General features: G+C 40.6%; 1 protein-coding gene across 1 annotated transcript; it reads left to right on the plus strand.

Annotated features, from left to right (window-relative positions):
* Positions 1-13,909: 13,909 nt before the first annotated feature.
* On the plus strand, positions 13,910-93,948 carry chsy1 (chondroitin sulfate synthase 1). The gene is made up of 3 exons (XM_038693414.1): positions 13,910-14,903; positions 24,769-25,264; positions 90,928-93,948. Exons 1-3 carry the CDS (start codon positions 14,593-14,595, stop codon positions 92,518-92,520), a joined length of 2,400 nt encoding a protein of 799 aa, XP_038549342.1. The 5' UTR covers positions 13,910-14,592; the 3' UTR covers positions 92,521-93,948.
* The last annotated feature ends 41,708 nt before the right edge of the window (positions 93,949-135,656 follow it).

Consider the following 135,656-nt stretch of genomic DNA (forward strand, 5'->3'; position numbering starts at 1 on the left):
TTGAAAAGGCTTATCCGTGATGACCTGAAGGATCTTTTCCCTGACACTGAAAAATTTCTCAGGAGAAAGAAGCTTTGGGATGTCATCATTCAAAAGGTACATAATACACATTGGGATAACTAATGGGATTATTACTGTCAAATTGTCTTGTATTATTAATGCTCTTAATTGTCTTTTATTATTTTTATCGCCCTCAATTTTTATAGTGTGAAAATAATACCGAACAAGATGTTAACTCTTGTAGTGGAAGTGGGATTATACCCTCAATTAGTGCGGTGCCACCATGCCAGCCTCACAGGTTCAGACTCCTTGCCCAAGACTTTGACCACTCCACTGCACCATCCACTGCACCTGCAGAGGATGTTGTTGGTAAGCCCATCATTATCCTTTGCCTGTTGCCTATGATGGTAGCTGTCAGAGGGCAAGCCAGAGTCTAAATTGTTAGTAAATTCTAGAAATTCCTAAGCACATCATATGTTATTTCTCAAGGTCTAAAGTTTTAGATGGTACTGACCACACTTTTTCTGACACCAGTCTAGCAGCTGACACAGGCATTACCCACACTGATGTTAACAATATCAAATAAATGATTATATTTTCATTACTTCAGTTTATGATCGAGAAGCTTATACTTATATATTAAGTAAAACCTTTAGCTGAAGTGTTTTACATTTTAACATCTTTCCCTGACTGTCCTGTTCTAGCTGGCCAGAACATGAAGATACAGGCGAGGTACTACAAAACATTGAGCAACATGCATAAGAAGCCCAACGCAAACCCAACCAAGGTGATGTTGCCCAGATTTTGGACCTTGAGTTTGACACCAAGCTGTGGCTCAGGAGGTAGAGCGGGTTGGCCGTTAATCGGAAGGTCGGCGGTTCAATGCCTGGCTCCCCCTGGTTGCGTGTCGAAGTGTCCTTGGGCAAGATACTGAACCCCGAATTGCCCCTGGCGGCTGTTCCGCCAGTGTACGAATGAGTGTGAATGTTAGTTTCCGTTTGAGCACTTAGGCTCAGTGTATGAATGTGTGTGACTGGTGAATGCAGATGTAGTGTAAAAGCGCTTTGAGTGGTCGAAAAGACTAGAAAGGCGCTATACAAGTACGGAGCATTTACATTTACACCAGCAGCTTTCATTGATGCAGATGTTCCAAAAAAGACCGACCCACGACAATCTTTGAGACATATGCATGCTTCAAAGACACTCAAAATGTAAGCTTCTTAACTTCCTTCTTTGGTACTCTGTGCTCCTGTCTGTTCAAACTGTGCTATATTAAGCCTGCTCATTAGTTGTTATAATTGAGCACAATTTTTTCCTAGGCAATGGATGAGCTGCGTTGCATCCTGGGTGGTGGGGATGTCACAGCACCAACTGCAAATACATCCAGGAAATGAAGGGAAGATGGGCAGACTTTTGTGCTAAGGTGCAGTTCTATGGTGTGTGGAAGAAGGCCCTCAAACCCCCTTTCTCCTTGGATCTGCGTGGAGGTAAGTTTCTGTTTTATAAACCAAATCCATTGTTATGTCAGCCATGGTCAAACTATTCCATAAAAGGCCATTTTTCTGTTCCATAGTGGATTTCATCGCCCTCCTCAATGCACTCCATCACTTTTTCCCTCACCAACTTCACCACCAAAGCGGCTCGGAAATGCCAGTGAGGCACTGCTTCATATACCAAAGGTGAGAATTGTTATTTATGCCTTTTACTTCTCACTGTAATGTGTCCTTCATTTACTGACGACTACTTCAAAGTTCAATTCAGTACACATTAATTAATCATTCATGTTCACAGTTCATAAATTTTGAGCAAAGAATATATTCCCAAGCGTTATCTAATTCATGTTCATTTCTTCTGTTCCAACAGTAAATTACAATTGTTAACTCTTGATATTGCTTTTAATTCAAATCATTAATTGCACCCTGATAAGCTCATCTAAAAATTATGTTCAGGAAACGACCCTTTGAAGCAGTTTTGATGCACAGCACTTGACTTTACCTCACCGCACTGTACTTTTTGTTTTATTCCAGCCGGGCGAGGATCCTGGGCTATACCTGGAGAAGCGGCCTCTCTCCTCTCCAGTGCTGCTTTTTGATGGAACAACCTGCATTGTCGCTGTGGGAAACATTCCTGTGAGCACCCTCCCCCAGGAGGAATTCTGGGATAGAATGTTTGTATTGATGGCATACTACTACACTCTGCACTTAACATACCCAAAATGTGTAGCCACAGTCCTCTCTGTCATGCAGGCAAAGGTAACTGCTGATGCCATCCATGATCAAGATGCTGCTAGTGCATATAAGAAAGCAATAGGTGAATGGAAATCATTCATTGAAAAATAGGTGAACATCAAGCAGCATTTTGTCAGTTTGTGTTAATTTGTTTGCAATGTCTTTCAATAACATTTTTTGTGCTTCACTTGGCTAGCTACTCCACAAGTTTCTCCTCAGTGTCCTTACGTTTTTTTGCCAAAAGGACTTAGGATCCCTCAAAGGACTTACTTTTTCCTTTTTGAGAGGTTTAAAAGTTTTGACATTTTAATACACTGTCAATTGTTATAGAAATTTTTATTTTGTTTTTGTGGATTCTATTCTTGTGAAAATCACAGCAATACCGGCAGCATGTTATGCGTTTTGATTGCAGTTAGTTTTGCTGTGCAAAATTATTAATTTTTCTTTGAAAAAATCTTAAATCATCTTAAATTTGATGCTGATGTTAAAAACCGTGCCACAAGCCTGGCTCACTGTTAGTGGTAACATGTTATTATATGCTGTTATAGACATTTAAATAGATGTTGACAGTACATACTTGCCTTGGTTGTGATTCTTCGAATCGGTTAAGATATATATTCTAAGAATAAGGACTGGTTTTCAGTTCTTGGTTATAGTTTTTTAATATGGATTTAGGTTTATTTCAAGATGAGCAAACTTGTATCAAGAAACAGCTTAATCATACTTCACTAAAACAGAGTAGAATTTTACTTAAAGTAGTCATTTTTGTCTTGTTTTAAAGTTACTAAAATGAAGAATACAGTTTTTAATAAGAATTATTCGCTTTTATTTAGTGTATTTCACTTATTATTGTGCTGTAGGAAGTTTGATTTCAAGTAATTTGAACTAATAATCAGCCTTTTTTACTTATTTTAACCTTTTTGAGTACTTATCAGGGCCTTCTTATTTTAAGATTTAACAATCTTATATTAAGATTTCTTGTTAAGTGGAATTAACTTGCTGCACGGACAGATAATTTCTTTTGTTTTAAGTAATTTTCTCCTCAAATTTAGTGTTTTTTTCTTATATTTTAGCTACACTTTTTTGCAGTGTATATATTTCTGCCTGTCCTTTTTACATTTCTCTATGCATTTCTGCCTCATTATGCAAATGAGGAAAGGCTGTGTCTCAAGGGGTCAACTTCTCCCCTATTGGTGGAACAGAGGTGGACTCTAAACTCACACCTTCTTAGGAAATGTGATTTCATAACTAAATATCTTCAGCCATATATTCTTGGAATATACAATGAAATGAGCAACTTCCTATTTTACAATCACAGGCTGTAAAACACCCTTTCTAACTGCTTGTTTGAAATGGAATGAGGCCATCTGACGTTAGACAGCCCAACAGTAGTGGAACATCTAACCTAACCTAACCTAACATTTCTATTATCTTAAAGAGAATGTTGTTTTTTTTGACGTAAACAAACTGTAACAATACATTCAGGAATTTCCCGTATTTCCACAAATATTGTTTTTATTATTTAAAATAAAAAACTGTTAAAAATAAGTTTAATACTGTTAAAACATTTCTTAAACTTGGTACAATTATAAACTAAAAACATTTGTTCTGTAACTTGACATAGATTTTTTTGTTAATTGACAAATATCTCCTTTAATTATGGATATCTGGAAAATAAAAACATTGAATAAATGTTTTAATCAGTATATAGTGTCTACAAGTATTGTTAAACTGTCGAAACACAGTTTTGATCATTGAAAACAGCCATAATTACTGTCATTTCACAACTTTTGACTTTAATTATAATTCTTAGATTACAAGTTAGATTAACATAGTATATAATTGCCCCAAAGTGGTAAAATTACAGAAAGGTAATATTTAATTTATTGTTAAATGACAGGCGTTCACACCTTTTAATAGGGTTAAAAAAGAAAATTTCCTGTAAAATTACGGGTTTGTGATGAAAGATTAATTTTAATGCCATTTTACAGATACTTGATTGAAGAGTCTTAGCTATAGGTGCATTATCAAAACCTAAAGTAAAGTATTTAAATCCTGTTTTTTCACAATTAAAAATTACACATATACCCATTTATCCTATAATAGATACAAGAAACCTGTTTTGAGTAATCTTGTACTAGGGTTATTTATGACAGTTCCAGACTTCCTTAAATTGACTTAATTTGAGTAAATTCAGACATTTATTCATTTAGCTGTTGAGGTCACACGTGGATGGTTCACAGTCGGGGATTGAACCCGGGTTTCTCACAGCAAAGGCATGTGTCTTATCCATTGCGCCATCACCACCCCACAGACCTTTTAAAGTACCACCACAATACAAATACCCACATCTGATACTATTTATAGCCCATTTATTCAGTTCCATGCTCACAACAAATAAGCCATACAATACAAGTCATTTTAGAGTAAAGAATTGTTCTCCTGAAACAAAAGTAGTTTAGTTTTTATATACCTTATTGACGACATTTTCAGATCTATTCATTAGAAACCTAACTGGGTCAACATAAAGAATATTTTGGATACTGTTAGACACAGCTCCAAGGTTAAAGTGTAATCTGAATGTAAAGTAATTGGAAAGTATTTCTTAATGCTGGCATTTTGCTTTCATAGGACTGTACAGAGACATGAAAGGCAAAGGAGAGGGGAAAATTTACATACATTTTACATACAGTGAACTTAATGCACAATCCAAAGACTTCTTCTCTGGTTTCAATATGATATTTTATGACTTTCTAAAGCCAGTTTTTGTATCTGGTAAATGTTACAGCTGTATGTTTCTCTGTGCTGTGCATCCTTGTTCCTTTTCTGTCCTCTAGTTCTGCCCCAGGAGTGCTACAGCTGATTGCTGAATTAGGTCCACCTGGCCTTGCAAGGCAGTGCACAACTGTGTGCATGGGAACTGGGGAAATCCAAAATTTCTAAATTCAGTTGGTATACAAAAAAGATGCAAATACATGTAAGTAGAAAGACAAGTGTGAATGTGAAGTTTTTCTTGGCAGTCCAAATGAATCCATTTGTTTGCAAGTTTTTGGTATGCAAGCCAAAAGTACATTTTCTGATTTGACTGACTTTGCACAACAACACCTCTGGATGACCTAAAGAAACCACTTCTTTGCTCAATTGGAAAACATACACAACGGCAAACAAAATCAACAGTATATCTATCCAAGGTCTGCAAGACATTAAGTAAGTTTCCCTTAATAATTGGTATGGTCACCAGCTCTTCCATTAAGTGTGAGCAATAAGCAAAAGGCAGATGATCTACACTAGCTTGCCGTTCCTTACATCCAAAAAGCTTGACAGCGTTTGATTTACAATATAACTGCATTGATAAATAGGACTGTGTGATCTGACAGTATACACTATATTGCCAAAAGTATTGGGACACCCCTTCCGAATCATTGAATTCAGATGTTCCAATCACTTCCATGGACACAGGTGTATAAAATCAAGAACCTAGGCATGTGGACTGCTTCTACAAACATTTGTGAATGAATGGGTCGCTATAAGGAGCTCAGTGGATTCAAGCTTGTTACCTGTGCAATAAGTCCATATGTGAAATTTCCTTACTACTAAATATTCCAAGGTCAACTGTTGTGGTATTATAACTAAGTTGAAACGATTTGGAACAACTGAAACTCAGCCTTGAAGTGGTAGGCCACATAAAATCACAGCGCGGGGTCAGCGCATCTGCAGAAGTTGCCAACTTTCTGCAGAGTCAAGAGCTACAGACCTCCAAACGTCGTGTGGCCTTCAGAAAGCTCTAGAACATACATCACCAAGTGCAATGCAAAGCGTCGGATACATGGTGAAAAGCACGCCGCCACTAAACACTAGTGCAGTGGAGACGTGTTCTCTGGAGTGACGAATCACGCTTCTCTGTCTGGTCATCTGATGGATAAGTCTGGGTTTGGCGGTTGCCAAGAGAATGTTACTGGCCTGACTGCATTGTGCCAAGTGTGTAAAATTTGGTGTGGGGGTGTTTTTCAGGGGTTGGGCTTGGCCCCTTAGTTCCAGTGAAAGGAACTGTTGATGCTTCAGCATACCAAAACATTTTGGACAATTTCATGCTCCCAGCTTTGTGGAGACAGTTTGGGAATGGCCCCTTCCTGTTCCAACATGACTGCGCACCAGTGCACAAAGCAAGGTCCATAAAGAGATGGATAAACGAGTTTGGTGTAGAGAACTTGACTGGTCTGCACAGTCCTGACCCCAACCTGATAGAACACCTTTGGGATGAATTAGAGCGGAGACTGCGAGCCAGGCCTTCTCATCCAACATCTGTCCCTGACCTCACAAATGCCCTTCTAGAAGAATGGTCCAAAAGTCCAATGAACACACACAGCTGATTACCAGTTTTAGAACAGTATTTTGACGTTTTTATTAAAGGAAAATCTAGTATTTGCAGGTGTTGTATAATTCTTTCTTACAATATATATTGATTACATTAACAAGATTTTTATGTGAAATTATATAATAAAATTCAGTTAAAAGCAGCACTCTACTATAAATTTTAAGCCTGATTATTTGTATTATAGTAGTGTTCTATATTCCGTCTACTGTATTTAGGTAAGGTAATTTAATTGTTTTTACAGGTGTATATGTTCTTAATTAAACAATAAAAGCCCCCAAAATTTCACAAGATTTTATGTAAAATTAAAGTTACAGACTTGTCATTATGGAATATTACTGTATTTTTACGAGTGGGTTATTTACTGTTATTTTACGGTATTTTTCTGGTGCCCCAGATGCCAGAATATTTCCGTTCTTTTACGAGTTGGGTATTTACTGTTATGTAATGGTATTTTTCTGGCGCCACCTTTTATTTTTTTAACAGTGTAGTGACCGGGGTCCGCAGCCTCAAAAATAAAAACAAAGATATGGAGGACAATGTTGTCGACTTAGAAGCAAGATCTAGAAGATCTAACCTGAGGCTGGTCAACCTCCCAGAGGGGGCGGAGGGCAATGATGCCTACTCTTTCCTCGAGGCTTGGATCCTGGAGGCCCTGGGCTTAACTTTATCTAATGCAAAACTAATCTTGGAGAGACCATCGCATGGGACTGAGGAACGACCCGTCCGCACCCACAAGAACACTGATTATGAAGTTTATGAACGACATAGACAAGATGAGAGTTCTGAATGCAGTGAGAGCCACAAGTGAGGTGGGTGGGGGGCTGGATTCCCGGGCTTTGGGACAACCGGGTTTTTGTTTATTGTTCAAGGGGTTCTTTCATATGGCTGCTGTGGCGGATTATAAATTTTCCTTATTACTTTATCATGAGTGGTCCACTCCTAGTTAGAGGTTATGTCCAGTGGGGTAGTGATAAAATTCACTTCTTGGAACTGCATAGGTTTGCAAAAACTCAAGTAATGGGGAGATTAAAAGAAATGCAGTCTAATATTATTTTCCTTCAGGAGACACATTTGGCATCGAAGGAGGATTCTAGGATAAGGAGGAGGTGGCGGGAGACAGTTTTTTCAGCTCCTTTGAATTCCCAGGCGCGGGGAGTCATGACTTTAGTCCATAGGTCTGACTGATTGACTGATTGTCACTAAGGTAATATCTGACAAATTTGGCAAGTATTTAGTAGACATAAATGGCTCCAGGACCCAGATCTAATATTTTTTTTTAGAAAACAAATAGATGAGTATTTCATGATTAATAAATACCAGACAAATGTTTTTAGAATCTCTTCAGAATGGGATACCTCCCTGAGAGATGCTCTGATTACTCTAAAGCTAACGATAAATGTGAAAATATGAGACCGATCAGCCTCCTGAATTCAGACTTGAAGATTCTGCACAACTTATGGGAAGCATCGGACACAGCTTTCTTAGCATTAGATGCCGAGAAAGCCTTTGATAGGGTGGAGTGGACTTGTTTATTTGAGGTTCTTGGACGCTTTGGCCTGGGGGAGGGTTTTTGTAATTGGGTCAAACATTTGTACAATGATCCCCATACAACATTTTGAAACTGATAAATATTAAAAGAGGCTCTAGACAAGGTTGGCCACTGTCCCCCTTACTTTTTATAATTACAATTGAACCGTTTGCCATTGCTGTGAGAGGACATAGAAGAATCACAGGTATAGGCATCGGAGAATCGGAGCATCGAATACCTCTTTACGGCAATTACCATGACAACCAAAAACTGACTGGCTGGAGTGTTCACTAACGATATGCTGTGTTAACATCACTACTGTGTAGTGTACCAGCCAGTGTGGGTTTGATTATTTTATAGCAAAATATTTGGAGATACCAAATTCTCTTTGTCTCTCCCTGAGAGAAGGGGGGGGGGGCATGTTCATTCAACTTGCTTATATATTCTCTAAGTAAGAATGTTTAACTGCCAATATTATCCAGGAAATGTTTAGTCAAGTTTCTTCATCTGCTGTAAACTTGAAAAATGTTTTTAACTGAACCATTCCGATTGTTACGATGGTTAATTGTTTTCCCTCCTTTTACCAAATTCTTAAAACTAAGAACGGTATAACTGTTTATGACATTAAAGGTTTGATTGTGGAAGGGTATTTGATTAAAATACACGCAAATAGACTTTAAAATCGACATTAAAGTTAACAGACAGACCTCTCTCAGGAGACTGGAAGTCCTGCCTCAGGGCAAACAAAGACCTCCCCCTGGGGGACACGCCCAAGGAAATACCTATGCTAGCGAACTACACCTGGCTAACTACAACTTAGTGAACTTAGCTAACATTAACTAAACTAGAAAGACAAACTAACAATCAGACACAGAGAGACATACCTACTGTAAGTTCTAAGTAAATTACATGATAAATTGGTTAGCTAGCTCACAACGATGTTTATCGCTTTAATGCTCTGATTTAACAAGGTGTGACGGCGTGACAGTTTTTTAACGATGCATGACAGTGCGCCTGCGCAAGCTTGGAGAATATAAAATAAAAAAATATAAGGAAATGACTTTGAAAACAATATATAAGATGGGTTAATGCAAAAAAAAGTGGAATGATAATGTGCCAGTGTGAATATCAGTATCCCTTTCATTCTAAACACTTTGCCCCAACAGTATATAGTGCACTTTCAAATATTAATGTGGGTCTTTACTGATGCCCTGCTCTCACCTTTGTAGAGAAAGGTAGAGTTTTGGCACTTTGCCTTTGAGGACAACTTTACCCTGGCTAACTAACTGTGGGAATTATCTATCATGTATCCCAGCTCTGTCAGTTTAAAACTTCACCTTTTGTTGTGATATGCTCGACTGTGTATGATACTTTCTGAGGTCAAAGAAACGCTTTGAAAATACAGAGTATACTAGGATTGCATAATTTCAGTGGTACTTGTAGTAAGTTAATTTGAAGTTCATGTTGATGAATGGAGATTGAATTGTTTTACTGAATGACTCGTGAATGAGCATTCAGTCGTACTTTCTTTTTTTTTTTTTTTTTTAATGACTGCTGTCACGGATCGGGGCACTGAGTGCAGACTGGTGAGGACCCAAATGCAGACAATGGCAAGGCGAGGAGGTTGCAGTTCAAAATGTTTATTAATCCAAAAAACTAACTTAAACAGGCTTACAAGGAGCTCGAGGCAAAGTCCAACAAAGGTAGTCCAGAACACAAGGCGATCCAAAACACAGGGAATAATCCAGAACAGGGAAAACGAAGGAACAGGCAGGAACACATTAGACGCGCACACACAAGGACGTGACAAAGACTGGAGAGACAAGCAGGCATACATATACACAGGGACTAACGAGCGGGGCGGGAGCAACACAGGTGAGCGGGATCAGGGCTAACGAGGCAGAGACAGACAGACAAGCAGGCAGGCAGAGAGACAGCAGGGGGAAACACTAGACAAGCAGACATGGGGCAGAGTGAATAACCAAGAAGACAGAAACACACACAAGTTACAAAGAACCAGAACCTAAATGAGAACACAGAAGAGTACAGAGTACAGAGGAGACCAAATCACAATAATACAAACAAGGACCAGGAATGATTACCAAAACATGAACTAAGGACATGGAACTAAACTCAAACTCCCAAACAAGACACACAGACAGGATCATGACAGTAAGCCCCTCTCAAAGAACGTCCCCTGACGTTCTTAACACAAAAAAAAACGAGCCAGGTGGGTGGAGGGAGGACAGGAGGAGGGCCAGAAAAACAAAACAAGAGCCTCAGGGGCCCAAATTCAGGTGAGGCAAGGCAGTTCAGGAGGCCGACCGAGGTGGCCAGGGTTAGGGGACAGTTCGGAGGGCCGTCCCGGAGGGCAACAGAGTTCAGGTGGTTGCCCGGGAGGCCGGGTAGATCAAGGGGGCAAAGTTCAGGACGCCGTCCCGGAGGGCGGCCCAACAGGCCAGGCAGAACAGGGAGACCAGACGGGGGAACCTCAGGCGGGCGGCCTGAGAACTGGGCCAGGGGGCCAGACAGTTCAGGGGGACGGCCAAGCAGGCAGGGTTCAGCGGGTTGGCAGGACAGCCAACAGTGAGGTAGGAAACCCACTGGGGGCTGAGCAGGAGGCTGACGGCGAGAGCTCTCCGGAGGTCGGCGCCCAAAGCTTGGGTGCTCGGGAGGAGCAGCTGGGCTGAGGTCTCTTCTGGCGAGACGCAAGACAGCGTGCTGACATCACACGTTGCCGTAAGTGCTGCCCTAGAAGGCTGTTCGAAACTAATGTAAACAGAGATGCCTTCTGAGGCAGCTGTCTACTACGGTAACGAGGCAGCGAGGCAACTCCCTTCGGTTTCGAACACTGCCTTTGTGTACATCAATAATGCTTGGTGCTCAAAAGAGGCCAAAGGGGATAGACAGTGTGTACCAGATGTGGAATTTTTAATGTTGAGATGTCGGCCATATTATCTGCCCAGAGAAAGTGTTTTTGTCCTTGCTGTTCACATTCCTCAAGAATTGTATGATGTCATCAGCAGTCAAATGACAAAACAAACTGATGGTCTTTTTATTGTTGTAGAACAGTTTCACCTCAGTTCCACCAGCATGTCCACATCCCCACCAGAAGAACAAATACACTGGACAATGTCTACACAAATATTCCTGGCAGCTACAAAGCCCTCCCCCACTATATCTCCGTGCTTCTCCTGCCCACTCACACCAAGCTGATTAAAAGGGTCAAACCAACAGTAAAACAGTCAAAGTGTGGACAGATGAAGCTACGGCAGCTCTGCAGGACTGTTTTGAGTGCACAGACTGGCACATGTTCAGAGAGGCTATCATCCCGGAGAACCACATCAACCTGAGGAATATACATCATCAGTGACATCATGGCCAGCAGCCATACCAACGTGCAACCTGCTTCTGCTGAATGAATGAAGCTAAGGTTTGGTTTGGGCTTTGCTAGTGCCTGGACAGGAGCCCTCCTGGGAAAACTACGTTGCTGCTGGAAGAGGTGTTGGTGAGCCAGTAGATGGGGCAGTCTTCCCTCTGGTCCTAACAATAGGTCGTTTGACTTCATATCTGAAGTTTTAAGCTGTCAGTTCTTCACCTGTTTTGATTTACTGTTGGTTGTCTTTTATGGCACACACATTAACAGACCGTCCTCCACACACCATCCTCCCCCCCTTGAATGCTGCTGCTGATAATAGTTAAGTGTTGTGCCGTCCCTTAGTTGATTGGCGGCATGACAGCGGTACAAAACACCAAACAGAACCCCATATTTTTCTTTTCTTTGGATGGGGGCCATAATTATATTTTTAAAAATCATATCTGGATTTTTTTGCTTGCCATAGCAAAGCCCCTACCCACATGGTGGTGTCAAAGGTGACTGTCTGTATGGCTTATATTTAGGGTGGGCCCCGCTCTTTCGAGTATAACCCACGATTCATCACGGTACTACATTTATCAAAGAAATTATAAATAAAACTATTAAAATTATAAAATAAAACAAGTGAAACTGTTAAAGCTGATCTTAAGAAAGTGTCTTGTATATGTTGGTTAGACTTACACTTGGTTTATTTCTAAAACAAACAAAAATGTGCCTCTTTTTAATTGCACTTAAATTAACTATTTTTCTTATTAAATTCTGGTGACATAGTAAACAAGGTAAGCCTGTGGCTTCTAGCCTGTATAGCCAAGTCAGTTTTAATGGTCTAGATATGGTTGGGGTGCCCTTGTAATTGAATATTTAGTGGCTACAAATAATTTTACACAGTCACAAATGAACTTGACATACAGCAACAATATTGTATATGTAAATAACATAATACTGGTGTTAGAACCATAGGGTAGATTTACAGGATATGTATGTGTGTATGTGTAAGGATATTGCACAGTATGGCAAGAACAGGTGAGCTGAGTTCACAGAGGGCTGGAAGTATCTACTTGTCAACAACATATTGTGACTGTCCTGTGTTGTGTTGCACAGGTTTTACCAGACACCGACGGATCGCTGTAGAAGACGACAACCACACGGTGGAGCTCCAGACCAGAGAGCTGACCAAGCGACATGCTGCGTTTAAAGACGGTCTACTCGTCTACTTTTTTTGGGATGTTTTCTGTCTACATAAGATTAGATATATAGAATGTGGATAACAGGATTGTTTTTGTTGTAATTTACAACAAGAAATGTTACATATATAAGAAAAAAGGATACTACATTATTTTCAATATATTTCATCTTTACACATTCACAACACATTTCTTAGTTGTTTTGCATTTTGTTTTTTTTCACACATCTGGGCTTTATTTTAATTTCTGCTGTCCAGTTTAGCTTTCAGGACACTACTATTTGGTAAAGCAGTGGTCAACCAAATACAATTATGGTGTCAATATGATTATTAAGGTAAAATGAGTAATTCATAATAGTATAATAATAGTTTTAAATTAAATATGTTACTTATAGTAGTTAGTATAGTAATCTATTATTATTATTGTTGTATTTGTGTTGTTGTTATTATAAAATCTTTATTGTCTCAGAGAGCAAACCCAAAAGATAGATAGATAGATCGATAGATAGTTTTATTAGCCACATGACAAATGCCAGTGGAATTTGTTTTTGGTACAGTATGTTTGTTTAAGCTCTGCACCACGTACATACACTTCACAACGTGTACGACAGACAACTAGCTTCATGTTGCAGGTGGGTGCAGTGGTTCTTCTTTCAACAGTCTATGGTGGTCCAGTGTAAAATGGGGTTTTACTATTTCACTTGAACGCCGCATTGTCAGGTCGGGCGCTCCTGGTTCCGGAAGTAAAAGTTCATAGTTACGTGAGTCGTTTGAGCTTTTGCATGGCTTGGCATGGAACCACAGTATATGCATACAACTCTAACGTTACTGGTTATATCATCAATCCAAAATATTCACAGTCTAAGAACACATTTGGTTCTTTATTAAAGAAGGCACACGCTTGTGGGTGACTTTAACTACGACTCCCAAGGGGCAGTTCAGGAAAAAAAAAAACACCCAATCGCCGATCTTAAAATTGTGTCAGATGCGCCGCTACCGGCCAATGGAAGCTAAAGAATAAAGCTTAAGCCGTTGTAAGAACTGATTTTATAATCAGTTTAAATAAATTCACTTTTATTTTGGGGGACAGCGACTATGGCGCCGCGTTCTCTTAACCACTGCAACGACGACGCGTTTTGAATTTGCTACCGCTCTGCTTCATGCCTCTGACTGGATTCTTCTCCATGGCAACGGCGGGTGAGGCTCATGGGTATTGTAGTATTTCGAGACGTTCGCCATGCAGAAAGAAAGGATCAACTTGATTTCTCAGACGCAAAGATGAAAGAGATGGTCCTAACGTAAACCTACCGTAGACTCTCAAACCTATGTGATCGTTACAGTCTGTGGGAGAGCCTGTCTGCCTGTATGAAGCAAAACTGAGGACAATGGTTAAAGACTCAACCCCCCTTCGCAAGCTAAAGCCTTGAAGCCAGCCAGCCAGTCAGGAGGCTTCTACGGAAATTCGGTTGGCTCAAACCACTGTTAAACCCTTCGCGATCAGCAATCTCGACAGTCCTACATTTTTCCGATGGCGAGATAATGACGAAAATTGGGCAATTCAAGGCAAAAGTAGAAACTGCTGATCGTGTCGGTCGTCGTTGAAGGGTGTCGAGGGTCGATAGCGACGGACAGCTTGATGGTCAGCGGGAGCAGCGGCAGAGAACGGTCCAGGTGGCGGCTTCAAGGAGACTTCTGTGATGCTACGTAGGCAACTGGAAGAAAAGGACTTTTCTGCCACGAGAGAGTGTGTGTGAGCCCGGTTTGCTAGAGACGATCCGCTTTTTGTTGTGTTTTAAAAAAAAACTTTTATATGTGTGTATTAGTTATTTTTGTCATAGTTTTACCGACACGCGGCTTTAGGATACAGTGAGGATACACAGCGAGCTGGTGAACTTTTGGGGAATGGCAGGTCGAAGCCGAAGAGCATGGTTTAGTGTTCTGTTGGGACTGGTTGTCGGGTTCACGCTGGCTTCCAGACTCATTTTACCGAGGGCGACCGAGTTGAAGAAAGCTGGGCAGAAGCGTAAAGCTAACCCTGCCGGCTGCGGGTTGAACAGGGGACTCAGAACGGAATACGGCGGAGTACTGTGGCCACCGCAAGATAACGGTTCACCGTCGACCGAGAAGCCTGGCTCCAGGTCCAGTAATTTCCTGTTCGTTGGTGTCATGACTGCCCAGAAGTACCTGAACAGCCGAGCCGTGGCGGCACACAGGTATGTGATGTGTCAGGGAAGAGTGCCACCTTTCCTATCTCCCATCCATCTTTCTCGCTTATGGAAGGCAACTAACGGTTCACCAGTCTAATTTTAAACGTTATGTTCGCATTTTAATGTAGCTTCTTTATAAGGTTATCTGCAAGTACGTAAACCCATAAAACACTTTCCAATTGGGCGTAAGTTACAGGCCTTTTATACAGTGGTAGCTAGCTAGTAGCAGTCATTTCTACCACTGTTAAGGTTTTGTCATTGATACACTGACTGATGGATAACATTACCGTTTAAAAAAGAATTCAGAAGAAATGGTACCAAATGAGGTAACGTTACTGCGAGTTATGTCTTAGGGTATGTAACGTTAAGTTACTGTAATGCTAAATTAGAACAGCTCGGCGATACATTCAAGTCTGCCTAGGTTTAACTGTTAGCTAACGTGTTAAATTACCATCATATCAGCTTAACATCCTGTTTGCTCTTTTATGTCAACTTAAGTAGCATTAATGTGGGTAAAATAAGTTTATCACACTCTTCATTGAAGCCATGTGAACACTGAATGAAATGCATGGAACCCAGTACTTTTTTTTATATCTGCACATATGGCATCAAATGCACATTTTCTACCTGCCTGCTGCATCCTTTCAGACACACTTCTGCAAACTTGAGCTCCACACATTTGGTATCTTCAGAAACTTTAGGATAGCACTAATGTTACCACAATTACCACAGAATTGTCTATCGGTCTGCTTATTTCTCCAGGGAATCGTTTAACTGAAAAAAAAAAAATGTCAGAAAAATAGACAAATGCCTCAATCACAGTCTCCCAGAATCCTATATGACATTTTCAAATGTCTGGTTGAAAAGGCATTTAACTGAACAACAGCCTGGTTTGGTCTGTTTTACTGAGTTGTTTTCAGAAGTTTGGATAATTGTGTTAAAATCTCAAAATAAAATTGTAAAAGAACTGAAATTTTATTAGGCAGAAAACACTGTGTAGAAAGTAGTATTACTGTTTACACCAGAGGAATCCCTTTAACGGCTCTACAGAATTGTATTTAGGCCTAAACCGTTTTCCAAGACTCTGGAGTTTAATTGATTTTGGTGCAGAAGACATTTGTCTAGATCAGGGGTTTTGAAGTTGTCCAATCTAATGAATGGAGAGACGGACCCTCAGTTGTGCTCACGGAAGTTTACAGTTGTTTGGATTATCCGAAGACTGCAACAATCTGTCCCCAACTCATCCTAAAATAAGCCTTAAACCAACCCATCACTAAGACAACACAAGATTAAGTCCCTGGACCAACTGGTGGGCTACTACCAGCGGAGTCTCCTCTTTCTGAGGGTCTCATGTGCCCACACAGATCTCGCTTTCCCTGTCTCCTGAGTGTTTGTACACCTCACACACTCAAAACAGTGCCAGAGCAGGCGCCACAGACCTGTGAGTTGTGATCAAGTTTCTACTAATATGACAGTTATTAATGAGCAGCAAACCAAAAATTACAGATCACTGGCGCTATAATCTTTGATTAGACTGAAAGGACAGCTGATTCGGTGGTTGCCTAGCGACATAAAAAAAACGCAGCACTTTGCTCTTTTCCAAATTCAACCAAGAAAAGGCATTGCGTTTTCAAACCTGCAAAGCGCTTTCTGTCTGATGGGGGCCTGATTCTTCTTTGTCGTTTTATAGTGGTTGGCATCACTGCCACCTACTGGATTAAACAGTGCAAAATATTTACAGTGTCCGCCCAAAGTGATTCCATTCACAACTGTAGTCTGTCTAGACTGTACTCCTTTTTAATATATTTACAGCAGTGGTTCTCAAACTTTTTCACACCATAGCTGACACAAATTAGATCAGTCTTCTATTTCACATAGGCATGCACCGAATGTTCGGCCACCGAAATTAATCGGCTGGGCAATTCGGGGTTCAGTATCTTGCCCAAGGACACTTCGACACGCAACCAGGGGGAGCCAGGGATTGAACCGCCGACTTTCCGATTAACGGCCAACCTGCTCTACCTCCTGAGCCACAGCCGCCCCAATATGCCCAATATGCCGTTTTCAGACACTGTTGTGCTGAATTGTCTCCTAGCACAGCCACACCATCTGTGGCTGACTTCTTAGAAAAGGCAACAAATGATCTGACCCGCTTTGAGTGTTTCTGTCACTCGTTTCTGAGAAGATGATAAAGCTAGCCGCACCTACATTTGGAGTGCCCACGTATTTAAACCTTTATGGTAACTGAAACGGACCAGAGCAAGCTGACAGGCAGGTTAGCAACTTTATCCTGTAATTTTCTCTCTTTACAACAACAAGTGATGCAGTATGAGAGTCCTACCTGAAGAGAAGCTATGCAGTCTTCATGTTACGCGATACAAGAACCACATGAAATAGTGTTTCTCAACGGGGGCAGTACCGCGCTAGAAGCAGTATTTTGGAAAGGGGGGTGCTGATCTGCTTTTGAGGGGCGAAATTCTAAGGCGAGTTTACACTATTCACAACAATACGAGTTTAAACTCTAAACTACTTGCAAAAAAACTGTGGCCTGCCACATTAAAACCTGCCAGTTTAGTCCACTGCGACTGAACTAGACGGTGTATTTTTTCTCCGTCAGCTACTTGTGGTGCAGCTCCGTGCTGCCTTCACGGGAACGGGAAGTCAGAGTATCATCTGTAAAATTTTACCCACATGGCGTTTACTGTGTAAACTTTGGAATATTGACGCTCTCTTTCTTGATATTACAGTGGAAAAGTGTTTGTCTCTGAGGAATACACTGTGAATGTCTTGTTATCGCAGTGGTTACACATTTACAAGAGGAAAGCAACTTCGCTCCGACACCAGCGAGTGACGTGGACCCACCAGACAGTTTGTGCCAAAGCGGGCATATACAGGAGTTTCAGTAGGCTATAAAAATGTAACGAAGCCCTGACTTGCTCTGTTGGGGATTGTAAGCGGCACTTTATCAGAGGTACTGAAGTTAACGTGTGTGGATTTGTGGTGAGCTTTCTGTCTGATCACAGATGTTGTCGGTTAGTTTCATTTCCCCCCGGCATGAGCAGCTCCTCGTGTCATCCAGTTCTGTGTCTGTCAGACGGTTGAGGGGAAACTTCCAGTGAATCAGTAACCTAATGCAGTATAAAGCATGTAGTAAAATATTATGAATTCTCTTTAAATAGGCTAATGACGTTGGTCTCCCATTACGACTTTTTTTCTTTACATGTCAGAGAACACAGTGCATCCCTAATTTCACGTAAGATTTTGTCCCAAAATTGCCCATCTGATAAGAGTTTGGCTGTTAGATGTCTGATTACAGAAAGCGTGACGTAAATAGTCATACGTTCTGTCACTGTGTTTATGGATGGAATTATAGGGAAAATAAAATTTTCCCCTGTTTGCTGTGGACCCCCTGGTAACCCCCACAAGGATCCCTAGGGATCCCTGGACCCTGGTACCTGGTAACAGCAGTAAGACCCCAACCACAGATTAAACCCACAGGTCTGGAGCCAGAAACACCTGCAGAAAGCGATAGAAGGAGAGAGGAGAGGGATGAGAAAGCACTAAACTACGGGAAAGGGAAGAAGTCAGTACCAGTTATACAGCATGGTAACTTTGACAGCTGTTTTCCAAAGTTGACATGGGTCTCCGACATTGACAGCGATGTGTTGGACAGATTTGTGCAGTGGTGTTTATGATACCAACCAGTTAAATTCACCGACGGGTCTGTTGTGCGTGTTTGCGAGAGAAAGAGAGAGAGAGCGACTGAGTCAGAGGATGTGTGGAGCAAATATGCGCTGCGCAGCGCTGCAATCAAGAACGATTTAAAAAAAACACTTTCCAGTAATGCACTTGAGTTTAATGTTATCTGTCCTGATGTATCAGATCAGTCCAATCAGCTGCAGCGTCCAATCAATATAACGGCTACCCAATAAGGGGGCGTGTCGGTCAGTGAAAGACTTCTGCGAAGGATGTACTGGTGTATCCTCGCTCATAGCTCCTCAGAGCGCAAATAAGAGCTTTGGGACGGTCTGCAAGAGGGCGGAGCGGAACAACTTCCGGTTCAAGCGAGGAGCGAGGAAACGACAAATAAGAGACTTGAGAAGCACCCAAGGTAGTGTTGTCTCAAATCAAACACTGCTGTTGTGCACTAAGGGGAAATGACGCAAGATTGCACAATGCCCCCAGCACAGAGGCCGACTGCAGAGCTCCAAAATAACAGCCAGGCTTTATCACACAGAAATGCTCAGAATCGGGTTTATTGCCAAGTTCAAACTTATAAGTAATTTGCTTTGGTTTATTAGTGTTTATTTATTCATAAGTTTCACAAGCCAAGAATTTTCTGTACAAGATGTCTCTTCATTTAATTTAAATTACTCAAATGTAATGACAGAATAACAGCGGTACAAACATTAACACTATCTTACGGCTGTGTTTTCCTGCTGTTGCTGGAGTCTCTGATGCGTTTGCTGCAGCGGTCTGCATGACAGCGGGAGCAGAGGGCTCTGTGAGCGGACAGCTGACTAGCCTCACTAGCTCCTCCCGCGGTTTGGCGCGAGCTTCCCCCGCTGTCACTTACGGAGCTCCTCAACTCCAAAAACGTTCAAGCACATTTTTGTTCTGCCATCACTTCTCGTAAAACTATCAATATTCGACACCTACACAGTTCTGTTGTGGGCCTCTCTCTCTGCTGCTTTCCGTGTTGTTGGCCTCGCCCACTTCTGCTATGTAGCTAGAATGGCGGTTGTTGAGGGTGAGAATTGTCCACCGTTCCACACTCAACTTTTTGGCCGTTATGAGTGCACCATCCGGGTACTTACAGTGCACAGCATTTTGCCATACTTCATAGTGTGAACACACTTATACACTCAAAATAGTAAGTATAAGTATGAAAGTATGCGAATTGAGACACAGCAATGGTTCCACAAGAGAGGAGCTTTATAGCTGACGGCTCTGGCTTCCATTCTATTTTCTCTAGAGTAGAACCTTCTGGGAGTGCTGTCTTGTAGTAACATAATAAAGTATTAGCTATATTACAGAAAGTCCACCAGCAGGAGAAGCTGAGAAGTTATTTATTCTTTTGAAACAAGATGGTGTTAAACCGAGTAAATTCACCAGATTAAAATGCTTAACATCTGGAACGAATGCTTATTTTAGGTTTTAATGGAATTATAATGTTGGCTAAGAGGAAACTTCAAAGACACTGACATGCATTGAATTAGAGCAGTTCTCTGTAATGTTAAGGCAAGGATTATACTTTATGTGAGGGTCCGCTAGGGTGCATGTGATGAAAAAATCGTCATCAGAGGGGGTACGCCTCCTGTTTTTTGTGGCCTCGCGGACTTGTCCGCACCAGGTCTGCATGGCGCCTAGCACTACCAGGGCAAGAACCGATCTACTGCGCATGTGTCGAACGTGTCCGCCAAGCTGACTGCAGAAGGTAGTATTTGAAGTAGTCCGAGTCCGCGGGTTATGCAGCTGTCCTTATCCGCGTCCGCTCCCGAGCATATTTGAGGCTTAACTCTCCACTGCATTCAAGAAATTACAGTGATGGAACAGTGTTGGGCAAGGTACTTCCAAAATGTAATATGTTGTAGATTACTAGTTACTGCCATTTTTGAGAGTACTTGGAAACGGACTGACCCGATACAGGGGGCGTAATCGATTTTCACTGTTCTAGCTGTTTTCCCTGCAAAAACATTGGCCCTTTGTATCAACAGAGACAGTCTGGCAGGCCGCCATCTTGGTGAGGTCAGCTTCCTCTGTAAGTTTCGTTTCTGTCTCAGATTGAAGTAGTAATAATAATAATAATAATAATAATCCTTATTTGTAGAGCACTTTTCAAAAACAAGTTACAAAGTGCTTTAACAAGTGTGAAGAATAATACAAAAAAAAAGATAAGAGCATGAAAATTTAATATAAAATTAGTAAAATACAATAAAATAAAAGGGATAAAATAAAGTCAAATAAGATCGGGAAAAGCTCTCCTATAAAAGTATGTTTTAAGAAGGGACTTAAAAGAGTTCACTGACTCAGCCGACCTGATTTCCTCGGGCAGGCTGTTCCAGAGCCTCGGGGCCCTGACAGCAAACGCTCTGTCCCCTTTAGTTTTCAGTCGAGACTCTGGAACAGACAACAGACCTCTGCCCGAGGATCTCAAGGTACGTGCTGGTACGTATGGGACTAAAAGGTCAGAAATATAACAAGGCGAGAGGCCATGAAGAGCTTTAAAAGTGATCAATAGAATTTTAAAGTCAATTCTAAAACATACTGGGAGCCAGTGTAATGAAGCTAAAATAGGAGTAATGTGGTCATATTTCTTTGTTCTGGTTAAAAGCCTGGCAGCTGAGTTCTGGACAGTCTGGAGTCGATCAATAGATTTTTGGGTTAAACAGGTGAAAAGGCTGTTGCAATAATCCAGGCGTGATGAGATGAAGGCGTGTAAAATGGTCTCGGTGTCCTTAAAAGTTAACATAGATCGAATTTTAGCTATATTTCTAAGTTGATAAAAACATGATTGAACAAGCTTTGTGGTGTGCTGCTCGAAATTTAAATTACTATCAAACCAAACACCAAGGTTCTTTGCCACAGGCTTAATGTGATTTACTAGGGAACCAGCAGATGGCATCTGCTGAGACCCGATGACCAGGATTTCTGTTTTGTCTGAGTTCAGCTGGAGGAAATTATTTGACATCCATTTTTTAACTTCACAAAGGCAGTTGTTAAGTGAACTCAGCATTCCAGGGTCTGTGGATCTGACGGGCAAGTATATTTGTGTGTCATCAGCATAAATATGAAAAGAAATGCCATGTTTATGGATAATATGTCCAAGGGGAAGCAGATACAAGGAAAACAAAATGGGTCCTAAGACGGACCCCTGAGGCACACCATATTTAACTGGACAGAATGAAGAGACATAGTTGTTTACAGACACGCAAAACTTCCTATTTGACAGGTAGGATGAAAACCATTCTAGAGCAGTACCAGAGATCCCCACCCAGTGCCTCAGTCTGTCTAACATGATGTTAGACAGACTGATGAAGTAGAGAAGAAGAGTTTGCTTTGGTTGGAGGCGGCCTTTATCGGCCTCTGCTGGCGATCCGTAGGAGCTACACAGACATCACTTCGTCCATTCAATACGAACAGAAAGTGTTGTTCTATTCACAAGCTGTGGCCTGTAAAGCATGAGAGTGTTTTTGGTCATATATATTGATGCCAGCCAGACATCTAGCATGCCAAAGATCTGGAGGAGTCGGCCGACTCGACATCCATAAACAGCTAATGACAACAGGCAGCTACTTTTTCACTGCAAAACACTTTTTACTCCCCTCCAGCTCTCTCTGTAGCTCAGACAATCCCTGCTACCTGCACATGTTTGTGTTTTGCATATTTTTCATTAGCCTGCATTAAAATACCACAGGTAGCCCACATTTTGGCAATATGGTAACACACAGTTAATAGGTTTTATAATTGGAGAAGAAGACGCATGCACCATACTTTACAAACAGTGAGCAACAGCGAGTAGGTTTACGTGGAATAAAAGCACATAACATGTTAAAAATAAATAAAATAAAAAGTAACATGGGCACAGTAATAAAACAGCGGAAAAAAAGTGTGAAAGACAAAAGTGGACCGACCGAATGTGTGAGTTGCTAAAAATATCACTGCTCTTAAAATTCATAGTGTGTCATACAGCAAACATCAGACCAACAACCAGACAGCTGCTTTACAAACACAAACCTCACCTGAGTGCTATACAAGTTATACGAAGGTGCAGCTCCCTGACACCCAGTTAACTCATGACTATGACGTTACGACCCAACCAGGAGAACAACAAACGCACGTGTGCACATTTTCAGCTGAGGATTGCGGTTTATTTTGGCTAGCCTTCAACTCAACAATCAATCATGATTTCAGTGAAATGCTAAAGTCGCTATAACTGTTACCTCGTCTGTGGTCTGCTGGCAGAACACCAGGTGCTTTCTGATCAGGTGCCGTCATGCTGTTGGTAGGCGACATAAGTTTCGTTTTTAGGTGGACGGACGGTAACATTACAGAGTTGTTGTTTTCTTTTAGCTTGAAATAACCCCATACTTTGGACACTTTCTTCTTCGGCGCTCGCTATTTTCTCTCTCTTCCTCCACTTTGCAAACAGCGCCATCATAATCACATCGTGTTCACACAGGTAAATGCGATGTGCGACAGTAATAAATGTCCGTGCGTATATAGTTATATGGATTAAACGAAACCTCGATGCAAAGAATTTGCGTCAATGCATTTTAGTAATTGAATTAATCGATTTTATTGATGAATCGTTTCAGCCCTAGTTAAGATATTTTTCTCGTCTTGTTCTCATTAACACAGAATTGTGCATCATCACATCTCCTGAGCCATGTGGATCATCTAGGGCTGGGCGATATGAACCAAAAAGTACTGTTAGGTTGAATACCGGTATAAAATATATATCGGTATAAGTGGGCTTGGGGCCCCTTTCAGTTCTCTTCACACTCAGAGACCTAACTAACGTACTGTGCCTCTGTTGTGCATACATACACATAAGTATGTAGTAGGCTATGTTGTATAAAGTTGCTGGGGGAAAAAAACAATTTTTTTCTTCTGGTCTTTTCCACCTGCCATTCCGTTCACAGCAGCAGCTGCGCCGAGCGTTGAGGAGGCGTGTTGATGACGTAGCCTATCAAAACAAAACCAACGTGGAAGCTAACAAATGACATCTGACTAGTGTGTTCACTGTCTCTTTACTTGGTCTGCGCTTGTAAAATATCCACCACTCAGTATATCACAGATATATATAAATATCACCCCTCTGTATCTCTCAATATATAATATCCAAACACTCAAAAGCTAACACAAAAGCTACCATGTGTCGCCTAACTTGGGCGGCCTGCCAAAATAAAGTGTATGTGTGGGAAACCACTGACTGTTGTTTTTGTTTTTACAAGCCAGGTCTTCAGCAGTGTCGACCGGCACTGTGTCTCCTTCCATGTTGTCAGAGAATTTGTGAGTAGACTGCTGCGTGCAGATGCAGAGGGAGAGGCGGGGCTGCACGGTGAGGGAGAGAGACGAGCAAATGCTGGCAGGACAAACATAAATTAACTCAACATCAAACTATATCGGTGTAAGCGGTATTGTCTAATTTTATGTCTTTTGAAATTATATCGGTATACCTCATTAAACTGAAATACCGCCCAGACCTAGTATCGTCACACCCCTAATCTGAGCTGTCACGTCCCCACCACCACTTTACAACACAAAGTTACTTTTTCTATAGATATAGATTTAGAGGTGTTACCATGAATGGTAACATTATAATTCTGACAGTTTAAGCGATATTTTTACTTTGACTTTCTCATTCAGTCAGTCCACTATTGTCAGCCACACTTTTTCTCACTGTTTTAATACTGCGGCCGTGTTTCTTTCTTTGTTTTTCCAAATATTATGTTCATTTTTTCATCGTAAACCTCTTTATTCGCTGTTACTCACTGTGTGTAAAGTATGCTGCACACGTTTTTTCCATTTCAGCATCAATAAATCTGTGATCGACTGTGTGGTCTCGTGAAGAAAGCTGTTGACGCGCATTTATCTGAATTATTTACACCTGCCGTGACATAGTCGCTCCTACTCAGCCTGGTTTGCCTTTGTGAAAGGGATAAAGCCAGGATGCACTGATCACACTAGGTCGAGCCTAGCTTTTTCTGTTATCCTGGATTTCTAAATTCTCCTTTTGTGAAACAGCCCTCTGGGCACTTGTTTCCTGTTCCTGCAGGTTGTTACATGTTACACATAATCCCACTTAGTTTTTATCTGACGTCTGTGTGTGTGTGTGTGTGTTTTTTGTGTGTGTTTGTGTTTACAGAACATGGGCAGAAACTATTCCAGGTCGCGTGGAGTTCTTCTCCAGTGAGGGCTCTGACACCTCCATCCCCATTCCCATAGTGGCTCTGAGTAATGTGGATGACTCGTACCCACCGCAGAAGAAGTCTTTCATGATGCTCAAGTACATGCATGACCATTACCTGGACAAGTACGAGTGGTTTATGAGGGCCGACGACGATGTCTACATCAAGAGTGAGAAGCTGGAGAGCTTCCTGCGCAGCCTCAACAGCAGTGAGGCCATCTTCTTGGGCCAAACAGGCATGGGGGCCCGTGATGAGCTGGGGAAACTAGCCCTGGAGCCTGGGGAGAACTTCTGCATGGGAGGGCCAGGGGTCATCATGAGCCGCGAGGTCCTAAAGAGGATGGTGCCGCACATCCGAGAGTGTCTACAGGAGATGTACACCACCCATGAGGATGTGGAGGTGGGCCGTTGTGTCAGGCGGTTTGCTGGGGTCCAGTGTGTCTGGTCCTATGAGGTAAGGAGAGAGGGGGACCCGGGTTGTGGTTTACATTTCATTATCTCCAATGTACATTGTGAATAAAAGGGCAATAAATCTGCTTAGAAATCCTACAAAAAAGACAGCAGTCAGCACTTTCCCTTAGCATGTTTTCTTCAGTATTCCAATGAGCGTCATGAGTGGCAATTTACGAAATGGTAAACGGGGGTTGTTTGGGGGTGCAGTTGCCTCAGTTTAGTCTGAGGGGTGCCTACAGTGTCAGAATTTGAAAACCCCTGGTCTACATGGTACATAGAGGAGAGAGTGGGGAAATTATTGTGCATTGTCTCTCCCTCCTGAGCTTTTAGCCTATTCAGCCATGATTCCAGTTTTTCAAAATTTGGGTCTTTTATTTTAGTGGTGTGAACTTTATACTCTTGCACTTTCTTGTTCAGGTTGGACAGCCTTCTTTGCAGCTGAGACAATGTGTGCTTCAGTAAACATAAGTCGGACATTAGGACGGCTCCTTGAAGACTTTCCTCTGATTGTAATGTGTTAGACATGATTTTTTCAAAACTGCTGTCAGAATTGGGCATAACATGGTTAAGATCCCAAGCCCCTCTGGAGCAATTATTTTGAATACAGCAAATTGTACGTTGTAAACGTGCCTGCTTGGTCAGATGTATTTGTTTTTGAGTGGAATAAGAGAGCCAAGACGGTTTGTTTTAATCTCTGTGTAACTGAATTATGACCAGTTGTAGGTCATCACAAGATTGCAGCAAACCTTGTATGTGTGTGTTGGCCCTGACCCGAGGGCTGACCTCTGACCCTGCTCGGTTTACAGAACTGCACACCATTAGCCGGTACACCATGTCCTGCCTGCACTGCTGTGTGATGTTTACAAGACAAGGTTTTGATTTGTTTAGATAGCGGCACACACAGGTATGTCATTTTTATCACTTCAAGCCCACAATACTCACGGCTGAGGTACACAATTCCAAACACATTTTAAATTCAAGTCAGTCACATACGTCAGTCAAAGATGGACGTGTATTCAGTTCAAAGAACAAAGTGAGAAAAAGAAGTGGTCCTTGCTGCACACTCAAGGCTTCTTCCTTACTGTACGGATTAACTGGACATTTTCAGCTGAACTGGTGTCACTGTGGCTGCTGGATTGGATTGAGTCTTTTTTGAGAGTTGTGCGAGTGTTTCCATTGTTGGCCAAGTTGGTAAGACACCACTACCCAAATCAACCCACCACAACAGAGCAAGAAAAGCTCCGTCATCAGATGAGTGTGTTTCTGTGTGCACTCTGGTGGAGCGTTCACTCCAACCTGCCAGTTTACTGACGTTTCTAGACATGGCTGTGCCTTAGACCGTCTGCTCAAGCAAATGCAAATGACACAGTAAGGTTTAATAAGGGCCTTATGATATCCATTTAAATTTTTGCCAAATTCTGTTTTCATTTTTCTGTGTTTTTTTGTGTTCAATATAAGCACATTTTGTCATCAGAAAGTGTGTGTGTAATCATGTGGTGGATGAGTACTATTTAACAACTCTATAAGAAAATATAAAAAATGGAATCGCTATCAATGAATCTGATGTATCGAACCAAATGTGCATATAGAAATGTTCAAATTTAGGCCTATGTGCAATTATTAATGGCCACAAATCACAATGCATGTATTATTGTAATACTTACTGTGTAGTAACTAGTACTGTGATTTGTCCCCCTTATTACTTGATTGCAGGACAGCTCCCTTATGCTGCTCGATGTAGCTTTTTATGTTTTTTTCCTACGGAATACCTGACTCCGCTCACACAGCCATGAAGTCTTTAATGAGTTTATGTCCTGCACATAAACTGTAGAAGAAGATTTTGCATCTGGCGATGTGGTTACACTTTTGAGAGTTTGCTGAAGTGATGAGCCCTGGCTAGCACGCTGATGATATGAAGGGGTGTGTGTGTGTGTGTGTCCTTGGTGAAACACTACAGCACACAGAGAGCAGAGGAGACAAGCAGGGTGCACACAAATGAAACCAAAACATAGCAGTGTAGCTTGTTTGGCTTTAGTGCTGTGAAGAAGATGCTTTTAACACTACTCTCCATACACGCCAATTTTTATGAGTTGCAACCACATTTTGGAAGATTCCGCGACATTCTGTGTTTAACAGCTGACTCCATTTTTATTATCAAATTCCGTGATTCCATCCGCGTTTACTGCATCGCGGAATCGTAGGGTCCCAGATTAATGAATTGACTGTATGAGATTCCAGGAGAGTTGATCTGTGAATGATAAAAAGCGTCATCATGTTTGTCTGTGCTGTCATGTAAAAAAATTGAGTAGTGATGCACAATTTCACCCTTTCTTTATGTCTGTTTTATTTAGTACAGACTCTGCGGTAAGGGCCTGTGTCCACCAAAGCTTTTTTAAAGAAAAGATTAAGGTGCTACAGCAAACTTTAGAAATGTTGAACTCGTTCTGTATGTATGGTTATTATTATTGACAAGTTAGTACTTTGCATTCAAATGAGAGACTAAACACCATGTAGAGCATTTTTCTTGCACAACTGGCAACAACAACCCACAAGAGTGAAATTGCTGTTTTGTCCTACTGGAATAAATATTATTGGCTACTAATGGTAGGCTATGTAGTAGCCTGTACTGACCTGAACTATTAATAACATTAGCCCTAATCAAACCTAATGAAATCTTAACCACAGTGGTATAGGCTAATATCAGAGAATGGGTTTTATTAGTGAAACAGCTCAAATCTCAACTAATAAACTATCTGTAGGCACACTATTTGAATAAAGTGTAACCTGTAAACATATTATTATACTAACATTATACTTTTTATTCTAAATTATACCTTTACTCCTCTAGGTTGTGGATATTATTTGTTTATCAAATGGTCAGAAATAACAAGAAAACGCATAGCAGGGCTCAACGTTAAACTTTTTGCAACTGGCCCCACCAGGCCAGTAGGTTTCAAACCCACTGACAAGACAATTTTTATTGTCCCTCCTTCCAAAAGTGTTTAATCGTTTATTAAATACATTTAATACATATTTAACAAATGTGTTAAATAAAAAGGTTAACAAAACAATTTACTTTACAACTTAACAAAACCTACTAACAGACTCAAACAAGACGTGCTCTCCTGCTGACAGCCATTTATGAAAAATGTACACAGAGCAGCGGACACGAGTCGCCTCTATCCTGATGAACAGGTTGCCATGGCAGCGACCTCGCAATCATAAGGTAGTCCCGTCCAAAAGCATACACTACATTATCGTCTATTTTCCCCTAAATAGGACCATAATATACTAAATGAACATCATGCTGTGGTGAAGAAGACTTGAAACTAGCGACATTACAGTTGTGTCTGGTGGGGCAGACTGTGACACTGACAACTGAACCTTCATAAGACCAAAAACTTCTTGTGTTCTCTCCATTCTAAGTCTAAGTGCTAATTTTCCCTTTTTGAAGGAGTGATGTCTGATTGCCCTTTGTTGACTTTTCTGACATCAGTTCTGATGTTCTCTGTGATGCATCATTTGTTTATTGCTACATCAGTTGTCACTGCAGCTTTCCAGACGTCCTGGACATTAAAAATCACTTATTTTTGTCTTTGGTTTTTAAGGTGAGACATGGCGGGCAAAAACATTGTTTTCATGAACTGATCTATTTTAAGATTTTGGGCTACTTTGCTTCCTTAACAAGTCTTCTTTCAGACTAGTGGGGGGGAAAAAAGTCTAAACTACAGTTTGTCTGTCTGTGTCTGTAGATTTTGCCTTAAAGTTAGCATTCTACCCGGGAACCTTTTGGAGAGCTCTCTCTGTTCTGCACGATGCTTTTGGATCCAAATATGGTCATTTCCTTTGTACAAGCAACCAATCATGAAAGTACAGAGGCATATTTAAGCTAAGCGTGAAATCTGATTGGCCAGCATAGATTTCTGACAACGTGATTTGTAGGGCTGCAACTAATGATGATTCTCTTCCTCCACTTTGCAAACAGCACCATCATAATCACATCGTGTTCACACATCATCATCATCATCATCATCATCATCATCATCATCATCATCATCATCTTTGCAGAATTGTTGTAATTCAGCCACATTGGCGGGTTTTCGAGCCTTAACCGCTTTTTTAAGGTCATGCCACATCAGATTCAATCAGAGTCAGGACTTTGACTAGGCCACTCCAAAGTCTTCCTTTTGTTAAGCCATTCAGAGGTGGACTTGCTGGTGTGTTTTGGATCATGGTCCTGCTGCAGAACCCAAGTGCGCTTCAGCTTGAGGTCACAAACAGATGGTCGGACATGCCCTTCTGGATTTTTTTGGTGTACAGCAGAATTCATGGTTCCATTTATCACAGCAAGTCCAGGTCCTGAAGCAACAAAACAGCCCCAGACCATTACACTACCACCACCATATTTTACTGTTGGTATGTTGCTCCTTTTTCTGAAATGCTGTTACTTTTATGCCAGATGCAATGGGACACACACCTTCCAAAAAGTTTAACTTTTTACTCTCGTAGGTCCACAGAGTATTTTTCCCAAAAGTCTTGGGGATCATAAAGATGTTTTTCTCAGCAGTGGTTTTCATCTTGGAACTCTGCCATGCAGGCCATTTTTGCCAAGACTCTTTCTTATGGTAGAGTCATGAACACTGACCTAAATTAAGGCGAGTGAAGCCTATATTTTTTTGGATTTTGTTGTGGGTTTTTTTTTACCTCTTGGATGAGTCGTCGCTGCCCTCTTGGGGTAATTTTGGTCGGCCGACCACTCGTGGGTTTTCGCCATTTGTGGATAATGGCTGTCACTGTGGTTTGCTGGAGTCCCAAAGCTTTAGAAATGGCTGTATAACCTTTTCCAGACTGATAAAACTCAATTACTCTGTTTCTCATTTGTTCCTGAATTTCTTTTGATTACATAATGATGTCTAGCTTTTGAGGATCTTTTGGCCTACTTCACTTTGAGGGAGGTCCTATTTAAGTGATTTCTTGATTGAGAACAGGGGTGGCAATAATCAGGCCTGGGTGTGGCTAGAGAAATTGAACTCAGCTTTCCAAAGATATGATAAAGCAGGGGGGGCAATCACTTTTTCACACAGGGCCATGTAGGTTAGAATTTTTTTCTCCTTTTAATAATAAAAACCTTCATTACACTTGAGTTATGTTGGTCTAATACTTCAATTTGTTTGATCTGAAACATTTCAGTTTGGCAAACACTTTTTCACACCACTGTATTTTTACAGGCCGTTTTCTTAATATTAGTTTTTCCTCACACTCTGAGCCTAAAATGTCATGCAAATTAGCACATATTTCATTAGATACTGCCTCATTTGCATATATATTTTTTATAATATTTTAGAAAACTTGTAATACAATACTGATCTTTCTGATCATGTTTCATTGGAATAGACCCAAAATAGACCCCTCAGCTCAGATCAGGGTAGAGTCTTATGTTTAATACAAATTGATGTTGATGTAATTTATTATCATCTCTACAGAGTTCCCTCAATGCACAGTGTGCCATAGTCATGTTCACAGTGCATATTGATGGTGCAAGTCACAGGGCAATATGAGGAAGCCTGTGTTGGAGTGAACTGACATACTGAGGAGGTCAGTGACCCATCAGTGCTGTCTCACAGTAGTTTTTTTTTTTTTTTTTTATAACAAGATTAAAAAATATAAATATATAATTCTGGTTAAGTACTTCAGCTCTCAGAGGGCCTATAGTTATAGACCAGCCTGGCTTGTTCATCTAAGAGTAATACACAGGAAGTCAGCCGCCCACACTCATGAGAAGTGCCTCAACATGCTCTTATCTCTCTGACTGTTTCTCAACCCAACACCCTATGCTGGCCCTGTCACTCTCTCTCTTCCTCAGCAAAGTTCTGAAGTGTGAGAAGCAACTCTCCAGTAGTACAATGTTTCTTTTTTTCAGTATTCCCCAACAATTTAACTTCCTCTGGATACATTAAGGCTGTGTCCGAAATTTCATTCACTACTCCCTACCCCCTACGTAGGTAGTTGTATGTAGAGCAGTATATAGTGAGCTCACTTGCATTATTAAAACAACACTTTCGGACACCACCCCAGTTGTTATTTCGGCGCCGTTAATTACGTCATTGCCGTAGGACAATCAGTTTTTTCTATCAGTGCAGTGCATGATGGTGTATATATGGCTTGGTTAGTGACCATCGGTTGTACACTACTTTTCAAAATGCATTCTGGGATACATTGAGTGGACTACATAGGGAAGAATAATTCACTATACATTCTGACACTACAAAATGGCGAGCTCACTATATAGTCACTCACTATATAGTCCACTATATAGTGAGTAGTGGGTGATTTCGGACACAGCCTAAGAATCAGTGATGGCTGGTCACTCGGTACCAAAATACTGACAGGTTCCTGCTAGAGCTTGGCGATCTGGCCAAAAATGTTATCATGATAAATGTCAAATCATTATTTCTTTAAAGTTTAAAGGCTGATTTTCACTCCTTAGTGAAAGTTGAATTTACCAGACAGTTAATTGTGTTTTAAACTATTCTTTATGGTTAGAACATGACAAACACTTGCCAAAGGGTGGCAAGTGTTTGTCATGGTGGATCATTTTACCAATCTGAGGTAGAACATTCAAAATAATTCTAATAATTAAGTATTTTTTCAACAAATATGCACAAGTAAAATTAAGTAAAATCTTTTTTTTAATGCATTTTCCATAACAAGATAAATATCTTAATAGAAAAAATAAATGCTGATTCATTCGGAAATCAAACATTTAATGAACATGCTTATATTGTTATTGAGGAAGATTATATCACATTATTGTTATCGTTTTTAGGTCTGGGCAATAAAACAATAATGATAACTATCGCAATATAATTTTCCTCAACAATATAATAAATGTTCAGTATATTGTCAATAAATATTTGCTTTAATTCATTTGAATCACGAACAAATTAGCACTTAATTTTTCTATTTAAATATTTATTTTGTTGAGGAAGAGAGGCCTGAAACTAATCATATTTGTTGGAAAAGATAATAGTTTTGAATGTGCTAACTCAGATTTGTTAAGTAATCCACTGTTTGGCATAAAGTGTTTGTCACATTCTGACGATAATGAAGTTTAACCACATAACCATCTGGTTTCTTCAATTTTCACTCAGGATCAAAAATCTGCCTTTAAAAGAATTAAGAATTAAGAAAGAAATAATGATTTGACATTTATTGTGATAATTATCGATATTGGGTGATATGAAATGTTTTTATCGTGATAACATTTTTGGCCTTATCGCTATGTAATGTTAGTTTATTCTAACATTACATAAATGTGATGGCGCAGTTGATAAGACACATGCCTGTAATGTGGGAGAACTGGGTTCGATTCCCACGGTGACACATCCACCATGTGTCTCTGAGTAATACAATAACTCATAGTTGCTCCTGAGGCTTGTGACCTCTGACATATAGAGTAATTGTAAGTCTGTTTGGATAAGAGAGTCAGCTAAATGACTAAAATGACTAATTTTCTAATTTATAACCATCCCCAAATGATGATGAAGCTGCTGTTGTCAGGCAGTTATGTTTGAATTTGCTTAACTGTGTGGTTATGTCCTGTGCTCTGCAGTCACAGCTGACAGGGTAAAACATTCAAAAATGTAGGCTCGCTTTTACTCAGTTTAATGAAAAGCCAGCAAAATGTAATATATGTACATTCTATAAGTCTGAAGCAGAGGAGCATGTTTCACTGCTTTAGCAAAGAAGTGAAACCTCCTGGCTCTGATGCTGATGGGATTTGCTGAACTAAAAATGACGACTGTCTGAAGGTAACACTTCTCATTTTTCAGAAACCCAAGTCACACCCATTCTTCATCACTGGAGGGAGAAAATGACACAGGAAAATACCGCTTAATGTCACAGGGCTGTCACCAAGTTTGTTGTGAAAGATTTAGAGCCTTTCACTACACTGGAGTCCAGTTGGTTTAGGTATGCTCGTTAGCCAATAGCTAGCATAGCGACCTGCTAGGTAGCCTAAGTTTGAGCCGTCCTGACAACCAGATATTTCTAACATAAAAAAACAAAAACAGTTGAATCTTTTCATGTGATAGCTTTATTTTTTGCACCAAATTATGGCGAGGATGGACAAGTATCGGTATCAACAAGCAGTATCAGTATCTATTAACAATGCTATAGGTTCTGACCATTGGTGACCACTGATGTGGTGTTTTGATAAATGAAAAATATGGTCACAACATGGTTTACTAACTATATTGTTGAAAAGATATTTTGTGTCTGTACTGAAACTTGGGTGTTCAGTATCAGGTACTGAGAATATGTTGGGTTGTTTTATTTTACTGATACAGCCCGTCAGATCCATCCTGCAGGAAATATTCTCATTATTTATTAATTTTCGAAATGATTGTTGTTTTAAATGGAATGTTATTCAGCACAAATCACAGACCTGTTTCTGTTATGTCTTTATTGTTATTATAATATATTACTAGTATTTACTAGTATATTTTGCTCATGAGAGGATAAGCATTCATCTGCATCTGTGTGCTCTATGTGTCGGTCCTTTCCTGTTGTGGAGTGTGTTGAGACGGCCCAGTATGTGGTGAGCCTTGTGTATTTTCAGACATCCTGTGGCTACCGCTCTGTGCTTTTCCTCTGTCTCTGCTCAGCAGTGCCTTTGCATCATGCTAAAAGTAGGCTTTGCGAACGAGGCCCGAGGAACAAATAAATGTTTGCACTTACGATTCAAAAATAAACAGAAATGGAAGGCCAGAGTGCTGAATTTGCATGAATTACAGCTCTGCAGCATGAAGAGCAGGCTATGTGTGGCTGCACCAGCAGTGAACTGGAATGCAGGATGGTGACATTATGGGGGGGGGGGTTATTAATGAGACAGAGATTGTATAGGTCTAGTAGCAACCACTGAAACCTGTGGAAGTCTTCATTTCTGGTAGTGGGCTTTTTTGATGAAACTCTATTTCAATCTGCAAAGGATTTGGCTTCTTCCAGTGCATGTCACTGTCCTCTGTGTTACAGTGTAACCACATATGTTTTTTTTCTCATTGTCATGCTTGTGGTGGGCATACACTGTCACCTTGGTCATTATCTCCACTGTGACCTATACTTGCATGCACATGTGTGCATTTGTTAAGCACCATTCAATGTGACTGTGAACTAAAATTAAACAGCACATTGTAGTTTCTGTATTTATTAACAAAGGATTTATCAGTGATCCAGATGAAATGGGGAAAATCTGAAAAATTGCGTTGCAGGTCAGTTAGGGGCTACAGTGCTCCTAGTAGGTAGAGTTGCATCTCAGCGATGACATATTAACTGCTATGTGCGTGTTGTGTTTACCCTGACTGTGTCCCGGACAGCACAACACCCAGAAGGTTAGTTTTTTTTTTATTTTATGTCATTTTGTTTTATCAAAGAAAAATAAGTCAGTGCTGTTTTTTGTTTGTATTTATGAATTGCCTCGTGGGCTGAACGGATGTCTCCCAACCCTGCTCTATGCCACCCCAGCATTTCACTGCATGTGTTGAGACACATGAGTATGTGATGAACAAATCCTTAAAAACTGTAATCTTGAAATTACCACCAATGTGATTCATTTTATCTGATCAAAAAATTAATGAAAAAGACAGGCATCCAGCATGGCCCTACCTGAAAGTTACAGGTCTGAAGTCTGATGTGACCCTGTGGCCTGCTTATTCTTTGAGGCAGTCACATCTTTGATGTGAGCAGTAGGCTGTTTCCTCAGGAGCACTGAGATCATTCCTTCCCCACCCTGCATGCCAGCTCACAAACACAGCTAATGGGAATCACAAGGCCGCACTGCTGAGAGCTACCTCCTAAGCATAATTCCTCCTGAGCGGCCTGCAGGGCTGCCAAACCTGCAGCTGGCCCTCTAACTGCGCACTGTTGCATGTGCCAACAACAGCACCATTGTACTCTGGCCTTACTGCCTCTTTTCTTCTGGACTAACTGCGGTCCCCTTTCCCCATCCTATCTTAATTCAATTTGTACATATTAGTTGGCATATCTGTCACAGCCAGCTGCACATGACTTCATGTGCAGCTTCAATCTGATGAATGTGTTTTCAAGGCTGCTTCACCCTTAAATCTTGGGAGTGAATATTACTGTAGTCGTAGAATACAGTTGTACATATGCATTCAAGCACACAAATATACAGTGTAGAGCTGGGAAGTGCTGCACATGTACATAATGTCTATTTAGATCAAACAAGTATTTTGTGAAGCTGTATTTACTGCTGGAAGCAAAAAGGAATTTGAACAGCAATATTTGTATTTTACCCTGTTTAACCAATAGTGGTTTCCAGGGGGGTTTCCAGGCTCTTGAAACATTGGGGGCTGAGCCCAGCCCAGAAATCTTTCATGTTTTCACCTGTTCACCATTTCCTGCATTCTGGTGAATTTTTCTGCACCAATTTATAGAGGAAATGTCTTTATTTATATAAAAGGCAACACAATATAGAGGACAGGTGACAATTCAAAATATAAAAAATATAGCGTAATCTAATGCAGTAAGGCTCTCAGGCATTCTGTATGGCTGTCTGATGTATGTTTCTCCTGTAGATCAACTTTTCTCATTTAATTTCATCCCTGCTGAGTCAAAACACATGGAGGCATGACTAAAGTAGCCTAAAGTCTTTTTAAATATGCATGTTGCACCTTTTCAAACTCCTGAAGTTTAATAGCTGCTGTGTTTCAGCAGGTTTTCTGCTCATGTTTAAAACTTTGAACACATTCAAAATACCTACTAAATGTGTTCTCTGACGTTTGCAGAATAAAATTTGAAAAAGTCGTAATATTATGAGAAGTCATCATATTTATTAAAAAAAAATAAAAATAAAAATCGGCCTGTCCTTCTGCTGTGCATTACCCTGCATTATTGCTCTGCTGATATGGTAGACCATCTGACTGACACAGAGCCGTCTGGGACTGTACTGGATGAGACGAGCGCACTGTTCTTCATCAGAGGTGGAAAACCGAAACTGAAAACACTTTTGATCAGACAGAAATCTCACCACAACCCCAAACAGAGTAAAGTGTCTGAGCGAGGAGGGCAGAGAGAGACAGGTGTCTGTGTCGCGGTCAGGTGGGTCATGTTATTCTCTCACTACTTTGCAGCGAACTTTTAACTTTTTGTGCAAGAAATACATGACTAGAATCTGACCAACAACATTTATATGTTTTGACTATAATTTTACTAGGGACCAGGGATGGAAATTAACACCGCCAAATGTGAGTGGATTTTTTGTTTGGCGGCCAAATGTTGGAAGGCTACTCGCCACATTGGCGGGTAAATATAATAGACTATATATATTCGTCATATAATTTCTATTTCAGGTAATTAGTAACAGACCAGCGTTCTTGGTTGTGTGTCGCACTTAAATTGGTCCCCGATGTACCAAGGTATCTAAAATTGTGTAACACACGGATTAGAGGCGTTCATTGGTTGTTGTTTATGTTCTTTTTTCTTCTCATGTTACTTGTGTTTGATTGGCGTAGATTTGTAAGGGGTGACCATTAGGGGACAGGCAACAGGAGTCGGGAGGGGAGAGTGAGAGTGTAGTCGCTTTGATACGGAGATCGAATATCCACATTTATGTTGCATTCGCTTACTCCTACTGAACAAAAGTTTACAGCTTTATCCTGTGTGAAAGGGCCTTTATCCTGCAACCATGTGTGCTTTCACATAGCAGTCCGGCTTTACCGGAACAAGCGGTGTGATGTGGCATGTCTGCTGTGGCTTTTCACAAACCAATCGTTCCGTCTTTCTGTCTCGTGTCTGTCACTTTCCCAGCTCAGAGGCGGATGAAATCTGCTCCATTCCTTTCATAAAGTTCAGCAAGCCGGCAGATTGGGACTATACCCCCGTGAAATAAGGCGTGAAAGCTGCTAGCTAATTGCAAAAAGTTGTACTAGGAGTGTTTTTAGCTGGGTAGTTGAAGGGCCATTCAGTGTCTGACACGCTGTCAGATCTTCTAATGGTCCTGCTTTCCTCCCCAAAGCTCAAGGAGAATGATCTGAATGAGCTGTATAAAAAATGTTGATCCCACTAAACCTGTGATGCTGTGACACCAGGACTGTCAGAATCAGGAGGCCAGAAGAGGTTGATTGTAGAAAGTGAGCAGTCTGATGAGGAGGTTTAAGTTGAAAGCTGGGTGGCGTACTGAGTGAGGTAGGGCCTGATTTTCCTTATGTTGTATAGTGCAAAACAGCATGACCGAGAGACAGCAGCAACATGGTCTGAAAAGGACAGCTGGTCATCAATCATGACACCTAAGTTTCTCACCACCCTGGTTAGAGTGATGGTTGAGAAGTCAATTTGTAGTTTGATGTTACGGTGGATAGATTGCTCGGCCAAGAATTCAGTCTTAGAGAGGTTTAGTTGAAGGTGGCAAGCCTTCGTCTGTGATCTGCGCCGAGACGGTGGGATTGCCTGGCGGGAAGGATAGGTAGAGTTGCGTATTGTCTGCGTAGCAATAGTAAGAGAAGCCGTGCGAGCAAATTATCGGCCCCAGTGAGGTGGTTTGAATTGAGAAGAGAAGGGGCCCTAGCACTGAGCCTTGGAGCACCCCTGTGGAGAGGCAGTGGGAGGAGGATAATTGTCCTTGCAACAAAACATTGTAGGAACGCTCCGAGAGGTATTTTTGACACCTCCATTCACTTTCAATAAGCAAAGTGCAGTTGTCAAGACCAGCTTCGTCCAGTTTAGACTTCTAACTAAAATAAAGACCTTGAAAACGTCATCCATGGGTTTATCACTGCTCGGCTGGATTATTGTAATTCATTATACATGGGTCTACATCAGAAATCTTTAAATCGCCTTCAGTTAGTCCAAAACACAGCTGCTCGCCTTTTAACAAAAACAAAAAAACGCCTGTCTTGCCTCCCTCTACTGGCTACCTGTCCATTACAGGATAGATTTTAAGATTTTGTTGCTTGTTTTTAAGGCCATAAATGGTCTGGCGCCACCTTATCTGGCTGGTGTCTTGTGCCACCATTAGAACACTGAGGTCAACAAATCAGCTGCTCTTGGATGTCCCGAGATCAAAGCTAAAAAATGGGGCGATAGAGCCTTTGCAGTGGGCGCCACCATCCTATGGGAACAGCCTCCCATATGCATATTAAAGCTGCACTGACACTACAAACGTTTAAATCGCTGCTTAAGATGCACCTTTTTGCAGTAGCTTTTAACCTTCGTTAACCTGGTTTCTGATGTTTTAAAGTGTTGTTTTGTTTCCCTGTGATTCACTTTGGTTGTAGTAATTTTTGTACTTATGTATTTCACATTGACCCTGTTCAGCACTATGGTCAACTGTTGTTGTTGTTTTTAAATGTGCTATAGAAATAAAAGTGACATTTGACAAATGTTTTTGAGCTAAATCAGTGGTGGTTGGTATGAAAAGAAAGCTGAAGGAAATCAGCAGTGTGACCTCCCATTCAGATGGTTTGTCACACTGTCCAGGTGCAATGCTGTACCTGCAGCTGGAGTTGAAACTTGCGTGATGAAGAGAGGTTAATTTAACACTTTTGGTTGTTGACCTAAACAGCTTATATTTCCGACATCTGGTATCCTGGCAGGAGCTTGCATAAGAGGATCACAGCATGCAGCATGATGAAGCACACCAAGTTAACACATTCTAGAAGTGGAATGCAGCATTCATAGCAAGCTGTACATACTTGACATAAAGCTCCTCCAAGTGAATCACAGTTCCTACTCCCATCAGACTGGCCTCTGGCCTGGCACCGTGCCAAGTATGATTATGACCAGAGACGTTTTATAGAGGATACAAGCCACTCAATCACATCATCAATAGAGCTCTATGGGGAAAGCCCGTAACGGCGGTTATCCCACCCCTCCCGCTAGAAAGCCAGTCGTCTGCTTTTAACAGCCAAAGCGGGAAACATATTTCGGCCAATTGTGTGGTTCCTCTGACGTAAGGGTCTGTTTTACTTCTGCGTGGTAGTAGTGACTCATGCGTAGTAGAAGTATAACTGGTCAGGAATAAAACACTTTTTAAATCTTATTTAAGTTAGAGTTGTCAAATGTTTTCAGCGATTTTTATTCGATTTTACTGCTGATTCCATTCATGTAGTTTTTATGTCCCGGTGACCAGTAAAAGTGCAGTTCTTGCTCTCTCCCGATTCATTCAGATAGGAGTCAGGACTTTTTTATGACCCAGTATTGATTTGCTAAAATACGAGTCCTTATTGGCTGCTGATTAAAAAGCAGATTTAATAATAAGAATTTTGTAGAAGAAGAACTGTGTTGAGGCAGTGTAATTAACAGAGGAGCGCCCTCTGTTGGGCAAACTATGCAACACTCATAACATGAGTGAAGGATCTGACTCTCTATTTCTTTTTTAATAGTCATATATTTGCTGTTATAAATGCTGGTGCCGATTTAAATGCAATTACCTCATATTGGCCGATAATATCGTCCGGCTGATAAATCGGTCGGGCTCTAGTGTTTTCTGAGGGAGTTGTGAACTCTATTTAGGGTGGACTTTTTCACTTTGCAAAGCTATTACATGCAGGAAAAAAGAGAGCTACTCATGTTCATTGAGAGCCTTTGCCTTTTCTCACAAATCTTCCTGTATAGCCATTATAGCCAATTACCCTAAATGGTGAATTAATTGACCTAAGTGTCTCTGACTGAAGAGAATATAATTTTTACTGGAGGTACCAGCATGACAGACGGCATTCACAGATTTTAAGATTTTATGGATCCACCTGCTCTAGTAGACAGTGGCATTGCAGGTGCTCTGCTGTCTCATGGTTTCTACATTAGAGTTGCTCCCTTAGTAACTTTAAACCCTTGGAATCAGTGTAGTGGTCAGTAATAGATTAAATAAATACATAAATGTACATGTAAATCAGTTTTTGTTAGATTACTGATTACCAGATTACTTTGATAGCGGCAAAAAACAACATTATAGCGGCTGTTGCTGAAACAATCAGCAAAAGTTACTCACATAATCAATTCCTATTAAGTGATTGTGCCTGCAAAATAAAAGTGCGAGAACATCATTGCAGGAATTTCCTCTGGCTGCACATACTGGGGAAATGAAAATAAATGTCCATAGGATGATGTGGACCAATCACGGGGGAACACACTCCTGCATATGCTTAAAGTGAGCATGTAAAACAATCTCTTTATAATCAGTTTGTTGAAAAGGGAGGAAAAAACACACTATCAACAAGTCGGGATTGAACACACAACCCTTCAAACGGAAGTGCTGTGCACTGAGCTACTGACTGAGCTAATTATTTTTAGCAGGTTTACCTGTGTTAATACCCACCTATGCACTAATTGTGGTGTAAAATGGTATCATATTAGTGGACAAGTTTGCATCAACTTTATTCTTCATTTCTGTCACAGTACACTTCTGCTCCAATGACACATCATTGGTAGCAGTACTATTAACAGCCTATTTTGTAATTGTTTCTCGTCCCCTAATATGACTACTGACGCTGCAGAACTTATTATCTTAATGTCAGCTTATTTTGCGAGCGGAACTTGAGTATTTGTGTGTGATATTCTTATTTTACTCCTTGGTAACATTTTTGTAATGGAACAGGTTTAATTTTTGGGGCTTTATGTTTACTCATGCAAGGTGGCAACATAGCCGTGAAAGTAAACGCTGGCGCTTTTGTGTTTGTTTGTGTTAATACAACAACATCAAACAATTAAAACATCATAAACATATGGCAGTAATGAAAAAAATTAAAATATTAATAATACTGAAAAGGACCAACATAAATGAATAATTAAATAAATGTAGATAGGAAAATAAATAAATAAAATTGTAAAAAGTAAAATTAAACTGCACTAATTAGTCAACAAATTACTGTGCAATGTATATTAAATATAAAGAAATAAATATTTACATAAAAATAATAATAGTAATAGAAATAATAGTAAAAAGTTTCTTATTCTCCCACTGCCTCCTCTATATCTCCAATCAACAGTTCCAGAAATATGTAAAATGTTGTAAAATTCAGAAGCCCTCTTTCTAACAGTATAGGTCAGTTTCTCAAGAGCCAGTTATTTAACCAGTGGTTAATAGAGGGGCAACCAACATTCTAGCATCATAATGCAATATCGTATTTGGCCTGTAGTAAACAAATGTCAACCATTTTTGTCATCAATGCCTAAAATACATAACTTAGGGCAAAAAGCTAACAGGGGACGTTGTAATGTGAGAGATATACTTTAACACTGAGCTCCAAATTTTTTGAATCTCTTCACATTTCCATAAACAGTGATATAATGTACCCTGATGACTGTAACATAGATCAAGTATATTAGGGTCAAATTAATTGTACAGGGCAGATGTATGTTCGCATTATCCAATTAAACTGTATCATTTTCAAAGGAGTGTTGATGGTTTGAGTGTGTGTGTGTGTGTCCATTCCATGAGTGAAATATCATCTTGTAAGTCTCGTATCCACTCGTGTCTTTTACTATCAGAGCTTTCCATATGGTTTTCAACCAACATATTAACCGTCATATAAACCATTTTTTTGTATGTTTCTAAGATGGAGAATGGAGGCTGTTGCACTGAATTGTTTAAGTGTGCCAGAATAAAACTTCAAAGTTGTAAATACTTAAAGAAGTGTTTCTGTGGTATATCAGACTTTGCCTTTAACTGCTTAACTTTCCTATAAAATTCATGCAAAACGCCTGTTCAAGGCATATCCAAAGTTAATTGAATGTAGTTCTTGAACCATTTGGAGTAAATGCATGGTTTTGGCCTTCTCTGAAATTACACTCTGCAGCGTCTAACCCAAAAATCAGAATGATTGTAAGTCCTACTGGAATTGATTAAGTTTAAACAAGCTAAAACTAATATATTTTTCATTTCCGCTTGAAAATGCTTGCTAACAAATGCATGCAAACTACTCACCTAAAGGATTATTAGGAACACCTGTTCAATTTCTCATTAATGCCTCGTTGATGCTAGAGGTCAGAGGAGAATGGGCCGACTGATTCAAGCTGATAGAAGAGCAACTTTGACTAAAATAACTCGTTACAACCGAGGTATGCAGCAAAGCATTTGTGAAGCCACAACACGCACAACCTTCAGGTGGATGGGCTACAACAGCAGAAGACCCCACCGGGTACCACTCATCTCCACTACAAATAGGAAAAAGAGGCTACAATTTGCAAGAGCTCACCAAAATTGGACAGTTGAAGACTGGAAAAATGTTGCCTGGTCTGATGAGTCTCGATTTCTGTTGAGACATTCAGAGAGTCAGAATTTGGCGTAAACAGAATGAGAACATGGATCCATCATGCCTTGTTACCACTGTGCAGGCTGGTGGTGGTGGTGTAATGGTGTGGGGGATGTTTTCTTGGCACACTTTAGGCCCCTTAGTGCCAATTGGGCATCGTTTAAATGCCACGGCCTACCTGAGCATTGTTTCTGACCATGTCCATCCCTTTATGGCCACCATGTACCCATCCTCTGATGGCTACTTCCAGCAGGATAATGCACCATGTCACAAAGCTCCAATCATTTCAAATTGGTTTCTTGAACATGACAATGAGTTCACTGTACTAAAATGGCCCCCACAGTCACCAGATCTCAACCCAATAGAGCATCTTTGGGATGTGGTGGAACGGGAGCTTCGTGCCCTGGATGTGCATCCCACAAATCTCCATCAACTGCAAGATGCTATCCATCAATATGGGCCAACATTTCTAAAGAATGCTTTCAGCACCTTGTTGAATCAATGCCACGTAGAATTAAGGCAGTTCTGAAGGCGAAAGGGGGTCAAACACAGGATTAGTATGGAGTTCCTAATAATCCTTCAGGTGAGTGTATAGCTGGAAAACACTGTAGGGCCACAGGATAAAGCATTACCTATAAAAAGATGTAGACATCTAGTGTGCCAGCAGCGTTTGTTAATGCACATGTCATTTATTTTTAATTTATGCACAGATAGGTAGGTAGACTATTAATTGAAGAGCTTGTTAATAACAATAATATACATATAATAAATAGGGCTGTCAAGTGATTAAAAAAATGTATCTAATTAACTACAAGTATTGTAACTAGTTTGCAGTTTTGTAATTAATTAATCAAATTATTTACCATGCATTCATTCACTGTTCATATCCAATAGCAATGTTAGTCAGTCAGAAGACTAAAATAGTTACAAATGCCTCTTTTGCCCAAATTTTTCCTGCTAAATTCAATGCCTAATTCTCTTATTTTGACAGCCCTAATAATGTCTACATTAATTCATCATGGTGGTTGATCATCTGTTTTTTTTTCACTAATTTAATGTAATAACGAAAAAAAAAAATATTGGTTCAGATATCTGCTGCCTGCATCATCACCAGAACCTCTTCTATTAATCATATCACTCCTGTCCTTCAGCAGCTTCATTGGCATTGATTTCAAGATTTTGCTCTTGGCCGTCAAGGCCATTCACAACCGCTCCTCTGTACCTGATTGACCACCTTCACATAAACACACCCACTTGTATTCTTAAGCTGATGATACAAAGAGCAACTTTTAGAGCAGTCGTGCAGGGCAACGTTGCCGTCAATGGTAATGAGTTAAGACTACTACCGTAATCCCCTTCCCCCGCCACCCACCCCACACCGCCGCTATCTGTTAAACATAGTCGGACTTGCCACTAGCAAGATTGCCCAGCAACATTGCTCAAAAAGTTGCCCCGTGTATCATCAGCTTTAGGTCTTCTTCTTTTCACCTCACTGCACCTCCTGCACTTAGACCACTTTGGGGTTAAGAGACTTCAGCTACTCTGCTCCTTGCCTTTGGAACTCCCTTCCACCAGGCATCCGTAACATTGACTTACTTTCCATTTTTAAATCCTGCCTGAAAACACATCATGTTAAACTGATCTAACATGATCACTGTCACAACAATCTTTTGTTTATCAATTGTTTATGTACCCTGATTCTATGAACTGTAATTTTAGTTTTTGCAAGTTTTATTGATATACTGATGTTTTATTGTGTTTTGTGAGGTGCCCTTGAATGTTCTGAAGGGCGCCTATAAATAAAATGCATTATTATTATTTATCAGGCTGTACCAACAGATGTACAAGTCCAGTGAAGAGAGTTTGGTGAATCTGATGTGGAACTCTCATACTGGCAAACCTCATACACAAATGTGAGTGAGTTTTAGGTCAAGAAAAAGAAAAAAAGTTTCTTTATGAAGCCTATTGTGTCTGGTTCTTCTTGAAAAGCCAGGTTCTAGGCCAGATCCTTAAACCCGCTGGGAAAGCCTGGCCTAGTCAGTGCTGCCAGAGCAAGCTAGGCTCCTCCCAAGTTCAGCCCACTGCCAGCTCTTGCTCCTGCTTTCCTTTATGCCAGGACTGTTGAAGCAGAATGCTGTTCTCTTTTTTTTGTTCTCCATTCACAAAGCAACAGTTTGCACTTTATACCGAGGTTAGCTGTATAAATCTGATTACAAAAAACAAGTGTGAAAGTGGCCTCTCCCTGTGATAATGACAGCTAATAATGAATAACACGGAGATTTTTTCACTATTCACAGAATGTTCTAATGATACTCGACAAAGGAATACTACTACAAAAACCTGTCAACATAAAAGCATGGAAAAAATAAACTGGAGCTAATTTCCTGCCAAAAGTTAAAGGTGGCTAGAATTTGAGTTTAACATTCAAAAAAATATCATCAACAGTTTGTGAAGAAGCAACAGTTCTGACCTTGTGCCTGGAGAGGTGATAGTCCAATAGCTCATACAGCTCAGCCTTCCTCCTTGGAAATGAGTTTGAGCGGTGAGTTTGCTACGTCACATAAGGCCTCTTAGCTTTTTTTAGTCTGTTAAATAAACAAAATACACTCTCAAAATGTCAGAGGAAATATCAGTTTTGCTGTGATGGAAATAAACCTTTAATTCAGCGAGCTAGAAGTGAATATCTTCTGAATCCATGTATGTTTTGTTTTTCCATTATTCTGTTTTAAAACCAAAACAGAACAATGGAAAAAATGGAAAACTAAAAAACAGACATTTGTTTTGTTTTTCTGTTTTAAAGCCATAACTGAAAACAAAGGAGCTGCATTTTGTTCTATCTTTGACCGGTGTTGTATCCCGACTCGTCACATATGGCATGGCCAAGATCTATCGGTGTCTGTTTGTAACGCACTGCAGATCCCGTCATAGGTCTACATAATGGGAAAAGCCCTGTAGCGTCAGTTTGTGACGGTAAAGGCAGGTAGGTTATATGATATTTAACAGAAAAGACTGAGAATGTGGTTGGGGTGAATGGAGGGCCAGAACCAGGAGAACGGTGTTTGTGTACAGTGTGAAAGAAAAAGTCAGTATTACATATTTAAGCTATTTATTTTATTTTATAGCCTATAGTCTATATGGCTATTTCTTTTCAAGTCGCATCTCATATCGACTATGGTAAATATGATTGTAGAAGTGAGCACTATAGGCCTATTACGAAAAAAGATATGAGAATATGGGGTACTTGTTTTGCAAGATTGCGTCAAGCCGGAGGAGCCACTCAATCACTCAAGATTCTCCCATTTCTAGATTAAGTACGTCAGCATCAAGGAAGCATTTTGTTTTGGGCTGATCTGAAGCAGCTGGTTACCTGAGCGATCTAAGAAAATACTCTAAAATGGGTTTTTTTCTCGAGGCTACGACCAGGGTGAGCCACTGCGGGAGAGCCGGGGGGAGCTGTACTCCTCTTAATTAGACATGAGCTCCCCTGAAAACATGATTTGTAATATTTTGGGGGGTCTCTAATCGACAATATGCTATTTTTGCATTTCTATTTTTCTGTAGCCTATCAGCATGGATCTTGCGTAAATCAGTAGTGGGCTTAATCCAGCAAGAGGGATCACCGACTGTCTGCAGCGCACCAGGTCGCTCCCGCGACCTTCTCTCTCGCCCTGTAGGCTCCAGCGCCCACTGCCTCTCCGCCGTTAGACCTATGAGTTGTGTTGCCAGTGGAACTGGTGCACTGGACGGTCAGTGGTTGTTCCCTCTGGCTGGATGAAGTCCGATGCTCCTAATCCATGTGTTCCTGCAGCTGGACGCTCTCCACAGCAGCGTGCAACTTTCTACATTCTTCCATCTTAGAAAATAAAGGTCAGGTTGAAACAGTGTAGCCACGGATTCTTCTGGCTCTACACTGTCGCTGCCTCTGATGCCCGACCTCCCTCTAAAGGTGCTGCTCAGACTGCGCCCAACTAACACCAACATTCTAAAGTTGGCAGTAGTTGGTTTCAGTCTTCAGAATGTTCAGAAAACTGTCAGTCCACACTGACCAGACAGAAACTGACCAGACAGAAACTGACCAGACAGAAACTGACCAGACAGAAACTGACCAGACAGAAACTGACCAGACAGACTTTTGTTGCCTATTTTTCTTATTTAAGTCACAATGTCAAGGCTGCAATCACTTTTTGGCAGGTGGAAAACTAGGCTACTTGTTACTGGTTGTATGGTTGTAGCCTACTGGTTGCAGCCCTTTAAAAGTATTTCAACAGGTTAAAAAGGACTGGGTGAGCTACAATTAGCCACAACTCATAACGCTCATAAATGAAATGAATTCATTTTGAGAACCTTCTAGTTGGCAAGTGCAAAACTGCATTGGCCATTTAAATGTATTGCAAGTGGTAATAAGGACTGATTAAGCTATTTTCTGTCTTTTTGGAAAGTGCAATATTACAAACATATTTCAACTGGTAAAAAGGTGGATTGGTTGGCACAGAGCAAGCTGAATTAATGTCATAATGACATAAACACAGAGGCGGAATGTTGTCTGTGTGAAAAGCCATATTCCGGTGTTGTTACACGTAACTGTTGTTTTCTACGCCTCTGGTTTCGGAAAGCTGGATTGCTGTATGAAAGCACTCATCTCTGGTATGAATGAGCAAATGTGGAATCTCTGTATTAAAGCAGCTACACTCGCCCTTCTTTCCCTCCCAACTCCTGTCCCCTAACGCCCACCCCTTTACAAATCTCATCTAACACAAGTAATATAAAAGAAACGTAAACAGCAATGAATAATCCGTATATTACATGATTTTAGTTCCCTGTGTACAACGGGGAACACTTTGTGTACGACAGACAACAAACAAGAACGCCGGTCTGCTGTTAGTTACCTTCAAATAGCAATTTGATGGTGACACCATGCCGAATACATTTACCCGCCAAACGGAAAATCTACCTGCATTTGGTTAATTTGCAGCCCTCTTTGCACACACTAAAAACCAGACCAACCATAACAAACAAATACTTTTTGTTTTGCAAATACAAAAGGTACCTATGAAACAAATACAATCTATTTCTAATACATCAGGGTTCAAAAATAAAGACAGCATATCTTTTAGGTACAAAAATATTAATGGCAAGACAAAAAAAAAATCCCTTTATTTGGATAGTGAATCTGAAAACAGGAAAATGGGAGGAAGAAGGGGATGACATGGGCTGGAATTAACCCTGGCTGCTGCAGGGAGCATACATATTCCCTCTAGATGAGACACAGGAATTTCAAAACACATTAAGTGAATGCGTTTGCCGATATTATGAAATTTTATACTGAATTGCAGTAATCTTGCAGTACTATTGAAAGAACTCTCCTTTTTCCACATCCCTCCTTTTCTGGCATTTACTGGTGCTGCAAAGCTCTGCCACTCTAGGCCTTAGTCATTGTCCTGGCCTCCAACTCCCTGACATATTTCTTTCTCACGCTTTAACTCTGACAAACTCCTGGCAAGAATGAAACCATAGGGTTAGCACTGACTGCTGGGAAATGTGGGAAAATGATGTAGAATGTAAAGTTGATTTAAAAAGCTACGCTAATACACAAGTTACTAGGGCTGCATGATATTGTTTACGGAATTGCAATGTGTGCATGTGCAATAGTCACATTATTAGTCACTTTGCATTGTAATACAAATTAACATTTCATGCTACAATTTTTTGGTGCTTGATAAAAAAAAAGGAAAACTCACAAGATTCTCATTTTCCATGATATAATCTTCATCAGTTTATCAAACAACCAAAACAGGCCCCACTGGTCCCCTACCACAATCTGAAAATGTCTGTTTTGGTTGATTTAATAAGCTGATCACGTGCGACCGTTCAACAGAGCATACAGTGAACCGATGATTGTGCATGCAGTGTCTGTGTATCGCCGGCCTGTAAACATGCAGATGAAACATATTGACGATAATGTCGCCTGGATGCCAGAGGCAGGCCTTCAGTTATGAGAGGCGGCTTTTGAAAGCATGTATTCCTGTTATCAGGGGCACCTTGTCATGGGGCTGGTCCTTGTCCTAATGAAATGCTTAACGCATACTTGCAGTATCCATATATAGATACATATACGGACATGGACAAAATTGTTGGTACCTTTCCGTTAAAGAAAGAAAAACCCACAATGATAACTTGAATCTGTAGTAAAAGTAATAATTTAATAATAATAATAAAATTAACTGATGAAAATCAGACATTGCTTTTGAATTGTGGCTCAACAGAATGCTTTTCAAAAACTAACTAATGAAACTGGCCTGGACAAAAATGATGGTACCCCTAGAAAAGATTGGAAATAATTTGACCATAGGGACATGTTAAACTAAGGTGTGTCCTGCAGTTAGCATCAGAGGTGTCTTCAAACTTGTAGTGTGTGTGTGTGTGTGTGTGTGTGTGTGTGTGTGTGTGGCCAGACATGGGATCTCTCCTTAGAGCCAGGTCTCTCTTTAGGCAGATTATCGTCAGTGTATGGCCCTCAACAAGCTCCCCCATTTCTAACCTGATGTAGTGATCATGACTTACACAACCAGCTATCGGACGTAGGAGCAACAGGATCACTGGAAAGTTGCCAGTTCTGGAGCGTAGACATGGACAGCTCTCTGCTTACGCCAGATAGGGTTATTGAAAGATTTTATCTTACTATTTTGCACAACGTGGACAGTATGTTCCTGTGCAATAACCCAGTAACTCTGTCTCTAATCATCACCTGTTTACTGGTTTCCACTTATTATTTATTTATTCACCATTCTCTATTTCAGTGCTGTTCATATTATGTCATATTGTATATACTGTATACCAATACACCTACCTCAGGTCATAAGTCTTATTTATTTATTCCAGCATCCTTTGCACTATGCTCCATCACACTGTGTACATGTGTACATGTATGCATGTATGTGTATGTGTACCTGTATATCACATCCACCTTCAACATGTACATAATGAGAATAATAGTTTACTCTTGCATCCTTTGCACTCTGATCACTGCACTTTGTCAATATTTCTATATTATTTTGTTCATAGTGTGTACATTAGTGTTGTCTATACTGTAGTTTGTTTCTGATTTTGTTTTATTATTATTTTATTATTGTGTTATGGTATTTTTATATGAGTAAGCACATCGTGAGCAATGTACAATCCTGAGTCGAATTCCTCGTATGTGTACACATACCTGGCAATAAAACTGATTCTGATGTTTTGACTGCTCATTTCTCATTTATTTATTTAAGGACAGTGCACATTAATCAACATTTCTGTAAATGTGCCAGTGTTAGCCAGCAGGCTAATTTTCAACTGTGCAGGCTAATTTTCAACGACGACTGCTGTTTGTGTAAGGCTCATACTGATACCACTATTATAGGCATGAAGGTGCTGATTTTAGCCACATGTTGTAAAAAAAGGTAGAAACAGCTGACCAATATGTGGAATAAGTACGTAATTTAAAATGATGATATCAGACTCTGCCCAGACAGAGGCAGTGAAGCTCAAGTGGTGGCAGGAGACAAAAATATAGAGGTAGCGAAGGAACGAGAGGTCGGTGAGGGAGAGGAGCTTGTGCAGCAGCATTCATAGCCATTGGGGCAGCTCTACTTCTTTGGCCTCTCTGGGTGGACTGAGGGCAGACTGCACTGGATAGTGACTCACTATCGCCTCTCGAGGCACAAGTGGCATGACAAGACAGGGCGGGCTGGGGCTAGCTTCGGTAGATATCTCTGCAACACAGTGTTAAAATTTTAGCACTGAAGAAATTAAAATACTTTTTTGTGGCCACTTTTCTTCATTTCTTACACTTTTTTTAATCTTCCAAGTGCATTAATAGTTTGTTTGGAGGGTTTCCTGGTGTATGCGTCATGCTTCAGCCCTCTGCCTTCCCATCACTCTGGATTTATTACTGATGGTTGTTTCTGATTTCTTATTAAGAATTCCATGTCACCGTCAGTCAGTGTTATATACTGTCTAAAAAAGGCTCATCATGTACCGACTTCTAAAATCACTGCAAAATCACTGCGACAGGGGCAAAAGAGTTTCAAAAACCCTTGTAGTACTAATGACCAGCCATCTCTCCCTTTAATTTTAATGTTCATTCATACCAACTTCTTCCTCATTATCCTAGCATTTGAACTCGCTGCTGCTCTCTAGATATCGGGCAGACTATAATATACAAACTGTAACATCGGGTGGCTGGTGGTCTAACACAGTGAATTACATTGGGTCGCCGACATCCATTGTTAAGAGTGGAATGGGTGGTTTGGACCTTGGTTACAACTGCTTGCAGTTGTAGTTCTGCTTGTCTTCAGAGCAGACCAACAGCTACTACCCAGCAGATAAAGGAGATTAAAGCTCTGCTGCTGACGTTGGCCTACATTTGGTGCAGTGCACTAACCAGTAAGCCATAATCTTTATCCATCTATGCCAGGATGTATTTGACTGCCTGTATGCCGATCCACCTGCCTGTCATCATCTAAATATTCACTCCTTGTTGTTCTGCTGTGGTTTGAGCAGATTGGATATTGAGTCCTGATGACTCCTCTGCTCCTGCCAAACCCCACATTCAAAACATGAACCAACATGATCAACTGAATATGAAAAAGTAACCGACGTTACGTCAAAGATGCCTATTTGTTATGTTGCAGAGATATCTACTGAAGCCAGCATGCTAACCCGCTAGCCCCAGCCCGCCCTGTCTTGTCATGCCACTTGTGCCTCGAGAGGCGATAGTGAGTCACTATCCAGTGCAGTCTGCCCTCAGTCCACCCAGAGAGGACGAAGAAGTAGAGCTGCCCCAGTGAATCAGTGCTGCTGCACAAGCTCCTCTCCCTCCCTGACTTCTCATTCCTACCTCTACTTTTTTGGCTCTTGCCACCACTTGAACTTCCCTGCCTCTGTCTGGGCAGGGTCTTACATCATCATTTTAAATGACGTGCTTATTCCACATATTGGTCAGTTGTGTCTAAACAGAGTGACAGAGAGGAGGTAGCTTCTCCCTGCAGGTCATCAAACAAGGCGACGGTCCTTTTAACTTTAACATCGTTGCAGAAGAAACGACACCCGCTAATCCAGGAACACATAAAAAGCTTCATTCAGATTTTGCTGTGTTGCTCAGGAACTGCTGCAGGTTGGTGGAAAGGCACTTCCAAATGTGTAATCTAACTATCTGACTTGAGCTCATGTGGAAATGTCTAAATGAGCAGGCTGCCTACAGTGCCCCACACAACCAGATCACTATTTCCTAGATGACCTTGAAAATAAAAAATACTTGATGAGTGAGGTCCCGGCCAGTGTTGCTGTTCTATATCTGTTTGGCTCCACTTGGGTCCACCTCTTTTGAGATCGAGTCTATTTGTTCTTGTGTCTATTTTGAACCAGGTCTGACTGTCCTGTTCCTTTCAGATCAGGTCTCCTTTTTAAAAACTTTTAGATGGGTTTGTGTTTAAAAAGAGGTTAAAAAAATGGTGTCCTACTACCTTAGCAACTCTGGTTTAGCTGATTTAATAACTGAAAATGATGTCTTGGTGCATCCCAATATTTTGGCCTAAGCAACAGGCAGTATGCAGACAGCTGGGGCCTGACAGAGCTGCAGCCAGAGCCCTGAGCCTGGTCCATTCACCAGACTCAAGCCATCATGACCCATCAGCCATCAGCGTCAGTCACAGTGGTGTTGTTAAGCCTCCAGCATCCAATTACAGGAGATTTGTTTCTAAGAGTCTTAGAATGACCATTCAGGTCCTCACCATGTGTTTCCTCCTCGTAGATGGATCACAGAGGAGCCGGCACTGATACCACTTCATGTTAACATTACCAAGGTTATTTTCTCTGCATAAATAAGTTGTGTACCGAGTAGGGCTGGACAGTTAATTGAAAAGTAATCAAAACTGAAATTCAGAGCTTCTAACCGAAGTAATTTCCCCATGTCGGTTATTTATTTATTCACAGATTTGTGAAATCTGTGAATAAATAAACCCAGCTTTAATAGTTAAGCATATTTACAGTACTGACCTTGTCACTGAAATATGAGGGCAAAAACAACATTCAGAAACAAAATTATAGTTCAGTAATGGAGGTGAAATGTTCAATTAATCGTGATTTTGATTTTAGGTGAAATCGTCCAGCCCTAGTACAGAGGAAGGCATATCAGAGTTTATGGATTGCCTCTGCTGACACCAGCATTTTGGTACTTATCCAAAGCGACTTAAAATTGCTATACATGTCAGAGGTCGCACGCCTCTGAAGCAACTAGGAGTAGTTGAAGAAGTGTCTGTCTCAGGGACACATGGTGGATGTCTGTGGGTTCAGTGGGAATCAAACCCAGGTCTCCCACACCAAAGGCAAGCATCTTATCTATGCGCCATCACCACCCATCTTGTGACACCCGTAAGGTGACTGTGCATCATACACCAGTCTTGCAATTTAGTCATGAAGTGAAATAATGTGATCATAGGAGTGACCCAGTCAAAGATTCAATGTTTTGTTAGAAGGAGCTTGATTCGACTCACAATTGCACAGTCGAAGCTTTGCAGAGCCGTTATGAAGCAAGGTTGACTAAATGGGGATGCAAAGTCTGATTTTACTTAGAACAACTGTTTTTTCCCCAATAGGTTAATATACAGCCTATTTTTGAAATATCAACACATAATGCTGTAAATAAAAATGTGAAACGGAGTACCCACAGGGGTCTTAAAAGCATTAAAAAAGTCTTAAATTTCATGTTCTAAAAATAAGGCCTGAAAAATAAATTTCAATTTCATTAACAAAGTATTAAATTTTGTTTACAAAGGTCTCAAATTTTTTCTTGTCCTTTCGTAAGATTAAATAAATGGCTTAACGTCATAAACACTTTTTGTGTATGTGACTTTACAGTTTACTCCGTTTGATGTGACCTAAGACTTGTACAGATTACATGACTTTCAGGGTCGGCCGATGGCCGTGCCGCTCACACTATACAACTTGCCGTCTTGTGGCGGGAGTCTTGAAGCCGTTGTGGCGTTCGGTGACCGGGGGGTTCACACACTACACGAGCTGACACCCGACGGCTGGTCTCCAAACCAGGTTTTGTCAAGAAAACACACGTGAAATGTGAAACTGGAAATGACGCAAACCTACAAATGAAACAGCTGTTGTTTGTTATTATGAAGATAGCAATTATAAAGACAAAGAATCTGGGTGAAAGAATGGATTAGCACACGTAGGTAGCAGAGCTCTCTCTGAGCTACAGAGAGAGCTGTAGGTGATTAAAAAGTGTTTTGTCTGCTCTCATTGGCTGGATGTGGATGTCAAGTCGGCCAACTCTTCCTGATATTTATATGTCTCTGACGTGCTACTAACAAGCTAACATAAGCTAACGTGCTTTCAGACCAAACGCAAATTTAATCCTCGCGACGCTTTCCTCGCGTGAGTACATTCGCTGCAAGTGTTCACACACAACGCAAGAAGACAATTACAAACCTAACTCACGCTAAGGCCTTTGCGTCGCTGGGACCGCCCCCTTCGCTTTGTGCCGTCTGACAGGAAATCGCAGCTCTACACGTCTTTGCATTGACTTTGTATGGAAACTCACCGCCATGAACGCTCGCTTCGCTTTTGGTCTGAAAGTAACAATGGGCAAGTCTCTGAAGTTCAGAAGGCCAGAGATATGGACAAGTTAGGGGACGAGGCTGAGGGCAGTGGCACTGAGGTTAGCACAGCAAGTGGATCGGCGTGCAAGTCAGCCAAACTATGGCGAGCACAAATGAAACAGCGGATGTTACAACAGCAACGGAGATGAAACGAGGACCGTGTCGGCGTTGCACCACTGTTGTAGGGTAACCTTATGTGATTGGAAACATCCACACATTAAACTTACATCACCAAGATGCGCCGATAACTGGGAAGAGGAGAACTGGAGCCCAACTCCTTATCCCTGCTGCTTTCAAGTCAATACTACTGTATTTCAAGCAGCCTTTAGATGCAAAAACAGAACAGGATGAATAATCACTAAAGCAATTGGCTTTTACATAGGCATGTTGGGCTATAATACATTACATTACCTTATCTAGTCATCCATCCATCATCAAACACTTATCCTGCGTACAGGGTCGCGGGGGGCTGGCGCCAATCCCAGCTGACATCGGGCGAAAGGCAGGGTACAACCTGGACAGGTCACCAGTCCATCGCAGGGCCACACATAGACAAACAACCACTTACATCCGCACCTAAGGGCAATTTAGTCACCAATCAACCTGGCCTGCATGTCTTTGGATGGTGGGAGGAAGCCGGAGCACCCGGAGAGAACACACGTGGACACAGGGAAAACATGCAAACGCCACACAGAAAGGCCGGGGCAACCGTGGTTTGAACCCACGACCTGTGAGTGCTAACCACTGTACTACTGCACCGCCCCTTATCTAGCCAAGGTGTAACTAATTGTAACAACTCAAACTGCACAATTTATTTTGTATTTTTGGTTTCACACCACAAGAGTTCTTTGTGTGACAAAAATTGTAATATAATGTAATTTTATAAAGCATTTTTTAAATGTGTTATGAAAAATGGCTTGCAACAAGAAATGTTAAAAAAAAAAAAAAAAGAAAGAAAATGCTTTGAGAAGGGTTCTGTTTATATAAATAAAGATAATTCTACCATAAATTGGTTCAGAAAATGTCTCCAGAATGCAGGAAATTAAGTGTTTAATGCTCAAAATTTTCTAGGGGAGGACTCGCAGACCCCCCATTTATATATTTCAGCATTGAATATTTCATCTAAATAGTGTTAAAATATCTTCTTGTCTTGTCCTGGGGGTACCCTGGTGAAAAGAAAGAAGCTGTTAATAAATCTTTTTAAAGTGCGTGAATAAACCCAAACTATAACTATAACCCTTAAGGTAGTGGGCAGTGTCCATGTGCTGGCGTAGCTTGTGTATGTGGTAAAAGAGTAAGAGAGACAGAGCACCAGCTGTGCTGGTGTTGTGCCGAGTTGTGCATGCAGTTGTCGGCGGGTATGCACAACTCTGCACAAGACTGGTGAATGGCAGGCGAGCAGAGCAGAGAGAAAAGGGGCCGCAATAAGCCTCAGTTTAGCTGGAAATGTACAGTGTAAGTTACAGTAACTAATGAATAGAGACTGCAGCTCTGCAGCTTCTCAAGATTAAAGCGGAGCTACCCCCTCTAACATTACTCCACCACAACAAACTCCTCTCCAACCCGACTCACGTTTCCACCTTAAAGCATTACTGTGTGCTTGAAAGGTTTCCTCCCAGTCCATAAAAAAATTAAAATAAAATTCAGTTCATTTATATAGTTTGGGTTTTATTGGTCCAAGTATTGACATATCTGTCTCTGGGATTTTTGCCTCCACCCGAAGTGTGTTTGTTGGGCTCATTCTCTCTCTATGTGAAATGTATGCTGAAGTGTGAAGGTTATTTGTTCATTCATGGCGAGAAACTGCAGTGCGGCCTTGCTTGGTTTCCTCTCTGGGCCAGCTGAAAACATGAGGGTTGACACTCTTCATCCATGTACTTCTTCTAGATTGGTGTTGGTGGGTGTGGGTGTAGGAATGAAACCCCAAGTTTAGTCCCATTCCTCCTCCCCCCTGTTGAGAGGCCTCGGAATCACTGGGAGTCATAATAACATTTGTGGATAGAGGCCTAACGGAGCCGCTCATAGAGAGAACACAGTTTGGCCTCAGTGTGTCAGGGGTGGAAAAAGTAAGATATAGGGGTTAAGAGTGTGAGGTGTGTGTTCATGCATATGCACTTGAAGGAGAAGAAATTATTTGCTCCTTGTGCAGTGCTGTATGCAGCTGGATTTGAAAGCTGCTTTTGTCTGTGAGCTGTAGAAGCCTGGAGCTGGGTGGGGGGCTCAGGTTGCTGCTAGAGGAATGACTGGAGGGGAGAGGTGAAGATGCCGCAGAAAGAGGAAGAGATCGGGACCCAGACACAGGAGAAGGATTGTCCTCGGGCATGCCTCAAAGGTGCTATGTGTGGTATTTCCACATCAGTCAGTCATTACCACATTCATTTTAGATGTAGATGGAAACAGATATGTAGCCACCGGGAATCTGGCATGTTCTGCAGTACAGAGATTTATGAGATATAAGTAGGACTGCAGCTAAAGATTATTTATACAGGGCTTAAATTTCTCAGGCACTGTGCCGGAAATCCGGCGCGAAGCGTTTATTTATTCGACAACATATAAATATGTCTGTGGAAAATATTTTTGCAAATTTTTAACTGGCTCTATGTGGCGCTCATCTGTTCCTGTTCTCACCTGTGCTAATCTCTGTCGGCGGAGACAGAGCAGGTGAAAGCTCGGTGCATTTCATCGTTTGAATGGGGAGTACCAGCAGGACTGGCCAATAAAACAATAATGATAATTATAGCAATATAATTTTCCTCAAGAACAGTACAGCAAATGTTTAATAATAAGTGTTTGATTTAATTCATTTAGGAATGAAAAAAAGATTACTTAAAGAGGTGGTATTCTGCTTTTTGGCTTTTCCCCTCTCCTTTATTGAGTTTTATATATCTTTTTTGTGCATGTAACAGGTTTGCAAAGTGAAAAAGCCCAAAGGGAGTCCCCATCTCCCACAGAAAACTCTGCTCTGAACCGCTTGAAAACAGCTCGTTTGTAGTCCAGCCCTTCACTTCCTTTACTTCTGATGTTTCATTGATGTCACAATGAAAACACGTCATAAAGCTTGCCAAGCGGCTAGCGGGGGTCAGGCACGCCCTCAAACCAAGTTAGTCTGAGCGGAGGCCCTTTGGTGCGACTCGCCTTTGTTTGGTTTTCCATTGTAGAAATGTTGTACCTGTACCTGCTTCCAGCTACTTTTTTTCATATCACCTCACCTCCGTCGAGGTTCCAAGCGAGCTGAGGGATACTAAAATGTAACGTGAAAACAAGACAGACTGCTGATTGGTCAGAGAGAATCGTCACTATTCACCACGTGAGGCCGGCCAGCCGCCCGCTCACAGAGCCCTCTGCTCCCGCCGTCACACAGACCGCTGCAGCAACAACTGCAGAGGAAAACACAGCTGGAAGGTTTTCATACCGCTTATCTGTCTTTACATTCTGAGGAAGGTTGAAACGTTTTAACTTAAAAAAGACAAAGCTGTGTGGATCGCTGGTGTGTGTGTCGCATTGAACATTATGTCGCGGCAGTTGTGTGTGGCCAACCAAAGTTAGCAACAGTCCCAGACCCAGGCTACTGGGGCTTGTTTTGCGTCAGTGAAAACATGCCTGAGGACCCGTCGGCTCTGTTTTTGTGAATCCAGCAGCCTGGTGCAGATCGCTGCCCAGAGCATCAGGCGTCATCACGTTTTCCGTGAGTAACAGTGTGTGATTTTATTTGTCATCACAATGATCCATACATTGAACATCTGCAGTTAATTATCACCACAGGGCCATATATAGATAGAAAGTACAACTAAAACTGCAATGCAGTTGCATGTTTATGGTTCTAAAATGATTTATGTAACTGTGTTACAGGCAAATAATTGCTCACAAAGTGGGAAAGAAATAGTTGCCTGTTATAATCTTCATATTGTGATACAATTATGATTCTGGTAAGGATCCACAAATAACAATGACAATTATAATATAATTTTATAGATATAGGAATAAATATTACTATTTAAGTCCACCCATATTGTGATTAAAAATGCGGAGCTCCAGAACATTTAGGAATGTATCAAAATATGACATATATTTAGATTTTAAAAAGACACTTTCAATAGTTTTATCAGGGTCACTTAATGAATGTGTCTAGTATTCTTTATATGAGGAGTACATTTTGATGATACCTTCTCGCTGTAACTCAAATTGCATACCATTGTAAAATTAAAAACAGAATTAGCTACCATTTCATTGTCTTTAATTGAATGGCTTGAACAGGAACATACTCCTCCTTACCTTCTTGTATGCATACTTAACTTTTCCATTTGAAGATTGTAAAACACATCAGTTAATCTGTATTTAACCTCCACAGTATCTCCGTAATTCATTACAAGGGTCAAAAGCAGGTCGTTCTTTTCATTTAGGCAGGCTTGTGTAGGGGTAAAACACAGTAAGTAAGAACATTTCAGGAGGTCATGTCCACTTCAGGATAGCTCCTTCTGACTATGCAATAAATAACCAGCAGTTGCCATAATTGTCACTGATTGGGCGAGAGGAGGGTGCTGACATGTGTAGCATACCTCAGATTGATTGCATTCTTAGACAATAAATCTTTGAGGTGCAAGGTTGGCAGCGCAGCCGAGCAGAGCACACAGTCCCAAGGCTACAGAGGGAGGCTGTCGGACAGAAAAAGAAGACTAGTGGAAAGTCATTAGGCCTTGTAGAGCACGGGGCTGACTTTGTGTTGTCTGGATTCTGTCCTGATGTCCTCGTCTCAGTCTGGATGGGCCTGAATAGGTGCTACATCATCCCCCAGTGGTCTCTGCTGACTGAGATGCAGGCGGAGGACAGTGGCTGATGCTTATAGGATTCTGCAGTTGGACAGCATCGGTGTAATACATTTGTGTAAAATTTATTTGAGATGCATGAGTCATCTTAAAACTGCTCCAACAGCTCTAGAGCGTATCCACATCAAACCTCTTCAATTATTGACATGTCAGAATGAGCTGCTGTTTAATAATGTAGTCTGGACAACCTTTATATCCACTGCAGAGAGAGCTTGAGGAAAGGAAGCAACATGCCTAAACATTTTGCCTGGAGCAGAATATGTTGTTTTTCCTCAACATTCGATAGTGACATCCTTCTTACTCCCCAAATTAATCCATCAGCTGCTTCCTCAGCTCCCGGCTCTCTGCTCTCTTTCCTCTCTAACCTGTGCAGACTGTCTAGAAGTGCACTCATGTTTTCCATCTTCTCACTCCTGTCTCTGCTCTGCTTTCCTTAATGGAAATAGTTCTCTCATCAAATCCACAGGGCGGGGCAAATGCTAAAACCCAGCAGCATTCACACCAGGGTTGGAAGTTAACACCAGCCACCCGCCAAGTGCGGTTGGATTTTCAGTCTGGTGGCCAAATGTTGGAAGGCTACCCGCCACATTGGTGGGTAAATATATTCGGCATATAATTTCTATAACACACGGATTAGAGGCGTTCATCAGTTGTTGTTTGTGTTCTTTTCATAAACAACAACCTTACTTGTTTGATTTGCGTAGATTTGTAAGGGTGGGCGTTAGGGGACAGGCGACAGGAGTCGGGAGGGGAAGAGGGGAGAGTGTAGTCGCTTTCATACAGAGATCAGCGCGGAAAGAATATCCGCATATATGTTGCATCCGCTTACTCATACTGCAAAGGTTTTATCCTGTGTGAAAAGGCCATTACCCCGCAATCATGTGTGTTTTCCCAGAGCGGCCCTACTTAACAGGAACCAGCAGCATGCTGCGGCATGTTGCCTGTGACTTTTCACAAACCAATCGTTCCGTCTTTCTGTCTCCTGTCTGTCACTTTCCCAGCTCAGAGGCGGATAAAATCTGCTCCATTCCTTTCATAAAGTGCAGCAAGCCGGCAGATTGGCACTCTTCCCCCGTGAAATAAGGCGTGAAAGCTGCTAGTGTTAGCAGCTAATTACAAAAGTTGTACTAGGAGTGTTTTTAGCTTTTAGCTGGGTAGATGGTGGTCCACTCAGTGTCTGACTTGCTGTCAGATCTTCTGTTGGTCCTGCTGTCCTCCCCAGAGCTCAAGGAGAATGATCCTTCTTGAGGGTTGTATTTGAAATAATTCCATTATTATCTCAATTAAAAGGAAGGAAACAAATGTATATGTGACACAAAAGTTAATTTTCACCCCTGATTCACACTACTGTTATCGTAAGCTTTTTTTTTTTTTAACAACTATAGTAATTCAGTTGGATCAGTTGGGGCGGCTGTGGCTCAGGAGGTAGAGCGGGAGCGATTTGCCCCTGGCGGCTGTTCTGCCAGTGTGAATGTTAGTTTCTGTTTGAGCACTTAGGCTCAAATGAATGTGTGTGACTGGTGAATGCAGATGTACTGTAAAAGTGCTTTGAGTGGTCGAAAAGACTAGAAAGGCGCTATACAAGTACGGAGCATTTACAATTCAGATGTTATGTTTCTCTAAACTCAAAATTATTTAATATTGGTGTGAATGCTGGAAGTATAGATGGGCAATATGGCCCTCAAATAATACTACAATACATCAGGGTATTTCTTTCTTTTTCAACTCTCATCAGCTCAAAACATGTTCAGTGAAAAAGACCATCTAAGCCTTAAATACTCCACATCTTTAATACATTATTGGTATTATTCAACGTTAAACAGTCCGGGTAGAGTCAGCTAAGCTAATAGGGAAGCTAGCTGCATGGCTAACTAGCTAACAGCATCTGCGGTTAATGGTTACTTTAAAGCTATCTGTCCAACTAGAAACTATAAAATTGGCACCTTGATCTGACAGGCCAAGTTTATCTGGTGCCCACACCAGCCTCTAGATATACTCAGCTGAGCTCCATACTCAGCAGTGCGAGTCATTTTGGTCAGTAGATGAGGATGTTCTAATTAGATCAGTGTTAGACTGTGAACTGTCACGTTCTTTGTGCATGGTTTGAGAAGCAACATAAAAGTCAGTCTGTCCTCAGGCAAGGCATGCTATTTCCCCAATTATCTGCTGCATATTGAGACACTATTAATTAGACTGGGAGATGAATATGCCATGGGAGAAGTGGCCTCTTTTCAGAGCATTGTATCAACAAAACAACTGACTGAAAGGAAATTTTATTCAAATTTACTCAGACCAAGGAGGAATGCTGGTGCCTTGGAATTTCTTTAGAAAGCCCCGGCACAAATATTAAGATAGATAGTTATGTGGGACTCCAAATAAAACCACGTGCAGCTGGTCCTTAAAAGTACACACTAAAACTTGCATAGACATGCGCGCTCTCTCTCTCTCTCTCTCTCTCTCTCTCTCTCTCTCTCTCTCTCTCTCTCTCTCTCTCTGAATGTGTAACAACAATATTGCCAAAGCATCATACATACAACATAAGAACAATCAACCCCATACATTTCATTAAACAAGTAATCAAAGCGTGAAGTAATCAAAGCGTATGTGTTTGTGTTAAAAAAAAGAAGAAATATTAAAATTAAAATAAATAAATGAAACAGTAAGCGTGTGTGTATATATTAATAGACAAAATTATTTTTTTAAATAATGAATTGATTAAAAAATAACTGTAAAAACAAAACAATTTTACTAAAATATCAAACGATCAAAATAATAATAATTTGAAAATCTGTACAATTATTTATCAGTCTGAGGTTCCACTGGTTGTCCTCACTTCATGGCATGAGGAGACCATGCCTCCTGTCACTCAGAGCTTTCTTCTTGTCTCATTTGCTCTGTTTGAATCGCATTTTTTCCCTTGCCGGAGTTTTGACAAGTCCCGCCCTACTGTGCTGTAATTGGCTAGTACTCATCACTTGTGATTGAATGCTGGCAAAGGATACAAGGAAGCCCATATTAAAATGACTGTACAGAGCGGTGCTGAGGAAATAGCAATGCACCTGCAGGACCAACACGCCATCCTTTTATAAAGAACATGGAGAGGTTAGAGACGTGTCCCCTTTCAACATCACTAAAGTATTAAACAAGATGACCCCAGTAAACTGTTGATAAGATAGTTGTCCTGTTGTTTGCCTAACAGACAGTTGTAATTCTCAAAACTAAGCTAATCAAAACTATCAGACCTGAGGAATCTCAGACAGCAGAGTTTCAGTTGATAGGAAATACTTCGACTAAGGTCAGAAGTAAAATAACTGATGCTGTTTGGCTTAACACACAGTACTGGTAACTTTAACTATTAACTTTACTTTATTTGTAAGACAAGTTGAAGAGTGAAGGAATAGTCAGAACAGGTGCGGGGTTGACAGTTTGTGAAGACTGGTGGAAGACTTCCCAGCGACTATTAAATTGTATTTTTGCTTGAATTACCTGTTGCTAATACAAATACAAAGAGTCAGCCTCTCTCTCTTTTTTATCGTGAGCGTCAAGCTGGTGTGTTTGTGTTGAACATGTCATTTACATACTCAGCTCTGATTGGGCAGTATTTTTCTTATATTTTGAAGTTTTGGCAACATTGTTCTTGAAACTTGAATGCCAATAGGCCCAGTGAATTGGATAAAACCTAGAATGTTATTGCTGGCCATTATAAAAGTCACTGACACTACATATCATTTCAGCCAACTTGATGTCGGTCATTTAGCTAACCTCAGTAACACCCTAAGAGCTGACAGGAGGAAGTGTAAAAGATAACAAGACAGAGGACATGTGTTTGCACATGTTGAGCAGATCAACAAGTGTTGCTGTTTATGTTCTGTGGCTGTCGGATGGTTCCTCTGAGAACAATAAGAGATTTCTTCCTCCCGAGCCCTGGCTAATGCACTCCCTGGTACAGCACAAGCAACAGTATTTTATCAGGAATGGGACACCTCATTACAAGTAGTGAACTGACTGTGTTTGTTTATTATGCTCTGATAGTAGCTGCAACACTGAACATAGCAAGGCCAGTTTGAATGACAATGTGGATAAATTATTAGGTAGAGGGGATCCCCGGACATGGCCATATGACATGACATGTTGTCTTGATTGCACATACAGTGGGTACGGAAAGTATTCAGACCCCTTTAATTTTTCACTCTTTGTTTCATTGCAGCCATTTTCCAAAAATCAAAAAAGTTCATTTTATTTCTCAGTAATGTACACTCAGCACCCCATCTTGACAGAAAAAAACAGAAATGTAGAAATTTTTGCAAATTTATTAAAAAAGAAAAACTGAAATATCACATGGTCATAAGTATTCAGACCCTTTGCCGTGACACTCATATTTAACTCAGGTGCTGTCTATTTCTTCTGATCATCCTTGAGATGGTTCTACACCTTCATTTGAGTCCAGCTGTGTTTGATTATACTGATTGGACTTGATTAGGAAAGCCACACATCTGTCTATATAAGACCTTACAGCTCACAGTGCATGTCAGAGCAAATGAGAATCATGAGGTCAAAGGAACTGCCTGAAGAGCTCAGAGACAGAATTGTGGCAAGGCACAGATCTGGCCAAGGTTACAAAAAAATGTCTGCTGCACTTAAGGTTCCTAAGAGCACAGTGGCCTCCATAATCCTCAAATGGAAGACGTTTGGGACGACCAGAACCCTTCCTAGAGCTGGCCGTCCGGCCAAACTGAGCTATCGGGGGAGAAGAGCCTTGGTGAGAGAGGTAAAGAAGAACCCAAAGGTCACTGTGGCTGAGCTCCAGAGATGCAGTCGGGAGATGGGAGAAAGTTGTAGTAAGTCAACCATCACTGCAGCAATCCACCAGTCGGGGCTTTATGGCAGAGTGGCCCGACGGAAGCCTCTCCTCAGTGCAAGACACATGAAAGCCCGCATGGAGTTTGCTAAAAAACACCTGAAGGACTCCAAGATGGTGATAAAGAAGATCCTCTGGTCTGATGAGACCAAGATAGAACTTTTTGGCCTTAATTCTAAGCGGTATGTGTGGAGAAAACCAGGCCCTGCTCATCACCTGTCCAATACAGTCTCAACAGTGAAGCATGGTGGTGGCAGCATCATGCTGTGGGGGTGTTTTTCAGCTGCAGGGACAGGACGACTGGTTGCAATCGAGGGAAAGATGAATACGGCCAAGTACAGGGATATCCTGGACGAAAACCTTTTCCAGAGTGCTCTGGACCTCAGACTAGGCCGAAGGTTTACCTTCCAACAAGACAATGACCCTAAGCGCACCGCTAAAATAACGAAGGAGTGGCTTCACAACAACTCCGTGGCTGTTCTTGAATGGCCCAGCCAGAGCCCTGACTTAAACCCAATTGAGCATCTCTGGAGAGACCTGAAAATGGCTGTCCACCAACGTTTACCATCCAACCTGACAGAACTGGAGAGGATCTGCAAGGAGGAATGGCAGAGGATACCCAAATCCAGATGTGAAAAACTTGTTGCATCTTTCCAAAAACGACTCATGGCTGTATTAGATCAAAAGGGTGCTTCTACTAAATACTGAGCAAAGGGTCTGAATACTTATGACCATGTGATATTTCAGTTTTTCTTTTTTAATACATTTGCAAAAATTTCTACATTTCTGTTTTTTTCTGTCAAGATGGGGTGCTGAGTGTACATTACTGAGAAATAAAATGAACTTTTTTGATTTTTGGAAAATGGCTGCAATGAAACAAAGAGTGAAAAATTTAAAGGGGTCTGAATACTTTCCATACCCACTGTATATCCAGTGTGTTTGGTGATCCAGACAGATCGCAGTTTTTTGCTGAAGCCTAAATCTGTTACAGATGTGTCTCAGGTAAAAATGTTTGTTTTCACATATATTGACATTTCATATCACTAATAATGCAATGGATATTTGTCTTACTGCCGCCTGGATCAAGCAGTCAGTTATACTATATCCCAGAATGTCTTCAAATCTGTACCAAAATCTCTTTGCACCTCTTATCCATACACCAACTTTGTTTGTTTTTCAAATTTTTAGGGGTACAATTAGACTTTTTTTATGGAAATGTAAAGTATCATTTTTATTTAATATGCTAAATGTCAGCTTTCCAAGTAAACTAACAAATGACTTAGTCAAGGTTTTCTTTTATACTTGAAGAATTTGGTCAGATGTAATGCGTAACAGTGGAATACAGGTCAATACCGATCAGGGACCAGGTGAAAGAATTAAAATTAAAGCTGCAAGCAGCGTTGAGCGGGGCCTGGCCCCCTTGCGTGCCTCGGGTGCAGCGACAGCTGGGACTATTGCATCGCACTCCAGCTGACATTGCTCTGGAGTGATTAATGCAAAAATCACACAGGTGACGTGTCAAAAATATCTCACAAAGTTTGGTTGAGGTGTCAGTTAGGTATTCAATTTAAAGTGGCTGACTTTATAACTCTCAAACAGCTTCCTTTTTAATTGCGAATAATTACTCACCAAGGCAAGAGCATTTGACAAGAACTTTGAGATGGATGCAGTCAACCTGTTATGAGGAGCATAAATGCCTCACTATGGACATTATTGTCCACTAAGGTTTAGAGTCTAGAGATGACACATTGGCCCCCCACATTTCGTACAGCTATGTAAAACGTACGCCGGGGGCTGCTTTTTGGAAATTCTATTGAGCCATTTTTCCACAACCACACTTTGCAACCATATTAAACCCTTCTGACATGCGTGCCAAGTTTTGTGAGGTTTTAAGCATCCCTAGCCATATGGTGGCTAAAAGTCTCGCAATGGACATTTTGTCCGTAAGGTGCTATATGTTATAAAAGTAAATGAGGCATTATGGGTAAAGTTTGAAACATGTCCTTTCCTGGTGCCAGAAGGTGGCGCTGTCACTATGACTGGATATTGACATGTAAGACTCTAAGGGGTTGACCTGTGAAATTTGGAAAAGATCTGACCATGTCTAGTCCATTTATATGTTACTTCCTTTTTTATGGCGAAACATCAAAATTCAGCGCCATGCCATGGCCATGCAGTTTGAGCAATAAAAAAAAGCTTTGCAATTTAACCTTGCAAGGTTCTTAAGATGGTGCTACCCACATTTGAAATCGATCGGGTTAAAGCTCTAGGAGGAGTTCTTTAAGTACGGAGCCTGCAAAACAGAGAAAACGCTTTTAAATTATTCAAAATGGCCGACTTCCTGTTGCGTTTAGGGTAGGGCTCCAAGAGGCTTATTTTTAAGTGTGGAGAAGATACATCGGTTACTAACGTTTTGCAGAGCTTGGTACAACGTACGGCAGGGGCATTTTACCCCCATGTTTGGGGTGCTGGCACAGACCATATTCTCCCGCTGGTTTTCTGGCATTGTGTGCATGTTTAGGTTGCCATGTAGCGGGAGGTGCAGGTCTAGCAGTATAATTTCAGGGCTGACAGCAGAGATACAGACCAAGAAATTGCGGGCACAGATCTCAGGAGGATGCAGGATTCAAGCTTTTTTCGCATTAGGACACAGGGCAGGCTTCCTCCACAAAGTTTCTTTCATAGTTGGCTGGGCTCCTGCGGCTCAGGTAGCTGCCCTTACGCTGGGGATGCCTCCAGATCACAAGTTGGCTTTGTCGAATAAAATATTTCTGGGTACACTATCTTCTTCAGCTAGCCACAGTTAACATGCTCTAACATAGTCACAAGACAACTCTTCAGTCTAGTACTGAGGCATTCAAAAGTAGTGTCTGCAGTGCAATTTGTGAGACTAATTGTGATCACTACACTGTTCATGATTCCTTTATGGATATAGCATCTGAAATGATCTGATGATGATGAGGTGCACTGTAACATGAGTGAGTACTGGAAGATGCTTTGGACAGCCTGGTCACTGAATGACCAGCAGCAGTACGGGGCTACTACAGCCGCCACAGCCAGTCTTTCCTTTGGGTGCGTGAGCACACTGGCTCACTCGCACAGTGTGCATCTGCTATTTTTATTTTATTTTATTTTTATATCCGTCTTTATCTATTCACATTTGACATATTTAAGAGTTAATTATATTTGTGTGATTATTCTACCTTCATTCTGTCAGGCAATGAGTTGCGTCTCATTGAACATAATTTTATCGCGATCTTATTAAAGGCAGTTCACATTATCAGTCTGATTCTACTATATCGATTCCCTGATTGATTCCTGATCACTTTTTTTGTGTGGAAACAAAGCAGGCCTCCCCGGGTTTTCAGTGGTATTATCTCTGAGTGTGAACACCGTGTAGAAACAGTCGCTGTGCAGCTATGGGAAAGGGGTTTGCCGGCTGGGAGCTGATGAGTCCAACTGGCTGAAGTCTGAAAACTAGCTGTAGCAACACTCTGTCATCACCTAAAAACAATGACATGAGAGAATATTTGTACTGCATTCGTTTTCATTCAGGTGTTAGCACTTGTTATCGCTAATTTTATTATAACAGGACGTTTACCCTAGAAGAAACGCTGCTCGTTTGGGAAGCAGCGGCGTGGAGTGTCAGATACATGGCATTTCTGGAATTTATGACATGACAACCAGCACTGTTGTCATCTTTCTTCCTGAAATGAAGCCACACATTGGACCATTTCCTCCTCTCTGCCATGATTCCTTGTTGCCTATTCCCAGCAGTGTAGAAGCATGAGTTTACGTCACTGTTTAACAATGCACATCGTTCAGAAAAACAGGCTGGTATAGATAAAATTAATTGATAAGCTCAGAGGCATGCAATTCCAAAATCCATTGGACAAGTTTGAACCGGTTGCCAACACACACACACACACAGTGTTGCTATCTTTCTCGTGTGCTCTAAAATGCTGTTTAAATTGAATAATAATTGATTACTATTTATATTTTTTCTTCTTGGGCTATTTTGGATAATGCATAAACCATTCCATTTTAAAATTTCAATAAATGCATGTTGTTTCCTAAGTCAATCGGTAATTGTGTTAATAACCTAATCGTGATATCAGTTATGACAAAATAATCATGATTATGATTTTTGCCATAATCAAGCAGCCTTAATATTGTGTTATAAGTGTGTTGCTATGCCCCAAGGTCCAGTTAACACCATCCCTCTCCTCAGATTGACCTGTGTACACAGAAGAGGTATTAGTGGGGAATAAAAAGGAGAGAACGCCTGGTAAAATTGGGTATTTGGGGAATTTAGCTTTGGACCTGAAACATGCACAGTGATCAGTCCTTCCACCAAGCCCTGTGGCCTGCCCGGGGGGGTGGTGGGAGTGGAGAACTAATTACAACCCTGTCTGTGTTTGATCCCACCGACAGCATAGCCGTCCGACTCCCAGGTAAATGGGTCAACAGCTGTACACAGATGGTTATGGTTCATGGTCCAGATGTCAGCACTAACACATGCAGCTGACCTGGGAAATTATCTGGGATCTCTTCAGATTCCTCCCAGCAGCAATGTGACAACCTCTGGGTATACTCATGGCCATTTTGACACACTTTGGCCTTTTTGCTTACATCTGAATCTCAGGCAGAGTTGTAGTTTGGGCACTTTCAGATGTTTAGTCCATGTATTTTGAGCCCAATGAGATACCACATTGTTTCTTTTAGCATTTTAAAGCCCCCTCCAGCCAGTTTTAAATGCTGTTTTTGGTGAACGTTCTTTCTCAAACAGATAATGGGGGGTGTGGTTAATAGTCAGACGTAATACATTACCATGACAACCAAAAACTGACCGGCTGGAGTGTTTGCTAACGATATGCTGTGTTAACATCACTACACTGTAAAGTTTAGTACACTTTACTGTCTGGCAGGAGTAGCTATTACTTACCCATGATAGAAACTAATGTGCCAGTATCAGCTGTTATCAGTCATACAGTTTATGGTCCTGTCACGCACTGCACACGATAACTCCCACTATGTTTTATGGTGCGCTTACTTTACCGCGGGGGTGTGGGGGGTGCCTCCGCCGATGCATTGGTAAAACGGCCGTCAGTAAAATGCATGTAGCAGACTATATAGAAGACAGTGGCAGGTGAAAGTGCACTAAACCAAGAGGAGGAAACTAAAAAATAAAATGAAGACCCTCTGTTAGCTAACTTTCTGCTGTGACTATGCTAGCTAACTACACCTGGCTAACTGCAACTTAGTTAACTTAGCTAACTAAACTAGAAAGACAAACCAACAATCAGACACAGAGAGACATACCTACTGTAAGTTCTAAGTAAATGACATGATAAATTGGTTAGCTCGCTCACAACGATGTTTATCGCTTTGATGCTCTGACTTAACGAGGCGTGACAGTTTTTTAAGGAGGCATGACAGAGCACCTGCACAAGCTTGGAGAATGACGTATGACTTATGGAATTACTATAGTCATACGTCACCACCCCGTTTTAACAACTAAGCAACTTTTGCAACTTTGAGCACAAAATTAAGCTATTTGTCACAAAATATTTGGTAAACTTTGTGGGGGGCTTTAAAGCGGTTGTCTATTTGCTTTGGTCTAAATGAACAGAGGTTTGTTATTTCGTTGTAAAAATGTGCCAGTTTCAAGTCAAATTTAATTTCCAACTACAGTTGGCAGTAGGGATCACCGTCAGCTGAACACATCATACTGTACATTGATCAGGTGCATTAAAATGTACTGAGGGGTAACACACACACATCATGCTCAAAAATCCTGGGGAGAGCCCAGGTTTCCTACAGTGTAATCATATGTGCAACGGTAAAACTGAGGCAAAAACTGAATGCTACCCAAATCTCTTTAGAGTTTACCAACAGTGGTTTGTTTGTTAACTCAATTAAGGCTACAGCTATTGATTATTTTAGTTATTGACTGTTCTACAGATTTTTCCATCGATTCATTGAGTTATCAGATAAGAAATACTTTGGTTTGGCGCCAGTGAAATGGGAATCAGCTGCGTAACATTACAACCTAAACTCATGTTGTAACATTACAACCTAAACTCATGGACTTACCAGTCGGAAAACAATAACAAAAAACACACATATATTTTAGGGCTGACCCTGAATAGTCGAAGATTCGATGCTTCGATGAGCGGAGCCTGATGTGACTGCCAATCTCATCGTTGAATCTTTGCAGCAGCGTTATGAAACAAGGATCATTCCATTTTTGCCATATGGGGTTGCTCAGTGTCTGATTTTACAGCCTATTATGATAAAAATATCAACCAATAATGCTGTAAATAAAATGTGAAAAGAAAGAAGATTTTGTAAAGTGCGTGAATAAATCTAAAATTGTAACCCTAATCCTTAAGGAAGGGTGCGTCAGAGTGCATGTGTGGGCGTAGTGTGATCAGGCAGAGGGAAATCCCACCAACTGTGCTGGTGTTGTGCCAAGTTGTCCGCACCACACAGGACGTTCGGATCATTTATCACCATTGCTGATCCACAAATAAAAAACAGAATATGATATTGTTTTTAAACAGTTACTTGAAATAGAACCATGAGGAACCGCGACGTGCATGCAATTGCTGACCGGTGAATGGCAGGCAAGCAGAGAGAAAAGGGTCAACAATACGCCTCAAGCTTGATTTATACTCCTGCGTAGGGTCTACGTGCGTACCTACGCCGTAGGCTACGCACATAGCCATGCATTTATACTTGTGTGGTGCGTAGGTGTTTCCGTCATTCTGCAATTACACCCCCAAACACTATTCAATTCAATATTATTTGTTTCTTGTTCAGTATTTTTTAATTACTAACTCTAAAACATTGACTTTCTAAAACTCAAATAAATTACCCCTAAACTTAAAATATTTGTGGCAACTGATTGCCTTGATTACAGTGAGTACTACTAACTTAAAAAAAACTTGAACAAATCAATATTTTTTCCTATTTCCCCTGCTTTTTAGGACAGATTGATACATAAACAACATTTGACAGAAAGAAATACGTACGCACGCTTTGGGCTATCTTTTAACCTGCTGTAAACCCAAAGTGTTCTCTATTAAACAATCATTATCAAAACTTGTAACATCTCCCTTCATTCTATATTTCACAGAAACAAAATTTGTCAGTGAAACTTGTTTCCATCAGACTGAATCAATCAATAATAAAATGATTAGTTGTTAGTTGCAGAACTTATCTTAGAAGCAGCACCATTAAAATGAGAAATTAAAAATGAAATGTCTGATAATTGTAAAACCAACAATTAGTTATGAACCCTGATTCCTTCACACTCCTGTAAAAACTTAACAGCAAAGTCCTTGAAGCTTTCCTTTTACTACCTGCACTTTATTTTTGTGGAAAAAACTGAAGTGACCATGCATAATTTTACTCCATAACTGCACTTATTACATTTTTTAAAAATTAGCAGGTGATGCAATGAAACAATATAAAAAAAAGAACACTGAGCAAAACCCTATGTTTTGAAAATCCCTTGCAGTAAGCTTGTATACATACTGAGCATATGAAGTGCATTTAGGAGTTTGTAACAGACACATCCATCCCGAGCCACCTTTCAGTTAAAGCAGTGTACCAGACTTTAACAGAACCACATAACGTGGATGTACCATTTATGTACATGTGTGCATTCAAACTTCTTTCAACAAGTAATTTAAGGTTCACAGCTTCAGTGATTTGCAATCATCAAGACATCAGGTGAACATGTAAATTAGTTTATTTGGATAGTCTAAATGCAAAGGATAGATCAATGTCAGTGTCAGCAATGTCTGGTTCATCTTTGCACTGCAAAATACAAACAATCCAGTTACGAGTTTAAAAGACAGGTTGCAAGTCACGCAATGTGTGCTCATCGGTGCCCCCCACAAACTGAAAGCATAGGTTCATATTTTTCCAAATCTGTCCTCATACAACACTAACATCCTAATTTGTTTAGTGTTACTGGACCATCAGAACTCCACAAGTATGCTGCTGCCCACTGAACGGCTATAATTGCCTTCAACAACAACTAGTATTGGGTACTTTTCCTTTTGCTTTCACAGAAGGTTTAAATTTAGGCTTTTGCCTCGGTGTCAGAAGGCAGGTCATGCCGTGGATCCACCCGTTGTCTGCTCCTATTCTGTAAGTGGACTGGTATTTTAAGGAGGAAGGATGGATTGAGAGAGACGAGGATGCAGTATCCCTCTAATATGATAACAGAGTGCAGTCCAGGACATACACATGGTAGTGGCTTCATCCTGCCACCCCTCTGTCACACTGCACTGCTTGTATCTATGCTGCATAGCCCTGAGTCCTCAGCATTACACTGCCTCTGAACTGAAGACTCTGGGCTCTGAAGGGCCGGACACTCCTCCTCTTTCTGTCATCACACCAATGTGTTTCCTTTTTTTACACGTATAATATGAGTCACGTCCTGAACACATCCACATGCCAATATTCACTCAAAGTTAAAGTTGGCAACAGGAAGTGACACGTTTTAAGATGTAATGTACTACTCCTAGCAGGTTGGACATATCAACTTCAAAACTGTCCCAGGAAACCAAAGTTACACGCTTCGCCATGACACAGGAAGTTGTAACTTGATTGTACATGCTCAGATCTCTACCACATTTTACAAGTTTATTAAGAGTCCCGCCCTGAACACATGTACATGCCAACACTCACCCACTGTCATAGCGCCACCTGCTGGCAACAGGAAGTGACAAAGCAGCCCCCGCCGCACGTTTCACCTACATGTATGAAATTTCTGTGGCACATGTATCATGTCCAGATGTACCAAAAAGCCTTTTAGAGCGATGCCCTAAACCCAACAGTAAGTCGGCCACTTTGAATTTTACAGTCATTTTTGGATGAATTACACACTCTGTACTTTAGCGAAGTCCTCCTAGGGATTTAGTCTAACCAACTTCAGGTTTGTGCTGTGTGGCCTAAAGCCATTGATGATTAAAAGTTGTACGAACGGTGAGTTTTCGTGGAACGGCGCTGCCGTGGTGTGACGTTCAAAATCACTGATTCGCCATGAACCTGTACCAGACATGACATGTTTCATAAGAGTCCTGGCCTAAACACATCTACGTGCCAATATTCAGTTTTAGTCGCGCCACGAAGGGGACACAGGAAGTGACGTATAACACCTTCGTACAGTGTCCAAAGCGCATAGCAAAAGCGCAAAATCTGCTTAGGCAGAGCTCCAGAATCTGCAACGCGGCCGCCTCACACCTCGACGCACTACACTTGCGAGGGCCCGTCCAACACTGCTTCCAGCTTTAGTTTTGGTATGTTTTCTTAAATGAAAGGGTGTTTGCCTTTCAAATTTCTTTGATTCTTAGCATTTGTGTTGATCAGAGTAAGCACAGCCTCTGGTAAGCCATAATAAAGTCACTGCAGGATTAGGTCCCCTCTTCAGATCTTTTACCATGGAGTAGTCTTTCAGCAGTTAGGGTTTTCCATAACGTAACTTCTGTGTTCTACATTTTTTTTGTAGAACTTTTTAAAACTACTCAGTAATTTCATTGAGAACTGTGTTATCAAAAGTTATCCTTTAATTTGTATACTGCATGCCTTGACATTAAGGCTTGACAAGTAAAAAGTCAAACAGAAAACAACTCAGAATGCTTTGATTGACCATTCAGAAGTCTGTCCAGAGAGTAGGAACTGCTCGTACATTCGCCATTTTACCTCAGAAGAACTGGAGCGGGTGGGTGGCGTTGTTCCTGCAAGCCGGCCAGTGCCAGGGAAAGCACCAAGAAGAATCTACAAACATAGCTAACTGGAGAGGGGGAGAGCTAGATTGCGAGCTAAGTTATTTAATGTCGTTTGTGTTGAAAAAACTCTTGGATAAAGTTATCCAGTAGAAAAGACATGGGGAGTTCGTAATAGTTTTTGTCTCAGCACGTATAACTTGCTGAATTTGTGTGAATGGTGTGTGTGGTTGAGAGACCATGTGCAAAGGGCCCAGTAGATAGTAGTTATAGTAGTCATATTTGGAGTCGTAGCAGCTGTTATAGTCTTGAGTTTTCTGTTGAGGTTTGGTGACCCATACTGTCAGCTATCTGTGCTGTCACCTGTTGGTGTCTGTTCAGCGTCAGGCGGACTGGACGGATCTGAGTGTATCTTTTAAAGTGCAGTCTTATCTAGACGGAAGTGAAGCAAGTGTCTTGTTCTGCTTTTGGCTTGTGTGAGATCATTGTGGTTGTGTTGTCCTCTCTCTTGGTTTTCATGTACAGAGTGATAGAGTGAACAGCAGCTTCACACATCTCCTGTGTTCTATACATAGGTCTGTGCCTTCTGGAAGCTGATAATGTGCACCGGCGTGTATACAGTGTACACATCCAGTGTTGCTCTGTGCTGTTAGTGCTGGTGATTTATACTTACAACAAGCTGTCAGATTATAGATACATCAAACTCAGTGTGTGCCATCACTTGAGGAATGGAGCATTTTAGTTGTAAGAGAGATTTGCACCAGTATAATGGCTTTGGGGATGGTGGTTGCTACTGAAAATGGCCTACGTGAAATAAGTAAGGATCCTGAGTTTTTGGATACCATTGAGGTACCTCTGTAATGTGCTTGGCGGCTTCCTTAGGGCAGGGTTATATATGTGTTTTCTGACCACATTGGAAATCAAAAGTAGTGAAATGCTGTAAGAGGTGCAAATAACTCAGTCTACTCATTAAGAAAAAATAATGGTTAAGAATCAATATTATTAAGGTCCGAGCTTATCGATAGGCTACAGATAGTCTAGCCAGAACTAAAATTTTATGTTATGTTTTGAGAGACAAGTTTAGATCGAATCGGATTTAACTTGTAACACCTAAACACTGGATTAAACAGGCCTGGCGCTGAAGACTGTAACTTACTAAATTCAACAAAACCAAAAGTACTAGTAAAAGGCTGCCGCTGCATCAGTACCAATATAGTTTATTTTACATGTTCCATTTGTTTCCAGTGAGATACTGATTAGTGATTGACTTTGCTGCTGTAAACTACACTTTTGTTGCTGCTTTATTTATAATAAAATATTTAATTTGATTACTGTTCTGAATTCTTTTTTAAATAACATGTTTTTAAAAGACAATTATTTAGTAATGAAAAACCAATAAGAGTATACATAAAGAACCGAACAAATAAATAGTATCAATAAATGTATCAATAAAATCCTAAGAATATAAAATAAATGCAACTTAAATGGCAGCAGGTAAAAACAAAGTTTATGATAATTATCATTATCATATTTATAAAGATTAAACATGACAGTTAACTTTAATATTGTTGAGTTTGTGTTATTCTAAATTTTGACACCAAGATTAAAAATTTCACAGTAAATATATATCGGTTACAAATATCGGTCATCAGTCCACTTGGCTACTAATTATCGGGATCAGCCCAAAAAAAACATATCGGTCGATCCCTACTTCTGAGATAAGATTTATCTCAAACGCTGCTTATTTGAACCACTCTCATTGTTTGGATATAATCCCTGAGGCAGGGTCCAAAATAACTTCTGCCAATGGCAGGTAAACTGAGAAATTTTACCAGCCAGAAATAGTTTTTACCGGCCATAAAACTGCATCATGCATTATTTGACTAAAAAATTAGTTTCCAGCCTGTATAAAAGAAGCCTTGAGTTTGGCATATTGGCCGTTACCATCTTGGTTTTTTGGAACCAGACGAGAGGGTGGAGCTGAGGAGGGATACGCATTGCTGTACCTGAAGTAGTCGTGCCCTAAGGCATACCCTGCTTTATAGTGTATTTTCATCTAAATCGGACCAGAATTTACTACATGAACATTATGCTGTGTTTAAGAAGACTAGAAACGAAGGATCGGACAATCTGACTTCTTTCTGCAACCAGCGGAGTTGCCCCCTGCTGGCTGTTAGAAAGAATGCAGATTTAAGGCACTTGAGCATTGGCTTCACTTTTCAGTCCCGGAGGTTACTACTTGCTGGTTTCACATTCATGGCCTTTTGTAATGGTTTCTGTGTGGTGGTGGCAGATGATGAAATATAGCCTACCTCAGAGTGACGATTAGATGATGTGATCTGACCTTGCCGGTGACCCCAATTTATTTTTCCACCAAACCATAATTTAACCACATTTGGTAGCCCAAACATGTTTGGGCTACGCTGTAGGATCAGGACAGGATGGAAAGATCCAGAGTCAGGATGAATTAATATGTTATTTTAGAGTGATATCTTCTTCTACAGCTGTTTAAACAAATTGGTGACTGTTTACAAATTTAAAAAGTTTCACAAATTGAAAACCTTGCTCTCAACTGAGGTCTTTTAAAAAAGGCACTTTGTGAGAACTGTTTTTCATGGGGCCTTGACTCTCTTCTGTAATGGAGTTGTAACAGTGCATATCTCCCATCTCTCCCTGGGAGCCTGAGCTAAAGAAGACATCTGGATAGAGAGACCGTCTGGAGGGAACAAAGGGCCTATTCTGCTCCCTGTCACCCAGTCCTGCCCAATCCTTAGCTGACACTTAAACCCAAGGGCCTACATTCCTCCTTTATCAGTGCTCTCAGCATGCTGAGGTAATAAAAGCTCGCATACAGAGCAGCACTAAGTGATAATGACACTGATCAAGGTGATTGTCTTATTGTGATGTGCAGCACATGACCAGATGATTGATCACAATCTTTTTTCTGATTGATGTTTTCTGATAACTTGTTACTCCATCTATCAGTGCTGTCTGACTTCCCAACCATGTCTGTGACAGTTCATGCTGAAGGTGTAAATATGTGAAATTGCCTTTTAAAGAAAAGCTCAGTTGATGTTTTTAGCGAACATTACTCAAAATAGCAATTAGTGCATTTGCTGGGTTAATGAAGGAACAGTTTGCCTCGTTGATGTATTATTTATAGTTTCTGGACAGCAATGGAGCTCTATGGCACAAAGGAAAAATATATCAGACTTACACACATAATACTTACTATAATAATACTAGTTGGCATGAGTCTGCACATTGGATCACCAGTCTTATACTTGGTCACTTGGACTTTCCAGTTCACATTTGGGTCACTTTCATATGTGGTCCGAATCGTCAAAAGGTCAGGTTTTTCAAAATGCGACCTGAGTCTGGACAGTCAGATCAGAGTTGATGTGACCGTTCTAACAGTTCTGCACTAGCAGGAACTCTACCCCAAACCCACTCTAATGCTAACCTTAACCACCCTAACCAACAGAGGCAGTGAGTACTAACAAATCAGAGGCACATTTGTCGAAACTCTGGCAGGAAAGAAAAACAAACAGGTGGCCTCCATGTTTACTTCAATACGACACCGTAACGTGGTATTCTTCTTTTCTGCATGCATGTCACATTCAGGCCATGGCCAGGTCACACAGGAGTCTGATATGGACCACCCCTAAAAAAAATATGTGAACAGTTAAAAAAAATCTGATCTGAGCAGTACATCAGAATTAAGCATGTCATATTATGCTTATTGGCCTTTTTCATTTCCTTTATTGTGTTTATATATCTTTTTTTTTGTGCATGTTTTGCAAAGTGAAAAAGCCCAAAGTCCAGCCCAAAGGGAGTTCCCATCTCCCACAGAAAACACTGCTCCTGACCTGCCTGAAAACAGCTGGTTTGTAGTCCAGCCTTTACTTCCCTAACCCATCTGCGTCACTATGGAACACAGGTCATAATGCTCACCTAGCAGCTAATGTGGCACTCCCTCAAAAACACTGGTGTAAAAAACACATTGAGCTGCAGCAAGATGTCCGCCTGATGCCTCCCCTCAACCCCACTCTCCTTAACTAGGTACTGCGCATCTGCAACTCCCAACAAAGATCTGCTAGAAGTGAGATGCATCACTCCGTAGCTAAAACTAAGGCCCTATGAAATCAATTAAAATTTTTCCCAAATTCTGTGTTTTCCTTTTAAATTTTTTTGAATGCATTGTTTTACAATTAAGCACATTTAATCATCAGAAAGAGCGTGTGATCTTGTGGTGGATGAATTCAATTTAATAATAAATATATATATATAATGTTCAATTGTATGTAAAATCATTCATGGGGACAATTCACAATGAATGTATTGTTGTAATACTTGTAGCCTACTGTGAATTGTCCCCCGTTAAATAGGTTATGACTTCATAACTGATCATTTCCTCTTCTCGATTAGGCCCTACAGCCTCCATGCTGCTCCTCATAGCCTAGCTTTTTATTTTTAAGGGAATGTCTGACTCCACCTTTACAGCCACAAAGTTTTTAATGATCTTGTGTCTTGCATCTGCCATTGTGGTTGCACTTTTGAGAGTTTAAGTGATGTTAGCTAACAAGCTGACTTTGCTTCAATTTAAGGGCATGTGTGTGTGTCCGCCCTGGTGAAACACCGACAGAGCAGAGGAGAGAAGCACATTCCACGTTTAACAGCCGATTCTACTTTTATTGTTAAATTCTGCGATTTGATCCGTGTTTACCGCAACGTGGAAATCATAGGGCCCTATAAAACTGAGCGTTCAACACACAGGGTAAAAAGAGGAGCTGAAGCAATGTGCAATACGACAAAAAATATGTTTTTTCAGAATGAAACCATGTAAACCTGTTCTGGTACACCTACGAAATAAAATTATGAATCTGAAAATGAGTACTTTAAGGCCTGCAGTGTGAATGCATGAGTCATTTTCCATAAAAGTCTCTCTGGCAATCTGTTTGTTATACACAGCTGACATTTGAACTCACATTAACTGATAACAACATACACTAATGGTCTAAATGTCTTAACATTGCATATCATTTACAAACAGAATGTACAGGTTTCTTATGCTGCCTTCTGAAGACTGCACTTTATACATTCATAGGGAGAGGAATTGTAAAAAAAAATAATAATAATAATTAATTCAAATATAACATGTATTACCAAATTAAAGGCAGGGTAGGTAAGTTTGAGAAACTAGCAAGAAACTACTAGGTTTTGAAAGTATCCATCAGAGAGCCTCCCACCCCCTCCCTTCTGGGCTCCTTCCAAAGCCACGCCCCCAAAACACGTGAACGCATGTTGCCGACACCGCAGGAGGACGAGGACAGTGTGACGAGCGGAGAGGAGCGGCTCACATCAGGGGTAAGAAAACACCTAAGTTTATCATAATGAAAATAAACAACTAACCCGGCTGTTAGTACTCACTGTCAAGCTAGCATGTTATTATTGGATAGGTTTAAAAAGACTGGCTTTGATTCAGTACCGAGCTGCCTAGCTAACTGTTAGGTAGCTGTGGTAACAGCTGCGGTAACATTAGGCAAAGCTAAAAAATTTCTCTGTTACCATCAGTTACACTACATGAACGTGATTTCTTTGTTAGACGCATTACATATACGTTGTTTTGCATGTTAGAGCTTCCATGGTGACAGCATTGTTGTCTCTGATGAGGACCAGAGCCAAGCACAGACCTGGGACAGGCCCGGGGTTGAGGCAGAGGAGGGAAGGCAGCCAGGGTCTGAGGAAGAAGAGGCGGGACATGTATGTGTGTGTGTGTGTGTGTGTGTGTGTGTGTGTGTGTATAAAATATAAATATATATATATATATATATATATATATATATATATATATATATATATATATATATATATATATATATATATATATATATACACATATTACAGCGTACTTGTCTCAGAGTTTCTCTGGTGTTTGAGTGAAGTTTCCCCCTAAGCCCTTTGGGTCTCAAAAATAAAGTGCTATATAAATGTAATCCATCACTATTATTACTTTTTATTATTTGTTTATTGATAACACCACAACTAACTACAGCTCTGCTTCAGCCATCGGCTCATCTGTGTCATTGACCTGGTGTGTAATGTGGACACAGAAGTCCTGTTAGAGAACAACAAAGCCCTGTTCAATAAAAATATCTGATCATGTTGAGGAATGTTCTGTCCTATTACACCGATCTTTCCAATTTTGGGTTCTAACAGCTATATATTCCTTTACAGGCCAGAATCTGAGGACTGTGGACAACATCCAGACTACTGTGTTTCCATGCACCACTCAAGGCTGATCTTCCAGACCCAAGACAGAGTAACAGACAGTTCAGTCAGGCAGCATACAGACAGTTTGGAGTGTGGCAGTGTGGAGCACTTGGTCACAGAGTCGTGATACTGAGTTGCTGTTTCTGGAAGATATGCAACTGTTCTCCTGATCCACTGGGACAATACAGAGGTTTAATCCCAGCAGGGTGGAAGATGTAATGTCACCAACAAATAATTCCCTCCCCTGTGTGGATGAATACCTGTACATTGTTTTTGTTTAATTCCCAGGAGGGTAGAGAAAATACAAAGATATTTTTCCCTGTTCTAGATAATGTATATATTTTTTTTAATAAAAAATTTGAAATGATAAATTGTGTTTTCTTTACACTTGCAGCATAAACAATCAAACAACTACATGTCTTATGTCTGAAATAAGGTGGTATAACACTTGTTTATTATTATACTAGTAATACTACAACCTAATAATATCGTCGTCGTCGTCGTCGTCGTCGTCGTCGTCATCATCATCCTTAAAAATAACTATTCATATAAGTATTAATATAGTAGTTCAGACTTTGCTTATCACCTTGCTGTATCTAGCAACACAGTTGGGGCAGGGACACCTCACTGAACCCCATGTTGACAGGGATCATCAGGTCTCCTGGTTCTGCTTCTAGGCAGCGACTTAGTGAAAAGTTTGCATAGTTAGCATTTTCACATAAAATGAAATCAAAACAATAAATCAGAACCATCTATCTGTATTCCTCATACTGTTTAATATTTTTTGACTCATCACTTATAAATGTATTGAGTAAAATGTACAGGAGTAATAAAAATGCAGCATACTGAACTGTGTCATCAGCTTCTGGCTGGTTGTAATCAGGCCAGCCAGCGTGGTCCGATCAGCGTATACTGGTGAGAAGTACACGGTTATGGAAGACTCCAAATCTGCAGTTGACCTGAGGGCACAGTAGAAATAAAACTAAAAAATACTTTTTACTTCTGGTAATATAATTTACGGCATAACAGCACCAATTACAGTAAAATGTTTTCAAACTGTAGGTTTAGCTATATACAATGTCAAACTATCTAAAAAGTAGCTTATATACCAGATATGCAGATACTTAGGGGCCTTTAGCCAGCGTTGTTTATGTGAACTAACGTTGATGTGTCTCAAAATTACAAAAAACACACAAATAAGCTACATCAACACATTTGTAAAATATCTCGTTCAAACATAAACCAGAGTACCATACAGTCAAATAACACTTGCAGACACAAGATAATAAACGTTGAATCATCAAGACTAGGGATGACCCAACTGGAACATGCCCATGCACTAGAAGAAATCAGTAGTAAGTTCAGCTGCCATACTGGATAGACACCTTATTTTGAAAACTGGATGTTGTCACGTGTATTCTCGCGCTAAATTCATCAAGTCCGACCCAATTTGTTAAGAAATTGTTAAATAATGTTGTATGTGGTTCTCGTATCGTGTAAAATGAAGACTTCACAGCCTCTCTTCAGGTAGGACTCTCATACTGCAACACTTTAGTTGCTAACCTGCCTGTCAGCTCGCTATGGTCCGTTTCAGTTACCATAAAGGCTTAAATACGTGGGCACTCCAAATGTAGGTGCGGCTAGCTTTATCATCTTCTCAGAAACGACTGACAGAAACACTCAAAGCGGGTCCGACGGTTTATTGCCTTTTCTAAGAAGTCAGCCACAGATGGAGTGGATGTGCTAGGAGACAATTCAGCAGAACAGTGTCTGATTATTGCGTCTTTCTCGGACACTTTAAAATTCTTCCACACTGCTGACATGTCAATGTAATTGCTATTTTTCGGCCGATTAATTTCGGTGGCCAAACATTCAGTGCATGCCTATTTCCTGTTTCACCATGTGTTACTTTTCAAGGTGATTTTGCACGGAGCAATTCTGTTAGGCTGCCAGTCAGACCGGGTGGCAGAAGGTAACCAAAAAAGCAATATAAAGAATGAGTATGGGCAAATGGATGCAGTTCAAACGTTTGCGATTGCGTAATGTAAAGTAGTTGGGATTTGCATAAACCCGATACTTGTGGTTGTGTTGCAGCAAGCAGACAGAAACATGTCAGCGCTTGCCTAAAATCCATGTGGGCATTTCTCCATCAGAACAGCACAGCCTACATACTCACACTGCTGCTATGTTCTGGACAAGCAGGGTTATAAAGATAAACATCTGTCAGCGTGTTTGGGTTTTTTTTAAGTTGGTCAAGTTCCCACTGAGAAAACAGGAAAATAATGTTGGATGTTGGTGTGTATTCGAAGCATATGACAAATGAAAAGACTGCATCTTTCTATTTTCTTTGTAATCATATGCTGATTGACAATGATATGAATTGATACTACACTGTTTAAGTTGTCCTCATCGGTGTTTGGAGCAGTGATTTGTGACCTATGTGACATTAACAAATGCAAGGAAAGAATCAATGTGCTACTAACATTTCACTTTAATTTGCTGGCAGGGAAAGGATTAGGCTAAGTGTTCCTGATACTCCAGACACATTCACAGCTGTTGGTATAAAGAAGTATTTGTCAGTTTGGGATGACGTTTCTGCTATGAGGCCAGAATGAAGTGGTGCTGCTCTCCTGTCTATGTTTGGCAGCACTGACTCTGCTGTCCTGTTCTCATAGCCTTGTATTTCATATTTCACTGCAATGGGAATCTCACTAATAGTCCTTCAGTATAAAGATGTATTGTATATCAGCACCTTTTCCATTCTTAAAAATTTGCTTCATTCATTTCTTACACATTTTTATCTCTCTCTCTTTGCTTGATGTAATGTGTGGCAGGGGACATGGCATAAAGTTTAACCTTTATTAACTTCTGCAGGGATAGATGGATGGAATGGATAGAAATTTAGTCTTAGACTGCGTTCACACTGGAAAAGATCAAATTCCATGTGACTTTGACTGTTCACACTGTAATAAAGAAAATAATATTTCAGTCACATTTGAGCAAAGAAATCTGATTTGGGTCACTCTGGCGTAGACTTAGTCTCTGTGTGACCACAATATGTGGTTCAACATTCACTCTGCAATAGAGCTAGAGCAATGCTCCCTAATTTAAGAATAAAAATGACTACCCAAAAGATCAAGAATACAAAACCAACATACACTAATGGTCTATATGTCAAAAGATTATGAAGAATCTGTTGGTTTTTGGCACAGTCAGAGTTCTCTGATGTGATGAAACATGACCAGCCCAGAGTAGATGTCAGGTCAGCAGTTTCTGAGGACACAGGTTAGATGGCTAGTACTGATTAAGTCATCCAGTGTCATGATGTTGTTGACAGGATAACCACCTTCCATCACACACATCAATCCAAGACCTATTGTGGATTAGGTGCTTTTCCTTGAGAAATGGGTTTGGACAGACCCTCCTCTTTACAAACGGCCAATCACAGCAGTATAATGCTATCGCCATTGGATTTACCTGGGCCTCGGACCTCCGCTCTGCCTCACTTCCACTGCCTGCACATTACTCCCCTTGCTGCACCAGACAGTCACACATACAAGTCAAACACACACACACACGCATACACAGAGACTTTTGTAGCTATGACTGACCGCATGGATGCATTTACTCTGAGGTCAAAAAAAACTTTTAACAGGGGAAAAGAAGAAGAAACCTCAGAAGAGAGCAAAAGAGGAGGTATCCTTCTCCCCGGACAGACGGACATGCTGCAGAATAGATTCACAACAGAAAGTCATAGCTATCCACAGCTTGGCAGCTTTTAGGCACATAAACACAAACAGCTGATGGTTACAGAAATGCAGTCAATATCTTTGTGTCTGATAACTGTGTGACTGGAGCATCATTTAACACTAAAACTAAACTTTTTCACCAGAAATGTTCAGACTGGAGTAGGCAGTGTTGGAGAAATTAGCAAAAGACAGCTAGATTTTGAATGTATCCAGCTGTTAAAATCGCACCCCATCCCTTTAGGCCTCCCTCCAAAGCCAAAACACATGTTCATGTGCACAGGTAGACAGGCAGGTAGGCCAGCCAATAATTTTATTCGGTCCTAATGAAAGGATTGGCTGTGCTTATTATAAGGGCAGATGGGGCTGAGGCCTGATGGCTGTGCAGTTGGTGTGAGTTTGTTTGAAATGATTAGATTCTAATTCTCATAAAGGGACACACAGGCTTAAAAAAGGGACTCGAGACAGATTAAGAAAAAGAACGGTGAATAGTGAAAGCAGCTGAGGGTGAGAGATCCTGACTTTTAGTCCTTAATATGTATCAAGCTTTAACATCACTATTTACCATAACTCTAAAGCACATTTTCATTATCATTATCATCTTTCAAAACCCTGATGATGAAACCATGACATCATCTGGGGTTATTTTCTCATACTTGATTGTTAAAGTGCTACTTTAATGTTAAATTGCTAGCTTAGCAGAGCTAATATGGCGCTTGTGACTGCCATGTGATTTTGTCAGTGAAGATAAAGTTATGACATTTGGAGACATCTGAATGGTAGAAAACCTTACCCTGAGAAAGGTCTAGTCCCAACCTTTTGTTCCAATTCTGATGACATTTATTTTGAGTCACCAACCAAAGTTACATTGTTTTTGAATGCAATAGAAATTCCAGACTTAGTTTATTGTTTCATTGTTCCCACCTACAAAGGAAAGTTGTGTTCTGTCCTTAATAATACTCATCGAGTTGAGAAGTTTGAGGAGTTATTTCTCGTGTCTAGGGTTCCAGAAGTAAAATTAATTTTACTAAACAATTAACAATGTTGTTGGAGCACTTCAAAGCTTAGATTGACTTGGTTCTTTCTGGCTCTTCTATAAAAAGTCATAGGTCATAACATGAAGGCAAGGCAGGTTTATTTGTTCAGGACATTTCAGACACAAGGCAATTCAAAGTCATTAAAAGGAACATAGGGTAATATAGAAAAATACATTAAATTCAAAATTTTAAACATTGTCAAATAGAAAATAAAAACAGGTTAATTTACCCGGTTAACCTATTTGTTTGTATGATATTTATTTTCACTTATTCTCAATCATCACCGTGAATCCAGATCCAGTTTGCACTACAATCTTTGCAAAAGCAGTCAAACTGTGGAGAAAAATGTTCAGCTCTACTCGGCCCCGCCCGGACGCACCGCGATCCAGACAGTGGCGAACTAAACTTTGACACTTTATTAGGTACACCTGTTTAAATGCTTGTTAACACAAATAGCTAATCAGCTAATCACATGGCAGCAACTCAATGCATTTAGGCATGTAGACGTGGTCAAGACAACTTACTGAAGTTCAAACTGAGCATCAGAATGGGGATAATGCACCATGTCACAAAGCTTAAATCATCTCACACTGGTTTCTTGAGTCCACCGTCACCAGATCTCAATCCAATAGAGGACCATTTGGATGTGGTGGAGCAAGGAATCTGATTTTAGAAATATTTTACTCCGAAAACAGGACAGTAAAAGTTACAGTGCAATGTAAAATATTAGTGAAAATAAAATAATTAAATGGAAAAAATAACAGGTAATCAGACTTTTCACCTTCGATTGTTTTGCTTTTTTGATTTCTCATCTCTCACGCCAGTAGGGATGGGGATCGAAACGACTTCCAGTCTGTTTTCTGCCGCCACATTCCAGTGTTACATTCAGTTAACAGTCCCAGCTCATTATTGGTGCACGCAAAAAAACCTGCTCTGATTCTTCGTCTGTATTTGTTTATTATTTCGCTAAATCTTCTGTAACTACGGAGTAGACCATCTGCTTCATGTTTACACTGGCCCGCGCATGCCCAGTGTACTGAATGGCCAAGATGTGTGTTTTCAGTCGTTTTAATATAGACGGAGATCAACTCTAAAACGCTGGTGTGGACGGAGATCGTATTCGTTTGTAAACTAAAACGGAGTAGTGTGGGTGGGGCCTGAAAGTTCTGTTGTGTGGTCATTAACAGCAAGCTGACTGTAGAAACACAGTCAGGTGTGCATCACAACACCCACACCCATTGTAAGCAAGTTCACACAGCGATGTTGTGTTGATGCATGTCATTGTGGGCTGATCAATCCCAACTGCACCAAGGAAGCATTGTGAATTTTCTATAGCTCTGATTCGTTCTCCACAGTAACAGTGGCTCATGGGTATCGCAATGTTTAGAGCCATCTGCCATACCAGACGGATGAAGTAAACCCTGATATCTCTTAAAGGAAGATGAATTCAATAAACCAGATGGTTAAAACAGAAACCTATAGTATGGTTAATTTTTAAATGGAGACTCAAAAGAACATTGAGAAAGTCATTAAAAGAAAACTTTGAAAAGGGAATTGACAGTGGGGGGATTACTTAGGGAACCAGTACCCATCACAGATAATCTCTCCCGTGTGGAAATATGTGTTAAATAAAAAAACTTGTTTGGTCTCTGGTGTAGTTAGTTCCTCCAGCAGGATGTCCTGAGTGAGTCTTGAGTTTTGCCAGGCAGGAGAGGGAAAGAATCGGTTTCAGGGCATTTGCAGTCTCGTGGCATGTCGCAGTGTGTGTATTTAGGGCCTGAACCCCTGCCGTAATGGTATTAATTCACTAATGTAATCGCAGCACGGACCCTTCTCACGGACTCCGGCTGTGTTCACTGGTTTGGCATCTCCATTCACATCAGATAACTCTGTCCTCTGTCACTGACTGTGTTGGTTTGATAATACTGTTTATTTTTCTTTGCTTATGGTGTTTGTTTCCAAACTGGAAAAAATACGTAGGTCTGCGGTTTCTGATAGGGCTTTTTTAAAAAGTTGATTTCAAACGACACTCTATTCTTTCAAATTATATACTTTTATAATAATAATATAATACTTTTAAATTTAAACCCATACAGTGTGTTGCGGGTCCTCCCCATTTTATTTATTAGCTTAGTTTAATGATAGGTCAGGGAAAGGTATCAGTCAAGCTGACGATCTTTTGCGTATACATTTTGTATTCGGACAGGGCATTACAGTTCAAATATTAAAATCATTCAAATGTTCAAAATAAAAAGTGACACACACGGCTTCAGCTCCCGCAAATAACTTGTGATTTAACTCTGTCCTGCCTTTGAGAACCTTTCTGCAAACTCGGGCCAGGGATGTTGGGAGGTTTATGAACTGTGAAGAAATTGCACTGATGAGTCTTAAGTTGCAACGGTGACCACAAAAGTGGAAGAAATGTAATTGGGAAGGGTGCTAATGATGGTGAAGCCGCAGGAGAGAGACATAAACATCCTGACCAATTAGCTGTCAGCTGATTGGTGTTACCCTGCAGGATACAGTCTGAGCTCTCCTCCAGCACCACTATCACCTGCAAATACTGTGGCACTTCAACCTTTGCCCCCTGAAGACAACAGATACAGGCAGACAGCAGCAACCGGCTTATTTTGCTTATTTTGTTTACCAGAAATGCAAGCATGAACCCTTCAGCTAAACCCCCCAGCCCTTTATGTTAATCTGATGGCAATTTAAAATCCTATGTTTGAATAAGCACCCTGATCAGTTTATTCACCCAGTCATCATCTCCTTTTCATGAGCCAGGACAAAAGAAGTTTAAAAAACTCTCATACAACCACAGTAATAATCTGACCAACAGGTTTTCTATATTTTTATAGATATATTGTAGTTGTAATGAATATCAATAAAAGGCAGTATTGTATTGTTTTTAATGGCAAGTTATTACGATACCTTTTATTATTTTAGTTATTGGTATACCGTGCAACACTACTAGAGAGAAGACATTTCACTCTGTCGGAGTTGTTGGGACTACAAAATCACTCACAGTTGTACAGCAGCATTACAGAGATAACAGACCTGATTAGCGAATCCACCAACCTGTGTCTCTCTACAGAGCTAGGAGTCAGTTGGTTTTAACAGGACATATTTTGGGCTGTTTCAGCTTGACAGTGAGGATTTCATAGGAGTAACACTCATCTTGCCTGAAATAATAGAAAATAATTGGCATTTTTTGTTTTATGTGCATACATCCCCTATTATTGTGAATAGATGTCTATTGAGTGGCAGATAAAATTAGCTGAAAGTAAGTGGATCATGTTGGAGTTGGAGCTGATCAATGTTGAAGAGTGACTTTGTGAAATTACTGAAACACAGAGACAAGAGACGGCGTCGGAGGAGATTAATGAAGCAAAATTCAGACCAAATGTCAGACAAAATCTGAACAGTGCATTGCCCTAGAACTCTAGCAGGCTGAGGTGGAGAAAGTTCAGTAAAGAAAGGATGAAATTATGATACCAATCCATTAAAATGGGCCTGGATCATCCCTGATAGCATTCCTTAGAGTTGGCTCAGGACATGAATATCCAGCAAAGCACTTTACATAGAGAATGTGTGCAAACAGGAAGTAAATGAGGGTCCCAACTTCATTCATTTCAATTCATTAAGTGTTTGTGCGTGGTTGGATAACATAAAAAAAACATTAAGTGATGAAACTGATGGTAAATGGTCATTAATTAGGCTACAGTGGAAACATAAGTTTTCAAATCCCTCTAAGATACAGCCTGTGAGAGAACATAAAACATCTTCTACCTCACTATCTTTCCGTAAATGTCTGTTCACGTCTAAATGAAGTGGTGAGGAAAAGTAATGTAAAAGTCACCTACTGTATGTCTGAATGAGAGATTGCATATTCTTTGTCTGAAAGGGTCTCTACTTAAACATTGTCTGTTTGAAGGAATACTACACAATCTGCAATGGCTTGGCTTCAGTTGTAAAGGCGGGCCCTTTATTCAGCAGCTTGGCTTAAGACTTCCATTAATGACAAGGTTACATGTGTGTTTTAATCTGCAGGCTTCTCTCTCTTAGCAGAGGAACGCAGGCTAAAGCCATCACTTTCCATAGCTCTCAGGCCTGTCCTGTCTTTCTGCCCGTATGGCCTTTCCCTGGAGATCAGGCTTGTGGCTACATTCCATAGCCGTCCTCTCAAATTAGACTTTCTGGAGGCTGTGGCCTTTCTTTCCCTTCACACTTGTAGCCTCCTGCAATTTGAGGAACAGTATGTTTGTAAAGCTCTAGCAGATTATAACAATTAACACTCACTCACTTGTTGTGTGTCAGCAGTGGACTGTGCTGTACCACAAGTTTTGGGCAGTAACTGTAATAAAATCTAAAAGTTTGCCTGTAACTAGTAGCATAACAGATTATTATTTCCAAAACAGTAATATTATTACAATATTATTACTTATCCAAGTAACGCTGTGTTACTGCATTACTAGAACGCACCGACCTTATGTTGTTCAAGCCAAAAAGCTAGAGGATGACTGGAGAACGAGGGAGACGGGCATTCTTTCCACAGCTGTAAGATGTAATTGTGTGTCTTGTGACACACAATTGAACATTGTTGTCTGTTATAAACTTTGTGCGACCAGCAACAAGCTTTCAACCACGAAAAATCCTACATTTAATTTATCAGGGATGTGATTTTTCCAGATTAATCTGGAATTCCAGATTTTCCAACCTGAAAATCTGACCAACATGAATCCTGCAGATCTGTTTTAAAAAAAAAGGAGGGGGCTACAGGAGCTGCCCGAGTGAAATGGAGAGGATTTGAGGGCATCTACAGGCTGTAAAGACTTTTTTTTTCCTTTCCAAGTATCAACATGGATGTTTGTTTCCCTTCAGATGCCCAGTTCGACACTTGCACAGTGTGTAGCCCAGTCGCTCTCATGCATCAGTGTTACCTAAAGTGTTGGGCAGTAATAACATTACTTTTCACAGTAAAGAGTAGTTTAACGGATTACTATTTCCAAAGCAGTTATATTATTACAATTACTATTTCAAGTAACCCTGCGTTACTGCGCTACTGAACGCACCATTCCTGACGTGAATGACGTGCTGCAGGTCATGGCACCGAACCATATTTAACCATTGTTTAAGTCAGCTGTTAGTCAAAAAGCTAATTGAAGAAAGGAGAACGAGGGAGAGAGGTGTTCTTTCCACAGCTGTAAGTAGCTACTGCCAGTATTGTGTCACAGTCTAAGATGCAAAGAACATTGCCCATTTGTGCGACCAGCAAAAAGCTTTCAACCGGGAACAATTCTAGATTGAATTTATTGAAGCATTTGCTGAAGCAGTATAAATATTCTCTCATGTCGTTGTTTGACAGAGTGTTGCTACAGCTAGTTTTCGGACTTCAGCCAGCTGGACTCATCAGCTCCCAGCCGGCAAACCCCTTTCCCATAGCTGCACAGGGACTGTTTCTACACTGGGTTCACACTCAGAGATAATACCACTGAAAACCAGGGGAGGCCTGCTTTCTTTCCACACAAAAAAAGTGATCAGGAATCAATCAGGGAATCGATATAGCAAATTGATAATGGAATTGGTATTAATAAAATCTTTTCCATTTTACATCCCTACTGTTGGTCTAAATAGCATCAAATAGTTAAATTAAATAATATAATAAATGAAATAATAAATAATAATCATTAAATAATATAATGATTATTATTACTATAGTAGTTAATAATAGTTATTAATAGAGTTTAACTTCTAGCTAAACTTAAAGAAGAATAAATAAATTATACTGGAACTATACTGGAAATTAAAAACTCTCAACAGAACCTTTGGCTACAAGTCTTTTATAATAAAGTGGCTAACAGCCCTATGTCATCATTTATCCTCTCCTCTGTCCTCTGCTTCTGCTGACGCAGTAAAATTCTATTGATATAGTGCCAATTCAAAACAGAAGTCATCTCATTGCACTTTTCATACAAAGCAGGCCCATTACTCTTTGCAACATTATTTACAGAGCACAGAACTACGGGAGAGGAAAGAAGTCAGGTTAGAAATATGCATTAATGGGTAAGAATACAGACAGAGAGACAGGAGGTCAGTGCATCATGGGAAGTCAAACTGGAATCTGGTTCCCCAGGAGATCTTGATAGCTGAAGGCTCTGGCTCCCATTGTGATGTTTTCTATTTGCATGTGTAATAATGAACATCCAGTGTTACAAATGTACATGGCCCCGGTGGCACTAACACCGTTCCATCTCCTTTCTACACAGATGCAGCAACTCTTCTATGAGAACTATGAACCAAATAAGAAGGGCTACATACGAGATCTCCACAACAGCAAGATCCATCGAGCCATCACACTCCACCCTAACAAGAACCCTCCCTACCAGTATCGCCTACACAGCTACATGCTGAGCCGCAAGATTGCAGACCTGCGCCACCGAACCATTCAGCTCCATCGGGAGATCGTCCAGATGGGGCGCTACGGAGCTGCTGAGCCCAGCCGAGAGGACCTCCAGCTCGGCATGCCGCCCTCATTTATGCGCTTCCATCCACACCAGAGAGAGGAGGTCCTGGAGTGGGAGTTTCTGACAGGGAAGTACCTGTTCTCATCATCTGAAGGTCAGCCACCCCGCCGCGGGATGGATTCCTCCCAGAGGCAAGCCCTGGATGACATCATAATGCAGGTGATGGAGATGATCAATGCCAATGCCAAGACACGGGGGCGGGTCATTGATTTCAAAGAAATCCAGTATGGCTACCGGAGGGTTAATCCCTTATATGGGGCAGAATATGTGCTGGATCTGCTGCTGCTGTACAAGAAGCACAAAGGAAAGACCATGACCGTTCCTGTGAGGAGGCACGCCTACCTGCAGCAGACCTTCAGCCAGATCCAGTTCAGAGAGGAGGAGGAGATGGATGCCAGAGCTCTAGCAAGCCACATCAACAAGGAGTCAGACTCCCTCTCATTTCTGTCTAACTCCCTGAAGATGCTGGTGCCCTTCAAGCTGGCCGCCTCTGGACAGGACCAGAGAAAGCCAAAAGAGAAGAAGGTCAATATCCTGGTACCTCTATCAGGACGCTATGACATCTTTGTGCGCTTCATGGCCAACTTTGAACGAGTCTGTCTGATCCCCAACCAGAACGTCAAGCTGCTCATCCTGCTCTTCAGCACAGACAACAACACAGAGCGGGTCAAGCAGGTGGAGCTGATGAGGGAGTATCACATTAAGTATCCCCGGGCCGAGATGGAGATCAAGCCTGTCGCCGGCTCTTTCTCCAGGGCTCTGGCTTTGGAAGTGGGTTCTTTGCACTTCTCTAACGATTCACTGCTGTTCTACTGTGATGTGGATCTGCTCTTCACCAGCGACTTCCTCAAGCGATGTCGGAGCAACACCGCCTTGGGGGAGCAGACCTACTTCCCCATCATCTTCAGCCAGTATGACCCCAAGGTTGTGTACGCTGGGAAGGTCCCCAGCAACAACCACTACGTCTTCACCTCCAAGACCGGCCTGTGGAGGAACTATGGCTTTGGCATTGTCTGCGTCTACAAGGGAGACCTGGTCCGAGCTGGAGGCTTTGATACCTCCATACAGGGGTGGGGATTGGAGGATGTGGACCTTTTCAATAAATTTGTCCAATCAGGGATTAAGTTGTTCAGAAGCACTGACATGGGGATAGTGCACGTCCACCACCCTGTTATATGTGACCCCAACCTGGAGGCAAAGCAATATAAGATGTGCCTGGGCTCCAAAGCCTCGTCACACGGCTCCACCCAGCAGCTAGCCGAGCTCTGGCTGGAGAAGAACGACCACGGCTTCAGGAGGCAGGCAAGCAATAACGGCTCAGTTAGGACAGCGTGAGAAAAGCCGGGCTGCAGACGATCGGAATCTCAACCTAAACTGTCTGTGCTCACTTCCTCCTGTTAGTGGTGTTTTCACCACCTAATTTATTTTTTACTAAAATAAGACTTCACGTGGATATATTTTGAAAATATGTAATTTTAAAAGAAGATAATATCCAGTAATACCATGATGAACAACTCATAGACACAGTCTGGGTTCTAGTATGGAAGTACATGTTTTGATTTAGAATAGAGGCACCAGTATTCTTGTGTGAGCCTGACTACAGCAGGGGCCACAGTGGGGGCCTGAGGCTCCTCCAGCCGTAACATGATTGTCTGGACAGAGGGAGGCAGGGGTTATAAATGTGTACCTCAGTGAAGTGCACCATTTTGGTCCTTAACTGTTCCATTTGTCTTGTGTGCAGAAAACAGACTGGTGTCCATGTACCCTCAGACCAGCAGTGCTCCAAACATAACTCAACTCTTGATTGTGAATGTTTACAAAAAGACTGATTCTAAACATTTCATCAGTAAAGACTCGCATCACAGCAGTGTCAGTGATCACTGACTGGCCATTTCATTTGATTTCTTTTATTTACAGTGGTTTTCCGCTTTGTGACACGTTACTGTTTCTCCAGGATTGTTTTGTATTTTTCTTTATTATTCATTTCTGTGAACCCAACTGCTGGACTTTTTATCTGCAATTCATCTTTTGCTGTCTAATTTATTGAATTTGCAGGCTCCATTTTCTACTCTCTGATTGTTGAAATATGTATATTGGAAAGATTGTATAACCATGTCAGTTGTGGGATAGTGTGTTTTTTCCATGTTCCTTTTCGTAAACTCATTATCACCAAAGAGTTGTGCACAGTCTGCTTTTGGTATCATGTTGCCTGTGCGTGCGTACACTGCGAAACTGGCTATATAATGGAGAATAAACACAAACGTTCTATCTATCTATCTATCCATCCCAGGCCTTTCTGGTGGGTGACGGGGGAACCAGTCTGGCCTTTTTTCCACCGGGCTGAAAAGCAAGCAGCACTCTTGTTGGCCGGCTTGAGTACCTTTTGATAAGTGACTTTCTTTTCTGTTGAAATTTTTAAAAAGTTGTGGCTGGTCCTAGTCTACAGAGATGTGGCTTCGTTGAGCTGAGATGTGAAAGCCAGATTGACCTCGTCCTGTGTTTGAGGGCAGAACCTTTCCTTACGGCAGGCCTGAATCACTGCCCTGCTACTGCCTGTGTTGTCTGTGTGGAGGTAATGTATGTTGCAGCAGTCCATCGGGTTGATGCTCTTCTTTCAGCTTTACAACACGACATGATGTAAACAGGATGCTGTCATTTTTTTTTTTTTCTTTGACTTTTTTGTAATTTTTTTTCTTTCAACTCTGTCCAGCTGGGCAAGGTTTTCTATTTAAAAAGAAATAAAATGGGGGAAAAGGATTAAAACCTGCTGCTTTAATCTGTTGTGTAATCACCTGCCAGGATGATCGTCACAGAAACAACAAGTAAAATGCAGGTCACCTTAGGGCCTTTAGGGCCATTTCATTTTTTAACTGTGCATAAGTGTTCTGCAGTTGCCCGCTTTGTCATGATCCAGCCTTGGGGACATTTCTGTGCTGGCATTCATAACCAGACCAGATTTAACTACAAACACTCCCCAGTAATTGAGATTGTGCAGTTAATTAAAACAATAATAATATCAGATCAACAACAGTAAATCTCCTCACTGCATAAATCCTGACAGGAAGTAGGAAGCAGCTGAGCTGAAGCTCATTACTTGTTCTGTGATGTGTGTGATCCCTCTGTGGAAGCCCCTGCAGGGCCTCCAAATGCTGATGCTGGGATAAATCAACACTCGGCTTTTGTGTTTGCTGTGAAGACATACAGGGCGGGGTGGGGTGGCGAGGCTGCAGACTCTCCGCCCTGTGTTACAACTCATCCTGACATTAAAGGTGGTGCTTGACTGATCGTCCTCAGTTCTGTCTCTACACACTCATACTGGATATGACTGCACAAAATTGTGTTATTGTTATATGATTATTGTCATTTAATTGGGGTCGTGTTCATTTGGTCATTTATTTACATCACACACTGACGTACAGTAATAGCAGGGGTTAACGATGACAAACATGATCGTCTGTGTGTGGCGGTGCGTCTGCATGTGTGAGAGCGAGAGCATTTGCATTTTACAAAAATAAATGTCTTATGATTTGGAAATGAGGGGACAGGCAGAGAACACTGGTCCACATTTTAGGAAGCAGATGGCTGTAATGACATGTATTATTGAAGGCAATAAGTGCCACTTTTGTGTTGTTTTTCTAATTAGACAGTTTGTCAGAGAACAAAACCAACAATGTGATATAGAAGACATTTTGAGTGTGCCTGGTGCGTATCCCAATAATATTATCAGTACTAAGTACTGTATTAGCAGCATCTCCTTCCTTGTCACTGAGGTTCAAACGCTCTGTGTGAGTGAAAGAGGTTGAGCAAAGGCCTTAGTCACAAACGTGTATCAGCTTGTCTGTATAGTGTATAATAATAGGCTAAAGACGGGACTCTCCCAGAGCTCACCTCCTGGGAGGACAGTCAATTCTTTTATCTGAACTCAATCTTTTAAAGCTGATTTAAAGAAAAAGAGCAACCCAAAAAGACGAAGACAAAGAGTGTAAGTCTGAGAAAAGACTCAAGTCAGCATGACTGAAGAATCCCTAAAAACATCAGTGAATCCAAAATGGAGATATTGAACACTACAAATCCTTTAAACAAAATAAGACCACAAAAAAGCCATTTTAAATGAAATGATCAAATGCTCAGTAAACTCAAGCTAGCCATCCTAAAGGTTTTCAATCAATGTACAGAAATAACAAATGTGCGAAAACTGGTAACAAGCAAACATAGAAACAGGGCCTCGTGCAGAGATTGCTTTCTCCTATTTAATGTAGTAGCTCTGATATAAAGGTTACATGAAGATGTCCATCCATCATCAACTGCTTATCCTGAGGTTGACATTACTACTGTTCAGTAAGCAGGAATGATCACCTCATAATGAGGCACCTCAATAGCTTACGGTCTAAACAAGAATAATTATCAAGGTCATAGTGCCCTCTGGTGGCAGCACACATTATATAAATGCACTACAATTTACATCCATTAGAGATTTGAAACACCAAACAATTATTGAACCTATATCTTATTAAAAGCTTAAATGGATAAAATGTTTTGCCTTTTTGCATTTACTATTTGGCATTTGACAAGCATTGTAAATCTTATCTTTGCCAAATTTTATTTTTGCCATTTGCCTCTTCCTTTACAGCCAAATGGCTGTAAAGGAAGAGGCGTGGCAGGTCTGAAACAGCTGGGGCACAGAGGCAGGTAAGGGCTGGACGACATCAAAATCACAATTAATTATACATTTTAACTCGATTATGATTAATGACCAATTATTTTGTCTTATTTTTTGACCTCACCTCACTCTTCATTGACGAGGTTTGTTTTGTAAATATCCGACGATATAACGATTCAAGGTGGGATATTTTCTTCGAAGTGCTCCTCCAACAAATGCCGGCAGGCTCTGCCATCCCTACACACAAAGCAATCTCAGTCCTTGTTCTTAACTGTAACGATGATGTAGCTCTGAACGAGGTGCCACATGCCACATGCGTGTCTCCAGTGGTGTGGGGGCACTCTTGCTCACGTCTGGGGCGCGGGGCGTTTCCCTAGGCCTGGGATCCATTGTCTCCTCTCCTCGCTGGGGCCCTCTTTGGCAGGGGGGCCGCTGGCTCTGCCTGCACTTGGGGTCAGATTGCCCCTGGTTGGGCTGGGGGACTGTCGGCCTTGGTTCTCCCGCATTCTCGCTCCCTGGGTGTGGCTGTCCCCGGGACATGTGGTCCAGGTCCTTTGCTTCAGGGGGTCGCGGGGTGCCCTGGTTACTGGGGTTCTTCCCTGCCTGTTGCTGGGGTCGGTGCGGCGCTGTTGTGTGTGTGTGTAGACAGTTTAGGTTGTCACAGGAAGAACTATTCTTTATGCTTTTCATAAAGTTATTTCTTTAACTTAATTGTTATTATTCCAGCTGTCATGGCATTTGAAAAGAGTCAACATTCACCTGTAGTAAATGTAAATGCTCCTTTCTAGTCTTTTCAACCACTCAAAGCGCTTTTACACTACATCTGCATTCACCATTCACACACATTCATTCACTGAGCCTAAGTGCTCAAACAGAAACTAACATAACTATTGCAGGTGTACTGGCAACAGGAAGTGACCTTCAACGAAGCAGCCCCCGCAGCACATTTCACCCATATATACGATATTTCTGTGGCACATGTATCATGTCCGGATGTACAAAAAAGCCTTATGGAGCGATGTCCTAAACTCAACAGTTAGTCGGCCATTTTGAATTTTATGGTCATTTTGGGATTTTTTACACACTCCATAATTTAACAAACTCCTCCTAGGGAATTAGTCTGACCGACTTCAGATTTTCCCTGTCTATCCTAAAGCCATTGACGATTAAAAGTTGTACAAACGGCAAGGCATCCAACATCGATGATTTGCCATGAAAGAGGAAGTTGTTGTAACTTCAGTGTACATGCTCATGTCTGCACCAAACTTTCTGTGCTTGATAACAGTCACACCCAGAACACATCTACATGTTCAGTTATAGTCGTAGCACCAAGTGCTATTTAGCGCCACAAAGGCGACACAGGAAGTGATGATTAACACCTTTGTGCAGCGCCCAAAGCGCATGGCAAATTCACAGCCACATCAGCAGAGCTCCAGAATCTGCAATGTGACCGCCTCACACCTCGAAGCGTTACACGTGCGAGGGCCCACCTAACGCTGCTTGCAGCTCTAACTTCATGTAGTTATTCTCCAGCGCTGTGCTTTGGCTTGTGGTGTAAAATATGAAGTTGGATTAATTTCATGTAGTGACTCTCTCTGTTTTGGCTTTGTCGGTTGCGTTTGTGAGACAATCAGCTGATCACTAATTGGCAATAAAACGGTAGCTTCCAGTGTGAAAGCTCAGATCAGCCAGCTAAACTTTTACTGCCCTGGTAGAAAAAAATATGTTGTTGGATGCTAAACACTGCCATTTGTGTTTGTACCAGACAATGCGTTGGTATTTGATGCCTGGGAATGAGGACAGGCTGGATGAAAAAAACACACACTGACACCCTGTATAAACCCAGTTTATACAGTTTCATACCAAAGTGTTTAAACTTAGTTTGTCTATTTATATAATGTGTTTCTTATAACTTCCCTTTTCTTGTGTGTTAAAGGATCCTTATAAAACCTGAGCCCTATTTTCACATATTTTGGGGTCTAAATGACAAGTAGGTACAAAAAGGTTTGGGGCAACTGCGCCCATTAAAATGTCATCCATTTCTTTCTGCCAGTGACAGGCTCAGACCAGGTGTCTGATACCATCTTGGCAAGTATTCCTGCAAGTGACAACCTTAGGAAACTGAAGTCTCTCTCAAGGACAATTCTCAGTCTAAAGTCTTGCTTACAGCTCCTCTGCGTACACAACCAACTCCTCTCCCTCGTTTCCACCGGCGTTTCCCGCAACAACTCGCATATTAGATCATTATTTTGATCATGGCCATTAATTATTACTGTTTTCATTACCATAATTATTACATATCTGCCTGCCATCTTCTTCCTCTTTTTACTTAATTAATCTCCTACACTCAATCTTCTTAGTCCTACAACACAACTTTTTTGACCCTTCGCTAAGCCACGCCCCGAATACACAGCTGGCCAATCACAGCGCAGTATAGGACTCGCTCTAACTTAGGTCAGACACTTTCATGGCTGCGCTCCATTGAATCTAATGCAAAAAGAGTCGTTTTCTAGCTTTTTTTGCTGTATTTTTCTAAGATCTGGTCAAACGCTGTTCCTGGGCCCCTTGTAATAGTTACAGCAGCTACCCAGAGAGACTGAAAGGAGAAGTACGATTTATTCTGTTTCCAAAACCTAAAATAAATCCAGAAAAATGTCGGCTGTGGATTGTTCCTAATGTAATGTTAGTTAGCTAACGCTAGCTCTTCCTACTGAATGTAACGTAATAAAGCCCTACTGTTCTGCTTTTTAATGATGTTGTGTACAAACAGTGTGGATTTGTGCATTTTATATCAAATAAATTTGGACTACTCCAAAGTCTTTCTCTCTCCCTGGGAGAAAGAAAAGGAGGGGGTTTGAGATATCAACCCTCAACAGACAGTTGAAGCGACCAAAGGAGGAGGTGAAAGGTTCGCTTTCCCTAAGTGCTGTTTCTGGGTAGTTCGATCGTAAAACTGGCCACCTTTGGCAGCAGCGGAGATAAGGCTCGGTGCCTGACCTTAAAATGACAAAGAAACACTAACCAGAAATCAGCTTTCTCCTGAACAGCTTATCAGAACTCTTTTTAAGAGCGGGAAGGAGACCCTAAACTGCCCCCCACACACGTAGCCATGGCAACTAACCTCCCTCTTTCTTTAATTATCTCACATCTCTCTCACCGCCACGCGTGAGAAACTCCAGGACACCAGAGGAGGACAGACCTGAATTCCTTTGTGTAAACCAGGAGTACTGTCTTCTCAAAACTCAAAGTATTACCTTGTTTAACTAAATAATCTTTAAGTTACTTTACGTCTTAATGTCTCCCCACTCCATTTGAGTATTATGTTACCATGTTGTTGTTGTTATTTATTGTTGAAAAGAATCTAAATAACTTAATTTTGCAGTGTTTTAATTTTCAGTAAGGATCCCTCACATTTCTTCCGTTTATGTTATACTTTCTCACACAATTCCTTTAGAAAGGATATGATAAAGAAATGTCAATGCCTATAGTACTTGATTCATTTTCCAGCTCAAATTTAATGTTAAATAACTAAATTCCTCAGATCCTGAGCAAACGATTGTGTTGAAAGAATAATCAAAGCTATCGTCATGAAACTAGAGCTCCCCCAAGTGGACAAAATAAGTATTACATGCCATTGTCTGAAATGCCGTTTAATGTATAAATGTCACTCTGTATTTACCTGTTCATAATCTGATGCCATTTGTGTATCTTGCTTAAATTCTCTAAGAACGTGTAACAACCAATATATCCAGGAAGCTAGTTAAGTTCCTCTCATCTGATGTGATTCCTAGGAAATGCTAACCTTAAGGTTGAACTACTGACAATTGTTTTCCTTTTTATCACATGCTTAAAACTAAGAACGGTATAACCGTTTGACAATCAAGGTTTGATTGTGGGAAGATATTTGATTACAATACGCGCAAATAGATTTTTTTTTGATTAGACATATTAAAAGTTAAGACGGTCTCTCAGGAAACCGGAAACAAGCCTTCAGGGGAACAAAGGACTGCCCTCTGGGAACCACGCCCCAACAAACAAAAGCAGCGACACACGCTCGCTCGCTCTCTTCTCTTGTTCTGCTTGTTCTCTTGTCTTCTTCGCTCTGCTTGTGCACTCCGTCTCCCAGCAACGCCCTAAGAAGTTCGACCCGGTTTACCGCGAAGGCTCTTTGTTCGTTTCAAGCCACACACACGCGAAGCACCGCGACCTCGGCTTTTCCCTCGTTTCCAAGCAGCTTACTTGCTTTTTCTTTTCTTTTCTTTTGTTTGGTAAAAGTTATCAGACCGTTAAGTTTCACTAGTTTCATTCAAGAACGACCAAGTTCTTTTTAAGCTTTATTCGTCGAGCTAACTTACACTGCTCCCACTGAAGCCGGACCCAGCCACATGGGCCCGCCAGCAGTAACCCAAAGGACATCCAAACCAGAACAGCCTAACTGCCAGACCGAGGACGGTCAACACTGGAGTGTTTTTTTTTTCATTCAGACACGGAGAACGCCCGGAAAATTCCCTAGCAGAAAGCCAGGAAACGGGCAGCTAGCGTGGAGACTCGTGCAACAGGCCAAGGCAGGCCGCCGACCCACCGTGTTCAATAGTCTGTTGATCCATTATCTTTAGTCCTTAAAACTCCTAGACAAATTTAACCGAGTTAGTATCATATAACTGCTTTCATTAGTTCTCTTCCGCCCTATGAGTCAAATTCTCCCCACAATAGAACTCCACATTCTGTTTGTTTAGCCATTGTTTATTTCTTTGATGTATATTTAACCGCATTTATATTCACCTTTAGTTATTTAATAAATATCACCATAATCACAGGAATTGTGTGTGTGTTTTGTCTACCTCCAAGTACCTGTCACGAGGATTTACTACTTCGATATGAGACTGACTGATTGATTTAAGATAATTGAGCGATTTTAACTAACTGATCACTAGTAAATAATTGTATAATTATTAAAACGCTACCCAGAGGTCTGGAGACTCTGGGTGAATTAAATCTCCGGTGGTGCCCCATGAAACGAGAGCTGTATGAATTTTAATATTCTCGGAATAATAATATAATATTAAAAGCCTGAATACAACATTCAAATGTATAATGCAACTGCAAAACTGCCTGCTTCTTTCTGTGATCGCTTTTTCCAGCACAAGTGACAATATTTCTCCGGGGAGTGCAGTAATAGACAATGGCAGCGCCGACAGTTTGTCGGACATAGCAACAGTAACTAGGGGGGCGGGCCTTAGCGAAGGGTCAATTGTCCTGTTGTGTGTGTGTGTAACCACCATTACCCACATGTGGAACTGTGATCTTTGCCACCTCAACATCTGTCCAAGAGTAAGAGGCCTTTCTGCAGAGAGATGTTTGATCATTGACGAGTTCTGGTTAAATCCAGATTTTGATCAGGAGATGGTTGAGGAGTTGGTCGTGTCTTTCATCAGAGAAACTCTTAGGCAACAAAGACATGAAGAGAACACAACAGAGTGTGCAAATGACAGAGGTTTATGTGTTCTCCTGTGACATCAATCCCAGTTTTTTTTCAATGAACTGAAAAAAAAAATGAATGAAAAACTCCCATCAGTCAATCTGGAATTAAATGAGATAAGACTCTAAAATGCCATTGAATGAATTAACCTCTTACGAGTGATAAGGCTCTTCTCTCTCTTCTCTTTGAGGTTGTATTATGCTTCTTGGCTATTTCCCTTTCCTTGATTGTGTTATATGCCCAAAGTCCACCCAAAGGGAGTTCCCATCTCCCACATCCCCTGAACTGCCTGAAAACAACTTGACTGTCCAGCCTTTACTTCTGTAAGCTATCTGTGTCACTGTGTAACACGGATGACATTGTGCCGGAATCGCGTTATGTGGGAGCCCATGGAAGCAGAAAAATCATGCATCTGTGGGGGTCACTAATTCATTTAGCAACAACCTTTATTTTGAATCACAAGTGTTTTTCATTGTAATTAGTACTATTATTTAGGCTACATTAAAAAGATAAACAGACTTAAATGTAGTGCAGCATAGTTCATGTTTTCCTAATGAACTACGCTGCGCACTGGCGACCTGTCCAGGGTGTACCCCGTCTTGCGCCCGATGTTAGCTGGAATTGGCTCCAGCCCCCCCGCGACCCTGTACGCAGGATAAGCGGTTGACAATGGATGGATGGATGAACTACGCTGCGCATCGGATGACTGACAGGATGGCTGCACTTCTCCGCCATCAGCCACTATGCATGTAGCCACAAAAAACTGCATTATATTCTGTTATATTTTATATATGTTGAATTGTCACCTGCCACCTTAATTTTGTTTTATATAAAGAAAGACATTTCCACATTTGGCTGTACAAAGACATTTCAAATTGGTGCAGGAAATGTCTCCAGAATGCAGGAAATTAAGTGTTTAGGCTATATTAGAGACCCCCACGAAGCTCAAGTTTATAACTCGAACTCTGCTAGTGTGGCACTCCCTCAAAAACACTGGTGGAAAAACACACTGAGCTGCAGCACACACAGACAAGACAAGATGTCCACCCGCTGCCTCCCCTCACCCCACCCTCCCTACAGAGCGTTTGATTAGTATCAATCATACGTAACGAGCAAGGTTTTAACTGTGCACACCAGTGCACAGTTAAAACCTTGCTCGTCAGAATCCGCCTTACTGTGCTTCTGATTGGCTGGCTAGTAGGTACTGTGCATGTGCAACTCCCAACAATCTTATAGAAGTGGCTGCCTCACTTGGTAGCTAAAACAGTGTTCAATACAAAAGAGGTATGAGAAAGATATGATGTTTGTGAAAATTATACCATGTAAACCTGTTCTGGAACAACCCCTAAATAAAATTAGGTTAATATCCACAGGACCTCTGTACAAGGTTAAAAATTAGTTTAAATGTGGCTGTTGTGGACGTATTTTCAACGTCAGTTGCAGACTCATTTTAGACATGCCATTTATACTGCTTCTGGACAACATTTGGCCCGACAAAAAAACGGTCTCATACTGTATTCAATTTAAAACTTTTATCTGCAATTGCATTAACTCAGCAGAGTTAAGCTGTGTGTGTGCCTGCCTTTGTGACGTCCACTCTAGACCAGAGTAATGGAGCAGCCCCATCTGGCCCTAACACACTGGCCACTGTTTGACCTGTGAGGGGATGAATGTGCTCCTGAGACTGTGGCAAAAAAAATTACGACAAAAAGTGTAATTTAACTCCTCCACCTAGAACAGGCCCCAGTGCTTGCTCTTGGTGGGAACTGTTGGGTTTCTGTAAGTATCATCATAGAGTACGGTCTAGACCTGCTCTTTTATGAAAAGCACTGTGAGATAACTGTTGTTGTGATTTGGCGCTATATAAATAAAATTGAATTGAATTAAATGTTCCACGTCAGTGTTAAAGTCAAAACTGTAAAAACTAGTAGGAGTGCCAGGTGTCACTGCCAAAACTATTCTCATCACTTGCAGAAGATTATCCATTTCTGTTCTGTTTTTTGCCATGCTCTGAAAAAAGACATATGTAAAACACACACAATTATTTATCAAATTAAACGAAAAGCTCTGGAAGACTCTGAAGGCTCTGATGTTAGCTTTCATCAACAAATATTTTTTCTTAATAGTAGACATATTAAACAATATTCTGGCCACCAATCTTGTGCAATGTCATGTCTCAGTGTTTCGTCACACCCCTAATCTGACCCCCTAAATAGAAGGATGGCGAGGGGTGTCCGACTGATTTTTGTAGGCCACCTAGGCCAAAAATGCCAGGGCCAATTTTCTGTCCCAGTCCCAGTCATGTGATTAGTGAGTATGACCCAGTCCTGGTAGCCCCCGTGTGCTGGCTATACCCGCTCCAGCCATCATTTGAGACAGCCTGAGCTGGAGGGGGGCTTATTCTGACAGCATCTGTGTTTCTATGTATATATATCCAATACATAAACATATACAAACCTATATACCTTGCATTGTGGGACTTTTTTCACAGGCTTAGTAGTTCCTAACATCACATATTTTTGTTGTGTTATTGCTACTTTTGCTCCAGTGGAAACAGAGCGTGTTTTGAAAATGTGCAGATGAAACATTGCAGCAGATGCACATAAACTCTATGAATTTCCCTCTAGTCATTCGGAGCAGGCCATGCTTGGTTCTAGCCGAGCACGTGGCTCAAATGGCTTAAAAATAAGTTACACAACACTTGGTGCTGGAATGGATCAGCACACACTGGTTTCAATATGTTATTCAGTACTTACACTGTTTAACAAACCACATCCATGTGAACTACAAACCATAAACCATAAAAAACTCCATCTTGTCAAGTCAGTTTTGTCCTGAAAAGTTCCACAAGAAACTGGTTTTAAGAAATCCGTGTATATTAAAACAAGAAAGAAGGCAATGCGAGTACACTTTCCAGCACAGAAGTAACTCATTGTCCTAAACATATCATCATCATGATGAAAAGCAGCCCCTCGCACACGCGCACACACACACACACACACACACAAACCTTTTGAGCAAGCCAAATCTCCTTGAGACATTGAACTAGAAGCAACTGTGGTAAACAAACGAGGCATTGTCCTGCTCTGACGGGGTGTTGGTTTATTTCATAACCCAACCAAACAGCCTCCCCCACTCTGCCTCTGCACCTCTGATCTCCTTTTCTTGCAGATTTAAGTTGTTGTTGACTACAATCTTCAACAAAACGTTGAAAAAGTTTTTCAAAATGTTTGCTTGTAATGTAGACTGATGTATGAGGATTCACTAATATTTGTATCATTTATGATATGAGGCATTAGTGAAAAAAAAACTTACACTTAAAGTTGAGAAAATTAAAAAGAGGTCCACAATAGCATAGTTTGTTGTTGATTCTCAGATAGATGCAAAAATATTGGGCATAATTTCCATCCTCAGACAAACAAACAAATAGTTTACATTTTGTCACTTAGAGGCTGATTTCCTTAGATTTTGAATTTTGGGTGTAAGCACACCTGTATCCAGGTTCAGCACCACCTGTTAATGTTTTTGCCAGCTGCCATTCATAAACTGGGCCAGACAGGAAAGAAACTTTAACTTTGCTTTATTTGCCCAACTAGTCTGTTATCATGCAGAGCTCTGCATTTTGCTGCATTAACAGATATGAGCTGCAATCCAAGCAGTGGTAAAGGGGTTATATGGGCTGTTACGAGTTCTCAAGCGTCTTGCTTTCTGAATATGTATCGTATATACAGCAACATCACCGCAGCTAACAACATAGAGTCCACTAAGACCATAAAACGACACAAGGGGCTTTTTTCACACAGGTTTTGGTTTTGGTCATTGGTTCATAAGGGCAATCAGGTGACGCACCGCCAAGGCTGAAGACCCAAGGCAGGGGATTTTTCTCACACCTTCTACAACACTGTTAGTTAGCTGTAACTGTTTTTGACAGACAGTTCGTCTCTGAATATCGTTGTCCAATCAGTGTCAAGTCGTGTTCCGTGGAGTCCCGCCTCTTTTGGGGCGATTTCAGTCTGTTTGAAATTTGTCCAGATTTCCCTCATAGATCATGTAAAGGCAGATTTTTTCAAACTGCAGCATTGCAGCACCTGCACTGCAGCGCCATAGGCCCTTCCAGAACCTATGGGCTGACGTGTTTACGTCATGCGCCCAGCAGCAGAGCTACACTTCTGTAAATGTAAATGCTCCGTACTTGTATAGCGCCTTTCTAGTCTTTTCGACCACTCAAAGCGCTTTTACACTACATCTGCATTCACCAGTCACACACATTCATACACTGAGCCTAAGTGCTCAAACGAAAACTAACATTCACACTCACTCATACACTGGCGGAACAGCCGCCAGGGGCAAATTGGGGTTCAGTATCTTGCCCAAGGACACTTCGACACACAACCAGGGGGAGCCAGGGATCGAAACGCCGACCTTCCGATTAACAGCCAACCCGCTCTACCTCCTGAGCCACAGCCGCCCAGTCTGCCACCTGAAAACAACTAGGCAGTCACTACTATCTGTCACCAAATGTGGCAAACTCACAAAAATGAGGGTGAGTTTATCAAAGGCTGTGATGAAAATGGTGGATATCATTTGAACCGGAAAAGAAGCAATAGTTTGCAAATGTTATGTCTGACACTGCCCAGTTACTCATTTTATGAGAGGAGTTGATGATGACATGAACATAACTCCATTTTCTCAAAGGCCAGAAAAGAGCAGAGGGTCAAATAAATAAACACTGCTCTTGTTGATGAAATGAAACTGCCATGGAGTAAAATGAGCGGAATCGTTACCAATAGCGCACCCGCTATGGCTGGTGAAAGAAGTGGATTAACAAAATCAGTGAACAAGGAGGCATCTCCACTGTATACCAACAAGTTCTCTGCGCTAATGTCTTAAATTTGATTATGTTGTGAAACTAAAGACTGCAGATAGCTGTATAGTGTTGTGGTGGCAGCCCGGCTGACGGTGAGTGTCCTGGTTTTTTCTCCTTTTTATCTGTTTTTCTGCTTTTTCCTTGGTTTTCTGTTCCCTGCCTGCCTCCCTGTGTCTCCTCCCCTGTGTGTGCTCTCTCTCTCTCTCTCTCTCCCTCTGCTCCTGAGCCCAGCCAACTACCTGCACCTGCATCCCATCAGCCACCTCGTCAGCCTGCCACACCTGCCAGTAATCACCTCATGACTGCCTGTATTTCAACCCCGGTTCTCCACACCATCCTCGCTTGATTGTCGTTGCTCCGTACCCGGTGCCACCCCTGCGTTCAGGCTCTCATGTTTTTTTGTTTTCTCTAAATCTCCCTGTGCTTTGTCGCCTCTGTCACTAACCCGGTCTCTTTGTCTGCTTTCCTCCCAGGTTCACTCACTCTCGTCCTCCGTTCAGTCGGCTGGGCTCATCCTCCGGTCCTCTTCTCCTCAGACTTCCCCACGGCGTCCTCCCTGTTCTCCCTCGCCTCCTTGGCCCCGGTGTTCCCCGGCCCTCTGGTCCCAGTCTCCTCGGTTCCCTGTACCTGTTTCCCCGGCATCCACCTCTCCCTCGACTCCAGTCCCTCAACCCCTTTTCCCATTAAAACCTGTCAAGCTGAACACTGCATTTGAGTCCACTTTGTACCCACACCACCCTTAACGGTATAGTATTTTATTTTAGGATTGTCATGTGGTACTCCTTAACCGGAGTCAAGATTTGCAGTACTCTACACACAACTGGACAGGAGAAACTTTTCCTGAGGTGGGTTCTTCAGTACATTCCAAGATGTCTGCTTCTGATAAAAGATGCAGAAAGTATAATCCTTGCTTCAGGCTGAAGACCCAAATGTTTTCTTAGAATCTCTTAGGATTCTAAAATAACTTCAACTTTGATTTATTTCCCTTTAGTCTCTGAGTGGACCGCTGGGGGGGTTGTTGTGCTGACTGTGCAGGTCCAGGTTGAATCACTTGTTGGACAAGCTTGCAAGGAAGTTAGCTAACCAGCTTAGGGACTTTGGAAGTAACGTTTTTGACAAAGTAAACCTCAGTCGCCCTCCACAGGAATTGGTTCAGGCGTCTGAATCTGCAGCTGTAATAATTAGACTAGTAGTTCTGTACACCACCAAGTTGGAATGAAAGGTACATTGTGACTCATATGAAGTGGAGCTAATTAGCAGAGTTTCAGGAGCGGAACCACACTTTAACCACGTCATCAGCAGCATAAAGTTGCTTCAAGCTTTCAGCCGCTTGAGCTCCCAGTCGAGCAAACCTCGAATATTCATTCAAACGAACAAGTTGTTATAAACCAAAGTTGTTTCAGGCTCAGTCGCTTCAAACTCCTGCGTTCCAACAGCCGTTTCAGGCTTAGGTCAAGCTAACGGTTGTCTTTAACCAAATCACTCCAAGCTAAAGTCGTTCCGCGCTAAAGTTGCTTCAAACACTCCGTCTGTTAGAGTTCTCAGTCGTATCAAGCTAACAGCCTTTTTGAGCTGTCACCGATCCATTATATCTGGACTGTCGTTTCAAGCCAAGTTGTTTTGAACTTAATTAAATTAAACTTAATTTGTCTCGAGGGAACAGTCGCTTCAACTAAAGTCATTCAAGCAAACAGACCTTTCGAGCTAAAATCATTTTAAAGCCAACAGTCGTTGGACTAAACTAAAAGGGGCTTTCGGCACTGGGATGGTTTGCAGCGGAATGGTCACCAAAACCTTAACATTAACAGCATAGCCCTCTCTTGTGCTAGAGGCCAGCTTGAAGAGCTCCCGTCACCTTCACGACTACAACATTATTGTTTAATCACGACACATCTTGTTTCATCAGCACGCATCACTCAGTCGTCCCGGGGGTGGTGATGGTGCAATGGATAAGATGCCTGCCTTTGGAGTGAGAGACCTGGCTTTAATTCCCACTGTGACCCATCCACCATTGCGTCCCTGAGCAAGACACTTAACCACTAGTTGCTCCAGAGGCGTGCGACCTCTGACATATATAGCAATTGTAAGTCGCTTTGGATAAAAGCATCAGCTAAATTAATAAATGTAATGTAAATGTCCCCAACCTTAGAAGCTACATTCACACCCACTCTTGGGTTTCACTTGTCTAATGACCCCCGAACTCTTGTTAGACCCTCGTGAACAACAACACGTCAGTTTGTCTCCGAGTCGGTTCCAGTGGCCTTTAGATTCCTGGTACCACCACCACTTCCGTCTCGTTATGCTTTTCTCCCATCCATTACCCCCGTCACTCATTCAGTATGCGAGCTACCCTTTCAGCCTCCGACATCATTCCCGACCTCCTGATCATATATCATAACATATCATGTGCCACTGGTCCTCCCAAATATACCGTCATCACACTCATTCAGATCTCAGTCAATGCTCTCACGTAACCTGAAGCTTTTGGGGGGCCGTCGTGATTTCCCTATCGTAGCTTCCCCACAACACTTCGAATGTCTACAGCAACTGCAAGCCTTGTACATGTTTCTGTTTTGATCATCAATAACTCATATAATCGTACCTGTTGATTGTGTGGTTCTTGCTATTGAAGTGGAGCTAATCAGCAGAGTTTCAGGATCTTTGGTGTTCCACCAAACTGGAAAATTCTCATTTAATTTGGCAAGATAGTCTTAAAACTTATAGGAAGGCCCTCCGTAATGCCAGAGCAGCGTACTACTCGTCATTAATAGAGGAAAATAGGAACAACCCCAGGTTTCTTTTCAGCACTGTAGCCAGGCTGACAGAGAGTCACAGCTCTATTGAGCCAAGTATTCCCATAGCTCTCAGTAGTTACGATTTCATGAGCTTCTTTAATGATAAAATTCTAACTATTACAGACAAAATTCACCAAGACCTGCCCTCAACTGGCACCAACTTATCTCTAAACTCAGGAACCTTAGAAACCACAAATATGTTTAGACTGCTGTATTATCTCATACCGCTTAAAAAATAATGCATATTACTGCTGTATATAGGAAAAAATCTCCTCTGGGGAACAAGCTCCTGGATGTGATTCAAAGCTGACTCTAGTCCAACTAAACTAGCTAGCGCCGTTGCTAGCAACGACAACCCAGGTAGCTCTGAATCAGGTCTGGCAGACAATGAAAGATGACTTTGTGGGCCGAATGTCTGAAGCTGAAGACAGAATTAACAACAATGAAGAAGAGATTGCAACTCTGAAGTCGCACACCACCACTTTGAAAGCAGCAATGGAGGAGCAAGTGCTAAAAGTGGACGATCTAGAAAACCGAGCGCGCCACTCTAATCTCCGCCTGGTGGGGCTTCCCGAGTCAATTGAAGGAGTGGATATGTGTGCTTTTCTGGAAAGATGGATCCCTGAAACTCTTGGTGGTCACAACTTTCCTGGCCCACTGCTGATCGAGAGGGCACATCGAGTTGGCAGGCTAAACAACAAGGAAAGTGCTCAGCCAACCAATATGCGACGTAGAGTGGTGGTGATGAAGTTCCTAAATTATGCAGATAAGGTACGAGTAATGAAAGCTGCCAGGCGCAAAGAGAAAATACTTGTCGACCACAAGAATGTCATGTTTTTTCCTGATATCTCTGCTGACCTACTCAAGCGCAGGAAGGTGTTTGATTCAGCAAAGAGGGACCTGGTACGTTATGGAATAATTCACCCAGCCAAACTGTACTGACGTTCAAGGGAAGGCAGCACATCTTCGAAACGGCACCAGAAGCTGAGGCTTTTGTGCAACAGCTTAAGACCAAATATCTGACTCACCCAGAGGCAAGTGTCTTTGGACACAGAGCAGCAGCACGCTGGCGTTTAATGTTTAATGTGACACACATAATACTAGTACTTGTTTCTGGACTGTTCACAGACTTTTGTCGTCTGGTATTGCATAACATATATATATATGTATATATATACATATACATATGTGTGTGTATATATATATATATATATACATATATATATATATATATATATATATACACACACATATATATATATATGTATATATATATATATGTATATATACACACACATATATATATATATATATATATATATACACACATATATATATATATATATATATATATATATATATATATATATATATATATATACATATACATGGCTTTGGAAAAGATTTGCTACACTGCAAAACATAGGCTTGATAGTGTTTTGGAAGATTTGGGACATCTTTTATAACTTCCTTGAGAGAAACAATATGGATGTAGATGGCTGGATTGATGACAAGCTGAATTGAAATTGTTCTTTTTTGGGGGGGGGGTATTCAGTTTATTTCTTTAACGGTGAAATGTCTATTCATGGACTTATCTATTGAAGCCTAAGATACTACTTATAAATAGGCCAACGTGTTTTTTCCCCCCATACATGTGCCTTGTGTGTGTTTTGTTGTCCATTATAAAAAATGAGAAAATCTTCAATAAATACTTGTTTAAAAAAAAAACAGCAGCTTGAGTACAGATATGCAGTGATTGGTACTGACCTCATGATGAGAAGTATTTCTTTACTAAGATCAGACAAAATGAGAAGTTACAGAAAAGAACGTGAGGCATGATGACCTAATCCAGCTGCTGTATGCTGTCATGAAGCAGCAGACATCAGGTGCAGCTCAGCTCAGGAATAACTTAAAGAGAAAGACATTTAGCAACAAGAACAGAGCACTGAGGCTGTCCAGTGCTCACTTACTTCTGCATGTGTCATTGCTCTCTCAGCTTGTCTGGATCTGCTGCCTCATCAGATGTTGTTTACCCAGAAGCATGTCTTTACTCCCTCTTTCTCGTCTTTTTCTCACCACACGTCCCCTCTCCAGCTGATGGTTCAACTATTTTCAATTCAAAGGCGTTTGTGCATTTTATGTTGACGTTATTAAGCCAAAAATATGGACACACCTGTATGTCTGTCACAGAATGTGTTGTGCCCTTAAAAAGGGAAAAATTAACGGAGAAGGTCCAAGAAACACACACGCAGCTCTCGCCTTTTGAACAATGTATACAGAAAACATATATTCAGTTCAATTCAATTCAATTTAATTTATATAGCGCCAAATCACAACAGTTATCTCACAGCGCTTTTCATAAAAGAGCAGGTCTAGACCGTACTCTATGATGCTATTTACAGAAGCCCAACAGTTCCCACCAAGAGCACAAACCGTCTTTGTTTTATTATTTTATTGAACCATTTTATCGAAAAGACGATTATTTTATCGATCATCTTGTTGATAGTGCTGCAGGCTCGCTGCGAATGACACTGGACTCTGTAGCCCCTCTAAAAAAGAAAATACTAAAACAAAGACGGTTAGCTCCATGGTATAATACTGAAACTCGCAAATTAAAGCAACTATCGCGGAAACTTGAGAGGAATTGGCGTTCCACCAAAGTGGAAAATTCTCGTTTAATTTGGCAAGATAGTCTTAAAACTTATAGGAAGGCCCTCCGTAATGCCAGAGCAGCGTACTACTCGTCATTAATAGAGGAAAATAGGAACAACCCCAGGTTTCTTTTCAGCACTGTAGCCAGGCTGACAGAGAGTCACAGCTCTATTGAGCCAAGTATTCCCATAGCTCTCAGTAGTTACGATTTCATGAGCTTCTTTAATGATAAAATTCTAGCTATTAGAGACAAAATTCACCAAGACCTGCCCTCAACTGGCACCAACTTATCTCTAAACTCAGGAACCTTAGAAACAGCTGTAGAACCAGATATATGTTTAGACTGTTTTGCTTCACTCAATCTTTACCAACTAACTTCAATAATTTCTTCATCTAAACCATCAACCTGCCTCTTAGACCCCATCCCGACTAGGTTGCTTAAAGATGTTTTACCCTTAGTCAGCACCTCTACACTAGATATGATCAATCTATCTCTATCAACAGGTACCACAGTACTTTAAAGTAGCTGTAATTAAACCTCTTCTGAAAAAGCCCAAACTTGATCCGGATGTTTTAGCCAACTATAGACCTATATCTAACCTTCCATTTCTCTCTAAGATCCTGGAGAAAGCAGTTGCTAAACAGCTGTGTGACTTTCTACAGAGCAATAGTTTATTTGAGGATTTTCAGTCAGGATTTAGAGCTCATCATAGCACAGAGACAGCACTGGTGAAAATTACTAACGACCTCCTTATTGCATCAGACAAAGGACTTGTCTCTGTACTGGTTTTATTAGATCTTAGTGCTGCATTTGATACCATTGACCATCAGATCCTATTGCAGAGACTGGAATATTTCATTGGCATTAAAGGAACCGCTCTAAGCTGATTTAAGTCCTATTTATAAGATCAATTTCAGTTTGTACATGTTAACGATGAGTCCTCCATGCATGCCAAAGTTAGTCATGGAGTTCCTCAAGGATCTGTCCTCGGACCAATCCTCTTCACTTTATATATGCTTCCCTTAGGCAATATTATCAGGAAACATTCCATAAGCTTTCATTGTTATGCAGATGATACTCAGTTATATCTATCGATCAAGCCAGATGAAACTCATCAGTTAGCTAAACTTCAAATGTGCCTTCAGGATGTTAAAACCTGGATGACCTGTAATTTTCTAATGTTAAACTCAGATAAAACTGAAGTTATTGCTCTGGGGCCTAAGCACCTCCGTGACGCATTATCTAAAGATATAGTTTCCCTGGATGGCATCGCCCTGGCCTCCAGCACCACTGTGAGGAATCTTGGAGTTATCTTTGATCAGGACATGTCGTTTAAGTCTCACATTAAGCAAATTTCTAGGACCGCCTTTTTCCACCTACGTAATATTGCGAAAATCAGGAACATCCTGTCTAAAAATGATGCAGAAAAACTAGTCCATGCATTTGTTACTTCTAGGCTGGATTACTGCAATTCCTTATTATCAGGCTGCTCGAAAAAGTCCGTTAAGACTCTTCAGCTGATCCAGAATGCTTCAGCACGTGTTATGACAGGAACCAGGAAAAGAGATCACATTTCTCCTGTTTTAGCTTCTTTGCATTGGCTTCCAGTAAAATCCAGAATAGAATTTAAAATCCTTCTTCTTACCTACAAAGCTCTTAATGGTCAGGCCCCATCTTATCTTAAAGAGCTCATAGTACCTTACTGCCCCACCAGAGCACTGCGCTCCCAGAATGCAGGGTTACTTGTGGTTCCTAGAGTCTCCAAAAGTAGACTAGGAGCCAGAGCGTTCAGCTATCAAGCTCCTCTCCTGTGGAACCAGGTTCCAGTTTGGGTTCAGGAGGCAGACACCATCTCCACATTTAAGAGTAGGCTTAAGACTTTCCTCTTTGATAAAGCTTATAGTTAGGGCTGGCTCAGGTGAGTCCTGAACCATCCCTTAGTTATGCTGCTATAGGCCTAGACTCCCGGGGGATTTCCTATGATGCACTGAGCTCCTCTCTCCTCTACTTTCTCTCCCTCTGTATGCAACCTCATCCCATTATTGCATGTTACTAACACAACTTCTCCCCTTTCTGGTAGTCTTGTGCTTTCTCGTCCCTCTCCTCTCTCCTCCTATCACTTCCTGCAGGTTTTCTGGCTCTGGAGCTGTGGAGTCTGGATCTGTGGCTGCGGGTCACCTGCTGCCCCCGTGTTCCTGCTCGACACCCTCTGCTACAACAACTATTGTTACTAGTCCTATTGTTATTATAATCATTAACATTATGACTGTTACCATTAACACTACTATAAATATCTGTACCATTTTTCATTTAGTCTATAGCAACATCACCTTTACTGTCTGTACCTCTGTGTGTATATTGTGTAGGCTGCCTCTCTCTGCCTCTCTCTCTCTCTCTCTCTCTCTCTCCACCCCAACCGGTCGAGGCAGATGGCCGCCCACCCTGAGCCATGGTTCTGCTCGAGGTTTCTGCCTCTTAAAAGGAAGTTTTTCTTTGCCTCTGTCGCCTAGTGCTGCTCTTGGTGGGAACTGTTGGGCTTCTGTAAATAGAATCATAGAGTACGGTCTAGACCTGTTCTTTTATGAAAAGCGCTGTGAGATAACTGTTGTTGTGATTTGGCGCTATATAAATAAAATTGAATTGAATTGAATTTAATTGAACCATGAGGTCTCCGGCTGTCACACTCTGCCTGTCAGCCATGCCATGTTTTTGCACTCTTTGAGTTTTGGTCAGTTGATTATCTGGTCAGTTGATTATCTGTTATTTTGGTCTGTTGGGTTCTGTCTTGTCTATCGTCTGGTGTCCCACAACCTAGTTTATGTCTGTGTTTAGTGTTGTCCTGTTTCCCAGTTGTTTCCGTCTCTGTTCCCTCCTTCATTCTGTTAGTCAGTTGTTCCATGCTTCCTGTTATGAGGTTCAGTTCCTGTGTTCTCTGTTTAGCCTTGTGTATTTCCTGGTTCATGTACTGGTTCTGTTTAGCTCACTTTGTACCTGTCTGTCATGTATTATAGATTTAGTCCTACATCTTAGCCTTGTGTCTTAGCTCCTAGTTCTGTGTCTCAGTTCACGTCTTAGTGTTTACTTTTGGTCTGTGTACTTCTGTGTGTCTGCTCTGTGTTTTCTTTAATCCCAGCTTCAGTCTGTTTTCATTGGTGGTTGCAGTTCTTGGTGATCTGTTATGTGTTCAGTAACCTGTGTCATGTCTGTTCCCCCAGTTATCATTCTGCATGCCAGTCTCTCTGTTTTCCCCTGCTCTCTCTGCCTGCCTGTGTCTCGTTAGCCTCATGTCCCTCACCTGTGTACCTCCTCCCAGCTCGTTATCCCTGTGTGTATATATCCTTGCTTTCCCTCAGTCTTTGTCCGGTCATTGTTCGTGTTACGCCCTATCTGTCATGGCTTCAGTTTCCCTGTCTCGTTCAGTGTTTGGTCCTGCTATTTCCCATGTTCCTGCCTGTCTCATGGAGTTTTGGATTTTTATTTCATTGCTCATTTGCATTTCTCTGGACTCAGCCACTTAGTCTGTAAGTGTGCTCGCTTTTAGTTTTTGGAATAAATATCTTGAACTGAACCTGCCTGTTTCCCGTGTCTGCGTTTGGGTCCAACCAACCTGTTTCCTGCCCACAAATCGTAACACCAGCTGCTAGCATACACATCGTCTCAGTTAGCAAGAAAGTCTTTGAACAACAAACAAGTGCAAAAACTCATACCTAAAACTTATAATAATATACAATATATTTATAATATCGAAAAGTAGCTAAAATCACCTAATTGACCCTGCCTATATTTGAGACAGGCGTCCAAATGGGACAGGCCTTAAGTAACAGTTTTTACCAACCCTGCAGGATTCTCACTAGCAGGACCACATAAAAGATCAGAAACAAGGTTTTTCCTTTGAGCAAACTTAAAATAATTTATTACAGACACAATAAAACAACTGCCAACTAAACGTAACTATAAATATAAGCTAAGAACATAGTCAATGCAAATAAAAGATTCAACGACCAATAATACTTAAACAAAATATGAGAGGACAGTTTCGTTTATGCGTGGACAGCTATTGGTAAAGAGTGGCGGCAGTCTATAGTTCTACGGTGTGGATCGTATAAAAGGGGTGATAAATAAACACTTCAATACACCAATATAACAAAATAAAAACCCTAATCACACTTAAAACTAAATGTTATTAAAATAAGCCACCTACTATACGTCACCACCTCTGGACAAAAATACCCCGAGCAACTTTCAGGAGATCTCCTTGGTTAAAATATTATGTCAATAGCTTTTACTGAAATCAAAACCAAATTAAAAATCACTAAAACGAAACACAATATTCAAAGTAATAAAATCTCCTCACACACTATAAAACAGGTCGAAACAATAAAAAAGGCAACGATTCAATTAAAAATAAGTTTAAAATAATAAAAACAGGTAGGCTACGTTAGTGTGCTAAAAAGCAGCAGTGGCAATCTCTCAGAGACCTCGCAGACACCGCACGGAACACACAGAGCGTCAATCTCGAATGACAGGACAGAGCAGCGGTACACAACCACACCACGCAGCAGCAACAACGGAAAGAGGAAGCTCGGAGCTGACCTGACGGGCATTTATTTCCGGATGAATAAATGGTGACTCACGTGACAGGTGACACTTAACCTGTCGGTTACATTTGCAATAGAACAACACAAAAGCAGAGAAAAAAGCCAAAAAATATGTATTATATTATATGAGTATATACAGTATCTCACAAAAACATGTAAAGTAGTGAGTGTACAGCTTGTATAACAGTGTAAATTTGCTGTCCCCTAAAAATAACACATCACATTAATGGCTAAACCGCTGGCAACAAACCCCAAAGTGAAAATGGGCCTAAAGTATCAATATTTTGTGTGGTCACCCTTATTTTCCAGCAATGCCTTAACCCTCTAGTGCATGGAGTTTACCAGAGCTTCACAGGTTGCCACTGAAGTCCTCTTCCATAGGACTATACATATATATATATTTATAGGATTACAGGACAACATTCATGTTATTCTGAGCAGAGCTGGTTCAGTGTGAGGAGCTGAGTGGCTGCTTGTTCGTTTGCTGTATAGGCTGTGAGGCCAGAACTGCTGTGGGTTAGAAGAGAGCATCTGAGGACTGAGCATGATTTATTCATATCAGTCCAACAGAAGGCCAAGTCTTTTTAAATGACAAGAGCATCATTCATGAGTAAACTCCTGGCACCAACCCTGTCATCTTCTTAACAGGAGGGGCCCGCAGGTACTTCCCATAAAATCTCTGTAGCTTCTTGTCTTTTCAAGATTTTTCCAAACAATAACATTTTCTTAAAATAGAAAACAGATTACTTCAATTCAGGCATGGAAGTTATGTCTCATAACGTGCAAATGGTTAGCATTAGATGAACCAAGGAGAAAGTTTTCTTGGGTCCATAGTGCACATTGCAGCTTCACATACAAAAACATATGTACATACACAGACAAAAACCACACTTCAGCCCAGATAGTAAGTGCTGATGTACTGACGTACCGTCAAAGCAGATTCAGCAGAAAATGCAAGAGATGAAAAGATAACAGTAGACCATACATGTATAAAAATGTATGTATGTTACAATAAGTAAGATAACACATGAATGCACATTTAATTACTTTTCTCTCCTACCAAACTACTGCCACAGTGGTACTGTCCTTATTGCCATGCATATGCACACGTTAGCTTAGCCTAGCCATGGTTAAACAAGTGTTCTTTTCTCTGTTTCTTCAGTGACAGCTCAGGAGTTAGAGCGGGTTGCCCGTTAATTGGAAGGTTGGCGGTTCAATCCCCTGCATGTCGAAGTGTCCTTGGGCAAGATACTGAACCCCGATTTGCCCCTGGTGGCTGTTCTACCAGTGTGTGAATGTTATGTGTGTGTCTGTTTGAGCACTTAGGCTCAGTGTGTGAATGGTGAATGCAGATATAGTGTAAAAGCGCTTTGAGTGGTCAAAAAGACAGGCTGCTGTCACATGAAAATATGTAATCAAATATTTTCAAAAATGTGAGGGGTGTGCTCACTTATCACTATAACAGATTTAGGAAATAAAGTAACCAAAAATGTCTTGACCACTGCATTTTTAATACCTCTGCGTATAGTTAATACATGTTCTTACCTCCTCTGAATTGCCACACTGAGGCAGAATGAAAAGCCTGCCGCCATCATTTCATGTGTTGGACGCAGCCCATTCAGAAAGGCGGATTCAGACACTGTTTACCAAGCAAACAGATGCCTTAACCCTGATGACATCATTAGGGGTTGAATGGCTAGGCAAAGCTAACATGTGTGCATATGCCTTGCAACAAGCAAAGTGTCATTTCTTTAGTGTTGTCACTTGAATAGATAGATATAATCAAATATTTACCAAAATGTGAGGTACTGTATTTACTTAGGAGTATTATTTCCCAGCAAACAAAATATCAGACAACAATATGAAACAATTTCGCTCAGGGGGGTAGAGCGGGTCGCCCATTTATCGGAAGGTCGGCGGTTCAATCCCCGGCTCCTCCGGGGTGCATGTTGAAGTTTCCTTGGGCAAGATACTGAACCCTGAATTGCCTCTGGTGGCTGTTTCACCAGTGTGTGAATGTTAGTTTCTGCCTGACTGCATTGTGCCAAGTGTAAAGGTTGGTGGATGGGGTATTATAGTGTGAGGCTGTTTTTCAAGTTCCAGTGAAAGGAACTGTTAATGCTTCAACAAAGGCATTTTGCATTTCATGCTCCCAACTTTGTGGAAACAGTTTGGGGATGGGGATTCCTGTTCCAACATGACTGCGCACCAGTCCACATAGTAAGGTCCATAAAGACATGGATGAGCGAGTTTGGTATGAAGAACTCGACTGGCCTGCACAGATTCCTGACCTCAACCCGATAGAACACGTTTGGACAGGGGCATAGCACCAGATTCTGGGCCCTATATACAAGCAGTCTCTGTGGGCCCCCTTCCTCCTTTGGTCCCTGTCTCTCACACGTATTTTGAAAAATGTTGACAAATAATTGAGCTAACAACACATTAAACAGTGGTGGTGATTAGGGTAGTCACTAATGAACCATTCTTAACACATTGAAACAAGTAATAATAATCTGTGATTTGTGCTTAAGTCTGAAATATCACCACATTTTAACCCTCTTTTTTCAACAGTGTGTTGAAAGAGGGTTACTTTACTATTATTAAATTAGGTTTACGAAGAGTATCATGCTTAAAATAACATTATTTTCTTCATGTTTATTGAAACAACAATAAACACGGTTAAAACAGACACAAAAAGAAATCATTTAACTACTTAGCCTTCCCACAAGGAGCATTTCACAGTGTCAGTATATTATAGTATTATAATACACAAAATCAACAAAATCTAAACATGTCAGCAAAATCAGGCAGGCAAAATGCTTTGCTTCTGAAATGCTCCTTGTGAGAAATGCAGCCTGAAGGTGAAAACGGGATCACGGGGAGCTGTGAAGAAGGTAGTAGAAGCACAAAAAGAACAAATTAATAAAAAGTCTGTAATGTGGGAAAGAAGGCTGCACGCTCCGCTGCCGACCCGCTTCTGAGACGCTTCCAGTGGACATGGACGCATCAAAACCGTGGCACAGCCGTAACGTGCTGTAGTCAGTGGATCCCTGCCGTTAAGATACTCTTAAATGTGGAGATGGTGTCTGCCTCCTGAACCCAAACTGGAACCTGGTTCCACAGGAGAGGAGCTTGATAGCTGAACGCTCTGGCTCCAAGTCTACTTTTGGAGACTCTAGGAACCACAAGTAACCCTGCATTCTGGGAGCGCAGTGCTCTGGTGGGGTAGTAAGGTACTATGAGCTCTTTAAGATAAGATGGTGCCTGACCATTAAGAGCTTTGTAGGTAAGAAGAAGGATTTTAAATTCTATTCTGGATTTTACTGGAAGCCAATGCAAAGAAGCTAAAACAGGAGAAATGTGTTCTCTTTTCCTGGTTCCTGTCAGAACACGTGCTGCAGCATTCTGGATCAGCTGAAGAGTCTTAACGGACTTTTTCGAGCAGCCTGATAATAAGGAATTGCAGTAAACCAGCCTAGAAGTAACAAATGCATGGACTAGTTTTTCTGCATCATTTTTAGACAGGATGTTAGATATAGGTCTATAGTTGGCTAAAACATCTGGATCAAGGTTGGGCTTTTTCAGAAGAGGTTTAATTACAGCTACTTTAAAGGCCTTCTTATAAGTTTTAAGACTATTTTGCAAAATTAAATGAGAATTTTCCAGTTGTGGAACGCCAATTCCTCTGAAGTTTCCTTAATATTTTATTTTACTATGAACAAGATGATCGATTTGGGAAGGACTGAAATTAGCATAGGAGTTCCTTGTTACTTTGGGACATGGTAATGAATTAAAAGCTGATGGCAACACATCCTTTACAGGATTATCAGACAGACATCTTGTATAGAAATTTTTGGCTAATGTAGTAATGTAATGTAGTAGTTCAGCAATAGAAACTCAAAAGTTATCAAATGATCAAATCAGTGGTCAGATAAAAAGGGATTCTGTGGGAACACTATTTAATGTTCTAGCCTACTGTGCAAATATGCATCAAGCTAGATTCCTGCCTTCAATCTAAACAAAAATAATCTTCAGACGGATTCCGCAAAATGTGCAAAAACAACCGATATGTTTGCTACCGGGGCTGCGGTAGCTTCAACATCAGCTGCAGTACCTGACGAAGCGCAGGCACAGGCACTTGGAGTAAGGAGAGCCGTGGCCCCTGCCAGGCAAAGGAGGAGGCGTGTGTTAGCGAGTGACAGGGCTGAGTGAGAAATTCAATTCAATTCAATTCAATTCAATTTTATTTATATAGCGCCAAATCACAACAACAGTTATCTCACAGCGCTTTTCATAAAAGAGCAGGTCTAGACCTTACTCTATGATGTTATTTACAGAAGCCCAACAGTTCCCACCAAGAGCAAGCACTAGGCGACAGAGGCAAGGAAAAACTTCCTTTTAAGAGGCAGAAACCTCGAGCAGAACCATGGCTCAGGGTGGGCGGCCATCTGCCTCCACCGGTTGGGGGTGAGAGAGAGAGAGAGAGAGAGAGGGATGTAAGGAGAGAGAGAGGGGAGGGAGGCAGCCTACACAATATACACACAGAGGTACAGACAGTAAAGGTGATGTTGCTATAGACTAAATGAAAAATGGTACAGATATTTATAGTAGTGTTAATGGTAACCATCGTAATGTTAATGATTATAATAACAATAATAACAATAAGACTAGCAACAATAGTCGTTGCAGCAGAGGGTGTCGAGCAGGAACACGGGGGCAGCAGGTGACCCGCAGCCACAGATCCAGACTCCACAGCTCCAGAGCCAGAAAACCTGCAGGAAGTGATAGGAGGAGAGAGGAGAGGGACGAGAAAGCACAAGACTACCGGAAAGGGGAGAAGTTGTGTTAGTAACATGCAATAATGGGATAAGGTTGCATACAGAGGGAGAGAAAGTAGAGGAGAGAGGAGCTCAGTGCATCATAGGAAATCCCCCGGCAGTCTAGGTCTATAGCAGCATAACTAAGGGATGGTTCAGGACTCACCTGAGCCAGCCCTAACTATAAGCTTTATCAAAGAGGAAAGTCATAAGCCTACTCTTAAATGTGGAGATGGTGTCTGCCTCCTGAACCCAAACTGGAACCTGGTTCCACAGGAGAGGAGCTTGATAGCTGAACGCTCTGGCTCCTAGTCTACTTTTGGAGACTCTAGGAACCACAAGTAACCCTGCATTCTGGGAGCGCAGTGCTCTGGTGGGGTAGTAAGGTACTATGAGCTCTTTAAGATAAGATGGTGCCTGACCATTAAGAGCTTTGTAGGTAAGAAGAAGGATTTTAAATTCTATTCTGGATTTTACTGGAAGCCAATGCAAAGAAGCTAAAACAGGAGAAATATGATCTCTTTTCCTGGTTCCTGTCAGAACACGTGCTGCAGCATTCTGGATCAGCTGAAGAGTCTTAATGGACTTTTTCGAGCAGCCTGATAATAAGGAATTGCAGTAATCCAGCCTAGAAGTAACAAATGCATGGACTAGTTTTTCTGCATCATTTTTAGACAGGATGTTCCTGATTTTCACAATATTACGTAGGTGAAAAAAGACGGTCCTTGAAATTTGCTTAATGTGAGACTTAAACGACATGTCCTGATCAAAGATAACTCCAAGATTCCTCACAGTGGTGCTGGAGGCCAGGGCGATGCCATCAAGGGAAACTATATCTTTAGAGAATGCGTCACGGAGGTGCTTAGGCCCCAGAGCAATAACTTCAGTTTTATCTGAGAAAGTGAGCAGGAGGAGAGTGGAGGTGAAGCGGCATGGAATAGCTCAACCTGTAGGGAGGGAGCAGGGAGGGAGCAGGGAGGGAGGGTCATTTACACCAGAGATGCTGGGGACATGTAGGCTACTCACCACTTTTTGAAAGCATATGTTAAAAATGTTCTGAAATGTTCTGAAAAATAAAATAACAATAACAAATGTTAATTAAAAAATAAAAAGTGTTTCACCCATCTCTGGGCTCCCTCACACACACAGGCGTGTTTAATCTGACTCGGAAAGGCAAGAGCAGTAACCCCACCTGGATTCAAACCCAAGTGTAAGGGGTACCAAACATGCAACTTGAGCGCAACACCAAAGAAGCAGGCTCGTTGGTATGACAGTCACAGCGCATACTCAACCGTAGTGACGGTGGTCCGTCACAACTCAGGAGTGATGGTTTAAATCTGTAATTGTAAATGTAATGTTGGCAAGAAATATTAACCAACTGGTTTTTGTACAGTCTGCTGTATTTGCAACATTATTGTACAGGTGACCCCTGTAGTTACTGGTGGTAAGAAATTTTCTAATATATTTATCAGGCAATAATTGATATTTTCCATAATTATGTGAGTCAGTCATGATCTGACTTTATTCTTAACAAGACAGTCTGCGAACAGCGAAAGTGTTGGTTCATGTTTTTTGGCTGAGAAGGTGGAGATGTGCAGCTATCTATCAGCTCCCTGTGTCTGCTGCTGACTGTCTCTGCAATATATCAAACTGGTGTGCTGTCAGAATACTGTTGAAAATGACGATATCCTGTTTTGTAGATGCATTTTCGATAAATGTTATCAGTCAGCGCTAATCTCAATCACAAACATTGCATTTCCTGTGACTACTTCAAAATAAAAGTCAACTTGTATTTCACCAGTGAAATGTTTTTAATGTGAAACTGCAGCAGCAGGAAATGTTCAGTTTCCACTGGCAGTAACTTGATAGAGCATCGAGAGCCTCCCCCTCTGGTGGACCACCATGGGACCTTACTTTGGAAAAAATATGTACGGTAGTCAATGGCAAGAGACAACTAAATGATCCTGTTTGAATTGTGCCCTGAATTACACATAGGATCAGGGCTGTGCAGAGACCTTTGGAAGGGCAGGTGCTCAAAGCACCTTGATTATATGTGTATACAGATGCTTCTGTATCGATACATCAACAAATGCTATGACAGTTTTGAAAAAGAAACACAGGGAATACCCGGATCTGGCTTTAAAACATGGTGGGCTGACATAACTTACAGGGAACTGTTGCTGTTGAGGGGTTGCTGGTGATGCTGCTGCTGCTGCTGTTGTTGCTGCTGATACTACTGGAGGTGATCTGTGACTAGATTTATTATAACAAACAAAGGATATATATTAGATAATTAAACAAATATGTGACCACGACAAGATGCAAAGATTGCTGACAGTATTTGGGACTGGCTCACTATGACTGACCTACTGTAGTGCTACAGCTGCTGCCAAGGCTGGCTGCTATGAGAAAATAAGAGGGAGACGCTCACAGAGACTGCTGCACACTGAGAGCTGCAGGTAGAGAAAACAAGATACTACATTCAAAAAAGTGTGGGAAATAATCTGAGAAGGATACAGTACTGGGAGAAAGGACGAGGTTAGCCAAGGCAGGGGTAAGAGTGAGACAAATCTATAGACAGAGGTGTGTGTGTGTGTGTGTGTGTGTGTGTGTGTGTGCACTTACCAACCTATCTAACAGTGGACCTCGACGTCGTTACACACCCACTAAGAGGGGACTAAAAAGTGAACAGGGGACATTTTTTAGGTCCCCTGTTGGACATGCTTTAAATCATGCTAAAATCATGTCTAAAACCATCTGGTAAATTTTTTAAACTATTGTCAAGAGGGGACCTGCAGGTGTGTGAGTGTTAAAGTCCATACTCAGCAGTGCCTCTAGTGGATCAAGCAAAGATTTTAACGACTCATTCACACACGTCGTTCTTAACACTCCCCTATAGAGTGAATGGCTTGCAGCCCCAGGGAGTCTATCAGACTGTAGAGGGGCTATTATACAAGCTACTCAGTAAAGAAAGCTGTCTCTTGAAACACAATTTCTTAATTTTTTCTAACAAAATATACAGGCTGAGTTTTAGTCGATGTCTTGTGTTTTAAGATCAACATGTATTAAAATACAGGGCTACACTGAAGGCCTGGAGAGTAAAACGAATTTTAGATTCTAAATAAGGGAACAAAAATAGAAAAACAGCCAGGGTAGAATTATAAATAAAATGGTCAGTATAAAGATACTTTTATGGTTTTAATTCATTATAAAAAATGAATTAATTAATAAAAACATTTGACATCTAGAGATTTTAACTTGTTCAGTCGCAAAATACTAACCTGACCAGATTTCACAAGCACTGGACATCAATACTTTTTCCCCCCCATTATATTTGTGTGCTTAGTCTACACTTAAAGATATGCATTTCATTTACTGATTTGAATTACAGAAAAAGGGACCACACTTGTACTGTGTGAAACGACAGGAGTCCACTGTTCGCTTGTAGATGATGACACAAGTTCCCTCTTAGATAGCATGGAGCGATAATCACACTCCAACTTGTGTGAAAATAATAAATAAGCAAATTTAATCATACTTTTGAGACAAAATAAACTAACTAAATAGTCTCTTTATTTTCTATACATTCTTTTAAAACAAAATATAAAGGCTGAGTTTTAGTGGATGTCTTGTGTTTTAAGATCAACATGTATTAAAATAAAGGGCTACACTGAAGGCCTGGAGAGTAAAATGGATTTTAGATTCTAAAAAAGGAACAAAAATAGAAAAACAACCAGGGTAGAATTAGAAATAAAATGGTTAGTATAAAGATACTTTCTTTACGGTTTTAATTAATTATTAAAAAAAATGTATTAATTAATAAAAAATATTTGACATTTGACATCTAGAGCTTTAAACTTGTTCTGTCCCAAAATACTAACCTGGCCAGCTTTCACAACACTGGACATCAATACATTTTTTTTCATTATATTTGTGTGCTTAGTCTACACTTAAAGATATGCATTTCATTTACTGATTTGAATTACAGAAAAAGGGACCACACTTGTACTGTGTGGAACGACAGGAGTCCACTGTTCGCTTGTAGATGATGACACAAGTTCCCTCTTAGATAGCATGGAGCGATAATCACACTCCAACTTGTGTGAAAATAATAAATAAGCAAATTTAATCATACTTTTGAGACAAAATAAACTAACTAAATAGTTCTTTATTTTCTATACATTCTTTTAAAACAAAATATAAAGGCTGAGTTTTAGTGGATGTCTTGTGTTTTAAGATCAACATGTATTAAAATAAAGGGCTACACTGAAGGCCTGGAGAGTAAAATGGATTTTAGATTCTAAAAAAAGGAACAAAATAGAAAAACAACCAGAGTTGAATTATAAATTAAATGATTAGAGGTAAGATACTTTCTATTCAGTTTTAATTAATTGTTAAAAAGTATTTCACATCAGACTTTGACTACAGCTTTAAACTTGTTCAGTCCTAAAATACTAACCTGGCCAGCTTTCACAACACTGGACATCAATACATTTTTTTTCATTATATTTGTGTGCTTAGTCTACACTTAAAGATATGCATTTCATTTATGATTTGAATTACAGAAAAAGGGACCACACTTGTACTGTGTGGAACGACAGGAGTCCACTGTTCGCTTGTAGATGATGACACAAGTTCCCTCTTAGATAGCATGGAGCGATAATCACACTCCAACTTGTGTGAAAATAATAAATAAGCAAATTTAATCATACTTTTGAGACAAAATAAACTAACTAAATAGTCTCTTTATTTTCTATACATTCTTTTAAAACAAAATATAAAGGCTGAGTTTTAGTGGATGTCTTGTGTTTTAAGATCAACATGTATTAAAATAAAGGGCTACACTGAAGGCCTGGAGAGTAAAATGGATTTTAGATTCCAAAAAAAGGAACAAAAATAGAAAAACAACCAGAGTTGAATTATAAATTAAATGATTAGAGGTAAGATACTTTCTATTCAGTTTTAATTAATTGTTAAAAAGTATTTCACATCAGACTTTGACTACAGCTTTAAACTTGTTCAGTCCTAAAACACTAAACTGACCAGTTTTCACAACCACTGAATGTCAATACATTTTGTCATCATATCTATGTGCTTAGTCTACACTTACAGAAATGCATTTTATTTATTGATTTGAATTACAGAAAAAGGGACCACACTTGTACTGTGTGGAACGACAGGAGTCCACTGTTCTCTTGTACATGATGACACAAGTTCCCTCTTAGATAGCATGGAGCGATAATCACACTCCAACTTGTGAGAAAAAAATAAATAAGCAAATTTAATCATACTTATGAGAAGAAACTAACTACAGAGTGTCTTTATTTGGTATAATCTGTTATTGTAAGAAAATATAAAGCCTGAGTTTTATTGAAGTTATTTTCAACAAAATACAAAGGTTGAGTTTTAGTGAAATTCCTAAATTGTTTCAAGCTTCAGACTACTAAAATGATAGACTACCCAGTAGACAGCAGAATGAGTATTTTAAAAGCACAAAAAGCACAAAAAGTGAAAGTAAAAACAAAATGAATACAAAGGTCAGCTGCAAGATCTCTTCATTTTTAATCAATGGATTTAATGCTGTTAATTATCATGATACATGACCAATGTTTGTATGTGTCCTAAATCTATATTTAGGAAGTTGTTGCTCGCAAACACATTGACAACAGACCTGTCTGTCAATTGAATAGTTAGTTTCCTAAACACCGCTGCACAAATCTATCAACACAATGTTGTCAATGTCGGAGACCCACCTTCAAAAAAGTTATCAGCAAGCATGTAAGGAGCCTAGCTAATAAGGATAGCTATGTTAGTTTTAGAATACAGCTGTCAAAGTTAGAACGCTGTGGCTGAGATGAGCTACTTTTGTACAGTTGAAATCACATCATGTCGAAACTAAAGTGTGAAATGTTGAAAAGGTTAGTTTAGCTACAAATGAACAAGTTCATATGTGTGTTTAGGTTTTATGATGTGGTAATTAAGGGGCTAAATGAAGCCTGTCTCTGAAAAACTGAAAATCTTTCTAAAATGCTTCGGCAGTACATTTGTTCTTAGCCTTAGAGAAAGGTCCACAGAGACATTCAGACACACTTTACAAATAATATGAAATAAGCAAAATGGACAATTCGAAAATTATAATCTAAACCAAATATATAAGCTGTAGTGTTGTTGTTTTTGTTTTTTAGAAAAGTGTCTCCAGCAATATTCTCATTGTAGCTTTTTGAAATGTGGGGTTAAACATTTGTTCGCGAATAGAGAAGCATATTTGAACTGGAACTGGAAATGGAACTTAGAGTTTGCATCAACTGGAGAACACACAACCAGTGCTGCATTAAGTTCACACTGATATTTGGCAGGTATTTGTCTTTATAGATTTTTACATCTCAGTATTTTCAACTTCTTTCTTTAGCATGTACAGTTTAAATGTGTGTTAGTGATTTTAATAGCCATTGAAATAGTGATGAGTTACCTATAGATCATCTCAGAACCATCACAACGTTGGATGGCTATTCATAACACAAGTTGTTCAACCACAAATAGAAAACAGTACAAAATATACAGAACTATGTTGAAGCAAACTTTATTGAATGTGCTTTTAAGCTAAGACACACACAAACTCCTAAACTGAAAGTTCCTCATGTGCCCACCCTCTTCTGTGTTCTTACACTGAACAAAATTATAAACGCAACACTTTTGTTTTTGCCCGAATTCCTCTGGTGAGTATGCTGGCCATGCAAGAAATGGGATGTTTTCAGCTTCCAGGAATTGTAATCCTTGCAACATAGGGCCGTGCATTATAATGCTGCAACATGAGGTGATGGTTGTGGATGAATGGCACAACAATGGGCCTCTGGATCTCGTCATGGTATCTCTATGCATTCAAAATGCCATCAATAAAACGCACCTGTGTTTGTTGTCCATGAAACACGCCTGCCCATACCATAACCCCACCGCCACCATGGGCCACTCGATCCACAACTAGGACATCAACAAACCGCTCACCCACACGAAGCCATACACACGTCATCTGCTCTGCACAGTGAAAACTGGGATTCATCCATGAAGAGAACACCTCTCCAAAGTGCCAGACGCCATCGTATGTGAGCATTTGCCCACTCAAGTCGGTTATGATGGCAAACTGCAGTCAGGTCGCGACCCCAAAGAGGATGACGAGCATGCAGATGAGATTCCCTGAGATGCTTCCTGACAGTTTGTGCAGAAATTATTTGAGGATGCTAAACGATTCTTGCAGCAGCTGTCCGGCTGGCTGGTCTCAGACAATCTTGGTGGTGAAGATGCTGGATGTGGAGGTCCTGGGCTGTTGAGGGAATAGAGAATCGGTTTGTTATCAAACCCAGACATTTGTTTTATAGTACTTTAATGCCACTGTGTAATCGTTGAGGACTTCTTTAGTACCATAACAAGGAGTACTCTCAGAACCGGGCCCCTTCTTTGGAGTCAGTGATGTGTCTTCAAATATATTCCTGCAAGAATTCTCCTGGCTCAGTGTTTTTAGTGGTGATTTTTATACTGAATAAATGAATTATCTGTCAGTCTGTCTGTCATCAAATTCATGAACGACCAACACTATCTCAGCAGTTCTAACACTCGATGAGGATCTTATGCAATGTCACCCTAAGGGTTTGGATTTGTATCTACATTTATATAATACACATCAAAATTGTACACTATGTATGATGGCAGTGGGTATTTCTTATTTTAATTGTTGCCTGCTTAGCTTGACTGACTTGCTGAGAGTTGAATGACAAGATCAATATTGTTCTCATATCTGAACACAAAATCAAGCTATGCCTTTAAACCATTTTCAGGTTGCACCTTACATGGCAACATATAACTATATATGTATAATACTATGCACACACTTAACAATGCTCCATTTCCTTATAATTCATTAGCAACCAAGAAAGTTGTAGTTAAATACAGTATTGAATAGAGAATCTTATGTTCTGATCTAATACCTTTCTCCTTGTAGATGAATCCTTTCTGAAATTTGGCTTTTTCTTTCTCAGATGCAGTGAAGTTGCAAGGCTTCCTTTTTAGGAAAAACCCTTCTGGTTCTCATTTTCCAGTGAAATGTTTTACAATATATTATACATCATATGGTGTCTTGACTTATAACAAGTTAATTTAAGATTATTGTTTATACAATGAGAAGAACACATGATAACTTGGGTGACTTTGTAAAACAATATAAGCTATCAGTACTTTTTCTGTGTACATATATGTATATAGGAATGTAAGGAATAAAATACAATAAAAGTAGAATCATTTAAAATTCTATGTATTAGTATAAATAACATTCATACTATATACACCCTATATACAATATACAGGTAACATTCTACATAGGTGTAAAAATATTTACACACTAAGCAATCAATATACAATAACAAACTATCTGTGCAATCTGATACAGTCAGAATATACTATGTTATACAATACTATATATATATATATATATATATATATATATATACATGTTTATATTTAAATTTGATAGTTTAGTTACAAACAGCCTTGATGAAAACATACAAGGGGTATTGGTAAAAATGTTCAACTTACCTCTCGCTTTGGTCTTCAGGATGGAAAGATGAAAAAGTTTTTCAAAAGAAGAACACAGGTGAAATATGTCTACATACCGTTAAGATAGACAGATAGATAAATGGATGACTGGTAAACGATTAGTAAGAATAGTAAAGAAATTTTAAAGTTGGTTTTCTCCTTCAAAAAACTGCATACTTGTCAACACTTCCACAAGACACCAAAGACTGCCATGCACCTTCTCTGAGGAGCCCAGAATATCTATCCACAATCCTGACTAGCTATCTGGACAGTGATTGGTTCTTAGGATAAGACATCAAATGCTAACTACTGCTGGCATAGTAATGCAAATGTTCTCTGGCAATTAGATATAGGTTTGATTTACTTTTGTTTACTGTGACATGTCAGACATACTGCTTGAAGGTATTGTTGTGGATTTTTTAGAAAGAGTTACACATGTCTTCAGTTAATGATGTAGATTTAAAAAAATCCTCTACATTTAAGTGACCAGAGCCTATGTGATTCACAAATGTTTTAAGGTTGAAATGTTGAGAGCTGTCTCTGAGAAGTCATCTTGGGTGAGGGTTGTGAAGTTTCAGTCATTGTTCTCCATTGTGTGCAGCGTGGGGGATGGTTTCTTGTTGCTGACGATGGTCGTTAGGGCGTCAAGATCGCAAACCAGTGACTTGGCCTTTGGTAATGCAACTTCTCTGGAGTCTTGTGGGAGATATTTTGAAACTGTAAAGAGCGATGTACAATACTCCACTTTTGTTGAAAATTGTACCCTATGTTACAAGCTACTCACAAAAAGTAGCTAAATAAGGTGTTTTACACCAGAAAACATCTACTAAGAATTAGTATAATAACCATACATATGTGCGATTTAGTACACCCCCCAAATAATGGGGTTGAATAACTTTTAAAATATCACCAAATGAATTTTAAAGCGATTGTGTATAATATGGAGTTAATTTATTACACTAGTATGGACAAAAATACAGCAACACCTACGCATTACTTTTATGACATCCCATTCTAAATCCATAGGCAAGATTTCCCTTAACAACCCATGAAAACACAGCCCCTACCAAATTTATTAGGACAGGGGTAGCACCTTTGTCCATATAGTGTATTTGGATGGAAATCTATCTCAAAAGAAGGAAGACTGATGGTCTCTCTGATTGGTCTGACACATGATCAACAATGCTTAAAGTCACTGAAAAGGTTTACAAGCAGTGGGAATCATTTAATATGTAAGGCTTACAATGAATGTCAACCAGGCATTCATAGTCATTCAAATTCTAGGTCACTCTCTTCTGATGAATTTAAACTTCTACGTACATTAAGTGTAGTGGTGGAGTTACCTACAGCCTGTCTCAGAACCAACATAATGCCTTATTGTCTTGCTCAGATTTTTATTATTTGGTCATTTGTCCTTGCTTTTTGTGCTTCTACCATAGGTATTTAGGCTATGTAGTTAAAAGGCTTCTGTTTTATTTGCCTTAATTGTGTTTATTGATTTATTGTTTAATTTATTTTGTGTTACATGCCACTTGTGTCAGGGATACTATAATTTAACAGTGGTGAGAACTTCTCTCAGGCTTACCAATATTGTAAATATGCTATACAAACTGGCATACATTTCTTTTAAGCGTATTGTTGAAACCCAAAATGTAGAGTGGCCATTATAGTGCAGTATACAGTAAATTGAGGGTCAAAGTTAAGAGAGAAGAGAGCAAGAAACTTTCAGTTTATGAGCGTGTGTCTTCAGGAGCATGTGCACCATACACAAATGAGTTCTTACTGCAGTGGCCCAGTTCTAATCAAACCTGTGGCTTATTAGCATGCATCTCCTCTCTCCTGTATTTATTTTCTCTCTTTGGCTGTACCATCATCAGATTTTTATTAGAATTGGGTGTTTGGGCACTTTTACTAAACATATGTCTACATATATTTCTACCGTTTTCTTTTTGTGGTTGTAGGAAACTGTGTTATGAATTAGCATCCAATGCAGAGTTAAGCTAAATACAAAATCCTGGAGAAAGTGTGAGTGCTGTCTCTGAGAGGTGACCTGGAGCAGGTGAGGGGTGTGAACGTGTGTCTGATTGTCTGCAGTGAGAATCTGTGTCTGATTGTCTGCAGTGTGGGGGAGGGTTTCTTGCGACCAATGATGATCGTTAGGCCTTTGAACTTGAACTACTTAACATTTCACACTTGCACCCAATATTGTGTCTCGCCTAGTCTTGTAAACTTAGTGTCTCTTCAAACCCCAAGTAACTACAGATTATATTTAGTTTAAATGATAAGTTTCTCTTAGAAATTATCAATTTCTTTTTTATTTATTCATGCTGGAGTGTGAGTGTCAATCCATGCTATCTAAGAGGGAACTTGTGTCATTATGTACCAGCCAACAGTGGACATTTTTGTAATGCAAAACAACAAACAAAATGCATTCCGTTACATATAGATTAAAGATACATGTACATTGTAAAATTGATTGAAATCCTGTGATTGTCATAATTGGTCAATATACTGGGAAAATTGGGGGGCTAAATCCTTTCAAAGGGCTGGTGAAAGTTCATAATAAATCTGTTTTTAGCAAATAAAAAAAGAACATTAAGAATCTTCCTGCTGACCATTTACTTCCTCATTTAAATTTATTTATCATGCTTGAGGAATATTTAATGATGTTGGAGTGTGACTGTTGCTCCATAGGATCTAAGAGGGGACATGTGCCCTATGTAGCAACAGTGGATTCCTGTCATTTAATGTGTCATCGGTAATAGTCTTTTTGTCATGGGTAATGTGGGTTACACATTTCTTAGCAAATGACAGCAGCTTCTCAGGTGGAGGATCAAACTTCAGGCTCTTGAATTTTTAAGTTGGTAAAGTTTTGTGCTTTAATGTTTTGTTTGGAGAAAGGAGGCAAGTTCAGAATAGGGAATGTGTGTGGGTCAAAAAGCGTCAAATACCAGTGAACTAGTTATGAGCAATACTTTTGAATGAAGAACATATTATGAGTTGGAAAAGACTTAATTGAGAGTTATTTGGAAACTATTACTTGTTACATAACAATAGACCTTATTTACAAGTATAACTAAAGATTCTATTTAGGTTACATTATAATTTTCTTTTAAGAATCATACATTTCTTTTTTACTCATCCATGTTGCAGTGTGAGTGTCGATTCATGCTATCTAAGAGGGAACTTGTGTCATTTATACCAGCCAACAGTGGACATTTCTGTAATGCAAATCAACAAACAAAATGCACACCTATAAATATAGATTAAAGAAACAAGTACATTGTAAAATTGATTAAAATCATGTCCTAATTGGTCAATATCATATTTGGAAGATTTGGGGGCTAAACCATTCAAAGGTCTAGTAAAACTTAATAAATATGTTTTTAGCAATTAATAAAAAATTAATACAAAGTATCTTGCTGCTGACCATGTTGTTCCTACTTTTTATTTATTTATCTTAAAGTACTTATGACTCTCCTGACTTGTGGGCAGCCCTTCATTTTGATGCAGTGTCAAGATTGAAAATGGTTAAGCCATCAACTAAAGCTGAGACATCATATTTCATTACAAAACAATAATGACAAATCATGCTTGAGGAATATTTAATGATGTTGGAGTGTGACTGTTGCTCCATACTATCTAAGAGGGGACATGTGTCGTTATGTAGCAACCAACAGTGGATTCCTGTCATTTAATGCCATACAAGTGTGGACCTTTTTTTCTTTAGGCAATGCGGACCAGTAAATATTATGCATTCCTGATGAAAACTCATCAGGACATTAATGCTTCATGAATTAATTTGGGTAGCCCTTTATATTAGGGCTTGTCCATAAAGTACACAGGTACATTTAAGCTTGCAAGTCTGTAACTAAACCAGCATTTTCATTCCACACTTCAACAAGGGATCGACTTTGCCTCTGGATGTCATGTCATCGGTAATAGTCTTTTTCTCATGGGTAATGTGGGTTACACATTTCTTAGCAAAGGACAGCAGCTTCTCAGGTGGAGGATCAAACTTCAGGCTCTTGAAGGTTTAAGTTGGTAAAGTTTTACTTATGACTCCCCAAACTTGTGGGCAGCCCTTCATTATAATACAGTGTCAAGAGTGAAAATGTTTAAGCCATCCATTAAAGCTGAGACTTTATATTTCATTACAAAAACATAACAAATCATGCGGAATAATTATTGATGCTGGATGTTGGAGTGTGACTGTTGCTCCATACTATCTAAGAGGGGACATGTGTCGTTATGTAGCAACCAACAGTGGATTCATGTCATTAAATGCCATACAAGTGTGGACCTTTTTTCTGTAATACCATGCATTCCTGATGAAAACCCATCAGGACATCAATTTATTTGGGTAGCCTTTTATCTTACAGTCTGAAGCTTAATACTAGTTAGGAAATCTACTATTGCTGAGCCTTTAAGTTTTGTTTCAAAAGCATATTATCAAATCATGTGTCAACAGACTGCTTAGTTGAGATTATATTTTTCTCATAAGTATTATTGTTTTTGCTTTCGTTTGTCATACATGCTATAGTTTGAATGTCAAATTATCCTTATTAGAAAAAGGATAACTCATTATCTGTTGTCTGACCTCATTATATTCATAAATGACTTTAGCCCCTAAAGATATCCAAATAGCCTTAACAGAGTTTAGTGGATGTGTGATTCAAAACCAGTCTAAGATTCAGTTATTAAGAGCAAATACAAAGTAACTCTTTAAAATGCATACATCTCCATTCCACACAGGTCATAAAAATGACCATCCCACACAGAAGAATATGAATTCCCCTAAGAGAAAATTAAAATAAGTGCACTAGTGTAATAAGATATTTTATTATTATTTAAACGGTATTTGAAACCTAGATCAAGTAATTTTTGTTGGTAATACTGTAGTGCTTGATATCAATGCATGCAGCAAAGTTACTTCTGAATTAAAGTTTAAAGTTTATTTATTTTCAGTTAAAGTGATTAAAGTTTGGATCACGGTGAAATGTTTACACATCGCTCACATTAAAGTTAAATTATCCATTTTTGAAAGAAACAAAGAAAGTCTTTGAAGGTAAAAACACTCATTAGGTGAGAATGAGCACAGACAGTTCCACTGCATAACAATGGAGGTCCCCTCTTGGATAGGTAGCTATCGTTTAAGGATCTAAGTCCCCTCTTGGCAATTTCTTTAAAAAGCAAAAAAAGCAAATTTGCAGTAATATTATGTTAAAAGACAGTAAAAGTAAATTTTGTATTATATTTATTTTACTTCAAAAGGACTGGAAACACAGGTCCACACTTGGCAGTTTACTCCGACGGTGCACTGTTGGATAGGTACGCGTGTATGTGTGTGTGTGTGTGTGTGTGTGTGTGTGTGTGTTTGCGTGCGTGTGTGTGTGTGTGTGTGTGTATAGGCAATATTGTGATAATGATTTTATATATTGCATTGTGAATCTGAGATATATTTGGATTTTGATTTTCTATATGTCCGATCATATATCTAAAAAGATGTGTGTGTGTGTGTGTGTTCTTTCTGTCGGCCCATAATAACCATGACAGAGCAGCATTTCCTTCACATTAACATTTCATACCTTTGTCTGAAATCTAATAGGGCCATTTCTTCTTCACTCTTTACCTTGGTGTCAGTAATATTATTTATTTTATATTGACACTGACATTATTACATGTATTTCCAGTTATTTAGATCATATAATAGGTTTGCTATTAAATCTGTTCAAATACTGTTCTGATTTAAATGATCGTTTGAACCGATGTGATAATTATTTTAAGGTACACTACGTTTTTTATTAAGCTACTGTAATAATCCTAGTTCAAGTGAAAGGTTTTTAGTCAAATTACATAAAAAATACCTCGCGATGCCCGTGAAACTTTTCTCCCTCAAACAGCAGAACGAAGTGAACAGAGCACCTTAGTTTATCTGTGCAGAAGTAAAGGTAGCTGTCAGCACAGTGTTAGTCGGCAGCTAACGTTCCTTCTACAGGTGACACACAGCAATATAAAA

The sequence above is a fragment of the Micropterus salmoides genome, unplaced genomic scaffold, assembly GCF_014851395.1.
Source record: "Micropterus salmoides isolate LMB-PRFRI ecotype aquatic unplaced genomic scaffold, ASM1485139v1 Ms_hic_scaffold_3, whole genome shotgun sequence".
NCBI lineage: Eukaryota > Metazoa > Chordata > Actinopteri > Centrarchiformes > Centrarchidae > Micropterus > Micropterus salmoides.

What these genes read in the sequence shown, in the direction of transcription:
- chsy1 (XM_038693414.1), top strand. Translation starts at nt 14,593, where the DNA reads ATGGCAGGTCGAAGCCGAAGAGCATGGTTTAGTGTTCTGTTGGGACTG. An exon ending in CGAGCCGTGGCGGCACACAG is followed by an intron (nt 14,904 to 24,768) that starts GTATGTGATGTG and finishes TTGTGTTTACAG; the next exon opens with AACATGGGCAGAAACTATTC. An exon ending in AGTGTGTCTGGTCCTATGAG is followed by an intron (nt 25,265 to 90,927) that starts GTAAGGAGAGAG and finishes CTTTCTACACAG; the next exon opens with ATGCAGCAACTCTTCTATGA.